The 118,040-nt window shown below is 39.9% G+C and overlaps 4 protein-coding genes and 10 non-coding genes across 31 annotated transcripts; 2 read left to right on the top strand and 12 right to left on the bottom strand.

The window, feature by feature from the left end:
• Positions 1-3,637: 3,637 nt before the first annotated feature.
• CENPL (centromere protein L) lies at positions 3,638-19,151 on the bottom strand. Of its 5 annotated transcripts, none has more exons than XM_070590906.1 (6): positions 18,665-18,723; positions 18,219-18,310; positions 14,036-14,212; positions 11,460-11,711; positions 6,426-6,968; positions 3,638-4,221 (listed from the first exon to the last, which is right to left on the bottom strand). In XM_070590906.1, exons 3-6 carry the CDS (start codon positions 14,207-14,209, stop codon positions 4,150-4,152), a joined length of 1,041 nt encoding a protein of 346 aa, XP_070447007.1. In that variant the 5' UTR covers positions 14,210-14,212; positions 18,219-18,310; positions 18,665-18,723; the 3' UTR covers positions 3,638-4,149. The 5 variants fall into 5 exon arrangements, with proteins under 5 accessions (XP_070447007.1, XP_070447006.1, XP_008509388.2 ...); XM_070590905.1 differs by having other exon boundaries at positions 18,602-18,701; XM_008511166.2 differs by having other exon boundaries at positions 18,127-19,151.
• Positions 18,932-48,680, top strand: DARS2 (aspartyl-tRNA synthetase 2, mitochondrial). 2 transcript variants are annotated; one of them, XM_008511179.2, is made up of 17 exons: positions 18,932-19,645; positions 20,322-20,421; positions 22,112-22,178; positions 23,995-24,096; positions 24,477-24,572; positions 26,046-26,169; positions 26,869-26,915; positions 27,560-27,666; positions 28,473-28,542; positions 29,533-29,712; positions 30,788-30,895; positions 32,241-32,303; positions 42,504-42,656; positions 44,732-44,950; positions 45,170-45,280; positions 46,379-46,454; positions 47,235-48,680. In XM_008511179.2, exons 1-17 carry the CDS (start codon positions 19,525-19,527, stop codon positions 47,447-47,449), a joined length of 1,959 nt encoding a protein of 652 aa, XP_008509401.2. In that variant the 5' UTR covers positions 18,932-19,524; the 3' UTR covers positions 47,450-48,680. The 2 variants fall into 2 exon arrangements, with proteins under 2 accessions (XP_008509401.2, XP_008509407.2); XM_008511185.2 differs by lacking the exon at positions 23,995-24,096 and having other exon boundaries at positions 19,129-19,645.
• An 11,330-nt stretch (positions 48,681-60,010) lies between these two features.
• On the bottom strand, positions 60,011-60,087 carry LOC139079020 (small nucleolar RNA SNORD81). Its single transcript, XR_011532282.1, has one exon. It is a non-coding gene; the product is annotated as a small nucleolar RNA SNORD81 (small nucleolar RNA).
• Positions 60,088-60,237: 150 nt separating this feature from the next.
• On the bottom strand, positions 60,238-60,315 carry LOC139079022 (small nucleolar RNA SNORD47). The gene has a single exon (XR_011532284.1). It is a non-coding gene; the product is annotated as a small nucleolar RNA SNORD47 (small nucleolar RNA).
• A 584-nt stretch (positions 60,316-60,899) lies between these two features.
• Positions 60,900-60,981, bottom strand: LOC139079025 (small nucleolar RNA snR60/Z15/Z230/Z193/J17). Its single transcript, XR_011532287.1, has one exon. It is a non-coding gene; the product is annotated as a small nucleolar RNA snR60/Z15/Z230/Z193/J17 (small nucleolar RNA).
• A 158-nt stretch (positions 60,982-61,139) lies between these two features.
• On the bottom strand, positions 61,140-61,224 carry LOC139079021 (small nucleolar RNA SNORD79). Its single transcript, XR_011532283.1, has one exon. It is a non-coding gene; the product is annotated as a small nucleolar RNA SNORD79 (small nucleolar RNA).
• A 376-nt stretch (positions 61,225-61,600) lies between these two features.
• LOC139079029 (small nucleolar RNA SNORD78) lies at positions 61,601-61,665 on the bottom strand. The gene has a single exon (XR_011532291.1). It is a non-coding gene; the product is annotated as a small nucleolar RNA SNORD78 (small nucleolar RNA).
• Positions 61,666-61,927: 262 nt separating this feature from the next.
• LOC139079024 (small nucleolar RNA SNORD44) lies at positions 61,928-61,988 on the bottom strand. Its single transcript, XR_011532286.1, has one exon. It is a non-coding gene; the product is annotated as a small nucleolar RNA SNORD44 (small nucleolar RNA).
• A 305-nt stretch (positions 61,989-62,293) lies between these two features.
• LOC139079028 (small nucleolar RNA SNORD77) lies at positions 62,294-62,361 on the bottom strand. Its single transcript, XR_011532290.1, has one exon. It is a non-coding gene; the product is annotated as a small nucleolar RNA SNORD77 (small nucleolar RNA).
• Positions 62,362-62,642: 281 nt separating this feature from the next.
• LOC139079019 (small nucleolar RNA SNORD24) lies at positions 62,643-62,724 on the bottom strand. Its single transcript, XR_011532281.1, has one exon. It is a non-coding gene; the product is annotated as a small nucleolar RNA SNORD24 (small nucleolar RNA).
• Positions 62,725-62,883: 159 nt separating this feature from the next.
• On the bottom strand, positions 62,884-62,945 carry LOC139079030 (small nucleolar RNA SNORD75). The gene has a single exon (XR_011532292.1). It is a non-coding gene; the product is annotated as a small nucleolar RNA SNORD75 (small nucleolar RNA).
• Positions 62,946-63,358: 413 nt separating this feature from the next.
• On the bottom strand, positions 63,359-63,438 carry LOC139079023 (small nucleolar RNA SNORD74). Its single transcript, XR_011532285.1, has one exon. It is a non-coding gene; the product is annotated as a small nucleolar RNA SNORD74 (small nucleolar RNA).
• Positions 63,439-63,948: 510 nt separating this feature from the next.
• ZBTB37 (zinc finger and BTB domain containing 37) lies at positions 63,949-94,621 on the top strand. 12 transcript variants are annotated; one of them, XR_011531959.1, is made up of 7 exons: positions 63,949-64,115; positions 64,623-64,817; positions 65,923-66,882; positions 68,582-68,681; positions 74,960-75,988; positions 84,841-85,083; positions 94,214-94,621. XR_011531959.1 is itself a non-coding variant. In XM_070590907.1 (5 exons), exons 3-5 carry the CDS (start codon positions 65,960-65,962, stop codon positions 75,446-75,448), a joined length of 1,512 nt encoding a protein of 503 aa, XP_070447008.1. In that variant the 5' UTR covers positions 63,989-64,115; positions 64,623-64,817; positions 65,923-65,959; the 3' UTR covers positions 75,449-77,006. The 12 variants fall into 12 exon arrangements, 5 of the variants coding, with proteins under 5 accessions (XP_070447010.1, XP_070447008.1, XP_070447009.1 ...); XR_011531956.1 differs by having other exon boundaries at positions 63,989-64,115; positions 74,960-76,136; XR_011531960.1 differs by having other exon boundaries at positions 63,989-64,115; positions 65,926-66,882.
• On the bottom strand, positions 91,575-101,985 carry SERPINC1 (serpin family C member 1). 2 transcript variants are annotated; one of them, XM_008511222.2, is made up of 7 exons: positions 101,713-101,985; positions 99,302-99,671; positions 98,770-98,985; positions 97,758-97,895; positions 95,650-96,040; positions 94,376-94,440; positions 91,575-91,830 (listed from the first exon to the last, which is right to left on the bottom strand). In XM_008511222.2, the coding sequence occupies exons 1-7, from the start codon at positions 101,751-101,753 to the stop codon at positions 91,660-91,662; spliced, it is 1,392 nt and encodes a 463-aa protein (XP_008509444.2). In that variant the 5' UTR covers positions 101,754-101,985; the 3' UTR covers positions 91,575-91,659. The 2 variants fall into 2 exon arrangements, with proteins under 2 accessions (XP_008509444.2, XP_070447013.1); XM_070590912.1 differs by having other exon boundaries at positions 95,499-96,040; positions 101,713-101,963.
• Positions 101,986-118,040: the final 16,055 nt, after the last annotated feature.

A 118,040-nucleotide genomic window follows, 5' to 3' on the forward strand; every position in this document is an offset into this window, starting at 1 on the left:
ATAAAACATTATTGAAGGAAATTTTGAAAGATGTAAGTAAATGGAAAGATATCCCATGTTCATAGATTGAAAGACAATATTATGACGGCAAAACTCCCCCAAACTGATATACAGATTCAACTATCAAAATTACAGAAATTGACCAGATGATCCTAAAATTTTTATGGAAATGCAAAAACCCAGAACAGCTAAAAGAACCTTAAAAAAAAAAAACAAAGTTGGAAGACTCACACTTGCTGATTTCAAAATGCACTAACAAAGCTACAGTAATCAAGATGCTGTGGTACTGGCATAAGGACTGAAATACAGATCAATGAAACAGAATCAAAAGTCCAGAAGCAGGGGGCCAGCCCAGCAGCATATTGGTTAAGTTCGTACACTCCACTTCAGCAGCCCAGGATTCGCCAGTTCAGATCCTGGGTGCAGACCTACAGATCGCTCATCAAGCCATGGTGTGGCAGCATCTCACATACAAAATAGAGGAAGATTGCCACAGAAGTTAGCTCACTGACAATCTTCCTCAAGCAAAAAGAGGAAGATTGGCAACAGATGTTCGCTCATGGCAAATCTTCCTCACTGCCCCCCCAAAAAAGTCCAGAAGTAAACTCAAATATTTATGGCCAATTGATTTTTAAGAAAGGGACAGACAATTCAAGGGGGAAATAAAAGTCTTTTCAATAAATGGTGCTGGAACAAATGAATATTCATAGGCAAAATGATGAATTTGGATGCTTACCTCACACTATACATAAAAATTAACTCAAAATGGATTACAGACCTAAATTTAAGGGCTAAAATTATAAAATTCTTAGAAGAAAACATTGAAGTAAATCTTTGGCCCCTCAGGTTAAGCAATGATTTCTTAGATACAACACCAAAAGCACAAGAAACAAAAGAAAAGAAGTGATAAATTGGACTTCATCAAAATCAAAACCTTTTACATTTTAAAAATAAATGAGTTCATTCTGATATTTCCAATTCAAATTTAATATTACAGATTTTCTACTTAGCTAACTAGATTTTATAATCCTATATCTTTTCTCTTACAGTGAAAATCTTGGTTCCTAACATTGTTATAATTACGTATGTTTTATCTTAACTATAAATAGTGGTAAAATAACAATACCAATATTACTAATAACAAGATAACTGAATGCAATTTAAGATTCCTTTCCTGCTAGGATATAGCCCATTGACAATGTACAGTCAAAATACTAAAATTTAAAGATACTAAAAATAATTCTTTGTGTGATTATGGCATGTACTTAATATAGTTATGTTGATTTGTTTTCAATTTTTAAGGATTGCTTTGTTTTTTTCTTTTTGATCTAGTTTTGTTTCGTAATTATATAAAACACTTACATGGTTCCAAACTATAAACAAGAAACATTCAAATAAGTCTTAACTTTCATTGCTGTCCCCTCTACCCAGTTCCTTCCCTTCCCCTATCAGTAACCACTTTTATTCATTTTCAGTTTATCCTTCCACTATTTTTTGAAAATGTAGAAAATACACACACACCCATATTTCCCCCATTCCTTCCATAAAAGATAGCAAACTATATACTCTGTCCAAATCATGCTCTTTTACTTAAAAATATATCCTACAGATCACTCCATGGCAGTATCAGAGATCTTCCTCAAACCTTTTCATAGTTGCATGGTTCTAATCCATTGTGCAGCAATACCATAATTTATTCAACCAGTCCCCCTCTGATGGGCATTTGGATTGTTTTTAGTCTTGCTATTACAAATAATTTTGTAATAAATAGCCTTGTACATGCTTCATTTTGGATTTTTGCCAGTGGATACTAAGGACAGAATCCTGTAAGTGGGATTGCTTATCAAAAAGTAAATCACACATACTTTTGCTAGATATTGCTAACTTCTCCATAGAGATTATGCCACTTCTGACAACCTTTTTAACTGTTTTCCTTCTTCCACTCTTGTCTACCTACAAATCATTTTCTCTCATATCTTATAAAATCTTATAAAATATAAATTGGGTCATATTACTCTCCTGAAAACTTCAGTGGCTTCCCATTGCATTTAAAATAAAATCCAGTTTATTCACAGTACCTATAAAAACTTAGATGATATGGATCCTACCTCTCTGTATCAGTTAGGATTAGGTTTGGCTACGAGTAAAAGATTCAAAATAACAACACCTTAAATAAGATAGACGTTTACTTCTCTGACATAAGTCTGGAGGAAGACCGCCCGAAGCTGGCACTGGAGTTCAGCTTCAAGAAGTCCACAGGGCACAAACTCCTTCCATGCCATGATCCATCATCCCTAGGACCCGACCCTCATCCCTGTGACCTCAAACAGAAGCTAAAGTACCAGTCATTATATTTGTTCCAAGCAGCAAAGTTGGAAGAAGAATAAGAAAAGGGCAAGGGGTACATGCCTGCTATCTTATAAGGAAGATTCCTGGAGACTCTACATAACACTTGCATTTTACATGCCATAGGTCAGAACTTACCATATGACTATACCTACCTATCAGGAAGGCTGGAAAATGCCTTGATTCTGGACAGCTACATGCCCAGTCAAAAACTGGGAGACCTAACACCATGGAAGAAGTCTCTGCTGCACAATTTCTTCGTTTCATCTCATATTACTCCACCCTTACTCACTATGCTCCAGCCACACAGACTTCCTTTGTTCCTCAAATAAGCCAAGCTCTTATCTATCTCCAGGCCTTTGCTCTTGCAGTTTCACCCACCTAGCACAGCCTTCCTCAGATCTTCACATGGCCAGTTCTCTCTCATCATTCAGGACTCAGCTCAAACGTCACTTCCTCAGAGAGACCTTCTTTGCCAACTGGGTGTAAAGCAGGCCCCATCCTAGTCACCCTTTTTCATATTGCACTGCCTTATTTTCTTTATAGCATTTATCTCCATCTGAAATTATCTGTTGCCTTCCTCCACTAGAACACAACTTCCACAGGACAGAGATCTTTTTTGTCTTCACTCTGTATGCCTATTACAATACAATTCTAAGTGCACAGTAGGAGCTTAATATTACTTGAATGAATGAATGTCTGACTCCCAACACCCTGCTTTTTCTACTACCTCTTCTGTTCCTAGTATATGTGAAATAATACCTCATTTCAAAAGTTAATCTTTGTTTTTAGAATGACAGCCTATTAAAGTTACTTTCTTTCAAACAAGATTTTAAAAGAACATTATTTCCAAAGTAAAACAAAATCTTCCTACGCTCAGTAAGTAAAAAGAGATTTAGATACAACATCTTGGGCAAGTCTCTTAAATTACTCGATCTCATAGTTTTCATCTGTAAAATGGAAGAGTTGGTTAAAATTCATTCACTTAACCTACAGATACTTACCAATCATTGTACTAAAGCAAAATTAGGGACTTGAAAGTTAAACAAGATAATTTCTGCCCTCAAAAGAGGCTCACAGGTGCCTTTCAACTCTACAATTTGTATGATTCTATATAATTGTTGGTTTGTAACTTCTGTGCTAGGGAAAAAGCATAGGACTTCCCATTCCTGAGACATTAACTAAAGATCTACCACCAAGACACTGATAAACACACTGCTTCACTTTAAAAGCAAATATTTAATTCAACATTGCAATAAGAATTGAACAGTAATAAAAACAGAAGCATATTAGTGGCTTAAAAACGTATATTAGTCTTTAGTTTCCTTCAGAGAGGACTCTGCCAGTTTTACACAGCAAAATGATGCTAGGAATACATCTTTAGAAGAGAGAAATTCTCTCTGAATGCAAGTCTAAAATGCTTCAAAGGGATTAAAAGTTTTAAAGACCCAAATCAGAACTACTCAATATTAATCTCATTTGAACCCTAAAAGTTTGACATAATAAACATTATATATTTTATAGAAAGATGGCTCAAAAATTAACAAGTTGGCCTTTTCTAGAGACTGGCATCCCAGATCATGACTATTACATGACCACCTGGCTGTGGGTCCTCCACTACCACCTTCTTTGTTCTTCGAGATCCTCCGTGGCTTCCATCTGGGCAACTCTAAAGGCACTGTGAGGAAAACAGATGTAGAGATAGATGCTCATTTCTCCTGCAGTCCCTCTCAGTACAGGAATCAGGCAAATAATCAGTGAGAAAAAGGTATATAATCCATAACTTATCGTCCCCACAAGGTCTCACTCAATTTGAAAAATTGCCAGTTCTGTCAAATATGCCAACACTCCAATAAGATATTTATGACACAGAATCTGAAAAAAAAAAAAGACATTTAAAATTAAAATAGAATTAATAATGATAACAAAGCAGTTTGATATTTGATAAATATTCCAGGCTTATTTTAAATTCCATATCTGCAAGCTAAGATACAAATATGAACCCAAACCATTGCTGCTCTAAGTCAAATAGATTTCACTTAATGAAGACTACTAACTTTAATTAAATTTACAACTATTAGTCAATGGTGCTTAGAGGTAATTAGACAAGAGTTCTTATTTATCCTGGCTTCCATGGCGGGACTGACCATCTGCCTAAGGAGTGAGGGGGAGGAAGGGCTATCTATGAACCCCTTGGACTTGTATGCAAATTAAGTATCTACATTTTCTTGGGGCTGGCCCTGTGGCCGAGTGGTTAAGTTAGCACGCTCCGCTTTGGTGGCCCAGGGTTCCACCAGTTCAGATCCTGGGGGCGGACATGGCACTGCTCATCAGGCCGTGCTGAGGCAGCGTCCCACGTACCACAACTAAAATATACAACTATGTACTTGGGGGCTTTGGGGAGAAAAAGGAAAAATAAAATCTTTTAAAAAAAAAGTATCTACATTTTCTACAAAGAGGTTCCATAGCTTCCTTTTTCTTAAAGGGATGTACAATTCCAAAGGTATCTTTTAGAAACTAAGCAGATGGCAGAAACCTGGTTAACACATTAATTTCAAACTTTTGAGAGGCACTATGGTATTGCAGTTTAAAGCATATGCTTTTGAGTCAGGTGACTAGGTGCAAATTCCGATTCCACTGGTTAGCTGTGTGATCTTAGGGAATCGACTTATCCCCTGTGCTACAGTTTCCTCTTTACAACCTATATAAATAAGTTGTTATGAAAACTAAATGAAACAACATGCATAAAATGCTTAATATTGCCTGGTACAAGTTAGTGCCTAATAAATGTTAGCAACATCATGGCATCATTTGAACCTAGGACGCACAGTTACTATCTTACCTCATTAAGAGAGGCTCTTAGATTTAGAATAGACCAGATAAAATAAATGTGTTTAAGGAACATCCTTATATTCATAGATGGATAAGAACATGTTATATAAAATAGTTTTTAAATGCGGTTTATTAATAGAGTGTGGGCATATGGAAACCAAATTTTAAAATATATAAGGACTTCATGAACATTGAATTCTGAGGTACTAAAATGTAAATTTTTTTCTTTATAATGTCAAAGTAATACGGCATAGTATAATCTTTCAAATTTTTTACTGCAAACCATAGTAAGAAATAAATTTAACATCATGACCCAGTACAAGCAAATGTATATCCTTACCATATGCAATACACTCTCATTTTTATATTTTCTATTTCTTTCTTTTGTTTTTTAAAACTGGTAACTTCCCATCAAAATTATTTCCCAACCTAGTGCTGTACTGTGACCTCCAGTTTGAAAAGCACTAATACAGTGCTTATGAACAGAGTATGAACTTCTTGCAACCTAAGAGATAAGCATTCAAATCTTAGCTCCTCCTCTTACTGAGCTATCTTGCATGTGTCACTTAAACCAATCTTGGCCTAAGTTTCCTTGTTTTAAAAATAAAATGTGGATAAAACACCTAACTACAGGGATGCTCTACTGATTAGAGTTAAGATATGTTTAACTTCTGGAATAGCAACAAGACCAATATTCACTGAGTGTTTACTTTAGCTGTATTTTAGTATATTTTAAATATATTAATTTTTTAATATATTTAAGTACCTACTCTCAGTTTATTTCTGATATTTCCTCTGATAAGGACTTCATAGAGACTAAAACAATATCTGTATTATTTCTTTCCCAGTAGGGATAGAAAAGCCTGAAATATAAAGATGATATCTTAGTTCTGTGTTTCTGGCTGTAATTTTCTCATCTAACACACAAAATCCACTGTTACTCTGATAATTATTTCCAAGTTTGACAAGAAACAATTTTGAAAGTTTCAAAGTTACTAGAGATAATTCATATTATTGCCAAAACTGTAGCACACAGCATATAGTATCCTCCCATTATAAAAATGCATCTAGAAGGTTGAAGAGTTTTTAGTAAATCATTTATAAAGCATAAAATAAAATTTCTCTACTGTCTTGAATTGGCAGACATTCAAATGTGTTTCTTCAATGTGGAAAATACAATCACCATACATTTTGGAATCTATGCAACAATAAGGAAAAATTACTTAACTAGATTTGTTCAAACTAACCTTTATTTTTCCATCAGTATGTGCTGAAGCTACAGATGTTGAAACACGAACCAATCTTGTGGCTGATAAATGAATTTTGAAATGCCTATGGAAATGTGAATAAAGGCAGTCCATGAACAAGTCAACTTCCTCCTGGGTAACTTCCCCAGGTGTTTTGTGGACACTGTCCCACAAAGCTTTTGCATCCTCTGGATGTATGGCATAAGAAATGTCCAGACGTTGAGGGCTACAGGGTACAGACCAAAGAAATTCAGTAGTAGCCATATAATGGTCCATTTTGCATGCAGTCCACATAGCAGCCATCCAGGAAAGATTATATGCATTGATTGCTAAGGGACTGAAATAACAGTCAAAAGTTTTCTGAAACCAGGTTCCAATCATGGCTGTATTAGTCTCTGCTCCATTTGCAAGAAATAAGGGTAGACAGGTGAAATCTTCTGAAACAGTCTCCAGAAGACTGTCTCCAAATATACAGCAGAACCAACCAGTCCACAACACTTTACCTTCTCTATTCTCAGACGGCAATTGAGATTTTGACAGAATCTACCAAGAAAGAAAAGAAAACAGGTTCATTAAGTTCAAAAGTACATTTCCCCCTAAATTACACAATCTCAAAACTAATTTGCACATTAAAAAATAAGATACGTTGTATTACTTGCCAAAAAACACAGAGAAAATAGCCTCCCTAATCATTATTAGGGCTTATCAAGTTAATTGACCTTTCTTCTAATATTCTTATATACTAGAGACATGGTATATGCTAAGATCTTGGTGCAACCAAAATGCAAAATAAGAAAGGCCAATATGGCATAACGAGGTACAGTATGTTGAAAAGAACCTCAAAATCTCAACTTTAGAAGGGACTGTAAAAGGTCACCAAATCCAAAGTGCTTGAATTCTTTCATCGAGGAAAACTTCAAGATTTCCTAAAGCAGCTCTTTCTATCAACTTAAAATGTTCTTTCAATGTGTTAGTCCCTACAGTTTCCACTCCTGCTTTCTTCCTTACATGCATATAGAACAAATCAAATGTAACCTGTCTTCTACAGGAAAAGCCCTTCAAATGTCTGATGATCCCTATCATATGTACTGCCAAGTTCAACATCTCCAGTTTCTTCAACCATTCCTCCTAGGACATACACTCAAGTTCTCAAACTATCCTGGTCACTCTTCTCTGAAATTCTTCTGCATGGGAGTCACTCATAACTGAACCTAATTACTTCAAAGAGGTCTGATTAATTACAGGACTGTCACTATCTTTAACCTAGATTATACTCCTATTAACATAATCTTAGATTAGAGTAGTTCTCTGGTTTTTAGTTGACAACTTTACATAAATTAGCCCAACATATTCATTTTTGCTGGTAACAGGTAAATCCTCCCCAACCTGTACTGAGGCTTAAAATTTTAATCTCTTTCAATTTGGCCCATTGTGCCAACACATTCAGATCTTTTAGAATCTTGATTATATTTTCCAGCAGATTAACTAATGCTTCAAAATCTAAATGTGTAAATTACATGACAAACATACCTTCCAGATATTCATAGAAGTTTTAATTAAAGCTTGACCAGGGCAAGGTGAAGATCACAGCCCAGTATTATATCCCTTTAGAGATGATCATTTAAGTAGTTATTTTACCATATTTCTCCTTCTTGTTCAAGGGATTATAAGAGACTCTCAAATACCTTAAAGCCCGGATATATTATGCCTATCACACTTTCATGATCTAAGAGTCCTGTAACCCTGTCAAGAAATGAGATTTAATTTGAAAACTATTAGGACACTATACTAGGAATTCAAGAGGTCATTTCTATTCCTCACAAGAACATCTGCTTGCCTGATGACATGCAAACCACATAACTTCTCTGGGCATCAACTACCTCTAATTGTCTACCCAGTGTCTATTTTTCCTTCCACAATAAAACTGTGCTTTTACTCAAGGTGGCAAAGTACCCACTAAAAAAGAAAATTTTTCTAGTCTCCCTTCCAACTGGGATGTCAAGAGAAGTTGTTGGGTCTCAGCAAGTCTCATAAAAGATTTACTCAGCAGCAGGCATCCTGATTGTCCTTCCTATCTTCCTCCTACTGCCTGCCTGGAACTTGAATATAATATTTAGAGCTCCAGAAGCCATCTTAGACTAAAAGGTGACCTCATGGATGGGACCCATGCACCAAGGATCACAGAGAAGACAGAAGGAACCTAGATTACTAATAATTTCATGAAGCATATACCTGCCTTAGACAGCTTATCTCCAGACAGCTTTTTATAAGACAAATAAACCTCTATCTTGTTTACTCCACCATTATTTAGGCTTTCTGTTATATGCACCTGAACCTACTCCTAGGAATCTTGAGATTCTTGTCAATACTATGATCTATACCAGGGGTCAGCAAACTTCTTCTGTAAAGGGCCAGGTAGTAAATATTTTAGGCTTAGCAAGATACATGGTCTCTGCAGCAACTACTCAACTCTGCTCTTGTAACACAAAAGTAGCTATAGACAATATGAAAGAAAGCTAAAGGGGTTCTGTTCCAACAAAAAAAACCAAACCTTATTTACAAAACAAGCAATGGGTCAGATCTGGCCATAGTTTGCTGACCCCTGATCTATACAAATAAACAAACAAGGAGAGTGATGTCAGCATCATGGCGGAGTGGGAGGTTCCCTTTGTCTCCTGCCTCTGAAGTACAACCAGACATCCATTGACCAACAGAGGGTTCCCTACAGAGCACAACAGGACACCTAAGAGACCAGGCGGCTATACATCTGAAGGTGGGGGGATGCGACTCCCCTGAAGAGTGGAACTAGGGGAACAACCCCCTTCCTCACCCCCCATGGCAGCAATCCAGGATGTGGATCCTCACACAGTGGCCCACACAACTGAGCGGAGGTGAGAGCGGCCCAGCCCCATGCACCCAAACATTGGTGGAGTGGCAGCAGCCCCACATACGTGAAGACCTGGGAGGCTGCGGCAGCAGCCAGTGGCCTCACACGTGTAGGAATGCCCAAGGAGCAGCGGCAGAGGCAGCAGCAGCCAGTGGCAACCCTGAATGTGGGAACGCCCCAAGGGCAATGGTGATGACCAGTGGCGGCTCCATGCCTGAAAATGTCCAAGGCAGGAGGTAGCAGCATGGCAGTGGCCCCACCCCACAACAGTGTATGGTCGGTGGAGCCACAGCAGAAGCAATGACCCAAACTGCACAACTACAAGCAGACAAGGTGGGAGCACCCAGCCCCCAGTGGCAACACCCCCAACACCAACTCACCAGCAGCAGGGACTGCATACAAGAACCCAGGTCCCCAAGACCCCACCAGTGACACCCATGAACCCAGCACCCCTGGCAGTGGTACAACAAGCACCCCCAGACAACTGGGAAACAGCAACACAGACGGTGCAAAGGACAATAGCATCCAAGCCTGCAGAGAGCCAGCGGAGGAACAGGAGACTGAGGTGACCAGAACCAAAGTAATCAAGGCCATACCCAAATGACAGAAGGTGATTACTCCCACAACTGCGACAGCAGAGGACCAATTCATCAAATACCATAAAGAACTAAAGTAACACTGCAGAACAGAAGGAAAATGACAACTCTCCAGAAACCAAATCTGCAGTCACAGAAGTTTACAATCTACCTGACAAAGAATTCAAAATAACAGGAACAAAGAAATTTGAAGAGTTACAAGAAAACTCAGAAACACAGTTCAATGAGCTCAGGAACAAAATTAATGAACAGAAGGAATACTTCACCAAAGAGACCTAAATTCTAAAAAGAACCAAACAGAAATTCTGGAGATGAAGAACACAATTAATGAGATTAAAAAATAATGCAAAAAGCATAAAACACAGAGCAGACCTAAGGCAAAGGAAATTTTGAACAAAACGAAAAGACAACCCACCAAGTGGGAGATAATATTTGCAAACCAAATGCCCAAGAAGGGGTTAATTTCCAAAATATATAAAGAACTCATACAATTCAACAACAAAATAACCAACCTGATCAAAAAACAGGCAGAACGAACATGATGTAATCTACACAGAATTCAAAATATATTATGATATACATCCAAAAATAAACAAATAAATGAAAAAAAAAACAGGCAGAAGATATGAACGGACATTTTTCCAAAGAAGATATACAGATGGCCAACAGGCACATGAAAAGATGTTCAACATCACTAATTCTTAGGGAAACGCAAATCAAAACTACACTAAGACATCACCTCACACCTATCAGAATGGCTAGAATTAACAAGACAAGAAATAACAAGTGTTGGAGAGGATGTGGAGAAGAGGGAACCCTCATACACTGCTGGTGGGAATGCAAACTGGTGCAACCACTATGGAAAACAGTATGGAGAGTTCTCAAAAAATTAAAAATAGAAACACCATATGATCCAGCTATCCTACCACTGGGTATCCATCCAAAGAACAAGAAATCAACAATACAAACAGATTTATGCACCCGTATGTTCATGGCAGCATTATTCACAGTAGCCAAGGGGAAGCAACCTCAGTGCCCATCAATGGATGAATGGATAAAAAAGATGTGGTGTGTGTATACACACACACACACACACACACACACACACACAATGGAATACTACTCAGCCATAAAAAAAGGGACAAAATCATCCCACTTGCAAGACCATGGATGGACCTTGAGGGTGCTATGCTAAGAGAAATAAGCCAGAGAAAGACAAACACTGTATGATTTCACTCATATGTGGAAGATAAACACATGGATATGGAGAACAAATCCGTGGTTACCAGAGGGGAAGGGGGCGAGAGAAAGGGGCACATATGTATGGTGATGGATAAAAACTAGACTATCAGTGGTGAACATGATGCAGTCTACACAGAAACTGATATATAATAATGTACACCTGAAATTTACACAATGTTGTAAGCCAATATGACCTCAACAAAATAACTTAAACAATAGGTTATAAATCACAAGCCTAAGAATTTTAAAAACAGTAAGACAATGCAGATTCTTTTCCCCTAGGAAGCAAGTATTGCTTATATATGATACCTGGACAAGAAATGCTTCAGGGTCTCTTTGTGTTCCTTTCATTCCTAGGAGAGCAGAGAAAATCACTTTGATGTTGAAGTCTTCTCCCACTTCTACAGCAAGTCCTTTCTGCTTTTCAGCAGCAATAAATGCACCCAGAAGTTTAGAATACTCTTTGAGATTAGTATAGGAGAATTTATATAGGGGAGTTAAACTATATAAAGTCCACTGTTTATGCAGAAGGAATGCAACCTTTTGAGGATCAACATCTTCCTAAAAGAAAATCAAAACAAAAGAAGTTTAAGAATTAGGAAACATGAGTAAAGAATTTAATCATAAGATTTCACATACTTAATACAAATCTATTAGTGGATACTTGATCTTTGTACTCTAGCCAAACTGGAGTTTGCAGGACTCTTTGAAGATCGTTGAATGGGCCTCTGCATTTGTTGCACCTCCCCCTTTGGAAAGCTCTTCCCACAGGGGTTCACTGGTATGTTCCTTTCCTTCATTCAGGTCTCTGCCCAAATGTCACTCAAGAGGCCACTCTATCTAAAGTAGCACCTGCACCCACTCCAACTTTTGTCACTCTACATCTCCTTAACATGTTTTATTTTTTTCACAGCATCTACTACTGACATTATATATTTATCTGATTTTTATTGTCTATTACACCTCTAGCACCTAGAACAACGCCAACAGGTGTTCAGTAAATATTTATTGGATGAACATCTATGTTTCAGATTTAGAAACTTCAAATTACAGATTTTGAAAATAGTAACTATTCCTGGAGCATCTAATTAGGTTGACTTTAATTAAGTGATTTTTAAAATTGTTTCTAGTAAATCTACTCTGACACAATGCCTAATTCAATAGATTAAATTAAAAGATAACATGGAAATTTTTTGGCCGTGCTCTATTAGAACCAACGTACCATCAATTGCATTGGCTCTAAGGCCTTATTGAGGGTCATCCCATATAGGCTCCTGGTTCTATCCTGAACTGAATTTTTCTATAGAATTCATACTTCCTGGCATAGTCTCACAGTTCCAACTATCTGTTGGAACTTTCACCACAGTTGTCTACTTGACAAAAATATTTGTTCTGATTAGAGTATTCATGGAAACAGTTATATACTTTTATTAAAAAGTGATAAACCTTTTTCTTATTACTATCAAAAGGTACAACAAAATTATTTATATCATAGACAGAAGGAAGCACTGAATTGGACACTCCAACCTTTAATTTATATACACTTTCTGTTTTCTGGTTAAGAACCATCACTTTCATTACCAGCACTAGTAATTTTTCTTTAAGAAAGTTTTCACAAAGAAACAAAAGTTTTCTCATATCGCAGAAGATACTATGTACTCAACACTGACAAGAAAACAAAGTTATAAGAGCATGTGGGTGATGGATCAGCAGGCTCCTTGCTAGGTGACTCAAAACCACACACAAAACTTGTATTGATCAGGGTTTTATTTCATGTTTCAGTAAAATTACAAATCAATAATGTTATATATCTTCAGGGTTGTTTATGAATGATCAAGAGCCTGTTGTCACCAGACAAATCTGGAACAATTTAAACATCAAAATAATTTAGTGAGGAACTAGAAAAATTTGAAAAACGGGAATTCATGAGTCCATACCAATAAAGAGATAAATAAATAAATGTAGAAGTGAGAAGGGCTTACAACAGAATGCCAAAGCCTGGTTAGTAAATATGGAGCAAATGGAGTTGGAAAATCATTATTTTGCAACCATCACGATAAAGATGGGATGAGGCAAAAATTATTAATGGACGTTACGTGTTAGGAGAAATTTTGACAGGGAATAGGATATTTGCATTATCTTAAAATGTCTTCCCCAACAGACTGCTTATTAGCTGCAGAGGGGAACAAAAAGGTAATTATTGGGCAACATCTTGACAGGATGATCAAAATTAACATCACCAAGTGCTACCAGATGTTTTTCCCCAAGAAGGACACAACACCACCTATGCAGTATCCTAGCTGAGAAAACATAACTTCGATCTAATCGTGAGGAAATATCAGACAAATACAAAATGAGGAATATTCTATTTAAAGAGGAGAGAGGAGGGGGGCCGGCCCCAAGGCCGAGGGGTTAAGTTCGAGCGCTGCGCTTTGGCGGCCCAGGGTTTTGCCAGTGCAGACACGGCACCACTCATCAAGCCATGCTGAGGAGGCATCCCACATGCCACAACTAGAAGGACTCACAACTAAAATAAACAACTATGTACCAGGGGGCTTTGGGGAGAAAAAGGAAAAATAAAATCTTTAAAAAATAATAATAATAAATAAATAAATAAATAAATAAAAAGGAGAGAGGAGGAAACTATATTCTGCAAAAATGTCAGTGTCAATAAAAGACAAATATTGTGGATGTTCCAGATTAAAGGAGGTTAAAAGATATAACAGAGGAGGTACTGATAGTGTGAATAATTGTTTTAGCTGTTTCTCATTTATTTTATTACCTGAGGCATTAAGAAGATACTATAAATACTATCAAAAGTTGAAATTCTTTGTTCAGAGATATTCTCAATTACTGAGTAACACGAAAGAACACAAAAAGCATACCTGCAATTGTGAACACTGGGGAATTTTCCTTCGAGATGGAGTTGGGACAAAAGAGGTTTGCCTCCTGACCGATTCTAATCGTTTCTGCAGAGGGGTGGCACCTATAAAGTAATCTTTAAGCCTTGAGGATGCACGTTGTCTAGGAGTCGATTCTGGTGTATCACAAGAATCCATGGTCTACGTAAACGATAATAAAACCAAAGTTTTGAACACCAAAGAGTTAATTCACGCTCAGTTTCACTGAGTCTTCTCCTCTCTATAAAGGAATTATTTCTCTCTCCCTCCCCCTCCCTGTCCCCAGTTTTGACTTTTCAACCAAGTCCTGTATTTCTCATTGGCTACAGGCTATTTTTTATGACTATCTTACAGATACCTCAAACACAGTAAGCTCAAAACTAAATTCACCTGCTTCCTAGCCACCTCCTTCCAAAAGCTAGCTGGTCCATTTTCAAATTCCTGTCAATTTTCTAAGTTAATTTAAATTCATTTAAGTAGTCTCCCACTTTCATTCTTTAACATGTAGTCATTAAGCACATTCTTTAGAGTCTTTCCTTCAATAGTCTCTCTGTCATCCATTCCCAAAGCTACTTCCTTAGCCAGGTTCTTGCTAGGATAACCAAGTGCTTTCTATATCTAAGGGTAACTCATTCTTCAGAAACGGAACTTTATTATTAGTCACCTGTGCAAAAAACTTTACAACGACAAGATAAATTCTACTCTTCTGCTGGATATTTAAGATCTTTCATAATTCAGCTTGTCCTTACCCTCCTACTTCTCCTACACACAAACATATTCTTGTCTTCATGTTTTCACCTATCAACTATATTCCCTATCTGAAGCATCCTTTTTCCATTCCACCTCCTTTAAGACCAGGCTTGAATTTGATCCCCTTTCAAGTAGTAGAGTTCTGTTAACCTTCTTCCCTAGAATGCCTGTTATAGACTTCTGTCTGCATCAGTGTCTCATTCCTAGAAGCAGTGTGTGTGTGTGTGGGGGGGGGGGGGGGGTGCACGTGTGTGTGTAGAATGAGATCTGAGGGGTAAATATTTTGAAAAAGCCCCCAAACCCTCTAGATGAGTCAATAAAATCTCTCAAAAACATTCTATAAAATCTTTGGAGATTAATAATATACCAGCCTATGCAGCTCTCCTCTATCACCCAGTCTGTGCCACTCACTTTGGCCAGTATTCTTAGACGTCCTTGCACTATTTTTATGGTGTGCATTTCTTCTCTTCCCAGCAAGACTAAACTACTCTGACTGAAACCATGCTTTATATTTCTCTTGTATAATTACCTTAATATAATGCTGAGTGCTCCTTAATTGTTAAATAGTATTGGTTTCATTGAACAGAAGTATTTCACAGAACTCCAAAATTATGATATAACTTCCACTGAATAGAATTATGATTTAAAAGTTATAATAATTACTCCCAAGTACTGGCATAGTTACCCTTTTTAAAAAGTTTTTCACAAATGGAAAGTTATATTTGTTACTATATTTAAATTTCAATATGTCAAAGTAGGATACCCTCTATATCTTGCACAAAACTCCATAAATTAAACATACAGTTCTCAAAGCTCCAGTAACGCCCAAAGCAAGATCATATATCATACAATTTAAACAGCAGCTACTCTAAAGTATTCTATCTTCAAATGCACACTAAATTATCTATTTTAAAGGGAGTTTTAAATTCTTGTCTACACCGAATGTTTCTTTCAAATTTTTTATTTGGAATGACTGGTAACATTTATTAACTATTCATCATGTGCCAGGTACTCTTCTAAGCCCCTAACAAATATTTTCTCATTTAATCCTCAACCCCATGAGATGGATTATTATATTCCCAGTTGAGAGATGGGAAGACAGAGAAGTTAAGTAACTTGCCAAAGTCATACAGTTAAAGAGCAAAAGAGCCAGGATTTGAACCCAGACAGTCTAACTCGAGAGCAGGGGCTCTTACCTACTTCTTCCACATTGCTTTTCAACAGGGACCAACTTCAAGGCAAAATAAGCCCTACCGGATTTGACTCCTTAAAAGAGAAATGCTATGAATTCCAAAAAGATTTTAAAGTCTATCTAGGTGAGAAAAAGACTATTAGCACTGAGAGGGTTGGTTTTGAGAAGACATTTCGCTTGAGTATTTAATGTTAACAGTAATGTGAAATAGCACAATCCATGCACTGAAGATTAGAAAACTACATATCTATTTTACCTTCTCACTCCACAGTCAATGTGTAATTTTGCCCTGCTCAATAATTAAGAGGTTGAAAATATATCCTGACTCAATATTTTACTGTCCCAATATTCTTCCTTCCAATTGTAAGGAAACAGATCCTCTTACTTGCTTTCTAAAGCTAATCCCTCAACCAATATTCTGGGTCCCCATATCCCTTTACATCGCCCTTGGACACCACCTCCCATGTTTATTTCAAACCTCTATTATCTCTAATCTCTTACACAGGATATTTTTCTTCCACTGCCACGCATATTCTAGTATTCCTAACGCTAAAAATTTTTTGTTTAAATCCAATTCATTTCATTTCTCTTGAGACCAATCTCCTGGAAATGTGGTATACAACCACTGCCTCCAATTACTAATGAATATCTTATTGGAAATCTTCAGCAATCTCTTTTCTGTATCCATCACTATAAAGAAACTCCATTTTTGAAGGTTACCAACAATGTTTTTGCTAAAACCATGGCCAAATACTTGGTTCATCAAATTTGTCCATCCTTACTCCTCTAAACTTTCTGTTACCTTTTTTTTCAGACACTCAATTTTTAGGGTTTTTTTCTCCTTATTTCTTATAGTTCCTTCCGATTTATCTGCTGATTTCTGTTCTTCCTCTTGTCCCAACAGTGGGTGTCCCTCTGAAATCACTCATTCTGCATATGAAAACATTCGTCCTACATATGACTCCTAAATCTCTATCTTCAGACCTCTGCACCAGCATTTCCAATTTCCTGTAGGACATTAAACCTTTCGTGTCCTCAAACTCATTAAGTTCAAAGCTAAACATTATTTCACAACCAGTCTTTCCTTTCCAACTACCCTGTTTCTCTCAGTAATAATTCCATTCTTCCTTCTCATTTTCTTCCCTGCCCCTTAAAGTACATCGTGGTCATCTTTCACTCTTCCCTCAACTTCACCTTTACATCCAGTTTATTATCAAATTCTCACATACTTCTTAAAAGGATATACACTAGCCCTCTCAGACTTGGCCTTCACTTCCACTCTTGATTACAGCCACCTACCTCGTTCCAAATCTTAACCCCCTTCCCCAATCCATGACTAGTCTTTCCATAGACACCACTTTTGCCTTGTCATTACCTTGCCTGAGATTCCATAACAATTCCCACACATCTTTGAAATGAAGTCAGAACTGCTCTGTCTGGGTTTCAGGGCACCGCATTATCTGATCTTATTGTCTGATCCTATCAAGGTTCATTTTCTACTACTTCAGGAGTTCCTACCCCAAGACCCACAAACAAACGGCCTCCAAAATCCAACAACGCTCTAAGGTTGTAAGCAAAACGCTGTATGCACGTGTACTTGGTGGCAGAGGCAGGTGAGGAAAAGTCCAGTATACATGGACAACTTTTTTAAAGGTTAAGAACCACTGCCCTACATCCAAACAGGCACCCCCTACCCTAGACTGATGATCACCCCATTGCTCCTCACGCCTGTCATGTTTGTCTCTGCTCCCCGACATTTTTATTCAACCTATCGCCAACTAAGAATACTTCTCTCCTGCCACTTGTCTGACCAAATCCAATCCGACCTGCACGTTTCACTTCCTCAGGAGAAGCTCTGCCATATCCATAGAGCTAGATATGATAGTATTCCTAACACTAAACGTTTTTTGTTTAAATCCAAGTCATCTCATTCCTTTTGAAACCAATCCGCCAACTCCTCTTGCATCTGTAGTTCATAACACACAATTACAACTGAGTTATTTTTTCTTGTGGCCTGTCCATGAAGGAAGGGACCCTGACTTACATCACTTTTCTACATTGCCACCAACACCTAAATCCAACCGCCCCAACACTAACGCTTAGCAGAGTGCTAAGCACGTAGTGTGAAACTCACCTCAAGACACAAGTATTGTAAAGAGAACGACCGTACAACAGGACAAAATATAAAGTCTGCTGCCAGTCCTGGCCCAACACGAAGCATCTTACCACTAAAATGCCGTGATGACGCTGTCACCCATTCCAGCCTCACGAATCATGCTTCAAGTCCGGGTCCAAAACTACGTCGAGACTGAAGTCCCCTGAAGCAAGAAAGCCGCCAAAGTGACAGCTACGAGAGCGTCCGGAGGAAGCCTTGGCCCTCCCAAAATCCCTCTCGATCCCCAACAAATGGGTTCACGATGGACACAAACGCGCCCAGTAAGGAGACCTCCGCGCCCTCCGTCGCCAGGTAAGCCCTGCGCCTTCACCCCGGGAGGGATATTTCCGCTGACAGAGCCACCCAATTCTGCGACCCTCGTTCCTGCGGAGTTGGCTTCTGCCCGCGGAGGGGAAGGGCAAGGGACAATTTGTCCCAACTCGCCCCTCTCCACCTGAGCCCTTCAGGGACTAAAGCCAGCTCGGAAATCCCGCCGTTGAGAAGCGGCAACTCAAACCTCGGCGCCTCCTCAGTTTAAAATCGTTTCCCGACTCGCTCTGCGGCCCGACGCAGGAAGACTCCCTGGCGCCGATTCCAAGTCGGTGAAGCAACTAGGTCGCCATGTTAACTGAGGGCAAGGTAGAGCCGTCTAACCATTATTGTCAACTGGCATAATTACGCGCTATTGCCCCCCCCCCGCAGCTCTCTTCTTCCGGTGCGCATTCCTTCACATTTCCGCCCGTAGTAAGCATGGCGGGGGCACCTCTGCTGTGATTGGTCGAACGCCTTCGCCGTATCTTGGGCGCTCTGTGGGGCGGGCTGGGCAGCGCTTGGCTCCCAGCGGCTGGGCGTTTATCGGTTCGGGTGCTGAGAACCTTTTCGATTTGCTCGCCTTCCTCCTGCTGAAGACTCGAGTTCGGCCGCCAAATTTGGGAGATTTGAAACTCGAGGCCGGGTTCTTCCCTGTTTTTCGGTTCTGCCTTCGGGGAAGCGTGGAAGGGCGTAGCCAGGTGACCGGCCCCTTCCGCCTCTGCACGGTCACGGGCTCCCGCCTTGCGCTGCTGTGTGGAATCGTTCTCCCGAAACATCTGGCCGCAGCTTTGTTAATAGAAGTGGAAAACGGGGCACTGAGAGGGGCTGGAAGGACTTTCCCCAACCCGCTCCCCCAAGGGCCCCAAAGACCTTTAAGATTTTTCTAGTTTCCAGACACGTGTACTTGAATGTTCAGCAGAGAAGGGCTTAAATATTGGAAAAGAGAGTGAGAACTCCTAGCATTTTTAAAGGATTTGTGTGTTTTTCCAAAACTGACTTTTGACCACCATCCAAAACCGGCAGAGTGGGATTCGTGAGCGCCTCTCGCCACCCTGCGGCTCTAACATGTTCTGTTGGCTAAATCGGCTCTACCGGGGTTTATCCAGCCCCACCGGAAGGACCACCCAGCTGATCTGGGGTTCTCTCTCCAGAAGTCTGGTGCTGAGTTCACGGAGGAGAATTCCAGGTGAAAGCAATGAAGAGCGCTGTCCCCAGCACAGACTTCCTCCTGTTTTCTGCACCTAGAGGCCCTTTATTCCATTTTCCCCTAGTCTTAACTGGATAGCCTTATGTGTAGAAGCAGATCATTCACTTTCTTCATTCCATATAATGTAGGTTTTTCCTTGGTGTTTAGAACGACCAGAAAAGTAGCCACATGGATAGGCTATTCTACTTTTAGTTGATGCTACTAATAGGCAGCCTAAAAAATTCTTTCACACTTGAGAATACTTTGAATTGTATTTTTTAGTATACAAGTGACTATTTCACTCTAGATTTGTACTAAAGCTAGTTACTACACCATCAAACTTCTGTAATTCCTAACATCCTGTTTCATTTTGGTAAGCAATGTGCACTATTAAGAATAGGGTAATTTTAGGTCAAGGCAAATACAAGGTGATCAAAAAAATTTAGATTTCCTAACACAAGGCAAAAATTTACATTAAGACAGTTACACACATGGCTTTGACACATTTGCAGGTAAATTTAATAGTGATTGAATCAAATTACTTACTTCGGCTTGCTTTATAAATTTCATCCATTGACATGAAAGACCTAAAATGATGTAATTGAGTCTGTATTTTTAAAGCAGTTTGCAAATGATATATTTTTAATCTTACCTTTTTCTCCTTTCTTTTTTAAAGAATTCAGTAGCTTTGTTGCCCGGACCAACACGTGTGGAGAGTTGCGTTCTTCTCACTTAGGCCAAGAAGTCACCTTGTTTGGATGGATTCAATACCGAAGGTGAATTGAGGCAGGTGGTTTAAGAATGCATGGTGGTGGTTTTCCTAAGGCAATTCCAAACCTTTATTAATTTTCAACCAGTCAGAAGAATAAAAGCTTTGCAACGTTTTAATTTTAGGTTAGTTTTTGTTTTGAAAGACCCAAATAGTGTTACTCTCAGTAAGTACCAGTAACATCTGTTGAATACAATGAAGTGCGATCCACCAATGGACTGAAATGTCCCTTGGGTTACTAAGGTTGAAGACTTCCTAGGACCAGTAATTGGGAATGGGCCAGCTTTTAAGCTTCAATAGCATGAAAAAGCTTATTTTATTCTATGTTTAGATAGAGATCAAGCCTAAAAACATGAATAATGATTCCTTAAGATTATCTGAGTCCATTTCTTTGTTCTTGTTCATCTCTGTATTCCAGAACATATCTGAATGGTACATTAATTCACAATGAAGAGATCCAAAAAACATAGATTGTGTAGCCTTCCTAAAGAATATAAAGACCTTCATAAAGAACGTGCCCCAAATGGGTGGATATTTGACCCGTAAATGTGGTGACTTTAGCCCCTGAACTCAAAATCTGAGGAGGCTTTCTGTACCTCTTCCTGGTACTAAGGACAGTATGAGAAATGTAGATTGAATGCTAAAATGTTGAGATTTGGGGGAACTTTTGATGGCTTATAGAGGTATTAAATTAGTAGTTGGACCTCTTCTAGAAAATTTTAGATTGTATCTTTTTTTTTAAGGAAAAGATCTTATATTGTTTAGAACATTTATTTTTTTTAAAGATTGGCACCTGAGCTAACAACTGTTGCCAATCTTCTTCTTTTTTTTTCCTTCTGCTTTTTCTCCCCAAATCCCCCCCATACATAGTTGTATATTTTAGCTGTGGGTCCTTCTAGTTGTGGCATGTGGGATGCTGCCTCAGCATGGCCGAATGAGTGGTGCCATGTCTGCACCCAGGATCCAAACCAGTAAAACCCTGGGCCGCCGAAGCGGAAGACGCGAGCTTAACCACTTGGCCACAGGGCCAGCCCGAAGACCTTATATTGTTATGTTTCAAAAATGATCAATCAGATATTTCTAATGCCTTAAACATTATCTCCAGGTTTTAATATGTGGAAAGTTTGCAAATTTAATAAAATTTTCTTATAAAGATTTAAGCCAATGAAAATTAAAAATTAAGAAAAAATCTGCCTTTTCATTAATAAGCCATCAGGGTAACATTAGTGAGCTATATATATAGCCAATAAAAATTGAAATTGAGGGGCTGGCCCGTGGCCGAGTGGTTAAGTTCATGCGCTCCGCTGCAGGCGGCCCAGTGTTTCGTTGGTTCGAATCCTGGGCGCGGACATGGCACTGCTCATCAAACCATGCTGAGGCAGCGTCCCACATGCCACAACTAGAAGGACCCACAACGAAGAATATACAACTGTGTACTGGGGGGCTTTGGGGAGAAAAAGGAAAAAATAAAATCTTAAAAAAAAAATTGAAATTGAAAATGAAAAAAGTCTGCTTTTTCATTAATAAGCTACACAGATAGCAATTGCATGAATGTAGCCAATGAAAGCACATAATTATTTATTATAAAAAGGAACATGAGAGATTGCACGGGTTTTTGTTTGTTTAATTTGTTTTGCCTGCTTACATTTTGGGCTCAGAGATTTTATCCTAACATGTTCATTTTCTTCATTAATCAGGCAAAACACCTTCCTGGTCCTCAGAGATTTCCACGGGCTTATTCAACTTGTCATTCCCCAGGATGAGGTAATAGAAGGGCTCCTAGTGTTATCTGAAGCCTCTTTGATGGCTGTGGTTAGAATAAACTCAGTATGTTGGCTACGTATGTTTGAAGTTTTAAATTCAGAAGTTTGTTAGTGAAAACTAAAAACTACCATAACCAACACTAAGGCAGATGACAAACTGAGGAAAAGGATGTGTAGCTCGTATCACAGACAAAGGGCTAATTTCTCTAATATCTAAAAGGCTACTACAAATAAAAAAAAAAGACCAATGACCACATAGAAATATGAACCGAGGATATGAACATAAAATTTATGGAAAAGAAAATATAAATGGCTTATAGACATTTGAAAATATGCCCAACCTCACTCATAGATAGAGAAATGTGAATTAAAACTACCCAGAATTGTTATTTTTAATACACTGGATTGACAGCATGCTGTGTTTGGGAAAACAAGTACTCATAGAGTCTTGGAGGGAATACAGATTGGCACTAACTCTGTGCAGGACAGTTTGGCAATTTCAAAATTATAAATGCATATGTCCTTTGAACCATTCATTCCCCGTCTAGTCAATCACACCTGAACTTACACAGATGCAAAATGACGTAAAGGTTATTCATTGCAGAATTTTTTTTTTTTTGGAGGAAGATTAGCCCTGAGCTAACATCTGCCACCAATCCTCTTCTTTTTGCTGAGGAAGATTGGCCCTGAGCTAACATCTGTGCCCATCCTCCTGCACTTTTTATGTGGGACACTTGCCACAGCATGGCTTGCTAAGTGGTGGGTAGGTCTGCACCCGGGATCCAAACTGGCACACCTCAGGCTGCCAAAGCAGAACATGTGAACTTAACTATTGCGCCACTGGGCCAGCCCCGAAGATTATTTTTAATAGAAAAAAACTGGGAACAACCTAGATGTTCCCCAATAAAAGACTGGTATAAAAAGTAGTGTACATCCTTACAGCCATAGAAAAAAGATTGAAGAAGCTCTGTATGTCCTAATATGGAAAAAAATCCAAGGTATATTGTTAGAAGAAAAGACAGATACAGCAGAGCATGTAGAGTGCTATTATCTGTAAGAACAAGGGCATGCATATGCGTATGTATGTTATGAAATGGCCCTGGAAGGATACATAAGTATCTGGTCACACTGGGTACCTCTGGTGAGGGAAACTAAGGAGCTGGAGGACACGGATAGGAGGGAGACTTTTTACCATATATCTATTTGTACCCTTTGAATTTTGAGCCATGTGAAGGTACTACCTGCTCAAAAAATAATTACCATTAAAATTAGATAAAATAAAGAACTCTTGTCATGCTTGTTGGACAGCATTGGTTTCTATTGTGGTAATGTTTACAAATGCTTGTATGCTGAAGAAAAATATTATTTGCTCAGCTCTTACCGTTTGAAATAAGTAAAGAGCAATGAATTATCTTTCAGGGACAGGATCCAGAGATGAGCATAGCTAATCCAGGAGCACTCCTTTCACTTTGGACTCCGTTATAGCTATTGGATTTAACTGTCCCTAAGACTAACCCTGGAGAAGATGCCTTTAAAGTATGTGGGGCTTGTTTGCATTAAGCCGTTCTTCTCCTTATTTTCCTTTAAAAAAAAAATGTTAAAACTCTTAGCTAATAGTTTTGCTTTCTGTGTTATATGGAGTCAAAACGGGGATGCAGTTTACCAAATTCTTTAATAAAGTCATTAAGGGCAGCCCCAGTGTTTATGGCAATTAAGCTATGGATATTAACATTTTTCTAAACCACAGACTACACTTACTACAGATTCCTTTAAGTTCATTTGGTTTTTGGAACTGTTTTCCCATCTTATTTTTGTAGTCGGCTGCTTCTGTGAAGAAGATTTTATGTGAAGCCCCTGTGGAATCTGTGGTGCGGGTGTCTGGGACAGTCATTTCCCGACCTCCAGGACAAGAGAATCCAGTTAGTAGTTTAGAAACTGTCTGTGTAAATTTTACCTGTGTACATTTGCATTGTCTATCTACACATTCAGGCATCAGAGACTGAGCACCTATTAGACATCTGGCATTCTATGAATGAACCTACAGATTTCAAAATCTTCACTACAAACATATATACTTATATAAATATGCACATTAAGACATTTGTTTAAAAGCACCTCAGCCACAGATTGCAAAAGAATGTCAAAATCATGCAGACATTTATGCTTTAGACTACACACTATAAGCACCCATACATTTTACATATGTAAATAAATGCATGTGTTTTACAAGTGTTCATCGTGTTCGTGTCCTGATGAGTGATTTTTAAAATAAGTGTCTCTCTCTCTCTCTCTCTTTAAGAAAATGCCAACAGGTGAGATTGAAATCAAAGTTAAAACAGCCGAACTTCTGAATTCCTGCAAGAAGCTGCCTTTTGAAATTAAGGACTTTGTGAAGGTGCCATCCTCTGTTATTAATAAAATAGAATATCTAGAAAATGTTGATGACCATGAAAGTGTTTTCAGAGTCTTTTAAACAAGAAATTTAACTTCTACAAAATTCAGCACTTTATTGTACAGTCATGCACCATGTAACGATGTTTCAGTCGACAGCGGACCCCATATATGATGGTGGGCCCATAAGATTAGTACCAGATAGTCTAGGTGTATAATGGCTATACCATCTAGGTTTGTGTAAATACACTTTATACTATTTGCACAACAACAAAATCGCCTACTGATGCATTTCTCAGAACATATCCTTGTTGTTAAGCAAGGTGTGACTGTAGATGTGTCCTGAATGGTTCTGTTAGTTCTACAATGTCTTTGTGATCTATTCTTAAATAGCAACAGTTCATTAGCTGCTGCAGTTCCTAAACACCTAGACTGCTTTTTCAGACAGCGTGAAACATGGTTCTATCTTTAAGACTTGTGTTGTTTTGTTCAAGTTTTTTTGTTGCTATTGTTTGACATTTTGAAAGGAAGTTATGTCTAGCTTGGAAATGACCAAATGGCAAAGGAGATCCTGCATCTATTGAGTTTAAGCCTCTAACAGTGATAAAATGTTTGCTAGACTTCCTAAGCATATAAATATGATTACTGTAATTTTTCTTTGCCTAAGTTTGAGGGACTGATGAGCTAGACAGCACTGGGTAAGTACACCCACATAATTTTTAGCTTTGTTACAAGTATCTACAGTTGTAGACCTGCATATAAAGGGACTTTTAAATTAATTGCATAGCCACTTAGTCTTACCTTTAAGTTCCCAATACTTAATCTTTTCATTCAAAAAAGAAGTATAATTACAGACCTGACCTTGTTATAAAAAAAAAATAAAATATACAGTTTTTCCCCCAGATAAGCTTTCAGAAAGAGAAGTGACAGATAGTTCTTTTATTTCTATTTCTAGTCTCAAAGAAATAAGTTATTCCGGGGAAAGGACTTTTTTAAAAGGCTCTCAGCACAAAGAAGGATGCAGAGATTTACAGCCTTGACAATAAGCAAACCTCACCATGTTCCTGCCAGTGCAGCCTGGCGATTCTCTCTCCTGTTCCCTTGCATTTCTTACACTTGTCGTCCCTTTCAGGTGACAAAGTCGTAGCTGTTTTTACTCTGGTGTGTATTTTTAAAAGATGTTTGAAATGTTTAATTTTTTTTTGAGACAACTATAGGTTTAAAGGAATGGATAAATGTTTAGTAAGGTAGAGAAATTTCAATAATGAAGGGTGATATTAATAATGAGTAATAAAAAATGTAAAATCTGTACTAGTAACAAACTTAGAAGTTGTATGAATTAAGGATGGTGTTGTATACACAAATGGTGGAAGCTAAAGATAGAAAGTGTTTGAAAATTCAACTTCTGTATCTAAAGTTAATATCTTTTCAATATTTTAAAAATATTTAAACATAAAAAATCTTTACATTTGTTTAGAAAACAGAGGCTCTTCGTTTGCAGTATCGCTACTTAGACTTGCGTAGCTTCCAAATGCAGTATAACCTGCGGCTGAGGTCTCAGATGGTCATGAAAATGCGGGAATATCTCTGTAATCTACATGGTAAGGGAAATACCTCACTGTTCTTTGGAGCTTTTTAGCATCTCTTCTGTTTTATTCAGCAGTTTTTTTGTATCCTCTCCTTAGCATCAGTGGATCAGATGTTGCCAGAGGTCTGGAATTCACTCAGTGTGTAAAGCAGTTTTTGAAGAAAGCTTAATTTCCAGATATTTTGTCCTAGAGCATAATTTAATTCCCTACTGGATCACAAATATAGCCTTTTAAAGGTGATAGTGCCTGTTTCATTGTTTAAATATATTTTCTATCACTGCTGAAGGTAGGACAGCTCTTTGGCTGTTATGTGTAGGTTTTCTTAATTTATCATATTTGTGCATCATTTGTTGGCACCTCAGAAATGTCATGTGAGTTAAATTAGACTCTTCAACCAGTCCTGGGTTTTTCCTATCAGAGTATTTGTGTTATTTTTGCTACCCTAGCAGAACATTTAGCAAACCAGAACAGGTCAGTAGACAAGAATCTGTCAAATACAATTATTTCATGACAAAAGTATCAACTTTCAGAACAGAATAGGATTTTATGAAAATCCTAAGCTTCCTTCTTGGATTTGTAGAAACTAGTACCAATAGGTGTGGTAACTTATTTCAGTCAAAATTCCTAGTTAAAGGATAGCCTCAGATTTGTTGGACTGTCCATAGACATCATATTTGACAAATTCCTATCCTGATGTTTCTCTCTTTTTAGGGTTTGTGGATATAGAAACACCAACATTATTTAAGAAGACTCCAGGGGTATGTATAGTCCTTAAATTAGCCTGTTAATAATGTCCTATTAGCTATGAAACTGAACCACTTTGCTTTTATATTCACTTGGTTGTATTTCTTTTATTTATTTTACTGCCTTAGGATGATCACAGTAACAAGGTTTTCTTAAGAGTTGAGAAAATTATATGGGTTAGTATTTTGAGTCAGAATCCTTTTATTCTACATGAGTTTTCTTTCCCTTGAGGTTTATAGATACAAATCAATAATGAATTGGTTCCTTAAAAACATATCCCTTGTTCATTAAGAACTGACATTTCTAAACATTGATGTTTAATCTATTTATGCCGTCTATGGCTTATCAAACTAGTTTGATTTAGGAAAGCAGTTAGGAATTACTTGAATAGGAGTTGACGCACTAAATTCTGTTAGCTAATAACAGAATTGGGAATTCATTTCAACAAGTGTACATTTAATACCTGCTGTGTGCAAACATTATTTAAAGCCTACTATGTGCGTGCCTTTTGAGGAACTAAATGATGAGCAAGAGATGATCTCTGTCATCATGGGAACTCTGCTCTTTAGTTATTTTCATTGATAGAAGTATCAACTTCTATCAGTCCTTGGGTTTGTTTTTTTAAATAATATCTGCTCTCCCTCTTTCTCACTAAAAGGGTGCAAAAGAGTTTGTAGTACCATCCAGGGAACCTGGGAAGTTTTATTCTCTCCCTCAGAGTCCTCAACAGTTTAAGCAGCTTCTGATGGTTGGTGGTTTAGACAGGTGAGTTCTCTTTCTGCTAGTAGTTGTCAGTAAAGGAAAAGAGAAAAAAAGGAAACACAAAGTTGTCTGATCTCTTAAAAGAAGGCTAGAAAAGGTAAGACAGTTTAGAAAGTACTTGTAAAATACTCTAAAAATGTGTAGTCATCATTTAGTAAATATTTATTGGGTAGCCACTGTGTGCAAAGCTCTATGCTAGTAGATGCAGCAGGAGATTAAAAACAAAAAAGAACAGGTTTTGCTCTCAAGGAGTTAATGAATCTGGTAAGGCAGAATAGGGAAATAAATAAGACCAGTTGTGACATAAACCAAAATATAAGTGCATTGAGAGTTGTAATCTAGGTCTTAAGAGGTTTGAAATTATATTGTTTGGGAAAATATTGAAAACTTTGTGAGCTAGGCCTTCTAGGACAGAGCTGCATTTCAGCAGATCAAGATGAGAGTTGGAATGGCATAGCACAGGAAAGCTCAGGTGGATTCATGGGGCAATAAGTATTTCAATTTGGCTGATGCAAAGAGTATGTATAAAGAAGCATGGACTGCCTTGCATGCCAGTGTAGTATATGAATATCCAAAGGTGCCATTGTATATTTTTAAAACCAATATATAGAATAGTTAACTTCTTATGGGTCAGCTGTGTATCTGATGAGATTAGAGCATCATAAACAAGTTTAAAATTTCTTATGTCCTTTAAATATCATTATTAATTTATTTCATAAGCCATGAACTTATGTTAATTGAACTCTTGGGGAAAAGTATGTGCGTCTTCCTAGAATCATGACTGAATTAAAGCTATTTTTCAATTGTAGATATTTTCAGGTTGCCCGATGTTATCGAGATGAAGGGTCAAGACCAGACAGACAGCCTGAGTTTACTCAGGTACTAAGTCATATTTATTGTCTCTTACTTGGCAGTAGCAAGCCTGAAACTGTATTTTAAGACCTGCATGGTAATTATACATACTCTACTTCTCATTACATTTTATCCATCAGATATGTATTTATTTTTTATTTATTTTTATTTATTTATTTATTTTGAGGAAGATTCGCCCTGAACTAACTGCTGCCAATCCTCCTCGTTTTGCTGGGGAAGACTGGCCCTGAGCTAACATCCATGCCCATCTTCCTCCACTTTATATGTGGGACGCCTACCACAGCATGGCTTGCCAGGCAGTGCCATGTCCACAACCGGGATCCTAACCGGCGAACCCTGGGCCACCAAAGGGGAGCGTGCAAACTTAACCACTGCACCACCGGGACAGCCCCTATCCATCAGATATTTAATTAAACTAGCCTGCAGCCGAGGTGCTAATTATTTAATTTTTTATCCATTTCATGTGTCCTTTTTATAAGGAGTATGGTCATCAGCAAAGGAATGCCAGAGATTCCTACAGTGTTTTAATGGTCATGATTAAAGTTCTTAAATCTATTGTACATTAAAAACAACCATTCTGTATGTTGATATTTAACCTATTTATCTAATCAGTGGACTCGTCAAAGCGATTTATTTTCTGTATGCTAGCATATTCATCAGTGTGGTAAAGTGCAGAAATCATCACCTTTGGAGCTAGACACACCTGGGATCAAATGTAGCTTCACTGCTTCCTAACTGCACGTAGACAGCCAGGTTACTTAGCCTCTCTGAGCCGTGAGCCGTGAGACAGTTGTTGGAACTAAACAAGTTGATGTGTGTAAAGCATTAGCACAGTGCCTGACATAAAACAGATATACAATAATATTTATCCCCCCTCATGTATTAAGTATTTATGTGCGGAATCCTATGGTAACTTGAAACCAGAGAAATATATAAATATGTACATATTAATACTGCAGCTGTTCAAGTTAGTTCTGTATATTATTTTGGTTTCAGATTGACATAGAGATGTCTTTTGTAGACCAGACTGGGATCCAGAGTCTGATTGAGGGTTTGCTCCAGTATTCCTGGCCCAGGGACAAAGATCCTGTGGTGGTTCCTTTTCCTTCTATGACTTTTGCTGAGGCGTTGGCCACCTATGGAACTGATAAACCCGACACTCGCTTTGGGATGAAGGTACTTCTCTTGACTTTTTCAGGACTCTGCCCTCAAATAGTCTTGCAGTCTTTCGAACCGCTTTGAAATTTACAACCAGTTACACACTGTATTTTTTGTTGTTACTTCAGCTTTTTGCCACTGTTGTTACCAAGCTACAGCAGGAGAGAACAACAGCTTGTTAGCATTACAATACTTTCTATCTACTGTGTTCCAAGACCAGTTTCCAAGGGCAAGGTTCTTGTTATAAAGTTTTTATTACTGACAAGTTATTAATTGTATGGACATGAATGGTAACTGAAGGAAAAAGAAAAAAACCCTATTTTTTTCCTCTTCAATTTTTCTTAAGCTAAAATGACACCTGAAAGGTAAACAGTTAAGAGGTTTTGGTTCTTTTTCCCTGGTCTGTAAAGAGCTCAAACATTTGGAAACATTTGTTCACATTATGAAGATCTTCACAGTTTAACTAAGGATAAGGGTAGAATTTATGAAGAGCAGTTTCCATCAGCAAGCCTCGCATTCTTTGCTCTTAAGAGCAGTAGCCCTTTGTGTCTGTAATGCTTGTGACATTTCTATATCTCAGTCACCAGTGCAAATCTCTTAGAAGTTGAATTCTGCCAGGGCTGTGAAGAGCCAGTGCCCAGTTCTTAGAATGGAAAAAAATACAATACACAAAAAGTCATAACTGCCTACTTGCAGCTGCCAACTTGAGTACTCCTTGTTTCCCCTTTTGTAATGTGGAATAGTGTGTCTTAAGTCAGACTACTTAGGTTAAATTCTGGCTCTGCCGCTTATTGGCTCTGTCATCTGGGCGAGTTACTTCCTTCTCTGTGCCTTGGTTTCCTCAACTATTAACTGAGGATAATAAGAGGACCTGCCTTATACTCTTGTACGAATGGAATGAATTAATACAAATGAAGTATACATTAGACATTAACACTTGTCATAGTGCCTAACCCATGGTAAACTCTCTATGAATACACTCGATAAATGTTAACTTAACATCTACTTTCTTCTTTAAAATTTTGTTTATAAAATGTTTTGAGATAAAAATTACTTTACATTTAGTTACCCTTTTTTTTAACTCATTTTCCAGATTGTAGATATCAGTGATGTGTTCAGAAACACAGAGGTTAGATTTCTTCAGGATGTGCTCAGTAAACCCAAAGGAACCGTTAAAGCCATACGTATCCCTGAAGGAGCAGTAAGTGGAATACAATTCTGGGTTTTCTCTAGAATGTATATTACACTTCAGAAAGAATAATTCTCTTTAATTAAGAGTACTTATTTTTTATATAAAGTCTAATGGTGTCCCTAAAACTATAACATAGAGTACAATAAAACCTTATGAATATGAGTTTACACTCGAGATCTAGAGGTTTTTTTCCTTTTAAACAATGCTATACGGTACTTCTCTACTTCACTTGGGATGATTTCCACCAGTGAGGAGCATACAGTAATATTCAGTATTCTGTCTCCAGCCTTACTTTGTCCAAAGGCTCTCCGCCCATATCAGCTCCAGCATAGCCCTTGCATATTGTTTCTTGGTCTTCTAAGGGCTCTCGTCTAGGTTGCATTAACAACAGGGGAAGAGAAAGGAGGTGGAGCTGTGAAAGGGAAATGCGGGTAGGAGAGAGAGAGAATGCTTGGGCTGGGCAAGCGTTGACGCTAAAGTAACAAGACACATCTGTTTTCTGTAGTTAGTACACTTACTTTGAAGGTAATTTAATAAGAGGAGTTCCAAAAGTGTTTTGAATAAGATTACTATTTTGAAAGACTGTATTCATTTGGATACATAACCATATTAGTATATTAATGGGGCTAAGAATTCAGTCTCATTGCTTTTTATTCACTTCATATGTTCAGTGGAAAGTAATCTGGTATCCATATTCCAGTCCAGACATAGTGAAGGTGTTAAGGTAAGCTTAGTATAACATATATTGACTATAATTATTATTTCCCCCAATTTGAGTATATCCGTTCTTCCCAAGTAGATTATAAGAACTGCAGGACTGTGAAGCATGTTTTTACCATTTATATTTCTCATACCTAGTTAAGTGCCCCATGAATATTAGTTAATGGTAATAACCATAGTGTCTCACTTAGAAAGATGTGGAGATAATAGTAATAACCGTAGTCTCTCACTTAGACATAGAGATAACTTAGAAAAAGTAAGATATAAAGAATTTTAAGAAACCTGAAATATCAAATTCTGAATGCTCTTATTGATCTCAAAGTTATTTTTTCTTTCACAATTCAGTTGTAAAGATTTATTTTGAACACTTATCTTTCATATTACATGTGCAGGATCCTCTGTGGAATACATTCACAGCTATTTCCAATGAGAGCTGCATTTTTTCCAATGGAAAAAAATAAGCCCAGTAACAAGCTTTAAAGTCTTTTCATTTCACAACAGAAATTAAATTTTTATTGAATCCTACTATGATGATGGAAAGATGCAAAATAGATTTGTACCCATTTGATATCTTAAACATGTTTATGAAGCTTAGCATCATATTAATGAGTTTACTTTGATTTTTTTTCATCAGAAATACTTGAAAAGGAAAGACATTGAGTCCATTAGAAAAGTTGCAGCTGACCATTTTAATCAGGTAAGAAGTTAATTAGAGCAGTTTTTTTTTCTTTCTTTTAGGGATTCAATATTTTTGACTAATTGCTTGATCTCCTACCGTATCATTAGTTTTGAGAGTCTTCTTATTTCAGATCGCTTTCTTTTTGTTTTTCTTTTTTATTATTATTTTTAAAATTTTTATTGAGGTTATATTGGTGTATAACATTGTATAATTTCAGGTGTACATTATTGTATATCAGTTTCTGTATAGATTGCCTCTTGCTCACCACCAATAGTCTAGTTTTTATCCGTCACCATACATATGTGCCCCTTTACCCCTTTCACTCACCCCCCCTACCCTCTTACCCTCTGATAACCACTAATCTGTTCTCTTTATCCATGTGTTTGTTTATTATCCACATATGAGTGAAATCATATGGTGTTTGTCTTTGTCTGGTTTATTTGACTTAACGTAATACCCTCAAGATCCATCCATGTTGTCACAAATGGCATGATTTTGTCCTTTTTTATGGCTGAGTAGTATTCCATCATATATATATGTACCATATCTTCTTTATCCATTCATCAGTCGATGGACACTTGCATTTCTTCCACATCTTGGCTATTGTGAATAATGCTGCAATAAACATAGGGATGCATAAATCTCTTTATATTGTTAATTTCATGTTCTTTGGATAAATACCCAGTAGTAGGATAGCTGGATCATATGGTGTTTCTATTTTTAATTTTTTGAGAAATCTCCGTATGTTTTCCATAGTGGCTACACCAGTTTACGTTCCCACCAGCGGTGTATGAGGGTTCCCTTTTCTCCACATCCTCTCCAACACTTGTTATTTTTGTCTTGTTAATTACAGCCATTCTGATAGGTTTAAGGTGATATCTGTTGTAGTTCTGATTTGTATTTTCCTAAAAATTAGTGATGTTCAACATCTTTTCATGTGCTTCTTTGGAAAAATGTATGTTCGTATCCTCTGCCCTTTTCTTTTTTTTTTTTTGAGGAAGATTAGCCCTGAGCTCACATCTGCCGCCAATCCCCCTCTTTTTGATGAGAAAGACTGGTCCTGAGCTAACATCCATGCTTATCTTCTGCTACTTTATATGTGGGATGCCTGCCACAGCACAGCTTGACAAGCGGTGCATAGGTCCATACCCAGGATCCAAACCGGCGAACCCCAGGCTGCCCAAGCGGAACATGCGAACTTAACCAGTGCACCACTGGGCCAGTTCCCTCTGCCCGTCTTTTCATCGAGTTGTTTGTTTGTTGTTGAGTTGTTGAGTTCTTTATATATTTTGGAGATTAACCCCTTCTCGGATATATGATTTGCAAATAGTTTCTCCTAATTGATGGGTTGTCTTGTTTTGTTCCTGGTTTCCTTTGCCTTGCTGAAGCTCTTTAGTCTGATGTAGTCCCATTAGTTTATTTTTTCTTTTGTTTCCCTTGCCTGAGTAGACATCGTATTTGAAAAGATGCTGTGAAGACCAATGTCAAAGAGTGTACTGCCTATTTTTTCTTCTAAGAGTTTTATGGTTTCAGGTCTTATATTCAAGTCTTTAATGCATTTTGAGTTAATTTTTGTGTATGGTGTAAGGTAATGGTCTACTTTCATTCTTTTGCATGTGGCTGTGTGGCTGTCCAGTTTTCCCACCAACATTTATTGAAGAGATTTTCCTTTCTCTATTGTATGTTCTTGGCTCCTTTGTCAAAGATTAGCTGTGCATAGATGTACAGTTTTCTTTCTGGGCTTTCCGTTTTTTTTTTTTTTCTTTTTTTACAGTTTGGCACCTGAGCTAACAACTGTTGCCAATCTTCTTTTTTTTTTTCTGCTTTTGCTCCCCAAATCCCCCCAATATGTAGTTGTATATTTTAGTTGTGGGTCCTTCTAGTTGTAGCATATGGGACACTTCCTCAAAGTGGCCTGACAAGTGGTGCCATGCCCTCACCCGGGATCTGAACTGGCAAAACCCTGGGCTGCCAACGCAGGTCGCACAAATTTAACCACTCAGTCACAGGGCCAGCCCAAGGGCTTTCAGTTCTGTTCCATTGAATCTACGTGTCTGTTTTTGTGCCAGTACCATGATGTTTTGATTATTATAGCTTTGTAGTATGTTTTAAAGTCAGAGATTGTGATGCCTGCATCTTTGTTCTTTTTTCTCAGGATTGCTTTAGCTATTCGGAGTCTTTTGTTGTTCCCTATGAATTTGCGATTGTAAATGGGATTATATTTTTGAATTCTCTTTCTGCTAGTTTGTTAATAGTGTATAGAAATACAACTGATTTTTGTAAGCTGATTTTGTACCCTGCAACTTTGCTGTAGTTGTTGATTATTTCTAATAGTTTTCTGGTGGATTCCTTAGGGTTTTCTATGTATAGGATCCTGTCATCCACAAACAGCAAGAGTTTCAATTTTTCCTTTCCAATGTGGCTACCCTTTATTTCTTTCTCTTGCCTAATTGCTCTGGCCAAAACCTCCAGTACTGTGTTGAAAAGGAGTGATGAGTGTGGGCACCCGTGTCTTGTTCCTGTTCTCAGAGGGATGGCTTTCAGTTTTTCAATGCTGAGTATGATGTTAGCTGTGGGTTTGTCATATTTGGCCTTTATTATGTTGAGGTGCTTTCCTTCTATACCCATTTTATTGAGATTTTTTATCCTAAGTGGATGTTGGATTTTGTCAAATGCTTTCTCTGCATCTATTTAATTGATCATTTGAATTTTATTCCTCGTTTTGTTAATATAGCATATCACATTGATTGATTTGTGGATGCTGAACCATCTCTGCGTCCTTGGAATAAATCCCACTTGATCATGGTGTATGATCCTTTTAATGTCTTGCTGTATATGGTTTGCTAATATTTTGTTGAGGATTTTTGCATGCGTGTTCATCAGTGATATTAACCTGAACTTTTCCTTCTTTGTGTACTCTTGTCTGGTTTCCATATCAGGGTAATGCTGGCCTCATAGAATGAGTTAGGAAGTGTTCTGTCTTCTTCCATTTTTTGGAATAGTTTGGGAAGTATAGATATTAGATCTTCTTGGATGTTTGGTAGAATTCTCCAGAGAAGCCACTGGGGCCTGGATTTTTGTTTTTTTGGAGGTATTTGATTACTGTTTCAATATCTTTACTTGTGATTTGTCTATTTAAATTCTCTATTTCTTCTTGATTCAGTTTTGGGAAGTTGTATGAGTCAAAGAATTTATCCATTTCTTCTAGGTCATCCAATTTGTTGGCATACAGTTTTTCAAAGTATTCTCTTGTAATCCTTTGTATTTCTGTAATATCCATTGTAATTTCTCCTCTTTCATTTTTAATTTAATTTATTTGAGCCTTCTCTCTTTTTTTCTTAGTAAGTCTGGCTAAAGGTTTGTCAGTTTTGTTTATCTTCTCAAAGAACCAGCTCTTAGTTTCACTGATCCTTTCTATTGGTTTTTTTAGTCTCTATTTCATTTATTTCTGCTCTAATTTTTATTATTTCTCTCCTCCTGCTGACTTTGGGCTTTGTTTGTTCTTTTTCTAGTTCTGTTAGGTGTAGTTTAAGATTACTTATTTGTAATTTTTCTTGTTTGTTGAGGTATTGCTATAAATTTCCCTCTTACTACCGCTTTTGCTGCATTGCATAAGAGCTGGTATGTTGTGTTTTCATTTTCATTTGTCTCTAGGTATTTTTTTGTTTTCTCCTTTGATTTCTTCATTGATCCAATGGTTGTTAAGTAGCATGTTGTTTAGTCTCCACATATTTGTGACTTTCACAGTTGAATTCTAGTTTCATAGCATTATGGTCAGAAAAGATGCTTGATATGATTTCAATCTTCTTAAATTTACTGAGGCTTGCTTTGTTTCCCAACATATAGTCTTTCTTTGAGAATGTGTATTCTGCTGTTTTCGGATGGAATGTTCTCTCTATATTAAATCCATCTGGTCTAGTATTTCATTTAAGGCCACTGTTTCCTTGTTGACTTTCTGTCTGGATGATCTATCCATTGATGTAGGTAGGGTGTTGAGGTCCCCTACTATTATTGTATTGCTGTCAGTTTCTCCCTTTAGGTATTAATAGTTGCTTTATATACTTTGGGGCCTCTTTGGTGCTCCTGTGTTAGGTGCATATATATTCATAAGTCTTATGTTCTTTTGGTGGAATGTCCCTTTTATCATTATATACTTCCCTTCTTTGTCTCTCATTGTCTTTTTTTTATCTTGAAGTCTGCTTTGTCTCCTGTAAGTATGGCAACACCTGCTTTCTTTTGCTTGCCATTTGCTTGGAGTATTGTCTTATCTGCCTTGCTGTCCTCAATATTTTTTCTGTGTCATTGACTTGCCAGTTTTAATATATGCCTTGGAGAAGATCATTTTGTATTGATGTAATTAGGAGTTCTATTGGCTTCATGTACTTGTAAGTCCACTCCTTTCCCCAGGTTTAAGAAGTTCTCAGCTACTATTTCTTTGAACAAGCTCTCTGCTCCTTTCTCCCTCTTTTATCCCTCTAGAATACCTATAATCTTTAAATTGCTTTTCCTAATTGAGTCAGATATTTCTCAAAGAATTTCATCACTTTTTAAAATTCTCAGTTCTCTCTCCTCCTCCACCTGAGGCATATCTATATTTCTATCCTCTAAATCACTAATTCTATCCTCCATAATGTTAACTCTGTCTTTTATGGTTTCTAGATTTTTTTTTAATCTCATTAATTGTGTTCTTCATCTCCAGGATTTCTGTTTGGGGCTTTTTTAGAGCTTAAGTCTATTTGGTGAAGTATTCCTTCTACTCATTAATTTTATTCTTGAGCTCATTGAACTGTCTTTCTGAGTTTTCTTGTAACTTGTTGAGTTTCTGTATGACTATGTTAAATTCTCTGTCATTTAGATTGTAAATTTCTGTGATTTCAGGATTGGTTTCTGGAGACTTGTCATTTTCCTTCTGGTCTGAAGTGTTCCTGTAGTGCTTCATGGTATTTGATGAATTGATCCTTTGCTGGCTTATTTGTGGTACTATCAGGTCACAGATTCCTCCTTCCACCACTGGGGGCCAGTAGGGGCTTTGTTTTCTGACCCCACCCCATCTTTTGGAAGTTGTGTGGGTAGGGCTGCTCTGCGTTTTCCCCAACTGGCTGCAGCTGCTCTGCAGATTGCAGTCATGTGGACAGGGCCTCTGTACTGGACAGTCAGGTCACGCACTGTAGGGAGGCCTCTTTTGCTCAGTGGGTAGGTCACCCTCACACAGGAGGAACCTGCTGTGCTCAGCAAGGGACTGGCTGAGCTGCTGCGCTGGGCGGGAGGGGCACCTACGCGGGGACTGAGCCACCACTTGGTGGGTCCCACGAGCTGCTGTGCTCCACAGGAGGGGTGACCTCTTAGCAGGTGGGCTGCCTTCTCACCTGTGCCATGCTTGGCAGGCAGTCACCTTCGTGAAGTCTAAGCCACTACTCGGTGGAGAGCATTCCCATGGGCGTGGCCACCGCACCTCAGTGGGCACTTCCGTGGACCAGGCTACCACACTGAAAGCATTTGTGTGGGCCAGGCTGCCCACACCTCCACTTACAGTCTCCCCAGGCTGGCTACTGTGTGAGGATCTGCACCCTGGCTCACTGCCGCCGGGGATGGAGAGGGGTGCACTCACCTAGTTCCACTGCCTTCCAGTGATCCAGTCCACCTCTTCTAGATGCACAGCTGCATGGATCTCTCAGATGTCCTGTAGTGTTGTGCAGGGAATCCTCTGCTGGTTAATGAATGTCCATTTAGTTGTAACTTAGGAGAGACAAAAGGAACAACTCACTATGCCATGATGCTGATGTCACTCTCTTCTTTTTATTTTTAAAGTTAGCTTTCCCCTGGGTATAACTCTAAGACTTCAACTTAGATGGTTGAATTCACCATTAATCAGAATGTGAAAGTATGGGGCTGGCCCCATGGCCAAGTGGTTAAGTTCGCGCGCTCTGCTTCGGCAGCCCAGGGTTTTGCTGGTTCGGATCCTGGGTGCAGGCATGGCACCGCTCATGAGGCCATGCTGAGGTGGCATCCCACATGCCACAACTAGAAGGACCCACAACTAAAAGTATATAACTATGTATTGGGCTTTGGGGAGAAAAAGGAAAAATAAAATGTTTAAAAAAAAAAAGAATGTGAAAGTGCAATTATAGTGTCATTAAATAAACAAAGATACTTTAATTTAGTTAGGAAAATAAATACAGCCCCATGTGCTCAAGGTTTAAATGAAGGCAAGACAAGTATGAAAGAGATCCTGTATTCTTTGTTCTTCCCATACCCTTTTTTAAATTCTGAGTACACCTTTGACAGACACATTTTGTGTTCTTGGCTTGGTGACTGGTGGAACTAAAACAAGGAGGAACAGGAGTAGGGAATTCTTACATTGTCACTGGAAGTGTCAATTGCCTTGGCCATTTTGGAATGACTAACTTTAAAAATGGTCCTGCTCTTTGAGTCAGTAATTTTCTGTGATATACTTTAAAGAAAGGATCTTAAATATGAGGAGACTTTGTGCTCATCACATTATCATTTATAACAGGAAAAAAATGAAACCATATGGGAATGATTTAATAAACTGAGGTAGAATAAAAAAATTAATATTAAAGTTTCTTCTTAAAACTTTGTCTACTAGGAGTTTGTAATATGGGAAAAATGTTCATGTTGTAATGATCTGTAAGAAAAGGAGAATACAGAATTATATATAGACACTGATCATAACCGTGTAAAAACACTGTATTTGTGTATTGAAAATGAACTCCCCACCTCTACCACCACCACATCCCAAACCTCATACCTCAGGTTCAAAGGGATTTTTCCCTTTGAGAAAGAAAGACAGGGGAGGGAAGAGGAGGGGAGAGGAGGGGATTAGGATAGTGATTTCCAAAATTGGTCAAGGCGAAATGAGAAAAATCAGGGCAATGTAAAAAGCTTTTCATAAAGTTAAATGAATTTAAAGGACTATCTTTACTTCTTGGTTTTTGCTGTAGAAATGTTCTTTCCTTTATGAAATGATGGTAATAGTAGATGATATTTTGAGTTTGTTTTATGCCCTTGATAAAATTCAAAATTGGCAACCTATATCTCCCAATTTTGTTTCTTTATTTTAATTTTACTAGTGTTTGAAATCTGCTTCTAGGAATCACAGGACCAAGAAATAAGCCTGAAGGTTAACTTTTCAGCTTTTAGTTGATGGGACTATTACGTTTTCTTCTTTTCTTCTTCTCTTTTCTTTTTTACTTCCCTAATTTCCTGAATTTTTGTGTAACAAATAGGTACTACTTCTTTTTTAATTTAATAATAAGGTGGGGTTTTTTTCCTGCTTTATCTCCCCAAACCTCCCCTGTACATAGTTGTATATCTTAGTTACAGGTCCTTCTAGTTGTGGGATGTGGGACGCCACCTCAGTGTGGCCTGACGAGCGGTGCCATGTCCATGCCCAGGATCCGAACCCTGGGGCACTGCAGCAGAGCACGCGAACTTAACCACTCAGCCACAGAGCCGGCCCCTAATAATAAGGTTTTTTTTTTTAAAGAGTGGCACCTGAGCTAACAACTGTTGCCAATCCTCTTTTTTTTTCCCTACTTTTTCTCCCCAAGTCCCCCCAGTACATAGTTGTATATCTTAGTTGTAGGTCCTTCTAGTTGTGGCATGTGGGATGCCGCTTTAGCGTGGCCTGATAGGTGGTGTCATGTCCACGCCCAGGATCCGAACCAGCGAAACCCTGGGTCGCTGAAGTGGAGCACACAAGCTTAACCACTCGGCCATGGGGCCGGCCTCTAAAAATAAATTTTCACTTAATTTGGTTTAAATTGTTTTTAATATGTTTATTAATTTTTAGCAATATGCTGAATACACATGGTTAAAATAACAAATACTAAAGAAGTGTCAATAAGTCAATGCAGTAAGTGTTTGCTGTAACTCACTCCACTCCAATCCCACACCAGGGTGTCTCTGTTTTAGAAATATGTCTACATGCTCCTTTTTTTTTTTTTTTTTTTACGTTCCATTTTAAACTTTATCTGTTAACTTCCTGCAGTGAGAGAAGAGGTGCACATACACAAGCCTTTAACTAGTTATTACTCTACCTTCTGCACAGCTGTCTTTCTGGACCTTTTCTACATTTCTCTTCTGAGTTAAACCCACTCTTTTTCTGGACCCCAGATCCTCCTCTTTCTTGTCTGTGCTGGAGTATATCCTCAAGTCACTGCCTAAGAAAGCATGTGAGAGAGAAACTTTCTGAGTTCTTATATGTCTAGAAATGTCTTTATGTCCAAAACGTCATGCTTGGCGCCAGCCCCATCACTGAGTGTTTAAGTTCACATGCTCTTCTCTGGCAGCCGAGGGTTTTGCCAGTGTGGATCCTGGGCGCGGCCATGGCACTGCTCATCAGGCCATGCTGAGGCGGCATCCCACGTGCCACAACTAGAAGGACTCACAACTAAAATACACAACCGTGTACCGGGGGGCTTTGGGGAGAAAAAGGAAAAATAAAATCTTTTTTGTTTCTTTTCTAAAGATTGGCACCTGAGCTAACAACTGTTGCCCATCTCTTTTTTTCTTTTTGCCCTTGCTTTTTTCTCCCCAAATCCCCCCAGTGCATAGTTGTACATTTTAGTTGTGGGTCCTTCTAGTTGTGGCATGTGGGACACCACCTCAACATGGCCTAATGAGCAGTGCCATGGCCACGCCCAGGATCTGAACCCTGGGCCACCAAATCGGAGTGCGCAAACCCAACCACTCGGCCACGGGGCTGGCCCCTAAAATCTTTATAAAAAAAAAAAAACAACTTCATGCTTGATTAATAATTTGGCTTAGTATAAATTCTGAATTGGCAGTCATATCCCTTTAGAACAGTGCTGTCCAACAGAACTTTCTGTAATGATGGAAATGTCTTATATCTGCATCATCCAATATGTTAGCCACTAGCCAGCATAGCTATTGAATGCTTGAAATGTGGCTAGTATAACTAAGGAACTGAATTTTTAATTTTATTTCACTTTAATTAATTTAAATTTAAATAGCTACATGTGGCTGGTGGCTACAGTATCAGCACAGCCATAGCTCATCAAAGGCATTGCTTTATTTTCTTCTCACATCTGGTGGTACTATTGAGAAGTCTGATGTTTGTGTGTATTTATTCATTATAGTAGACTTGATTTTTTTCACTTTACAATCTTTCAGCCTCCTGATTCTTAATGTTCTTAAATTTCACATTTTGTGTAGTTTTGGGTCTTTTCTCATTCATTGTGTTGCACACTTGAAGGGCCCTTTCAATATGAAAGCTCATATCATTCATCTGTGGAAAATTCTTTTATTATCTAATTATTTTGACCTCATCATTTCTCTCATCTCTCTTTTTTCAATTTCTACTAGTTTTATGTTGGACTCCTTTATCTAACTTGCATGTCTCTTTTTTTCCCATGTCATTTCCCATCACTTTCTTTGTATTTTTTATTCTTTCTAGGAGATTTCTTCGCCTTCTCTGTTGATTTTTTTTCCTTTAGAAATCATGTTTTTATTCCTCAGTAGCTCTGTCTTGCTTTTTTTCATTAGGTTTTATTTTGCTTTTATTGATAGAATATCTTTTTGAGTGCCTTTCAGGATTCAGGTCTTCTTTTGGTCCGTAACCTATCTCTTTTTCTCTAGGGTCATTCTTTTCTGTTTATTTCCATTTCCTTTTTCTCTTTTTCTTTTTTTAATGCTACAAGGTTTCTTCAGTGTGTGGTGATTGTTAATTGTACATATTTAAGAATGAAGTATTTAAAAAGCTGTTTAAAGGGGCTTTTGTAAATGGTTAGTTAGTTTAGGGTGAGCATCAGGACCATTGGCCATGACCCTGGGGGCCCATGGCTCTGTAAGAACCCTGAGCCTCTCTAGGATTCCGCAGGGTAAAGTCAGTTCCATGTGGTGCTGGGGCTGTTCCATGTCCTCTAGGCCAGAGCTTCCTGTGTCTTGCTTCTTTAATCATTCCTGTTCCATTCACTTGCAATCTGCCAGAAATTTATAGAAATCTCTTATCTGCTGATATCATTCCCCACCCTTCATTCCTTTTTTTTTTTTTCCCATTATGGTGAGATTACTTTTTTAAATTCCTTTTGTATCATTTTGAATGGGCTCAGGGAGGAAATAGAGGTAATCTTACATAGATTCTCTTCTCTTGGGAACAAGGAGTCTTTGTACTATGAGAAAAAGAAATCAACCCCACTTTTTAAAAAATGTGAATGAGTCTTTTTTGTATTGCAGGAGGTCTTACCTGTATTCCTGAAAGCCAGTAGACACTGGAATTCTCCAGTTGCTGAGTTCATATTGGAAAAGCAAAGCTTGGAACTAATCAGACTAATGGAGCTCCAAGAGGAAGATGTCATCCTGCTGACTGCCGGAGAACACAGGAAAGCAGTAAGAAAAATTACCTCCACACGTTTGTGCTGTTGATGCCAAATGATGCCTCTTTTCTCCTGTGTGCACAGTACATTTTGAAATTGACTGTTAATTTCATAAAATGGAGCAGCTCTGCGTGAGTTTTTATGTTAATGAATATCTTCTGGCAACCTATAATGCATTGTAGAAAAACTAGAATTTTTTTCATCAACCACCAGCCTCCGTTGGCCTTGCTCACACAGGTTAGATCTGGCTGATTAGGAAAGCCACTTAGGTAGAGAGCTACTGGTATTCGTTGTACAGCCTTGGCAAAATAGTTTTATTTTCAAGGTTTTGCAGATGAAGAAAATTTAATAGTCCCAAACTTTTGTATATAATGCATTCCTGAAAATGCAGAGGGACAGATGAGACTGCTGGGGGCTGCTGGGCTGGCAGACACCCCTGGGCCTCCTTGGTCGAGGCAGGACCATTTTTCCTCAGGAGCGGCAGCTGGGAGGTGGTGAGTGCTGCGTGCACTTCAGGGGATATATGAAGACTGGATTTAGCTCTAGAGATCATTATAAAATATAAAAAAGTGTGGCATAAAAGGCAAACATGAATATTGAAAATATACTGTAAAGGTTAAGTCCAGTTAACATGTCACCCACCATACGTGGGTACAGGATTTTTTTTCTTGTGATGAGAACTTTTAAGATATAGTCTCTTAACAACTTTCAGATATGCAATACGGTCTATTAACTATAGTTGCCATGCTGTACATTACATCCCCAGGGCTTAACTATTTTATACATTCATTCTTGCACTATAGTAAAATATGGTTTCTTTATAGTAATACTGTCTAGTTAGTACTTTGTTACGTTCATTCTTCTAATTTGTATTTACACTGTACTTATTTATCATTACTTTTTTCAAAGGAAAAGTCTCAGAGTTCAGCTTCAAAGCTAAATGTAATCCACTGTCTTTCCCTTCCCCTGCAATAGTAGAATGAAGAAAGCTATTTAATTACAAATTTGATCCTCAATGCATTTCTTAAAACAACTTGAGACTTTGTATTATATAAAAATGCTGCTGCAAACTCAGTAGACTATTAAACTTTCCCCTGGTATGAACCAAAACTGCTGGTGTTCTTTTCTCAGGAAGGTATCATTCTAATTCCTACTGGGTCTTTCTTGAAAGAATGCTGGAAACCAGACTTACGAGGAATAACATTAACATTCTGAAAATATCACAGTGCTCTGTGTGCATATTTAAATGTAAGACGGAATAGGCCACAAAGCAACACTATCCATGTCTCCAGGTGTGTTTCACTGTTGTGACTGCCCTTTCTCAGGGAAGCCCTGAGCATCACAGTTGGTAGTTATCAAGTACTTCCTATTTGCCCAGCACTGTCCTAAGTACTTTGTATGTAGTAACTCATTTAATCCTCATTCCAACCCTATGAGAGAAGTACTCATACTGTTACCATTTTGAAGATAAGAAAACTGAGGCACAGAGGTTAAAAACTTGCTCACACTCACACAGCTAGGAAGTGGAGGAGCCAGATTTCTAACCCACAAAGTCTAGTTTTAGAAGAAGAGGTTATTTCAGAAGACGAGGTTAATTCAGAAGAAGAGGTTAATCCTAAATTAACCTCTCCTCTATACTTCTTCTCTAATAATAGCCAACATTTATTGAACATTAACTCTGTGCTAGGCACTCCTCAAATCCTCACCAACCCTTTAGAAGCAGTAAGGAAATAATTATCGTAATAGCTGCCATTCATATTGCACCTCACATATCTTTTCTCACTTGATCTTCACAACAGTCTTTTGGAGTAGATAGTTTTATCCCCATTTGACTATGGGAAAAGGTTCAGAGAAGTTGGTCAGTAGCCAAACTGAGATACAGACCCAGGTCTCTCAAGCTCTGACACCTGTGTTCTCAATCACTGTGTTATCAGATACTGGCCCAGTCAACTGAATCTGACAGTCATTCTCAACTATTAATTGGTTATTCCCTCCTCAGAGAATGGCCTGGCTTCAGAATCCAGGTTGTGTCATTTGCTGCCCACTCTGTCACAGCAGTTAACTCAATGTTGTATCTTCTGTTTTTAGTGCTCTTTGTTGGGAAAATTACGATTGGAATGTGCTGACCTTCTAGAAGCAAGAGGAGTGGTGCTCCGTGACCCAGCTCTGTTCTCTTTCCTTTGGGTGGTGGATTTCCCACTCTTCCTTCCCAAGGAGGAAAATCCTGGAGAGCTGGAGTCAGCCCACCATCCATTTACTGCTCCCCACCCGAGTGACATCCAGCTTCTATACACTGAGCCCGAAAAGGTACCATATGAATACTTCCAAATAAAAAGGAGATGTGGAAATAAAGGCAAAGAACTTCAGATTTCACGGTCTGACCCAGTTCTGGAAGCCCCAGAAGAAATTGTTGGGTTTGAGCCAGTAGTTAAAAAAACCTTGTCTCTAAGTAGCCACGGTGTCTTCAGTCTATAGAACAGAAAACCAGAAATTTTCTCTAACATAAAAGCTCTGTGCATCTTCCAGGTCCGTAGTCAACACTATGACTTGGTTTTAAACGGCAGTGAGATAGGAGGTGGTTCTATCCGAATTCACGATGCAGAGCTACAGCGTTACATCCTGGCAACGTTACTAAAGGTAACATCATCTGCTGACTGGGCCTTTTTTTTTTTTACCTATTTGTCAATTATGTTAAATGTTTGTTATGAATGTCGGATTCACTAGATGTAGAATAGTGTCAGCTTATCTCTCTCTCTTTAGTGTAAGACTTTGATAAAGGAAATGACAATAATAGCTATTTATTAGTGCTTACTATGTGCCGGGCCCTGTTTAAGTACTTTAGATGCATTGACACATCTAATCCTCACAATGACTTTACAAGATACCCTCATTCTGCCCATCTTAAAGATGAGAAGCTGAGGCAGGTTAAGTAATTTGCCCAAAGTCACACAGCACAGAAGTAAGCAGAGCCAGGATTCTAACCCAGGCAGGGTGGCTCTTGAGCCCAAACTCCTAACCTCCTAATCACTACACTGCTCAAAACATGATGCAGTCTAGAACGGCTGAAAATGGTGATAATGCTGGAGAAAGAGAGGTTTGAAAGGAGTTCGTGTCACTTAATAGATACTACTTTCGTTGTATTGGGAGGGTAGACTTTAGTGATAGAGAGTGACCCCACTGTCTATCAGCATTTATCAGGATTTTAAAAGTCCATACAGATGCAGGCCTGAGAATTTGCAGTTTGTTGTGATTCTGTAGAAGGCTAGGGTAGGTTTCAGGAAAGAAAAGATCCAAGAGAGTCTGATCCTAAAGATCATTTTGTGGGGTTAACTAACAGGTGTGAGGTAGGATGGAAGAACAGTTTCTGAGAGCAGGATTGGAGAACTCAAAACAGCGGCATTTGGCGCCGCTGCCTTCTAATAGCGTTCTCTCCCCTTGGCCCCTGTGACAGGGCAGTTTCCTGCTTCTCCTCCTGCTTTTCTGAGCCCACACCTCGGTGCCCTTGGTTGGTCTTACTCCGTTTGCATTATCAGTATAATAACAGCTGCACTTACTGAGCACCAGGCATCTCTCAGCATGTTTTAATATCCGTGACTTGTCATATTCTCTTACTAAACTGTAAACCTCCTAAGGTATTTTTTTTATTTCTATTTTCCCTTTAGCACCCAAGCATACTGTGTGGCACTTAGTGGACATTCAGTGTGTATTTAAATTGAATTATCTTTTGAATTTCAGGAAGATGTGAAATTGCTCTCCCATCTGCTCCAGGCTTTAGATTATGGGGCTCCCCCTCACGGAGGAATTGCCTTAGGTAAACCATCTGTCTTTTTACAAGCTGATTTCATTCCATAGCCCCATGTCTTGAATTTGGGCTCTCAGCTTACAGGGCGTGGGTGGAGGAGTAAAGAAAGTAGGGGGCAAGCCCAAGAGTTCCATAAGAATTTGTGTTTTCATTTCAATGATATATTTTTAAAATATATTCTACCAGTTATAAAGATAAAACTTGGCTCATAATTTGCATTTGAAATATTTTGTAATAAAATAAAACTGCAGCATCTTAAGTCAATGTTGCTCAAATCCCTGGGGGCTCACAGACACTTTCATAGGAGTCTGGAAAGCACTGCTCCATAGTACTCGGCTTGTGTGAAAGTAGGAATGTTCACTGCCCTTCTGGTGGCCATGATTGCTCACCTTGCTTGTTTTATCAAGCAAGGAAGAGTGTGTGAAATTCTAGGAAACTCACTTAGATTATAGGCCCTCAAAAACAGGGGCCTCCTTCTGTGTTCTTGGAGTGCCCTGCACAGCACCTAATTGTGTTCAACCTTTAGTAAGCCCTTGCTAAGGACTTATTAATTGCTGTGACTGTTAATCCCAGGAGCATGTGAATATTAGTTCTGAGCCTTTTTCTAGAAGGAGATAGAAAAGAACCTCTCAAACAAACAAAAGTTCCCTAAAAAGGCAAGGAACTATGCTTAGCCGCAACTTGTTAAAGATTCTTATTTAAAAATTCTCTACAACCTTTATAGAAAAACTAAGTCACTCCCAACCTTAGATTACATTCTTTTCTTTTAACTTTGTATTTTACTCACAGGGTTAGACAGACTGATATGTCTTGTCACCGGAGCACCAAGCATCAGAGATGTCATAGCCTTCCCGAAATCCTTCCGGGGGTACGACCTCATGAGCAATGCCCCAGATTCTATCCCTCCTGAGGAACTGAAGCCCTATCATATCCGGGTCTCCTGGCCAGCGGACTCAGAAGCAGAAAAGAGCTCATTGGATCATCCACACCATCCAGAAAGTTGAGCTTTAGAGTTTTGTTCTCTTTGTTTCCCCAAGGCTAAAATCTGATCCTGAGATCTGCCACAGATCTGACAATCAGGCCTTTAGGAGGAAGGAATCCAGGCAACATTCTTCACCACAATGAAGAAACAGATAGAAGGTATCCAATTTTGAGTTGATAACATGCATTATTAGGATTTTTTTGTTTGGGACTCTTTTGAAGTTTCTTTTTACTTGGAGAGGTGTGAAAGATGGCTCTTTGTTGGAGTAATATAATGGCTTAGTGTTTTCTAATCATGTTTTTCATACCCAGACAGTAGATTATTCGCCTCGGACAGAGGTAATCAAATCATGTGTGAAATATGGAAAAATGCTTGCCTCATTAGGTTGGTCAGTTGGTGGAGGGGTCAGTTCAACCAGCCTCATCAAGAGAATCCTACAAATTAAGCTACATAGTGACATTTCAATTATCAACATGATACAGTGAGAAGAAACATGATATAATGCAAAAAAATCACTGAAGTGAAAGTCACATAATCTTAGTCAGAGTTTCACCTTGAGCAAGTTACACAGACCTCTCCTAGCCTCCCTTCCCGCCAACGTGAAATCGAACAGTGCTTGCCCTGCCTGCCCCACAGAGCTCTTGTTGCCAGAATCAGAGGAGATGATGTATGTGGAAGATAGTGTGAGTGAAAATGCTTTGAAAACCTATAAAGCATTCCACAAATGTAAGATAATGATATTGTCCATCTGTAAACAGATACAGATGTAAGTATTTTATAGTTTAACATGAAGCAAAACTGTATCTATTGGGGAAAAAACAGTAATTTTATGAATCAGTATTGTTTATATTTCTACTCTTAAAAGTAATCGTTAATCCCTGAACACTTTCCCTCATCGTAAGTAATTCAAAATATTAATTGACCGTAGACCAACCTCAATGTATAAAAAAGTGAACACTGAAGCTCTGGTATCTAAAAAGAGTGAACTCTAGCTCACTATAATTTTCTTGCACATTCTGTTGACACAAAAGCTTATAATTAATTAATAATTATAAAATGGGAACAAGGCCTCGATCAATGAAATTGTTCTTTTCTACTTTATCTTCACTTTTGCCTTGACATTCTTTAGATTTATAATTTATAAGCACCAAGTATCAGTCTTATGCCCCTGCCTGTTTTTCTAGTGCTGTAAGCAATGTGATGCTGTAATCTTTCTCTGTTTGAAAATAAAATCCATCTCACTTCAGGTTCAATTTGTGATGCTTGTGAGTGTGAATGTCCTTCACTTCTGCAGTAAGCTGATTCGCCTTTAGGTGGAGCTTTTCCCTAAAGTTTATCCTTTAACACAATCTCTCCCCATTTGTGGGTGTATCCTGGAGCCAGAAAATCCTTGCTGGCAGGGTTCTCATGGTGAGAAATGGTGTCCAACTCCCTACCATTTCTCAGTGGAGAGAATGTCTAGAAATGCTCTTTATTGGGTAGGGAAATGCAGTTTTACATCTATTTATCCCACATGGACATTACCTAATTTCTAAGTACAATAAATTCACTCTTCACTGTGTAGAGCCTAATTCTAACCAGAATATTATCTTTCTATACTGGGAATGAGAGTTATAGAAGACCACAAAATCTGGAGAATATTTTCTAGGTTATAAATACTAAAGGTCCCATGTCCCCAGAAATCAGACAATCCTGTGTTGGCATCTCAGAGACCTAATCACTTTGGATATCACTCAGCTTTTCTTTAGTCCTGTCAGAAAAAAAAAAAAAAAAAATGCTTATTCTGAAATCCAAGGAGTTATCACTATTTTAGACCTTCATCCTTGAGGTGGGGTGAAATTTTAAATTAAATATTTTCTTAAAAATTACTTATTGATAAACTACTTATTGATAAAGTTGAAAACAATACAGCCAGGATTTTGGAATGCATGAACTAATTGTAAACTGGAAGCCAAATTTATTTTGAATCCCATCTCCCCAGCCTCAGAGGGAATTTAGATTTATCCTATGTTGCAAGTTTTAAGAACAAGGTAAGCCATTGCCAGCTACAGCACTGATAGTTGCTATTAGCTTCAAGAGAGCTTTGTCTTCCAAACAGTTTCTCCTTGTTGGGAAGAGATATGTCAGATGATGAGTCTGACAGGATTGTTTTATGCTCTTGGGCTCTTGGGTTGAATAAAACAATGCATCTATACAGCCGCTCTTTTTCCAGAATCCCCCTCTGAAGAACCAGAACTGTCGGTGACGCTGACCACATTCCTTGCTGCTGATTTTTTGTTAAGCATAACTCATCCTAAACATGCTGCCTTAAGGGTACTTTTTTCTTATTTCAAGGAAATTGAGTTACTTTGTAACACAAGAAATAACCAGGTACATCATAAAAATATTAGATGGGATATCTATCTAACAATTGCATATGTAAGTCATGCAATAAGTGCACATCTGAGTCAGTCTTCTGTATGTAAGACAATGGACTTAGGAGAAAGAACCTATATGAGTAGGACATATCTCAGTTTAATTCCTGGCTTTACCACTCTCTAATTATGCAACCTTTCCCCTGTCATTTAACCTCTCTAGGCTCCCATTTCTTCACCTAAGAATAGCAGTTCTCAAACTTTTTGATCTCAGGACCACTAACACTCTTTAAAAATTATTGAGGACCCCAAAGGGCTCTCTTAGGAATTAAAATTTCTTAAATATTTATTAATTCACTTTAAGATAATAATCTGTTACATGTTAACACAAGTAACATTTTTATTTTAAAAATAATTATTTTCCAAAACAAAAAGTAGTAAGAAGAATGACATTGTTTTACATTTCTGCAAATCTTTTTGATGTCTGGCTTAATAGAAGACACTGGATTCTCTTATCTGCTTCTGCATTCCATCTGTTGTGATATGTTGTTTTGGTTGAAATATATGAAGAAAATCGGGCCTCACACAAATTTGAAGTTAGAAAAGCGAGGATTATTTTAATAGCCTACTCTGATAATTATGGATATTCTTCTCCAATACTACACTGAAACTTGACAAGTTCCTCAAAGGTTAGTTGCAATGTGGACTCTGAAATCATGTTGATAAACTTTTCTAAAGTCCATTGGTCTATCTTGTATGTTGAATACAGCTTTTATGCATGATCTTGTAATACCACCCATTGATCATTTGGAAAATACTGGTTCACTGCAAATCTTTCAAATGTTGATGCATTTCATTATACAGTATCTAAAAAATCACATTCATTATCACCACTGGTCTTATCACAAGTCTTTAAGTAATGGGGCAAAAAGTCTTCTCTGAGTAGTAACAGCCACAAGCTGGCACTTAACAAGTTTGAACACTTTCCAAGCTGAGATTCAAAGTGTTCCTAGGTATATAAAAGCAAATGTAAAATTGTCTCTAGATGAAAACACCTTAAACCAAATCCTCAAAGAATTTCTAAGGATAAAGTTCCAAGGAACATAATCTCACAATAAAAAAAAAAAATCACAAAACACACAAGGAAACAAGCTACATTGTCAGACATTATCAGCAGACACAACAGACAGAATCAGATTTACTAATATTTCATGTATTGGAGTAGAGTCTGACAATAAGCAAAGTATATATGATATTTATAGAAATAAAAGAGAGGGCCAGCCCCATAGCCTAGCGGTTAAGTTCAGCACGCTCCGCTTCGGCGGCCCAGGTTCAGTCCCCAGGCATAGACCTATACCACTCATTGGCGGCCAGCACGTACAAAATAGAGGAAGATTGGCACAGATGTTAGCTCAGGGCAAATCTTCCTCAGAAAAATAAAATAAAAGAATCCAACCTGTAAGGAATAAAACCTAATAAAAATGATGAAGCAAATTTGGCAAAAAATAAAGAGCAAAATAAAACTTATAGAAATAATATAATCATTGAAATTAAAATTCAATGCATGATTTAAAAAGACATCACGGATAAAAGAATTAATGAACTGAAAGATGAACCTGAAGAAATTACTCAGAAGGCAGCACAGAGACAGAGATGGAAAATACAAAAGAGCTTGAAAAATTTGAGGGATAGAGTAAGAAGGACTAACTATGTCTAATTAGAATGCCAAAATGAAACAATAGAAGAAAAAGGGGACAGGAATTGTTCAAAATAATAATGATTGAGAATTTAATAATTGATGAAAGAAACTGAGGAAAGCAAACAAATTGCAAGCACTATAAATTATTTTTAAATTCACTCCTTGATTACAGAACTCCAACACCAAAGAGACAACCTTGAAGGCAGCCAGAGAGAAAAGACAGGAAATGTACAAGTATTCCAAGAGCTGACTTCTCAATAGTAACAATGGGAGGAAGAACACAGTGGAATACTGTCTTCAAAGTGCTCAGAGAAAATAGCTCTCAGCCTGGAGTTATATGCCCTTGTATAATCTTCAGTAATTTCAGACATTTTGGATAAACAAAAACTGATAAAGTTTACAACTAATAGATCTTCTATAAGGAGATTTCTAAAGGTTGTGCTTTAGAAAGAAGGAAAACTAATCCACAAATAGGGTGGCCAGATTTAGCAAATAAAAACAGAGGAAGCCCAGGGGCCAGCCCGGTGGTGCAGCGGTTAAGTTCACATGTTCCACTTCGATGGCTCGGCGTTCGCCAGTTCAGATCCCAGGTGGGGACCTACGGACTGCTTGTCAAGCCATGCTGTGGCAGGTGTTGCACATATAAAGTAGAGGAAGATGGGCATAGATGTTAGCTCAGAGCCAGTCTTCCTCAGCAAAAAGAGGAAGATTGGCAGGAGATGTTAGCTCAGGGCTAATCTTCCTAAAAAAAAAAAAAATTCAATAAAATAGAGGAAGTCCAGTTAAAATGGAATTTCAGCTAAGCAACAAATAATTTAGCATAAGTATGTCCCAAATATTGCAAATGTTGCATGGGATGTACTTACACTAAAAAAATGTATTTGTTGTTTATCTGAAATTCAATTTTAACCGGGTGTCTTATATTTTATCCAGCAGCCCTATCCATATGGGAGAGTTAAAGATGGGAGAAGGAATGATTAGGAAAGAAAATAGTAAATTTATGACTGAATGTAAACAAACATTGGCAGTATTAATTATATCTAAGTTGTGGGATAAAAAATAAACAAGATAGAACTAAAATACTGAACACAATGGTAAATGAATCCAGGGAAGGTGTCAAAGTTAAAGCTTTCTAAGGTTCTTGTACTTTTAAGGAGGAAAGTAAAGATGTTCATTATTTTAGACTTTAAATATTCATATTAAAATGGCTGAGGTAGGGGGCTGGCCCCATGGCCAAGTGGCTAAGTCCGCGCGCTCCGCTGCAGGCGGCCCAGTGTTTCGTTGGTTCAAATCCTGGGCGCGGACATGGCACTGCTCATCAAACCACACTGAGGCAGTGTCCCACATGCCACAACTAGGAGGACCCACAACAAAGAATATATATATCACATCAAACCACACTGAGGCAGTGTCCCACGTGGCACAACCAGAAGGACCCACAACAAAGAATATACGACTATGTACCAGGGGGCTTTGGGGAGAAAAAGGAAAAATTTAAAATCTTTGAAAAAACAAAAACAAAAACAAACAAACAAAAATGGCTGAGGTGACTACTAAAAGCATAAAATTAAAGTGCATAACTTACAAAGAAAAGAATTAAAAAAAACAATAAGAAACAATTCAAAACAGAATGAAAAACAATTCAAAAGAAGGCAAGAATATAACAAAAGAAACAATGAAAGAAAGAAAAGGAAGGGAGAGAGAAAGAGAAGAAAAGACAGGAAAAAAGGAACAGAAAAAGTGAGATACCATATTTATGGATTGGAAGATGCAATGTAGATGTCAGTTCTTCCCAAATTGTTATATAGATTAAATTCAATTCCAATCTCCAGAGAAAAAAATACATCTTGTATTGTTTACTTTATACTATGTTGTTAGTGCCATCGAGTAGATTCCGACTCCTAGTGACCCTGTGTACAGCAGAACGGAACCCTGCCCGGTCTTTTTGCACCATCCTCTCACCTTCCAGCACTATATCAGACAACGCTCTGATGCTAGTCATAGGGTCCTATTCATAGTGGCCACGTCCTTCTTCCTAGTCTGACTTAGTCTGGAAGCTCTGCTGAAACCTATCCACCATGGGTGACCCTGCTAGTATTTGAAATACCAGTGCCATAGCTTTCAGCAACACGCAGCCACCACAGTATGACAAATGACAGATATATAAAATTCTAGAAACGAGCTAATTTATAGTAACAAAGTGTTGATGAGGGGCCGGCCCCGTGGCCAAGTGGTTAAGTTCGCATGCTCTCGTTCGGCGGCCCAGGGTTTTGCCAGTTCGAATCCTAGGCGCGGACATGGCACCACTCTTCAAGCCATGCTGAGGCGGCATCCCACATGCCACACCTAAAGGACCCACAACTAAAAGTACACAACTATGTACCAGGAGACTTTGGGGAGAAAAAGGAAAAATAAAATCTTAAAAAAAAAAAAGTTGATGAGTAGTTGCCTGGAGACAGGGGAGTTGGGAAAGAGTAATGGATTACAAAAGTTCAGAAGGAAACATTCTTTTATTTTTGCTCAGGAAGATTGGCCCTGAGCTAACATTTGTTGGCAATCATCCTCTTTTTACTTGAGGAAGATTGTGGCTGAGATAACATCTGCACCAATCTTCCTCTATTTTATGTGGGATGCTGCCACAGCATGGCTTGATGAGTGGTGCTAGGTCTGCACCCAGGATCCAAACCCACAAACCTTGGGCCACTGAAGCAGAGCACACAACTTAACACCTACACCACCCAGCCAGCCCCAGAAGGAAACTTTTGGATGTATTCATTATCATGATTGTGGTGATGGTATCACAGATGTATATATGTATGTTAGAACTTGGCAAATTATACACTTCAAATATGTTCAGTTTCTTGCATGTCAGTCATATTATAACGTTGTAAAGAATAATTTTTAAAACTATACAAAATATTAACTTCAATTTAGATCCCAACAGGGCTTCTTTCTTTTTTTAGGGGGTAGAGGGGACTTGACAAGTTGATTGTAAAATTTCTGTGGAAAAGCAAAGATCCAAAATTAGCCAGACACTGCTGTCTGTACCTGGGGAAGAACAAGGTGAAGAAATATTTTCACTTGATGCCAAGAAGTACAATAAAGTTATATTGATTAACAGGTATTGGTGCAGGGACAGACCTGTCAGTCAATGGAGCAAATTAGAGAGCCCAGAAACAGGCCTTTGTATACATGGAAACTCCATTACTGAGATGGTGAATACTTGGGACACATTATACAAATTTAAGTCTCTTGCCTAGTCAAATAGTGGTTTAAAGGTTGAGTCTAGAATCCATGGCTTATAATTCCATTGTGCCTGAGACTATACAGAAAGTCAAGGGCAGAAGCCTCATTGCTAGACCTGGCCTTAATTGTTCCATATCTAAGGGGGCTGACTTTGACCACTTATCAGTCTTGAATTCAATGTCTATAAGAAAGATAAGACCAAAGTAAAGCAAGATATGAAAAACTTCAAATTACCTTCACAGAACAATACATTTCTTTAGGGGCCTTTTTCTCACTGTTAGCAGAAACATTCATCTTTTGCCATCTGTGTCTAAGAGGTGTCTGTCTTTTCCACCATGCTACCCAATACCTACACCGTAAACGTGAATAAGGCCATAGTGCATTAGCATCGAAATCACACGTGAGCTTGGAAATAGTAAAAAGAAAAATCTTTTGTTCTGCCTTACGCAGTGTCTCAGGTCTTTTCCTCAGGGCTGTGAGGACCAAATAAGATGTCATATATGGAAGTAGCTAGTACAGTCCCTGACATATGTCCCTGACATAAAGGAAGCGCCATATAAAGGTAGCTATTATTAGGGTGTAACATTCCTTTGTCCAGACATCATTCTGAAGTCGTCTTGTAAACACCTAATTGTCCTGCTTTATGATGAGAGCAAGAAAGTGAGTCTGGAGAGACTTATTTGTCTCAACTATCTGTCAGCTCTACCTTCAAAATCAATCCTGCATCTGACACTTTCCACCCCTCCAGGCTCCCACCCTGTTTCACGTGACCATCTTCTGATGCCTACATTACACCAAAAGCTTCCTAACAATCTTGCTGACATTCCAGATCACATCACTTCTCTGCTCAAAACCCTGCAGTGGTTTCCCATCTCAGAGAACAGTCCTCACAGTGGCCTCCCAAGCTCTCCGTAACCTGCCGCTTGCTACTTCCTGACCACCTCCTCCCGCGCTCCTCCTCACTCCCTCCGCTCCCTCTACAGTGGCGTCCTTGCTTTTCCTGGTGTTGACCAGTGTGACCACATGTCCAGGCCTTTGCCCTAGCTTTCCCCTAGCAATTTTTCTCTAGATAATTGCATTGTTCACTCCCTAATATCCTCAAGTCTTTGCTCAAATGCTTCCTTTTTAGTGAAGATTTCCCTGACAACCACATTTGAAAGAGCCCTGCCCCCCACCAGCACCCTCTGCCTGCCTTTCTCAGCTTTATTTTTCCTCTCTGGCACTTACCACGTTATCTGATACTCTATGTTTTACTTACTTATTTTGTCTGCCCCACTAGAATGTCAGCTCCAGGAGGGCAGGGCTTTTGTCTGTATTCTCTGTAGTATCTATTCCCAGCATCTGAGAGACTACTTGGTACATAATAGGTGCTCCATAAACACGTTTTGGGTGAATTATTAAATGGATAGTTGACCCATACATGCCAAGCTCTGGGTTAGGAGCTGGGGGCGAGGGGTGGGTCTGGCATGGAGATGAATAAATTGTGGTCCCCGTCCTGGAGAGGCTTTTAGCATCACAGGGGAGACTGACACATAAACAGATCATATTTGAGATGATGCAGTAAATTGTTAGGTGAAGCCAGGCAGAGAAGCCCTGAGACCAGCCTAACCAATAGGGAAGACCTCCTAAAGCAGATACTCCCTCAAATGTCGGCAGCTTGTTGCTGATGGTAGCTTAATTCTTAGCAAGCATTGACCTTTCTTTCAGTTTTTAACTAAAATGGCTTGGGACGAATAGATCACTTAAAAGTTAAACAGGAGTCCAATCTCAGCTTTATCGTCTATATGGCACAGAACACCAACACTTTCCCTAGTTTTACATCTGGAAGAAGAGGGAGGAAGGAAGCATGCAATATATCATTTCTAAGCCCAGGGATTTTCAAGAGCATGAGGATACCTTTAAAATACCTAAATGTACAGCTTTATAAAAGTTGAAAAAGTCAATTTATGTATTTTAAGAGCTGTGACATTTGAAGGATAAACAAGCACTGATTTTGAATCATGGAACCCAACTTTCCAGCTTGAGAACATAATTACATGGAAATCCTTTATTTTTTTTTTAAAGATTGGCACCTAAGCTAACAACTGTTGCCCCCTTTTTTTTTTCTCCCCAACCCCCCCCATACATAGTTGTATATATTTTTAGTTGTGGATCCTTCTAATTGTGGCATATGGGATGCCACCTCAACATGGCCTGATGAGTGGTGCCATGTCTGCACCCAGGATCCGAACTGGCGAAACCCCAGGCCGCCAAAGTGTAGCACACGAACTCAATCACTCGGCCACAGGGCCGGACCCTGGAAATCCTTCCTTAATGTGTTTGGCAGGACATACTGTAAATGAAACAGATCATGACTAAACTAGAATTGCCATTTGTTGACTTTCTGGTGGGGTTGGGGTCAACTAATGGGTTATTTCCATTTTCTTCAATGAAAATAATTTACCTGGGATCTCACTTAGTAAATGGGTATAATTTTTCATGAATATATATAGTTTTCAAATAAATGAGGAGGATATTGGAATTATAAACCTGGGAATCAGTGATTCACACTAAAGATAGCAGGGTATAACAGCAACCTACACATTCCATTCTCCCACGCCACCCCCAGTGCTCGAGCAGTGTGTGAGATTATATATAGAATTACAGGTTCCTAGGATTGGAAGGCATCCCCGAGATTGAGTAGTCCAACTTCCCACTCAGTGCCAGAGTCTTAAGGTCACAACGGGTTTTTGTTTTTTTTTTTTAAACCCGCTCAGTTCCACCATTGGATAACACTGAGTTTGTACTCCATAAAGCCTCCAAGTTTTTCCAAAACAATCCTCGGTCAAGCCAGCTTTCCCCCCATCCTGATGACACCGTTGGGGCTTTTCAGACAGAAAGAGAAGACTTCAATATTCCTGCCTGTAGTGTTTCATTTAGTGCTTTTGGTCCTTTCTTCCAGTCCCTAAAGATAATTATTCTTCAATGTTCTAATTCTGTCAATTAGGAATGAGATAGGCTCTTGTATATTTGGTCTCTGCCACTTACCACCTGTGTGGGCTCGGGTAACTTTCTTATCCTCTGAGCCTATTTACCCATAAAATGGAGGCTAATTCCTAACCTGCTATCATTAAAAGGATGAACTAAAACACACACTCAGCATGTAGTAAGCATTCAAAAAGGAGCTATTATTTTTCTTTTTCATTCGTTTATGGCCCTTCAGATTTGTTTCATTAGCCATGACTGTGGACAGTTTTCAACCAGGCAGTCACCCAAGCCATAGACCTTCATGATAGGAGGTACTTCGCTGCCTATTTCGTTGAAATAGAATTTTCCCCGTTTCACATTCAGGATATCTTATCCTCAGTCTTTCGGTACCTGGTCAATCTCCACAACTTCTCAAAGACTATCTTATCACATCTACAGTTATTTCAGTAAATACAGAGTATAACAGGCTTGTTAATACTGCAACAAACAGAACAGACCAAATCCCTTCCATGGCGTTTTACCTCTTAGAAAGGGGAAAATGAGTCAACATGTAACACCAAGTAGTGGGGGTAGGATGAAGAATAAAAGGTTAAGAGACCTCGAGTCGGGTGCAGGTGGTTCCGTCTCACATAGGGCCTCAGAGCCCGGGGGAGACATTTGAGTAAGCACCAGGCACTGAAAGGTATTTTACCTTTCCTGCAGAGAAAGAGCAAGCATGAAAAGCCTGAAGAAACCTCAAAAAAGCATGGCATGTCCATGTGGCTAGAGCTAACAGAGCTTGAAACATACTATTCCCTCATACCCTGAACACATTAGAACTCACTTCTACCAACAGAGGGTTTATTTTGGAGAAAAGGAGTGACCGTTTTTATCCATTCAGATTTGCAATGTTCACAATTCTTAAGCTATCAAAAGTATTAAAGTCTTAAGAAAAACAGTAACTCAAAAGCTCCTACCCACTTTCAAGGGCTAATTAGTGAGCTTAAATTTGATTAGGAAGTATTTAATATTTAGGCTTTGGGATGTTGCCAGAAGCCAGAGCTATTTCCTTCAGGAATTTTGGGAGTAATTAACTGGCAACCCACTGGTTTACTAATCTTACTATCCTCATTAACTTGACCTAAGTACATGCCCCAGAATTTTATTTGCATAACTAGTACTCCTAAACACCGATTTCCTAACACAAGGATACTTCTATAACAGTAGTATTTACACTTCATTTAAAATCTAGTTTGTCCCACTGTTTTTTCTAGGCCTTTTTAAAATATCCATCTTTGGGGAGGTCTCTGAGACTAGTTACTTCCCTTGCACCCACCAACTTTGGCATCTATCAACAACTTGCCAGACCCATCACCATGCTACTTATTGCAAATGTAGATTTTCAAATTCCAGCATTCCTACTGCCACTCTAAGAGCTCATTTTTCTTTGCAATTTCGTCTGTATAAAGGCATGTATTTTGATGGTTCAATTGCCCATTTGGGTCAGTAAGAGCACCGGTGAGGTTCCTGTGTTAACATTCTCATTCTTTGGGCACTTTCTTCCATAGCAAAAATTGCTTAAGCTCAAATTTTGCTTTTCCAGCCTCAAGCTAGTACTCTGGCTTTTAAGGGTGATTTTCAGATAAAGAATTTCTGGTGGGGGCAGCTCCGTGGCCAAGTGGTTAAGTTCGTGCACTCCGCTGCAGCAGCCCAGGGTTCAGATCCTGGGCGTGGACATGGCACCGCTCCTCAGGCCACACTGAGGCAGCATCCCACATCCCACAACTAGAAGGAGCCACAACTAAGGTATACAACTATGTATGGGGGGGGGGGGGGTTGGGGAGATAAAGCTGGGGAAAAAAATGGGCAACAGTTGTTAGCCCAGGTGCCAATCTTCACCAAAAAAAAAAAAATTCGGGCAAAAATTGACCAAGTGATTTCACATTCAAGCCCTAGACAATTTCTGCAAAATATAGCTCATCCTTCAGATCATGTCACTGTTTCCAACAGAAGCACAGCATTTTAAATATAAATGCTATAGTTTATTTCTCAGCACAAATTGCACTTTCAATCCTAAGACATCCTGTAAAATACATATGAAAATGTGTTGTTAAATGAACGCCAGAGGGCCTTAATCACCAAGGTGTCCTATTTCCCTTCCTTTATCCTACTGAAGTGAAATAAGCACACTTGATCAGATATTTTGTATAAAAATTTATTAAAACTGAAAGTTGCTTTTAATCTTCTATCACACAAGCATCCATCCAGCTGTCTGCAAAAACAAAGAAGCCATTTTACTCATATTTCCATATTTCAATTCTAATGGTATTTGGAGTATATGAATATCAGATCTTATCTCATCATCAAGTAATCAGTGAGAGAGTTCAAGTTGGGGTGAGATCATCATGTATTCTGGAATAAGACAACAGCACTATATTTTTAAGTCTCACCTTTCAACTGGTAAGCTGCATAACTGCTGTCATAAATGCCCTAAAATTAGTAAAGATGACATGTTAATCATGGTAAAAAAGAAACAAACAAAAAACTTCAGTGATGCTTGTTAGTAACCTCAGAATCAAAATGGAACGGTTTTATAAGTGATATCATTCTATTTCATTTGGCAGAATCATCACATCACTGGTTACATTCTAACATATCATATGCAACACCAAAGACTGATTTACCTTGAAATCTTCAGAGTAACAGAAGGTCTGCCTATTAGAAGACAAAAAAAGCCATTCATTTAAAAACTGCCTACTTAACTCCCCCCATTAAGTTTTTGAAACTAACATTCAGGGCCCTGAATCTATTCTGTACAGTACTACAACAGTGCATGTATGTCATTATACATTTGCCCAAACCCAGAGAATGCACAACCCAGGAGTGAACCCTAACAAAAACTATAGACTTTGGGTGATAATGACATGTCAATGCAGGTTCATCGTATTGGAACACAAGTCCCACTCTGGTGGTGGATGTTGACAGAGGGGTATATGGGACTCTACTTTCTGGCTCAGTTTTGCTGAGCATCTACACTTCTCTAAATGTTTGTTAATTAAAATATATTAAAACCTGTACTTCTCCAAATCTTGAATTCTTAACCCTGAAATTAAGAGAGTACAGAACGTTTGTATATGAGCCATTAGTTATCCAAACTCCTGACCATTTTCCATGGGACAATAAATAGCTAACTTCCTTTTTCAAGGGTATTATAAGATTGTTGCAGCCAGATACATCAGATAGGAGCGAAAGACTTAATATTGCTCATCACCGTGAGTCTGCTGAACTATGTTATCATCATTGTATCGGCTTTAAACCACTCCACGTAAAACCCAAACTTGACTAACAGTACCTGTGCTTAAAACTCCTGTTCCAGGCCTTGCAGACGACCCAACTCTTCACACCTACAGAAATTTAGTCAAATTTAGTCATAGGTAGTCATAGGTGCAGTTATATAATTTTCCAGGTACTGTTTCAGTTTTTAAAAATTAATCTTCATTGTTTTTCAGAGAGATTCCCATCTGTTATTTTCAAAAATCATCACTAACAGCACCTTACTTAGTAACTATGTAAGATTAATAAAATACATACCTTTACATAAAAGGTGACCAACATCTGCACCTAAAAAAAGAGAGTAACGCTTTAGATGTACGTCATCATAGCTGACTACTAAAGCCTTTTACTTGTCAAAACTGTCCACTGGCTTTGCAACACAGAAACACTAAGATAGCCAACAATTACTAAGACCAGCACATTTCAGAAACAATGAACCTGAGTACCAGGAGACAAAGAAGTGTTTTGATGTCTTACCCTAAGCAAGCCATCCGCGAATAAAAACTTGTGTAGTACCCAGTAGCTAGAAGGGAAACGAGATCTTTCATTAAAATGCTAAATATCATTAAATTTCCCTCAATTATTTCTCACAGGGTTCTTCAGTGTTAAATTTGTCTACATGCTCATTTCAGGTCAGACATTTGATCAACATCATTACAAAAACCCCGTTCAGAGCATGCTCAACATGCATTCACCAACATAGGAGATAAGTCATAATTAGTAGCTTGGTAGCTAAGCATTCTACCATATCAGCATTCTCAGTAACACTTAAGCCTACTGAAATGTTTTTACCATTAACACTTACCAAAAAAACCAAACTCTCAATCCAGACATGTCAAAGCTCAAGTCCACCTAAGAAATAAGAGTGGTTTTATAATAGCCAAAGATAAATTTTCTCCCCACAAATCTGAAAAGTGCCTGAAATCAGGTAGAGCTAATTAAGACCTTCATGTTCAGTCAGTATTCGCTTATCATCATACAGGCTGCTTTTACAAACTATGATAGCACGTTAATACCAATAACAGGACAAGGACCTGGCATTTATTTAATGCATTTAAGCACACTGTTCAAGCACTTCCTAGTATGAGTGCTTCCTGTGCATTAGAAGGCATCCCTAAAAAGCCATTTCTGTCACTTTGCCCAGTTACCGATGTTTAGTTTGATTATAGTTTTACTTACCACTTCAACTTCCAGCTAATTCTGTTTAATGTCTAGAAAGAAGAGCAGCTCGATTAGTAGTACTTCTTTGTGGTTATATTAACAGCAAACCAGTTTTACTAAAGATCCCAGATACATCAGACAAATGGTTTCTCTCTTCATGATTCAATCTGCTGAACTATGCAACCATCATAGTATCTGTTTCTCCAGGTTTCCCTCAGCATTAAATATAAAATGTGGAGTGCAGAAGTTCACATTTGAAAAGGGGAGGAAAACCCTAATGCAATCAACACTTATTTGGCCATTTGTAACCTCTGAAAAAATTAACTGAAAAGTACTGGGTAAATGTGGGCTATAAAAAGGCTTCTCACCTGTTTGCCCACAGCTAGTGTGTGAAGCTTGCCCTTTAGGACCTGCGAAGAAATAGCTTCATGTAAACTCACGTGCAATCTCGATGTTCTCCAAATCACCATTCTGTGTGCCTCAGTTAGGATAACGGTGGTAATAATTCTCGTCATTCTTACAGTCAAGAGTAGCAAATAAAATGTCATCATTGTGGCACATTCAGCGCATTTTCGACCTACTTCCCTTTGTGAGGAATTCCAGTAACTTACCCCAGCAGCTGTTCTCAGCCCTCTGGCAAAGACCTACAAAACAGGCAAAGCATATCCAATCAAACATGCTGTTAGCCAAGTTAAACATTAATGTCTTAAGTATTTAAGCCTCAGAATACAGCTTTTCAGAAATCCTTTCTGTCCACTACTCTTAAACCATCACAGGCTTAACATAAAGACCACCTCTAAGCAGATTTCATTCTTCCCACTGTATTTATCAATTTCTTACCTGTCCATCTGGTGCCATCAAAAGCCACATTGTATTCGTGCCTCGCACCATTCCTAGATTAAAAATTAGAGATTTTTTTAATTCATTTTGTTCTAAATTAAGCTTAACCATTGTCTTTTTTGTATCATGTCTGCAGAGCGTTTATACCACCCATGATTTCATGACTGTAAAGGGTGCACTTATATTACAAAAGAGCAATGCAAAAAGATAAGTTTAAGAACCGTGGACGGCAATCATGGTGCACTGCGGAATTCAGCCATTTAGAGAACCACGTGGTCTACTCCAACCACCCGCCTTCCTGAGAGCAAGCGGCCGAAATTATTAACAAAGGCCCGCTCGGGTTTCTCAGCATGCACCGCCATCAGAACCGTTGGCATTCATCAACAGTCTCAGATGTCCCTACCAACACAGGCTTCATCAGAGGCAGGACACGCGAGCCGAGATATTCCCGCAGTTCAGCCCTAACCACCACTGCAGTAGTTTAGGTCGCGCCACCACCCAACGCGCAATCTTCCACCATCGTCGTCTGTGAGTCCTGCAAAGGCTTGCAACTGGACTAGAAATGCCAGCCACTTGAAGGTGCCTTTGACAGCCAAGGCCTGGAGGCCTAGAACCAAGAACCCATTCAGCAACTGCAAAAAGACAAACATACCAGCCACTCACTCCCAGCCTCGAAAGACCGAGATGGCGTCCAGGCACCTGTATATAAAGACTCTTTTCCATGACGTCATGACGCACTCTCCCCGCTAGCGTCTGCTTCAGCTCCTCCCCGCTCCTCCCTCTGTCTCCGCCCCCTCCCCCAGCCACACCCCTTCCCGTCTTCTAAGCCCGCCCCCCTGGGCCCCGCCCCACCTCGCCATTGTGGGCGGGGACACGGCGCCAGCGTGACGCAGGGCTCCCGCCCTCCTACCAAGAAGGAAGAGAGGAGAGGGGAGGGGGCGCGAGAGACGGAAAGCGCTGGGGGAGGGGGGAGGGGGGAAGAGGGAGGGGGAGCGGTGTAAGGGTGAGTGATTTCCTTCCGGCACGTCGCCCGCTCCGGGGGAGGGAGTGGGGGGTTTCACTTCCGGGACGGTGTTCCGGCCCATTCCGGCCCATTTCCACCCCCGGAGGTAGGTGCTGCTCCTTGACTGGGCTCGGGCCCCGCACGCTGGTCCCGCTGCCCTGCACCGGGGCCGCCTTGCCGGGTCTCCGCCGCAGCCTGCTCCTGGGGCGCCCAGCCACTTCCCTTCAGCCCCCCTCAAGGCACCCGGAGACCTTCCACCCCCTTGGCCCCGGGCCGGGCTCAGCTGCCGGACCCGCCCCCTCGCCGGGCCCCTCCCTCAGGACCCCGGGATGGGCGGCCCCCTCCCCCACGGCAGCCCGGACACACCCAGACACACACACCCACCTCTGGGCAGCTCCCCGCCCGCCTACGCCTCCCGCCTGGACCCGGTCCCGGGGCGCCGCCCCCTTCCCGGTCCTTTACCCTCACCTGACTGCTCGCTCCCCGGCCCCGCGCCTCGCTGACGTTTCCCCCCTCAGGCAGCCCGCGCTCCCCACGCTTCCTAACGCGGGCGAAAGCCGCTCAAGTACCGGAGTGGCCAACCCCATGCCGTTCCCGATTCTCCCTCTTACAGCTCTCACCCCTCCAGTGCCGACGGTAAAGACCTTACTCCAGGGGCTTCCTCCTCACTGGGGAATTGCCGGAAAGAGCAAACCAAAAAGGCGCTGGTGTAGGCTCCAAAATAAGCACATCTGAATTCAGGATGGCATCGACAGAGGCTCTTATTGGATTAAAAGTTTCAAAACAAACAAAAACGCTTTGGAAAAAGGTCAGATTGGCTAAAGTTGATTCTTAAAAGCAGTATATATACACTTCCCTATTTACTGATAAGTGTGTTGTAAATGCATGGCCATACTGCGAGCTTGTCAGGTTAAGTTCTGAAGTTGCAGGTCCTACGCAACTGTGATGTCTTACAAATTTACAGATAAATGGAAACACCTTGGACTCGAGTCAGTGTCTTCCTGTTGGGATTTGTACAAACTGTGCTCTAAACCGTCGAAGACTGTTGGATCCAGTTATAGGCTTAGTGATTTAGCAAGTTTTTAAAAATCTTTTAATGTTAAAATATTGGCCATATTTGGTAGATGTCAGTTTTTTACCAGCTTTGGGGAACTAAATTTCAGAATCAAAACATCACCACCACTCTGAGATTCCCGACTTCGAATTTAGATGAAGGCCGGTTTGCCTACCCTTTCCTACTTCTGAGAGTGAACTTCTCCCAGTCCTCGTCTTGACAGAGTCCTGACACAGCTGTGGCATTTTTCCTAACCTTGGGTTTGCCTCAGACTCCTGAACCCAAAGCCTTTTGGGGTGCTCTGACTCTTAAGCTTAGAAATAATGTCTTAGATTCGTGTGGGATATTAGTCACTTTATGAAATAATAAACATAACTCATGCAGCACGTAGTAAAATATTAAGAAGAGAGACATCTAATCAACCCGTCTGTGTATAACTACTGTTATTCAAAAAGCTGCTTCCTTTCCTCCAAAGGGAAGTTGTCACAGGATGTTATATTCAGTGTACAAATACCTTATGATTAACACTTTAAAAAAACCTGACAATAGCTGTTTCCTCGTCTGTTCTGTTGAACTTCTGTTTTGATGTTGCATATCTCATTAGTAAGGAAAGTATGGGCATAGCTTGAATTTTTAGGAGTCTAATAATCGCTTTTCAGTTTTAACGGTGTCTTGCCATGAAACCTAGACTGAAAAACCTGTTGGTATTTCTTTTCCACGTCTAAACATAAGGATGGTATCTCTTTTTGCTTGGAGATTTTGAAATTCTACCAAATAATATTTTTAAATATGTTTGAATTGGAAAGCACGAGGGGAGTGAAGTTACAACTTTTAATGGGCATGTGGTTTCCTCTTTCAGCAGGGTTGAATGCCTGCCTACGCCCTCAGGCACGACCATGGAGAAAGGAGGGAACATACAACTGGAGATCCCTGACTTCAGCAACTCCGTCCTGAGCCATCTAAACCAGCTGCGCATGCAGGGCCGTCTCTGTGATATCGTGGTCAATGTGCAAGGACAAGCTTTTCGGGCTCACAAAGTGGTACTAGCTGCCAGCTCCCCCTATTTCCGAGATCACATGTCCTTGAATGAGATGAGTACTGTCTCCATTTCAGTCATCAAAAACCCTACTGTTTTTGAACAGCTCCTTTCTTTCTGTTATACAGGGCGGATATGCCTACAACTGGCAGATATTATCAGCTACTTGACAGCTGCCAGTTTTCTGCAGATGCAGCATATTATAGACAAATGTACACAGATCCTGGAGGGCATTCATTTCAAAATTAACGTGGGTGAGGTTGAAGCAGAATTAAGTCAAACGAGGACAAAGCATCCAGAGAGACCTCCAGAGTCTCACAGGGTCACCCCAAATCTAAACCGCTCCCTCAGCCCACGACATAATGCCCCAAAGGGAAACTGGCGAGGTCAGGTTAGTGCTGTGCTGGATATCAGGGAGCTCAGTCCTCCTGAGGAGTCCACCAGCCCACAGGTAATTGAACAGAGTTCTGATGTAGAGAGCCGGGAGCCCATTCTTCGGATCAACAGAGCAGGACAGTGGTACGTGGAGACAGGAGTAGCAGACCGAGGGGCCCGGAGTGATGATGAAGTGAGGGTTCTTGGAGCAGTACACATCAAAACTGAAAGTTTCGAGGAGTGGCTTGGGCCTGAGAATCAGCCTTCTGGAGAAGATGGGAGTAGTGCAGAGGAAGTCACAGCCATGGTGATTGACACCACCGGCCATGGTTCTGTAGGACAGGAAAATTACACTTTAGGATCTTCGGGAGCCAAAGTGGCTCGGCCAACGAGCAGTGAAATTGACAGGTAAGTTTTGTTTTGTTTGCCCGTCTAATGGCAGACATCACTAAAGCGGGCCCTCTGTGTGGTACAGAGAGCATCTTCCTTACTTGATGTTCTTAGCCAAAATAAATTAATGTTGGGGAAACTGGAGGTGTGCCAAAAAGACTTGCATTCTTATTTTTTTAAAGCAGGAAGCTCCTAGTCCTGAAGTATTCACAGTGTTGTGAGAACTATGGTAAATTTAGACACTTCCATGAATCAGAATAGGATCTGCAGCCACACTAGGATCAGTAATTGCCAGGGCTTCCTCGGAATTCCAGGCAGGGAGCTGATCATCAGCTGGGAACCTGGCAGCATTGCCCTTCCTTGGTATGTTATCAAACAGGTAGGTGGCCTCGGGGAGTCTCACTTTCCTTTGTAGCACTGTTTACTTTTCTTTGCCCCCACCTACCAAATTAGAGGAAGTATGGTACCAGCAGTGATTGTTCTTTCTATTTATTTATTTATTTATTTTTAAATTTTTGAGGAAGATTAGCCCTGCGGTAACATCTGCCGCCAGTCCTCCTCTTTTTGCTGAGGAAGGCTGGCCCTGAGCTAACATCCGTGCCCATCTTCCTCTACTTTCTATGTGGGACGCCTACCACAGCATGGCGTGCCAAGTGGTGCCATGTCCACACCCGGGATCCGAACTGGGCAACCCTGGGCCATCGGAGCGGAACGTGTGAACTTATTCGCTGCGCCCCCCCAGGCCAGCCCCTATTGTTCTTTTCAAATTAGTATAATCACCGTAATTCCAAGGAAAAGCTTTTTGGATGTTTTTCATTCCTTTTTTCAGTTATCATTTGATGATAGCTCCCCCGTTTTCTTTCATTGATGACTGCTGCTACCACAAGCCTGAGAGTTGGTTTTCCACCAGTGCTACTGTGCCCTTTGCCTCACTTTCTCTTTCTAATACATTGCAGTTGTTAGAACATTTCTTTTTGGTGGAAATAACAATAATTTTAATGTAAGAAAACTGAAAGAAATATTGCCAACTTAGATTGGTAATATTCTTTTCCTCTCTTGAAAATATATTGACCGCATGAGCAGCAAAAACTAAAGAAGCTGTTACTCTGGTTCACACCTGGTCTTGAGAGACATATGTGTCACAGAAATTCAGAGAGTATATACGGTATCTACTTCAGGCAGTCTTGTTTTTTTTTCCTTCTTGTGTCCTTGATAGTTGAAATATTCTTGAACATAATACTTATTTCCCCATTAGCACTGTTGTCCCCTATGTTGAAACTGTATCAGAAGTAATAGCTTAAATGCAGAGACTTTTCATTTCCATGATCTATAGCAATAGTCTGAAATATGTAACAAGTTATCATGGGGCTAGGAACAACGAAAACCCTTATAGTTACATGGAAGAAACAAAGTTATAAATCCAGTTTTAATTTATCCTTTTATGGTCTCCCAGTACTTAGGTGAGGATAGGTTTTATTTAGTCTTAGCTTCACCAGGTCATATAGTCTATCTGCAATGTCATTTTGTATTTCTTAAATTTACTAGGGCAAACCTTTCTTATTTAAACCAGATCCTATATTGATGCCGTGAAAGTATTTCTTAAGTAATGTGTTGTTCAGTTTGTTCCCCCTTCCTCAGCCATGGGATAAAGAGGGTAGACATCACCATTTTTTAAGTTTCTTTTCTATTAGTCCCCTTCTTGTTCCTCTTCCGACAGATTTAGCCCCTCCGGCAGTGTTGTTCCCTTGACTGAGAGACACAGAGCCAGAAGTGAGTCTCCTGGGAGAATGGATGAGCCTAAGCTGCCCAGCTCCCAGGTATGTAGTTGTGGATTTAGGATTGCTGCGGTGGTTGGAGAAATTGCCAGTGTGTGTGAACAGAGCACAGTAAGGAGGGAAAGATGAAGATGTAGGAGAGGCAACAGTGGCCCCGTTAAATAAATACTGTATTTGATTACTTTTTACTTTATTCTTGCTTGTGAGAATGCAGGAAATACACTTTTGGTGTCAACAGAGTTTAGGAAGTAGAAAAAGATAAGATTCTGGAACTCTTTCCTCATGATTGAAACCAGTTTGTAGTCCTGAGAGTAATAGAAATAACCCCTGAAAACTACATGCAGGTAATTTAGGACCTGGGATCGAGAGAGTCTGATTTTATACACGTGTGGGTATACTACTACATAATTACTAATTTTTATAGTATTATGTATTTGTAAACAAATTGCGTATGCATTTTTGTGTGTTTGTTTTTTTGTATTCTTGTGTCTTTTCATTTATTTTCTTCCTGAATCTTTTGTTAGACTAAAATGTCCTAGAAAGGATAGGAATGTCTTCTATTTTCTTTGCAACTCTCCTTAGCAAGTAGTATAAGTAGTTGGTTGATATTTTTGTTTGTTTTTTCTCACAGGTCTCTATCATTGAAGATTGATTTTTAAAAAGATGGTGAACTCACCAAGTAGAACACAATAAATTGTAAACACTTTTGCACTGTAAAAGGAAACACTGGTGGATTAAGATTACATAGCTAATTATTTTTAGCTTCTGCATTATACTGATAGTATTTTGTTTAATTTTTATCTAAACCATTGGATCTTTATTGTGTACATAGTGTAGTAACAGCAGCAAGGCATTGTTATAAACTGTGTTTATTTGCATATTATCATGCTGGTTTTTCAGTACCAGAAAATGAATTGTAACTGTTACAAGAGAATTTTTTATTTTTAATAAGGTGTTAGAGAAAATGTTAGGAGCTTAGAGGAAAAGTGAGTTTACTCAATATAATTAGGAGCCTTTTTCTCCTCATCTGTCAAATAGGATGTGGTGACTGTGTGAAGGTGACTATTATGCAAGTAAATACAGCAGTGAGACAGACCTTACGACATAAGGGAAAGATAAGACAGGCTAATAAATGCACAATACACATACAGATTTCAGTAAGAGTGTTGTGGGAGTAGGAGTGCCTAAAAGGCAATTACTGTAGGGGCTGGCCCTGTGGCTGAGTGGTTAAAGTTTGGTATGCTCTGCTTCAGCTGCCCAGGTTCACGGGTTCAGATCCCAGGTGTGGACCTATTCCACTCAGTCATGCTGTGAAGGCATCCCACGTACAAAGTGGAGGAAGATTGGCACAGATGTAAACTCGGGGTTAATCTTCCTCAAGCAAAAAAAAAAAAAAAAAAGGAAGATTGGCAACAGATGTTAGCTCAGGGCAAATCTTCCTCACCAAAAAAAACCAAACAAACAAACAAAAGTAATTACTGTAATCAATATCTACTTAAAGGAAGTGTTTTCAGGAAAGTTTAAATGCAGTTTTTAAAGAAGTAGGTAGAAAGAAATAACTTATATGTAGTGGGATAGGGATAAAAATTGGAATTCTACAAGGTGTTTACCTGACTGAAGCAGAAGGTGCAGGCTGGAAAGAAATAGAAGATAACTAATATTGTCTGGAGGTGATATTGAGATAAGTTAATGTATGCCTTAATGTGCATGAAGGTTTATTATGGTGAGTCTTCTCACCAGTTAGTTTTTCCCTGCCACAGAGTCGCAAAACAGGACGTTGACTTACATTACAGGAAGAACAAGTTTTGATAAACTTGCAGAGCTTCCTGATTATAACGGTGATTAAACTGGAACAGACTACTAAGGTCACTTCTTTACCCAAAAACATTCTGTGGCTTTTTCCTTTTTCACTGTATGAAGGTTAAAGTACTTGGCCTGATTTTCCAAGTAATTTGTAATCTTTCTAACCCAGCTTTTCCCACCATTCATCAGCATTCACTGTCTGTTCCACACAGGCAGACTTTCTCTGTGTCCCAATACTGCATCAAACATTCCTGTCTCTGCATCTTGAATTCTGGATGCCGTGTTCTTCCCAGGTGTCTGGGTCCACCCAAGGCCAACTCCTACTTCCATCTGCCCTAACTAGCCCAGTCCTCTCTCATCTCTCCTTCTTAAACCACTGTAGCATTTACAGATAGTGATATAATTTCTCCTAATTCTCTGCTGATGCATATAAATTATTCTTTTTTCATTTGCATCAATTTTGTGTTTCCGTCTAGATTGAAATCTCCTTGAGAGCAGAGTGCACATTTTCTAATCTTTATGTATGACATGTCTTATCAGGTATGCAATAAATAGGAGTTGTTTACCCCTCAATAATTCTGAGTAACTAAAGTTACTTAGTAGGTGCCCGGTAGAGAGGCACCTACTAAATAGGGGATTGTTTAGTTGTCCATGAAATCCCCAGTTTGGGAGATTTTTAAATAAAATTAACCAAATCAGATGATTTTTGAAGTCCCTTCAATTCTTTGACTCTCTGATTAGTCATTGAGATTAAGATGGTAGATGGCTTTGAAGGCCATGTCAAGAATTTAGACTGGTATTTGTTTTAGAAAATATGGAAATCATTCATTTATATGGAATTTATTTATGTGGAATAATTCATTAAAAAAATAGTTATTCAACACCTACTGCATACCAGGCACCGATCAAGTTCTGGCATATTCTGCAATGTAGAATGTCCCTGTGCTTAGAGTTTATAATCTAGTAGGGAATTGCCAAGTGTGGGGAGTGAAATGATCTGCCTCTTAGTGACAGAACCAGAGGCAGCCATTTTCCTTCCTGCCTCTTTTTAAGGTTCAGTGGAATAAAACTAGCAAAGATAGATTGTTGCCTTTGACAGGAACCTAATCTACATTTTATGCTCAGTTATTTTGCTCTTGTATTACAACTTTACTGCAGTAATTTTTTAGGTGAGATTGATCATAATGTGTGAGTTTTGTGATTATAATTCATCACGTATAACTAAAATACAATTCCTTGCTGCTTGTGGACAATGCTGGCATGACATTACTCTCCTTAAGGGTAGGCAGATTTTTTTTAGGGAATTGGTACCCTCAAGATTATGAATAATATTGTTAGTTTGTAATGTTTAATAATAGCTAACATTTATTGAGCTACAGTAAGCACTTTAGTATATTAACTCATTCAATGCTCATAGCAACCTATGGGTTAGATGCTGTTATATTCATTTTACAGATGAAGAAACTGACACATAGAGTAGTTAAATAACTTGCTTAAGGTCATACAATAAGTAGGACACAGATTTGAACCCAAGTTCCAGCACTCTTAATTGCTATACAGTATAACAACATGCACTGAAAATATTTCAAGGTACTCTTACCATGTTTTATTCTCCAACAGAGCTGGCAAAGTATATGCTAACCTTTTCTTTTTATGGATGGGAAAACTAAACCTCAGAGAAGCTTTTCTGTGCTTTGTCTGTGGTCACCCAGGACCTTTTAGTGCGATAATCCCTCATTCTTTATGTGAGTTCAGTTTTGGTTATCCAGGGATATGGAGGAGAAAGAAATGTTATATAAAACAATTCTGTATTCGTCTAAAACCTCAGTCTTCCTATTCAACACTTGACTTCACATACTGTTTCCCAAACCTGCTGAGAACTGCCTCGCTTCTGTTGGAAGAGCTGAGGAGCATTGTCAGCTAACATATGTGAAAGGAGACAAAACACATTTTTAGAAATTCAAGAAGAGGACACAAGATAAATTGCTAATTAGATGAATCTCCAGTTAATCCAGAGTCAACTTATCTGTTTTCTCCTCTTTGCCTTGGTACTTTAGCCTCGGCTAGACATATATAATTCCCTCCTACATATTTAAAATGCTGGTATACATACATAAGTTTTTTGCTCACAGCATTATATATATAATATATATGTTTTATACTACATATATACATATATTGGCTTCAGAAGTCAGCAAGCTAAAAACATCAGTCATTTCTGAATAGTGATATTATACGACAGAATTTTGAATGAAAAGCATTTATAAATCCAAGATTTTAAAATTATTCATTCAAAGGAATATATTGTTCCTACTCCCTCCCAGCTTTCAGATAGGAGGAACCCATGTTTATTTCATATATTAAATACTTTAACTATCTAGATGGTTAATGTTGAGGTTAGGTAAAACAAAATTAAGGTCTTATTTAATTGATATTAAGGAATTACTGTTTTTTTTTATGTGTAATAGTGGTATTTTGATTATAATAAGAAAAAAGAATCCTCATGTTTTAGAGACAGATACTAGAATGTTTATGGGTGAAATTATGTCTGGAAGTTTCTTTGAAAGTAATATGAGAAAGGAGAGAAATAGTTGAGGGTAAAAACCAAAATTGTCCTTAGTTTGATGATTGTTGGGTGATGGGGATTCAATATTCTATTCTGTCTAAAAGTTTTCATAAAAAGTTAAAAAGTATGTATCATTTGACCTTCATAAAGAAAGAAAGTAAATCAGAGGGGAAAAAAACGTTTATTTTTCAGTAATTTAAAGAGTTATCTAGTTAACAACAGCATAGTTCTAATGCTGCTTTTATAATAATTGCTTTTTTTTAATTGTCCTAAGTAAATTTATTATTACAATGTAAGAAATTTACCTTGAGGGGAGATACTTTATAGACTAAGAGAGATTGGAGAAATAATATATAAATCACAGATTATTCTATTTTCTTTTAATAATCTGTTTAAATCAATTCACAACCACTACAAATAATAGGTGTATAAAATTAGATGGTAATGTGTCTGTGCACTGTATGTCAAGGACACTTACCTTTAGTATAAGCAGTTTGAAAAGTGAATTAACAAAGTTACTAGGAATATGTATTTCCCCTGTTTCTGTGTTTGCTGTTTTTTTGTGCAGAAGTTTTTGTTCAGAGGGCAAAATCAGAAACCAAGTCTTTTTTTTTTTTAAGATTTTATTTTTCCTTTTTCTCCCCAAAGCCCCCTGATACATAGTTGTGTATTTTTAGTTGTGGGTCCTTCTAGTTGTGGCATGTGGGACGCTGCCTCAGCATGGCTTGATGAGTGGTGCCATGTCCATGCCCAGGATTTGAACCAGCGAAACCCTGGGCCACTGAAGCAGAGCGCAGGAACTTAACCACTCGGCCACAGGGCTAGCCCCTAAAACTAAGTCTTGTACTTCTTTTGCTGTGGTATCTGTCATTGTATTTGGTGGATGGTAATCAGCTAGTAAATACTTACTGAATATCAATTTGTGAAAAGGTTGTAGGAAGGAATAACTAAGTTAGTAAATTCATATCTAGGTCTAATTTCCTTTCTCCGTTTTTCTGCCAGATTGTTCTGAGGTCAGTTAAACTTTGGGTAGTCTTTAGAATGAAGATGTTGGTGTGGTACTAAAATATTTTGGGGTAAAAAGGAATACTGTGTCCTACAAATTGTATACATTTTTATAAACCTAATTACTGCTGGGTTAAATTTTGGTATTAATAATGCCATAAATATAATTTATAATGTGCTTGCCATAATGTATTCTGTACTGTAAGATAGAAGCCATTAGCCATATCACATAGCTAATGTGGCTATTTAAATTTAAATTAATTGAAAGCAATTAAAGTTAAAAATTCATTTCCTGAGTTGCACTAGCCATATTATAAATGCCTAATAGCCACATGTGGCTAGTGGCTACTGTATTAGATGGTGCAGCTTATCGAACATTTCCATCATCATAGACAGTTCTGTTGGACTAGCACTGCCTAAGTACCTACCTGATTGTCTGGAATATAATTGAAAATTCCAAGAGGATTGTATGAACGAGCTCAGGTTCTCCTATCACTGTAAAATGGAACGTTCATCAGGGGGTTAATAAGCATGCAGTTTGTCTTGCTCTTTTAGGCTAATGGAAGAGTGTCCTTGGATTTTTGTTTTTTAATTATTATGTTAACATCTTTACTTTTTGGTCATAACTAATTTCCTGTTTGGATCTCTACTAAAAATAAGCATATAACTTAGTAACAAACCTAAAAATAGATTTGATTTTTTTTCTTTTTTGAGCTAATATCTGCTGCCACTCTCCCTCTTTTTTTTTCTGTATGTGAGCCACCGCCACAGCTTGGCCACTGACAGACAGCTGATGTAGGTCCACACTTGGGAACCAAACCCAGGCCGCCAAAGCGGAGCACACCAAACATGACCACTAGGCCACCAGGGCTGGCCCTTGATTTCTTTTAACATGTGTACTTAATAGTATATGTTCTTTCTTGCTTATTTTCCTCACCTTGCACAGGTAGAAGAGTCAGCAATGATGGGAGTAAGTGGCTATGTGGAGTATCTCCGAGAGCAGGAAGTATCTGAGCGGTGGTTCCGGTACAACCCCCGTCTCACCTGCATCTACTGCGCCAAATCTTTCAACCAGAAGGGGAGCCTGGACCGCCACATGCGCCTACACATGGGGATCACACCATTCGTCTGCCGCATGTGTGGCAAGAAATATACCCGGAAAGACCAGCTGGAGTATCATATCCGCAAGCACACAGGCAACAAGCCCTTTCACTGTCATGTTTGTGGCAAAAGTTTCCCCTTCCAGGCCATCTTGAATCAGCACTTTCGCAAAAATCACCCTGGCTGTATACCCCTGGAGGGGCCTCATAGCATCTCTCCTGAAACAACTGTCACATCTCGAGGACAGGCTGAGGAAGAGTCACCTTCACAAGAAGAGACAGTTGCTCCTGGGGAAACAGCCCAGGGCTCTGTGTCCACCACTGGGCCAGATTGAAACATTGAGGGGGAGGGGGCACACCCTCTTCCCCTTTGGGCCGTAAGCAGCCAGCATCAGGGCCGTGGGCTGGTACTTAGATTCACAAAATGCCACATCACTAGATCGGAAGATGCTCCCAAGATGTTGCCAAACTAGAGGATCAGCAACATACGCAAAAGCGCTCTTCCCCCGATCCTTCCCACCTCACACTTTCGAAAATAATCAAGCAAATCAACTTTCTAATTCAGGGATCAACAGCCTTGGTTTGTTAACTTTATAAGAAAAAAATTTTTTAACAAAACAGTGATAAATGGTCATTTATCTACCAGTCATGTTTGAACACTGTACTTTGGTCCATACATCCTGGTGGCTGTAATTGCCCAGATCTAAAACCGCAGCAGGAGCCTTGGTCATCTGAACCAGCCAGACACAAGAGAGAAGGAAGTAATCATGATGGTGATGAAGAGGAGGAATTTCTTCTCTTCCTTCCCTGCCAGAACATGAAGTTTCACATTTCAAGAAAACAAAAGATCCTGGTAGCTCTTACTGTTTTGGAAGGTTAGACCTTATCTTGGTCTTGACTCGGCATCTGATACTTGCCTGATTGTTTCGTGTAAGCAGCGACCTTGGAGCAGTATTCTAGTGGGCAGCATCACCTGAAGCACTTTAGGCAACTGGAAGGGAAGTGAGCAGCAAAGTGTTTGCAGTAGGTACTGCTACATTTAGGGGCTTGAGTGTTGTGTTGAGCAAGAGGGGAGCAGGGAAGGAAGTGTTTTTGTTTTGCAAATGTCCAAAAGCACAGAGCAGTACTGCAACTTCCTGATTGGTGTTTGTAAACCATAGTACTCCTCTGTCTTTGGGTGTTAGGAAATGGCTCTAGTCCAGAAGAATTCATGTGTTAGGCTGACTACCAAAGTTTCATCCAGTCTCTTCGGCTCCTAGCTTCACATAACAGCAATATTATACATCCAAAACGTCACTTTCCAGCGAAATGAGCCTGGATTGTATTTTTAAATCCACAGTTCTCCATATCTGATAGCTTTTATATGAAGTTTTAAACACGTTTTTTTCTGCAATATTGTGGTTGAAGAAATTCAACACTATGGTTCTTATTGCAACTGAAATTCCATTTACTTCTACACATGTAATAGTTTATATTTTCAGTCCAATAGAAGAACCTCACTAAATCCATGTCTCACGTCTGCAAACCTAGTAATTCATAAACCAACTATCAGCAAATTGCTGATGACTCCAAGAGCTTTGCTTTTTAATACACTACAGGGCATTTATCAGAAAACATCATGCACAATCGTGTTGCAATAAATTGATCAAGGCATCAATTTTGATCAGGTTTGGTTACTTAATCATTCCTAAGATTTTTAAAACTTCAAGGGACCTTTTTGGTAATTCTGGGTATTTCTGAGATTCTTAATCCAGCACTGAGAGTCAGAGAGAACTTACCAAACTTGTAGAGCCTTAGATGCCCTGTTTTGCATGCAGAGAATGAAGGAGGATTATTAAAGGATGCAGGCAAGTAGATGCTTACAAGTTACAGTGCAAATAGAAAAGAGAAAAATCTCTATCTTCTCTTAATTGATCTCTAATTTTTTTAAAGAGTATTTAAATATGTAGTGGTTTAGGAAACTCTTTTGGTGCAGAGGCATAGATGATTGTAAAAGAGATTTGGGAGAGGGGCTGGTCACGCCAGCACTGGTGAGCCATTTGTGAGAATGTTAGCAGTGTGCTCCCTTCCTGATAGTAGTTTCTGGTATGTGGAAAGGGTGGGTAGAAAAGAATGGCATTTCTTTGATGATAGGAATTTCGAATGCAAAGGGTCACTCTTAAGCAATCTGAGAATTGTACATATACATACAGCTGCACCATATCACTGGAGAATGGTTATTTTCTCTCCTGGAAAAACATTAAAATGCATATTTTAATAGGAATGTAATGATGCTACATTTGATAAGAACCTACCCTTAAATGTAGTGTTGAAGCTGTATTTTGTCTTTACAAAACAGACTGGGACATTCTCCTCTTTAGTTGGGCAAGGACAAAACAGGATAAAAACTGTCGCCTAGGCCATGTTGGGACCAGCTGTGTTCTGTGGCATAGAAAAAGTGGAGTTGAAATTAGACTAAAATCTTTAGGGAAACATTTGGTAATCAAGGCTTTCAGTGGACAGATTTTGCCATTAGTAAATAGGCAGGGAGGTGAGAAGTACAGAATATGCTGCTTTAGATGGAGCTTTTAAGCCTACCAAAAAATTTTAAGTCCATCCTACTTTTGGGAAGTAGTATACTGGAAAGTTCTTTATTGCTGTGTTAGTTTCTTAGATTTTTATGTGAGAAAATAGAGCTTTTTAAAACTATTACCAAATTGTGAAGGTGAAGTGCAGTAATTTCTGTAAAGAGAAACTTTGCAGCATTTGTCAGTACTCCATCCACGGTTAGCAACAAACATTTTAAATGACGTAGGGACTGTCTCATAGATGTGGAAATGCCGTGAGTGTTTGTTGGGTTCCCCCTCCGTTTTCATTCACTTCTAATAGGTTTTTGCTGCATTGATACTGTGAATAGAGTGCTCCCCGGTCGTCTAGGACCACATCAGCACAATCCTCTTTGCTGGTTTTTTCCTATTAATTGGTCTGCCTAGAGCCATGAAATTCATGAAGATTCAAGCCAGGCTAGCTCTTCAACAAATTAAAGTTTCTGAAAGCAATTTCCCCATTTTAGTTATATGAGGTGTTATTATTCTAAGTAACTATCCAAGTTTCTTATCCAGGTTCACTGTGACATTGTCCTAGTTCTTAGCTGACGTCACTGTAGGTCATAGGAGTTAGTAGTGTTCTATCTACACTAATGAATAGATATGTTGGTGTGTGCACAGAGGATACCTCTCTTAAGGATATACTAAATGGACTTTAGCTAATGCTGAAAAGTCATTACCAAATCTTAACTTGCACATGTCACCTTGTGAAGGGAACTGCGTTAGCAATGAGAGCTAAATCATCATTAAGTACTTTAATGCCATAAAATAGCAAACACTGGGACTGTTTTCATGCATTGAGTGGCACTTAATAGCAAAGGAGCTACCTAATATTCTCAGCAAAAGAAGAGAGATGGCAATATATAATCTACTTTCATTCTAAGAGGTACCTTTTATTCTCTCTGAACTCTGATACCAGTATAAAATATAGCATTGGCATGAACAGAAACACTGTACTTAGGCAGAAAGGCTCTTTCTAATGACTTGTTCTCTCTTTACTCAGAACCATATTTACCTCTGAACTGAGTTGTTTTATTTTATGTAAGTTGCAAAATACCCCCACCCCATTTCATTATACCAGAAGGTTGAATCTAACTTTGAATACATAAAAATAAATTAGTTCCTAAAGGATAAAGAGTGGAAAAGAAGGGAGATAGCAATTAAGGAAAATTTTTTTATTTTGTTTTTTAGTATTTTTTAATGTTTCCAGATCCTTCTGCATCATTGAAACAGGGATTCCCAAAGATGGTATGACGATAGAAATAAACCACTTTCCTCCTAACTTCATCGCTGAAATCTGGCCTTGGTTGGACGTGGTCTGGTGGAAGACTGAAGCAGTCAACTTCGTCCTTAATAGCTGAATAGTCTTTAGGCAAGAAATAACTTTTAAGAAGTATTAGGTGTTACTTGACACCAACTTTGTTTCTTTTAACTGGTAAAAAAAACTACATTTTGTTTGACTAGAAGATTTAGTTTAAAGAAATGAAAGCAATGGGTAATGGAAAGGAAATTAAACAAAGACAAAACTCTTCTTAATCACAGTGGAAAGGCATTTAATTAGGAAGGAGTTGGAATCCTGGAAGTTTCTGTTTTCTCAGATACAACAGATGTGATTTTTTTCTCTTCCTCAAATGCCCTTCTCCTTATCTGTGTACTTATTAGTTCAAGGAATAACAGATAAGTCTCTCTTGAACTCAGTCTTTGAAATTGGGGCTCTTCACTTATACCATATGGGAAAGAGTGCAAAATATTGAACCATTTTGGTTGCTGAGATTTAGAAAAGGGACAAGTAATTAAGTCAGGTAAATCCCTAAGTTTGAGAGGATGCCCCTTAGCAAAATATATCCCTAAGACTTATGAATTAGATCAAGGTTCATCAGACTACAGCCCCCGGGCCAAATCCTGAGGCCACCTGTTTGTGTAAAGAAAGTGACAGTGGAATAGGGCCACACCTATTCATTTAGGTGTTGTTTATGGCTACCTTCTACTGTAATGGCAAAGTGAGTACTTGTGACAGATACCACATGGCCTACAAAGCCTGAAAATATTTATTATCTGGCACTTGACAGAAAAGTTTGCCAACTCCAGAATTAGATTGGAAAGAATTAGCCCCCAAATTTGTCACTACTGCCATTTTGCCTTTATAATAGTTGAGTTGAGGTTTTAAATTCCTACTCTCTATGCATCAGTTTCTTGAGTTTGCCATCTTTTTCTAGATCCTTTGCTCATAACCCTCTTTGTGCTCTTTCTTACTGATCCCTGTTGCTTTAAAAGCATTTAGAGTAGGCTTTATGATTTGTCCTTACCTTGAAGATGCAAGTAGATTAAAGTTTAGAACAGTAGTTACAGATATAACAGTAATTTTTAAAAATAATTCCCATGAATAATAATGTAGGCTTAAATGAGTACCATGTTTACATAAAACACTGTAAAAAAATGTTTTCATAACTAAGTTTTGCTGTTCTTCTCAGTTAACTTGAACTGGTCTGCATAATGATGGCAAGAAGGAATTTATTTCCACTAGTATTAAAAATTAATTTCTGTTATGAATAAGTGGTTCGATTCTTATCCAAAGTACTGTTTTTCTAGATTAGAAACCTCTACTCTTTCCCTGTACTATAAATTTTCATTTTAATTTCCTCAAGTAAACTCATTCTGTTCCATGTGGAGTAGTAAAAAGCCAAATCTTCCCTTTTTTTTAATGAATATTTTAAAACATTATGAAACATCTTAGGGTTTCAAATTCTTCTTAGACCTATCTTCCAATTTCTGTTACTATCTGTAATTCTCTAAATATATATTGGGCCATTATAAGTTTGCTGTGAAGGTTTATTCTTATCGGTCAAGTAGCTTATTTATGCCAAATGTGGAAAAAATGAAAAATATTAGGATGATAAACAGAATTCCTTGCAAGAAGAGAATTTAATTTCTCCCCATGGAAACAATACATGGACTTCTGAGTTAAATGTATTTATCTGGACAAGGGTTCTAGGCCATGCTGATGCAATACAGTGAGTTTGATTCGTTGTTGGGAGTCTACCAATACCTGCAGAGTTTGGATGAGTAACCTAGCCTCCTATAGGGCACCTCTTCACTAGGCATTTTATTCTTAAAGTTGTGTTTTTCCAAGTTGGATATTAGTAAGTTTTATATAATATACCCTCAGAGCATTAGATAATAATAAAATTCCAGAATATTCACCTGGGTTAAATCTGCCTTGTCTTAGACTTAGAGTAATAGTGGGCTCTTGAGATTGTGGAATGTTGCTTTTATGATAACTGGGGATTCTGATTAATCTGAGATATAGGACTTGTGAAAGAAATTGGATTTAGGTAGCCCAAAGAATCATCTGCATCCAATTCTATTTGAGGTCTTGGTAATAGATGTTATTTAAATATGAATTCCTTAAAAACAATGGAATTTGCCAAGCATTATGACTCCTTTGATAATTATCAGTCTTATATTTTGCCTTCTTTGATTTCTAGTCTTTTTCTCAGTTTTCAGTCGTTGTCTTCTTATGTGGTGCTTTTCCCAGGGCCAGGGTTTTTACCTTGCAATAAGTAGGTTTTCTTGTTCAGGACAAGCCAAAGTTGGATACGATGAGTACTTTGAACACCTTACTTAGTTACATTCCAAAGGATATAATTATTGATAGGAGCAGTGCTGTTAAAACCTGGAAGACTTCTGTACGGGCTGGCCAGTTTTGTTTCTGTTGTGTAGGCAGACGGTCTTTCCCTCAGCTGTGAGGAACAGCAGTGACTTAGAAAGCAAATGTTACTTGAAATATACATTATCTTCACAGAGGGTACATATACAATGAATTTATCTCACATCTTCCCCATTATCTGTATAACAGATACCTCCCATCTTAACACAGTTAAGAAAGGCCCACTAGTTCAAATAGTGGAAGCTTTAAACAACAAAGTTAAGTTATAAAGGCAAAGCAGTTAATGGAAAAAAAACCTTTTCTAATGCTTACTTCTTTCACATCTACTCCGTAAGTCCTGTTGAGGAGGGTAGAATTCACCAACCAGTTAAGAGAGATGTACGTGCAGTATTTCACATGGCCAACAGCACAGTTTAATATACTGTGAAACTTAGAATCTGAATTAATCCATAATGCCAAAAGTCAAAGTATCTCATGGGAAATGTTTCCTAGTCGATGAAATTACTTTTCTTAAGTGATAGGTAGTATACAGGAGAATCTGTTCCACTCAGTAAATATTGAGTACTTCTTGGTACTAGACAATGTGCTTGGAATTTCTATAATGAAATTGATTTTAAACCTAGTTTAGGTGTGGCTTCCTATACTTGAGAGTCCTAAATCCGCTTGATTGGAGTCTGGATGTATGCTTTTTAAAAGCCTGCGCTTTCTCTAAAGATAAAAGATCAAAAAGGGGGACAGCATTAAGTGCTTTAGTGACTCAATCAGTTAATCTTCACAATATCCTATGAGGTAGTAACAGAAGAATTAAAAATAGCCGACTTTTTTTGAATGCTTACTGTGTGCCAGGCCCAGTTCTATGTGCTTCACATTGATTAACTCATCTAATCCTTATGACAATCCCCTTACTCTATATCCTGTTATTACCTTCGCTTTAGAGAGGAAGCAATTGAGACACAGGCTGACCCAGGCAGGCTAACACTAGAGTTGACCCTCTTAATTGACTATGTTGCCTTTAGTAGGTGTAATTAGACACATTTTATAGGTGAGGAAACTGATGAGCCTAAGGTTACACAGTGGATAAATTGCAGAGCCAGTATTTACCAATCTGATTCCAAAGCCCGGACTGTCTCCACTGCATCATAGTGACTCTGTTTACTTACAAAGAGTTGGGGTGTACTGGAATATACAATAGCCAGTAACAAGACTGCTTTTAGTGAACTTTTAATTCAAGAATAAGAGATTGGAAGATTTCTTCCAAAGGTAATGCTGTTGTGCTCTGAGCAGATGTTGATTGGTAAATAATATTTTCTGGGGATATTGTCCAGTGATTCAGAGGAGTCACCCATTTGGTAGGGCTAATTGTGAGTGAGTGAATGAGTTACTACCAAGGCAAAAGTTGAAAGAGCATTCCAGTTATGTCTTGCTGTATAACAAACTACGCTAAACCTTAGTGACTTAAAAACTATTTTATATATCTCATGATGTGAATCAGAAATTCAGAAAGGGCTCTTCTAGGCAATTCTCTTGCTCCCTGTGGTGATGACTCAGGTCATCTGGTAGTATTCAGCAGATGGGTGGACTAGTCTGGAGTGCCCAAGACGACCTTACCCACATTCCTGACACCTTGGCAGGGAGGACTAGAAGACGGGGCTCAGCAGGCTTCTTCTCCCTCTCTGGAGTCTCAGGGACTCTTATGTGGTCTCTCCATCAGGGTAGTCAGGCATTAAATGGCAGCTCAGGCCTCCAAGAGACTAGGCAGAAGGTGCCAGTCCTATTAAAGGCCAGGCCCAGACCTATGATAGAGTCACTGCCATACACTATTGGTCAGAGAAATCACTGGTCAGCCCAGATGCAAGAGGAGAGGAAACACCGTATCACCTGATGGAAGGTGTGTCAAGGATTTGGGACCATCTTTAATCTGTTGTAGGTAGCATTAGGTTTTTTGATTTGTCTTGATTCTTATGTGTTCGTTCGTTTAGGTCAGTTGATTGTGCCATAGAAACCATTTGTTATATCTCCCATAGATGAGTAAAGGAACCAGCAGGAGAATGAGACCAATACCTGAAACAGATTTCATGAGCTACCCACCCTCCAAGTTTCATTTCTCTTATAGAAAAATTTTCATTTCTTCTTTTGTTCCAAGTTCCAAGTTGTGAGCATTTCCAAAAATGTGAGCATTTTGAGCCACGGTGACTGTACACGCTGAGCCAGAAATACTCCCGAGGGAGTAAAAAGCTTCCTGTTGCAGAACTTGATTAGAGATGTCAGCTGTATTTTAACTTTACAAATAGGTGAAAACTCCTGTGGTATGAAAAATTTGTATGGCTACTAAATCTCTTTCAACAGGGGTTTCTGTTGAGTGGCTAGATGGATCATATTTTTGAGATAATTGAAAGTTTTGCCTGCATATCCTAGTCCCATTTTTACTGCCACCACAATACCTCTGGCACAGTTTTGTGCTAGAAGACAAATAGGTTCATCCTATTTTTATTATCTTTCTCATGGGAAAAAGCATTGCCTACTTTTATATGTTGTTAATCCTTTAAAATTAGCAGTTGCTACCAGCCTCTGTTATTTAAGATAACAGATCATTGAAGTTGTAATGATTTTTAGTTAGATTTGTCAAATTTAGGATGCTTTAAACTCCTGCTGGCTTATAGTAATTAAACTATTACTGCCTTCAGAAGAAATATGGGCTTTAAGTAAAATTTTCTCTAAAACTAATCATCCCCAAATCAAAAATCTTTCTAAGAGAAGAAAAGTTTGGGATTATCTGTCTGTTCCATGTGCAGTGGATTCCTGGAGAATTAGCTATGAGGCCTTCTTGCTGGTCATCTCCAGTTATACTGTAAACAGATCTGTTCCTAGGTCAGGCCTCAAGACTTGACAAATATAGGAAATAAAAAGAGGTACTCAGGGCTGAAGACTTAATTTAGGGCTCTGCAAAATGCCAGGAAGGGGAAAAGCAGACTTTGACGTTGTAGTTGGATAACCAGAGATGGACTGTCCAAGGCATTGAGGCATCAAGATTAATTAGATTTTATCAAGTAAAGATTGGGGCAAATTTTAATGAATAAAAATAAATGAGCCTTAACATTTTCTTTTTGATCTACATTTCCATTCTGATGTAACTCAAAGTCTGCTCTTTGTGACAAAGCCTTTGAAAATGTATTCCGAGGGAATGAGAAATCTTATACTGATCTACAGAAATGTCACTTGTCATGTATTTTATAGCCCTTTGGGCCCTCCTCTAGATTCTGTGACTCTGAAATTTGAAATCATTTGGTGGTTGCATGAAAGTTAAGTACTGTGGTCCTTTGTGTGTGTGTGTGTGAGTGACAGAGAGAGAGAGAGAGAGAGAGAGAGGAAGATTCACCCTGAGCTAACATCCATTGCCGATCCTCCTCTTTTTTTTGCTTGAAGAAGATTAGCCCTGAGCTAATATCTGTGCACTCTTCCTCTACTTTGTATGTAGGATACCTCCACATCATGGCTGATGAATGGAGTAGGTCCACACCTGGGATCTGAGCCCGTGAACCCCGGGCTGCCGAAGTGGAGTGAGCAGAAATTTAACCACTCGGCCATGGGGCAGGCCGCAGTACTGTGGTCTTGAATTGGAAAAGAGAAGAAGTCAGGAGAAAGAGAACCTGTCGATTGACAAAATGTTCTTTTCAGCATCACAAGTCTAAACTATTTCAGGCCAATCACAACAACCTGAGTGAGTAGAAATTCCTTAAGGTTTAGGTTTCTGATTTAAGCCACATCTTAAAGCAGATGTTTATGACATATTTGAAGATGACCTACTGAGTTTCCTATAAAGTAATAGAATCCTAACTATAGTGGTTCTTTAAGAACCACTGCAAAAACAGAATTACCACACAGGGAACAAAGCTTAAAATGTGTTTCCTCTGGAAGCCAAGATGCTCAAACAGGGGTCACTAAAAATGTGACTGAAGTCCACCTCTAGAATGGCTGTCAGTCAGGTAGCAGAGATAGTGAGAATTTATATGGTATTTCTAATGTTTTTACCAAAAATATTTTAAATCATTTAACTTGAAGTTTTAAAAAGTGAGCCTGCTTTCTTTTTGGAAAACTGGCCCAATAAAAATAACACTAATATAATTTAATTGTATATGCATGTGCATTGAACACAGAGTGGTATACTAAAGATAGTTCATGCAAATAACTTTTGTGGGAAGTTTAGCTATTTTCTTAATATCTTTTTCATAAATGTATGTTTATAAATATATTTACTCATCCACTATGACGTTGGTAGCACTAGAAGCATTTTGTCAGCTATATCATTGATTCTAAAAATCAAATTCCTGGCATGGTAGGCTATGAGAGCTTTTTGTTGCTTTGTTTATATTTCAGCTAAGAAAATAATTTCTTGCACTTTCTATTTATAAAGATGTTATAATACATTGCACCCACTTAGTGCAGCTGTTCTTTAGAGACAAAGATGTAGGTATATATGTTTAAAAGCCTGGTGAAAGGAGGAACCTCAGAATAACAGATTTGGCTTGCATCTACCTGAGATGAGCTGGGGTATAGATAAAATTTAGATTGCAAGGAGCTGTTGGGATAGGCGTGCTCTTGCTGCAAGTTGCAATATGAGTTGCCAGCTCTGTGTATGTGGCTTTATGTGTGTATGTGAGAAAAAGGTGTCTGATGAAGGCAGATAAGTCAATATAGAATATTCTACCTCCCATTAAAGACTGAGCATATTCCAAGATTGCCCTGTAGCCTTTTGGGCAGGAGGCTGGATTCCCCAGCCACTGTCCACCCCATTCTTTTTTGTACTCGCTTCAGCTCCTCTACCTCTGAGCCCTTGGCTGAAGAAAGAGTGTAGCTTTCTGTAGCAAGCAAAGGAAAACCAGGCGCAAAATACAGAGGCTGCAGTATCTCAGTTCTCCTTGTCATGTTCAGATGTTAATGTTTGGTTTTGTTGCCCAAATCAAACAACATCTGAACACTTGGGTTTAGTGCTTTTATCCACTGGCTTCTGTTTGGCAAGAGTAGCCAGTGGAAATGGAGTCTTTCTGTTGTTTTTAAAGATGCACCCAATTCCTTTTAATGATGTGAAACATTTATTTGAATCCTGAGGTTTTTTTTTCAATTGCCATTTGCAGTCCACTTTTGGGGGACTGGAATATTAACCATATTTTCCTGATAATGAGCCTTCTGCCAATACCTTAACATGGAGGTATGCATGACATGGATTTTTGGATGACTTGTTTTGCTGGTAGTCACTCCAAAGAGAGAGATTCCTGTTTTTAATGCCGATACTGGTAAAATAGTCAAGATGGCCTTGCTTTAATGTAAGGGTCAGGAAATTCCATTCAGTAGTAAAATGCCAGCAAACAGACCACCTAATTTTTAAATCCAGTTGTAGCGCTCACCTAACTTGTTCTTTGGGACACTACTACACTGAGCCAATCAGGTTACCTACCTTTTGAACATTTGTTACAGCTGAAGAAGGACTAGTGGCCCTTTAATAAATAGCGCAGAATGCTTTGCACCTGTTTCTCCTAATGCACTGGCTGGTTGTAATGTCAACAGGGATTCTCTGGTTAGGAGTGAAAATAAGAGAGCCATCCATTTTCAGATTTTTAGAGGTTTGGCATCTGTGTTTTAGGTACTAGCTGATAAGTATTTACTTTTCTGGTGATTGGGTAGGGCATTTATCATACAGACAGTGTGAAATTCCAAATAATGAGACAAGCATTACTCGTAGGTGACAACTGATGGTGGTAACCTCTGCCCGAGTACAGTATGAACCCTGTAGGGAGATGAGGAAGTCAAGTCATGTGAATCTATTCACCACAGCTATTTTTTTCCTAACTGTAGAATAATTGTCAGCCTACAAGCCATGCTAGTATCCTAGACTCAGGAATTAACTCCTGCTTAGGAATATTCTTCCCTCTGGCTCATCTTTTGTTTGTGCCCAGAGTCTTGTTCTAGACCTGTCCCCAGCTGTTTTGCTGTAACACACACTTAAGGAGCAGTCTTACCTAAATCAGTAAGTTACTGTTGGCAGTGCAGCCTATTACTGCCAAAGTGATTTCTTTAAAAATAAGCAAAGAAAGTGAGGAATGCCTAGGTGATTTCTTTGAGGCATGTTAAATCTATGAATCTGGGAGCAAGCGTGGAGTCTTTCTTCCCTCTGCTTAGGTGAACATTGGCATTAATGCTTTCTCTTCAGAGCCCATTGACCTGGGCCTGTAGTTCTCCATTTTGGCTGCACATTAGAATCACCTGGGGCATTTCAAAAATTACTGATGCTTGGGGCCTCCTCCAGACGTTCACCTTTAATTGGTCTGCTGCGTCACCTGGGCTTTCAAAGCTCCCCAGATGATTCTAATGGACAGCCAAGGTTGAGAATCACTGTCTAGATAATCCTGAGTGGTCTTTGGCAGAATAACCTCAGTCTGGTTCTTCTTGTCATAAGATATAGTATGCCAGGCATGGCTCTGAGTTTAAAGCTTACAGCTGGCCAGGGCTCAGGTGGTAAAATGGATCATCCATTTGTCCTCAGAGTAATTCTGGAGAGAGATGTTGCCATCCATCCATTTTCTTCTCTATACCAAATAGAAAGTTTGCGTAAGTAAGCAAAACAGATTTTGAAAGTCTGGTCTCTAGAATCCTCTTTCCTTTGCATATGTGATTTGAGGAGATTTCTCAACTCTTCCAGCTACAATAGAGCATTTGAACTTATTAAAAGAGCCAAGCCCAAGCCGCCTATTCGTAAGATAAACAGGTAGCACTGTTAAAGGTAATGGAGAAAAAGACAGATCCTTCCTGGGGTGATGGTGACACATTGGGTTATTTGTCTATTAGCCTGTCTTCTAAGTGGGATTTCAGTGTAAAGTGACTTTCACTTTTCCTTGTTTCTTGTGAATGAAATGCACTAGCTAAGGCTTAAATAGTTCTGAATTTTATGTGAAATGTGAAATGCGTCATTTTAGCATCTTTGTTCCAGGATGTCAAAGACCTAACCCAATAATTCCCAAATGAGGTTCCATATCTTTCATGCTTCCCACCCGTGGAACCTCACACATGGTAGTAGGGAGGGGAAAACTAATTTGAGTACCCTCAAAGAGTGAGAGCCACTGTTCAAACTAACTAGCTACCAAGTGATTTTTAATTCATGAAAGAAATCGTGTTTAAGAGCAAGTTCAAATATAGTAATCTCTCTTCTGAGAGAATTCTGGGCACCGTAGAAATTTTCATTCATATATTGCCTACAAATAATGGGTAATTTAAATTTCAAATAGGTGGTGTGTTCAAGAAGAAAAAGTGGGTGGAAGGAAAGATTGGTTAGTGCAGAGGTCTAAATTAGCATCAGGCTATGAAATTTCATTAGAATAATATTAAGGCCTGGATGTTTGCTTAGCATGTAAATACAGCAATGCCAGTTAGAAAAAATGTCTCCTATGCCTTAGAAAATTTGCAAAGGCTTCCTGATATGGAGTGAAATAGAAAAGCAGTAGCCTGTGGGACTTGTATGCATCCAGAGAGTAGCCCTAGACTTTTCATACTGAAGAACATTGTAGAGTACTGTGAACTTTGTTGAACTTTATGCAAATTGTACCGCACTGGATTTTAAGATTTTAGGGGGGAGAGTAGAAGAGGAGGATGGGAAAGTAATGGTAAAAAATAAGCATGTAAACTCGTGCTTTAAGCAAGGAATGAAACAAATTCCCTTTCAGGATTTCTCCATCAGGACTGTGACTTTCTGTCAAGTTCTTCTGCCCTACTAGATTGGCTGGTGATTCCTCCTAAATCTCTAAGAAATCCTTTCTGAAAGCGCTAAACAAATGCTTGTCTGACTAGCGTTTCACCACCCTGCCCCATCCCCGTACTCTTAACAAAAGAAAATCATTCCCAGACTATCGGCAGAAGACATGTGTTTTGTCTTGATCTATTAACTTTTCATCTGCTATGGTCTGTGTTCACAGTCTTAGCCCATGGCATTATTTTGTGATCTAAGGGCAGAACTTAAATAGATCTGCCAGTTCAGTCAGGAACCAATGGCTTCTCCATTAAGAAATCTTAAAATCAGAACTTTCCATTTTTGGCATGTCAGTGTAAGTGAGTAAAGGGAGAAGTACATTGGAAGAGCACTTAGATTTCCTAGCTCCTCAGAATTTCCAGGTGGGCCCCACTCATGCTCTGCCTCTGAGAGAAGAGAAGACTGAGGGTTCAAAGATGGAAAAGTCAATGTAGCCGAAATTCGGTTTCCTTCAGATGGACACAATCTGAAGGAAATCTGTCCACCTGTTCTCTATGGTGCTTATAAGGTGGGTGACAGCTGTCTCCCATCCACTTGTCCCTGGCACTGTGCCTTCCCACTGGTCACTGTGAAAAGTAGATCACACTGGACTCAGAGGCCAGAATCCAGGACAATTCCCCCCTTTTCATCTTGAGCCCATCACTTCTCTGTACAGCTAATAATGTAGCATTTACTTCTCTTTGGAAAACTCTTGGGTTTGTCCCCCAAGAAATAGTAAAGCATTTAAAGGAAAACAGTCAGAAAATAAGATTCTGGTGGTAGCTATCGAATAAAGAGATTATAGGAAAATTTCACTTCCCCTCAGCTGATACTGATCGAGAGCAGCGATCAACTATGCCCCCTCTTCCTGAGTTTTTAAAAGCTACCATAATATTTGTAAGCAACAAACTTAGCTAACATTTTTTCACAACTTGTTAATCAAGGATTCATGTTAAAACAGACAATCAATTTCTAAAATGTTGTTATCCCTGAAAGGGAATGAGATAGAGTTTTTAACTGTAACTACCGGTCTGTTTTTTCCCTTTGAAAAAACTAACATTTGAGGTTTGTGTCTTTCGTCTGAAGCAATTGCTCCATTAGTAAAGATGCCTCAGAAGTCAGTGAACCAGGCTAGCGCCCTGGCACCTCTGAGGATGCTGGACTGGGTTTGTGCATCTTATTTCCTTAGAGAATATCTGTTTTTATTATGACCTTAATTATAAATACCTATATATAGGAATAGCATTTTCTCTCACCCCACCCTCTTTTAATCATTATCATGTAAGTGTAAACCACACTTCCCCCCACCCCCTTATCCTGAAAAAATGCACTTTAATTCCTAAGGAGAGTGGCTGTTCCTGGCCCTGAAGCCAGATTGCTTCAGGAGGAGAGTTGAGGAGGGAGAACTCTTGCCAGGCCCTATGAAATTAACCAAATTCCTTAAAGTAAACACACAAATAATAACATCCGCTTTTAAGCTGCCCCACCCCCTGCCAAAGGGAAAAAGAAACAACCAAAATGAAAAAGTTAAAAATGCCTACCCTAATTTTAGAAGTTTCACTGGAGAAAATACCCAACATTTAGTTATTTTCTCAGCTACCAAATTGTCAGAAACTTCTGGGTGGTTTTGTGGCAGGCAGAGATTTTTTTTTTATTAAGAAGTCAAGTGAAAACACAAAGGCTATAAGGTATCCTGATTTGTGTCATTTCTAAGTATCAGATTTGTTCTCTCCCTCCGTTTGACAGGTGTCCTCAGTCTCTCCTCCTGTAGGTTCTGTCCTTCCCTGATGACAAAGCCAATAGTCCTTGGTGGGGTTGCATGTCTCCTAGAGCCCCAGAGCCCTGTCGTGTCGCGGGAGGGGTAGGGCAGGAGGGTGGGCAGAGGCGGGCTGGGGGAGGGAGATACAGAGAAAGAGTGAAGATAGGGGTTTATATAAACATATTTAAAGCAGTTTAGCAAAAGCTTTCTCATTGAACAGCTTTAAGAACAATGTGAATGAAATCTTAGCAACTTGGTTGGTAATCTGAAAAGTCTATTAATGTATACTTGAAATTCTGTTTGTATAAAAAAACATTTTCCTCTTTATTTTAACACTGTGTAAAAGAACATTATGCATGTGAGTGGTTTGAGAATTAAATGGTTTAATACTCAGATTTGAATCTCTGTCTTTTCTCTATAGAGGTTACTTTGTTTTAAATTTTTGGATTGTTTTGCTATGATGAGAATACCAAGATTTCAAGCTCCCTTTGCCCTTTCAGGATGCCTACCATCTTTCAAGATGGAGCAGTGACCTAGCTCCTTCTTCACTTTCTTGACCCAGATATGTTCACTGGTAGAGAACAATTGAAAGCATCATTTTACCAAATGCCCAATAGCGTCTCTATCTGTTTCTCCTTTCCTTGTCTTCATTTCAGATGGCAAAGTCCATTCATAATTGTGAGATGGGCGTAGTATTTATTTTTGCTTCTGTTCACAAACCAAAATAGGAAGAGGTGCAAAGAATAGGAACACTTTAGTGTTTAGCAGGGGTTGGCTACTCTGCCCATGAAGATAATAGTGTTCAGAGCAACTTCCCTTATAAGAACCAGGAAGGGCCTGTTGGCCTTGAAGGTCACTCTGTTGGGGTTCAGCGAACGGCCAGCGATCACAACGGCGGTACTTGCTGCAGCTTCACTGCCTTCCTCATTTACCTGTGGGTCAAATAGGAAAGAAACTGCTACATTAACTACTCTGCAGTTCATTATAGGCAGGTAAATCATCCATGGACACAGCAATTCCTCAAAATGCTATTTGTTATCCAATAGAAAGGACATTGGGTCAGGTCGGGTTCTGTCCATAACCTTACTTTTACTCATTCTTTGAATATCGATGTAAGCACTTGTGTTCTTCCAAGCCTTGTGCTGGATAATAAGTGCTAGGGTTCCATTCAGATAACCCCTGAACTCAGAAATCTGGATGTACACAAGGTTGTCGCATTTCTGGCTGGCATTATTGTACGTGGTATTACAAGAGGATTATTTTGTACGAGATGCTAAAAGAGATTTTTGACTCAAGATCAGAGCTCTATAGTTAAGAGAGTTTCACTCTTGGAGCATCAAGATCCCATATGTAACTATGTCAAGCAGCCACTGAGGACATAGGCCTATGAAAACAGGAGGGTACTCTGGCTGGATGAGATGAGTATTTCTTGGAGTAATAGACTGAAATAATGGTATTCGAACTTGCTGATAAGCAGAACTGCCATAGGTCTAGAGGGAAAAACCTTCAGAAAGTCTTCCTTGGAGCCCCAGAATATCACTAAGACTCTGTGCCTGCCTGTTACTGAAAGCACTTCAGATCCCTGAGCTTTGTGGAGCTGGTTGGTGATGTTCTCTCCCTCCCTTCTTCCTTACCTCCACCACCCAAGCCCCATCTCCTCATACTATTTCATGATCATTCTAGAAGTAAATTTAGGAGCAGACTGGAGTTTTTGTAAGACCAAGATCCTTTTATTCAAATCAGATTTCTGGTTTTTAGTGACCTCCCATGAGATCTACAGTTAGTTGGGGTCCTGTATATTGAGAAGGTGTCAGTTGTGTTGTTTTTACTTCCAAAATCATTCATTCAGTCCTCATGTAAAATGCCTTGTTCTGACCTCAATATCTGTAAGATACATCCCTCTACTCTTGCTGTTGTCTTACAGGTCACTGACATCTATTGTCCTAAGGATTATATCCCCTCATCAAGGATTTGGGCGCCTAGCTCGTAGGTTTTCTGTCCACCCTAACTCCTGCTATCATTTGACCTAGACAATTAAAATTCCTTGGTAGGAGACTCATGCAATACTCTAACCTCCCATTTCTTTCATCTCATCAAACCCAGTGAGCATTACTTTCGCTCTGCTTAAGCAAACCAGTCCCATGGCTACACTTTGAACTTGCCATCTCTCAGAACTAATCTACCATTTAAAATATGATTACATTATCCTCTCTCAGACTATAACCTTCTGTTTTTCAAGCTGTCGCATTTTTTCACTCCCATTACTATTAGTCAGACTTCCTCCTGTCCCTTGATCCCTCCACTTGCCGCAGAACTACATATTTCCACTGAGCTTGGACTCTGCAGCTATATTTACTGGCACCATGCTCTGAAACCTTCCTCTTCAACCACAACCTACTTTCTTTGCAATTTCCTCAATCCTGTGACCTTCTCTGACTTTGGCCCATCTCATTTCCCTCACAGCCTGGTTCCTCCAAAGAGTAGTCTACACAAGTGGTTCCCAAGCCTGATTGTGCATGAAAGTACCTTGAGGAGCTTCATAAATACACAGATTCTTAGGCCCCATCCTGGACTCTCCAAAAGTCAAGCTCCCCAGATAACTAATGCTATTGGTCCCTATTCAGTATTTGTTTGAGAACCAGAAGTTCTCCAGGCTTTACACAGCTATTACACTAGGAAAGCGTTCCCTGGGCACCTTAGTTGGAGCAACGCCAGGGTAAGCAATATTGAACTGTTTTCTTCACTGTGGAACTTCTCAGACTTCAACAAGCCAGTGTGTATTAATTCTTGTTAATTTCCCAAGAAAAGGATATACATTTATTTAACCGCCCACCGTTTTGTAATCTGCAGTGTAGTCTAGAGACCTAGTTCTCTGGAACACACTTTAGGACATGATCCACACTCACCAGCTGCCCCTCCTTACCTTCCCTTTGCTCTTCAACCACTACAGTTAGGCATATGACTCCACTATTCTGTCCAGATTCCTCAGGGAAAGGTAACCTATGATCACTTGTCAATCTTGTTACTAGATGCTTTCCATTTTCTTAAAGCTCCTCCCTGGTTTCCAGGAGCTCATACTCTCCTGGTTCTCCTCCTCTGAATTCCTTCTCAGTGGCCTTTGCTGGCTCATTTTCCTGTGTCACTCTCTCCTTAACGTTGTTCCTGCTTGACCTGCTTCAGGAGAGGTGGCGGGGGGGAGGGTGGGACAATTAGACCATGAGCCCTTCAGAGCAGGGCTGTATTGCAGCAATCCTCATGGAGGAGGGGCTACAGATTTGGGGTTTGACAGATGCTGAAATATGTCTTTTTCCACAGTTGTCTTCTGCTGTTCATGCATTGGTTATCTATACCATAAGAGCCAGTGGAGCAAGAACTCCAAAGTTACAGATCACATGAGATATGGATGTACTAAATAATAAAGCAGCATGGGAATAAAAAAGCAGCATAAGAAGAGAGAGCCAAGGGAGGTGTACTCACCTCGAGAAATGCCTTATGGAATGCATCTGAGACGTACAGGTCGCTCCGGCCTTCTGCAACAATACCTAGAAGGAAGACCCAAGAAGGCTCTGTGAAATAGGAGAAAATTGGCTCTAACCCACAGAAAGGAATTCACTTTGAATTAAGGAGCTTTTTTAAAAGATAAGAAGAAATCCTCAACCCTCACCTAATAATACTCCCAAAATAAATACATGTTAAAAATAATAAAGTACTTTGGGCTTATTCCGCCTGGCTCATGTGACTTTAATATCATGCTTCAGCTCTTGGTTGGGAGTAGAGGGGCAGTCTTCTTAAAGAAAAACTCACTCTATTTAGCAGGAATGTCTTTCTTTCCAGTTTGGCAACATTTTTAAGAGAGGGATTGGTTTTCAGACCTAATTTAAAGATAGCCCATTTAAAGATAATTCAAATTACCTAACATTATAAATGTCTTTTTAAAAACAGAGATACTTTAATTAAGATTTTTAAAAGGTGGAGGCTTGGAGGAACCACACCAAGTGAACACCATTGCTGGAGTACCGTGACTGGGAAAAATTGGCTGTGTCTGTGCTAGTGACTTTAAGGAAAACACACAAGCCATTTGGAATATCAGGTGAAAGCCTATTAAATGTCAGCTATGCCTAGTTTGTGGGTCCTAGATGTCCCAGTTCTTAATCATATCTGTCTCTTTGCTCTGAATTTTGATGTCTTTTCAAGTTCTTCTCTATGTGGTCCCATCTCCTCTGTCAGTTACAGACTTAAAGGGTTCCAGTGCCAACTGGACCCATGGAGATCCAAAAGCAAACTCCCCCTTTTACAGAAGAGAAAACTAAGACGTTGAGAGGGAAAGGGATTTCCCTGAGTTAGCAGTAGAACTGGGATTAGAATCTAGATGTCCTGACTCGTTGCTCTTTTCTTTTTTTTAACGTTTCATTTTATTTTACGTTATTTTATTTATTTATTTTTTTGAGGAAGATTAGCCCTGAGCTAACATACACCACCAATCCTCCTCTTTTTGTTGAGGAAGACTGGCCCTGAGCTAACATCTGTGCCCATCTTTCTCTATTTCATATGTGGGACGCCTGCCACAGCATGGCTTGATAAGTGGTGCGTAGGTCCATACCTGAGATTTGAACCAGTGAACCCGGGGCCACAGAAGCAGAGAACACAGGGCCACCGGGTCAGCCCCTCATTGCTCTTTTTTACTCTTTCTCCAACTCTTCCACCTTTGGTCAGACCAGCAGAGAGAGGAGGAAAGCCTTTCCAACACGAACCTGGAAGCTTGGACTTTTCAGGGTTGAATAGGTCCACAAGGCCCATGTCTTGCAGATGCTCCTTCACACTGAAGCTGTCCTCAATGCGGAAGCGGGGCATGTGGACCACCAGCAGCGTCTCTGTCAGCTCATCCAGCCACTCCTGAAGCACTTCTGGGGTGAGTTGCTGCTCCACCTTGGCCAAGCTCTTCTCAGGCTTGGGCAGGATGAGTACCATGGTGATGTCATCACCCTTGAAGGGCAACTCAATCACCTGGGTGCCTTCTGCCACACGCCGATAGTGGAACTTGCCTTCCTGGTACATCATGGATGCTAGACATGACTGTCCATCAGCCTTGTAGAAAGGTTCCTTCCTTGTGTTCTCAGGGCTGAACTTTGACTTCCACAGGCCCTGGAAGAAGATGCCAGGTGGGAGAATCATAAAGCAAGAGGACCAAAAACATCGTAGGAGAATTTTGACATGGGAAATACTCACATTATTTTATTACATTAATATGTAAGTATAATTATTAGGAAAAAAGAATAGAGAGATATGCATGAAAAGGTTAACAATGTGTCAGATGATGGAATTATGAATGATTTTTTTTCTGTGAACTTTTCTGTATTTCCCAGATTTTCAGCATTTGCTGAAAATTTACTTGCTTTTATAATGAGAAAAATAAGAACTATAACCAAGAACAACCCACTGGCTTCTTCACAAGACTCTTCTTCAGTTTAGGCTTTCTGCCTCCCACCAGCCTCTTTCTCAAAGGGCATCCTCCAAAATGCTGTGCTTTGCCCCTGATGAATAAAGGCTAGACACAGGCAATAACCCAGGGGGTCATCTGGGAGTACCACCAGGCAGAGGGGGAGTCCTGGCCAACTTCCTGTTCAAAGAGGGAGGGGATAAAAGACACTCCTTTGACATTTCTGAGTTGTAATAACCATTCCTTGTCATCTTCTGGCTCTTTGATTTTGAGACAAGTCATTTAACTCTTTGAGTGGTGGTTCTTCATCTATACAATTAGGAGCTGGTGATCACTAATATTTGTAGGATGCTGACTGTGTGCCAGAAACCACTCTAAGCATTTGACATGCATTATCTTATTCAGTCCCCTCCATAACCCTGAAAGGGAGGTGTATCATTATTACCATTTTACAGATACAGAAATCGGGGCAGAGAAAGGTCTTAGGTAACTAGCCTGAGTTCACACAGTCAGAAACGGAAGAGTCAAGACTTAAACTAAATAATCTGTCTGAGCGGCCCAAGGTCTCACTTGTGATGTTATGAGGATCAAGACGGCTAGTGAATTGGAAAATTTTTCCATGAACCATAAAGGGCAATACACACTATGGAAACGCAACCTACTCCAGTCTTGGGAGAGAGAACCCCCGAGTGACAGAGTGGTTGGCAATAGCAGTGACTGGCTAAACCTCTGGGCCCTGTGGCGGGGAAGGATGCATATGGAGCGTGACCCAGGATGGGCAAATCTGCCACAATTCTACCTGCCTTAAATTGGTGGCCCTCCTGAGTATCAGTGATATGTTTATTCCCAGTACCCTCTCCTTCATCCTCCTTCCTGAATGTAATCGAGTTGGAACGGTCTTTAGAACTCTTGACTCTCTGAGAAAGATAAGGCCATCTGCATGATCAAATCACAGGCCTCCACAAAGTTTGCGGTTAGTCTGGCACCTGGAGGTTCAGAAGCTTCAGGCAAGGGGAAATTTGAGTCACTGTAGGAGCTAGATGATGGCGAAAATCTCATCATTTAAGATTATCGATAGACTCTGTCACTTTGTCCCAGATTTCAAAATGGAGTTAAGTGGGCAGCAGAAATTATCACATATATATGAGAATTTGTCACCATGCATGCCTTTCTGCTTGGCATGCTGGATTTGTGAGTGTGGGCATTGGGCCCAGAGATACTACCAGGCCCCCCTGGAGCTCAGCCCGGCAGCCATAGCCCTAGACATGGTTCTAGAGTCTCAGCAAATTTGTATTTCTGCCCAGACCATTCATGTACCACTTCTCAGAAAGGATCTACCTACACATGCCCACTGGTGTGCAAGAGGGTGAGCTAGAGGGCAAGAGGTCATCCCTGGGGTCTCTCCAGGGCCATTTTGAGTACCTTGAAGTAAATGGTGTTGACCAGCACCAGAACAGTGAGCTCATTGATGGCTCCATGGGGAATGACGTCAGTGATACGTCCTTCAGTCTTATTGGATATCCACTGGTTGATGGTCGCTCTGGACTGCTCCGCATTTTCCTGAGGGAGACAGGAAACAAGCCTACCCACCTGTGCTGTTCAATCAGTTTCTCCATGTCCCCGTGTAGCATTTTATTTTGTTCATCATCCCTCTGTCCTTTTCTACCATCTAGTTAAGCCCTCTCTCTAACCCAGATTGGGGAAACCTCACATATATAGTATAGCACCACGAATCTTCCATACAGTTAATAAATATTAACAGAAAAAAAGAGAAATAGGAAGAAATAAAGGAACAGTAAAGGAGAAAACAGTCATGGAAAAAGAAAACAAAATATTATCTTCTCTGACTTTGGAAACCTGAACTCACAAGACTTCAGGTTTCCAAAACATGTTCTATGGGAAGCTAATGAGTGATTGGGGGGCAAGGGAGTGTGGCATGGCAGGAGGGATACCCATGTGATCAAAAAAATGTGAGAAATGATGACAATACAAAGGCAATAATAGACTTCTTTGTTGCAGGACTTCTCTTAACACTTAATAGGCTCATCTGCTTCACGGTTCTCCAAGAGGAGACTATAACATGCACCATACACCAATTTTATTTGACCATGGTAATTTTTAAAAATTAAATTAATAGGAAATCTTGTAGGATTGGAATCTCCAGAATATGTTTTGGTATATATTTTAACTTGATGGATGAAATGAAGAATTTATTATTTATACAGCTTTTTCAGAGCAACCACTACAAGCCGTAGATACCATTGATTTCTCAGTTTCAAGCAAGAATAAGTATTCCAGGGGTTCTGACTCATAGTCACTCCCTCCGCCTGCCTTCAACTAGCAGAGGAGTGTTAATTTGGATCCCGCTTCTCCATCTCCTCAGTCTCAGTAGAGAGGAAGAACTCTGAGGTCAGGGGTGACATCTGCAACTCACCTTGAAGTCCAGGGGCTTGAGCTTGGCTCCATAGACCACCTCACTGATGTCTTGGTAGGTCTCATTGAAGGTAAGGGATTTCTCTCCAAAAAGGCGATTGGCGGATACCAACTCGGAGGATTTATTGGCTTTTCGATAGAGTCGGCAGTTCAATTTGGCAAAGAAAAAGTGGATCTGATCAGATGTTTTCTCGGAGATAGTATCAAACTTAAAAACCTGTGGAGAACAAAAGAAAATGGTAGTGGGTCCGGTGAGGCCACCTAGCTAACATGGGTGGTGAGCACAATGCCGGTCAACCCCTGACTAACAGCCACCTCAGTTGTGAGCTCCTTCAAGCCCTATGCCTGGCACAGCATAAATTCTCAGCTCATGTTTTCTAAATGAAAAAAGAAGAGTAGGAAGGAGAAAGGGAAAAAGAAACACAAAGAGACTGGGATACCACCAAAAGTCTCTGAAGGGCTCTTCACCCATACACAGATATTTTCTTGGGGATCCCAGCAACAAGCCTGGGCAGAAGGGCTTTAGGCTGTACCTCCATCAGCTCCTTGAGGGTGTTGTCACAGGCACCCAGCTTGGTCATAGCAAAAGCTGTGGAGATACTCAGGGGTGACAGGAAAATGTTGTCGCTGTCATTCTTGAAGTCTGCCAGGTGCTGATAGAAGGCAGTGGCAAAGCGGGAATTGGCCTTGGACAGTTCCCAGACCCGCCGGTTGGTGGCCTCAGGGATCTTCTGCTCAGAGCCCTCATCCTCAGTTGCCTTCTTCTCTGGGGACCGGTATATGCACATAGGATTCACAGGAATGTCCCGAGGCTTGGCTGTGCAGATGTCCTCCACAGGGCTCCAGTGACAGGTCACACAGCCCCAGAGGCCGAAGAGCAGCAAGGAGAGAAGACATACCCTCCTATGGGGGACAGAAAGCTGAGTTTAGCTAGACTAGGAGACTTCCTATCCCCACTGCCCACCACAGACTTGTCCCAGTAAGCATAGGATTCCAGCCCACCTGGGGTAACCAGCAGGAGGGCCAAAACCTTTGAAAAGTACAAGCGCCCAGGACAAGTCCAGTCCTAGACTCCTTGCAAGTGGAAGTTTCCATTTGCCTGGACCTAGTCATGTTGAAATGAGAGTCACCTATTGAAGCAACTGATGCTTATTAGAAGTATCGTGTGCCCAAGGCTCCATACTGGGAGAAAGAATGCAGAGCTTCCACTTGGTGAGATGGGACTCGCAGGGGAGAAAAATAGGCCAGGAACCTTAGTGCCCAGTGAAGAGTTAGGGCAGTAGGAGGAGCCATCTACAGAAGCTGTGTGGGGGAGACCTCAAAGACGGATGGAATTTAACCTGGACTTTAATCCAAACTTACCAGGAATTTAATCCTGGTAAAGGATTAGAGATTTTGATTGATGCGGCAGAGAGATTACAGTAATACAAGTGGGGTAAGAAGGAGTGAGTGGGGCAAAGGCATTACCATGTGCTGGAAACCCAAATCTCTAGCTCCAGCCCTAACCCTTCCACTGAGCTCCAGACCAGTTGTTTGCTGGACAATTCCACCTGGATGTCCTGCAGATTCCGTAGTGAAATACCACAAGACTGAACTCGTAACTCTCACCCACATGCTCACTTCTCCTTCTGTGTCCTCCAACTCAGCAAACAGGCCCTTCATGAGCCCTGTCAGCCAGTCCAGAAATCTGGGGGCCACTCTGGCTTCTTGCCTTTCACCCTCCACATTTAGTCAGACCCTAGATTCAATCAATTCTGTTCCCCTGCTCGCACTGCCTTAGTTCAGGCACTCATCATTGTCTGTTGCCTGGAAATTTTAATACATTCCCACATGGGTTCACTAAAGTTAAATGAAACTAATCTCACTTTCAAAAAAAAGAGATTAGCATATTATGAGAATTGAGACCCAATTAAGCAAACCAAGAGATAAACTCTCTTGTAATATTTTTGTAGACAAGACAAGGTGGGCCAGGGGCTCCTTCTGGCTGACTTGGGGTCCGTGGGTCTAGAGAAGGGAGTCTGGATGTGGGTACTGAGTCTTCTCAATCTTCCCCTGGCAGAAAAAGACAGGCATGCAGTGCAGAAAGGATTTGCTGAGGCGGTCTGCTGAGCACGTGCGGGGCTGGCTGGAAGCTGGGGACAGCTGAGGGTGCTTGACTTCATGCGTGATCTGAGCCCCTTAAAGAGCAGAGGCACCGAGTGGAGGCACTGAGGGAGGCACTGAGGGAGGTATGGAAGGCAGGGTGAAGACGCAGACAGACAGTACCTTGATGTTCATCTCCCCATCTTGCTGGCCTTCTGATACCCATTTTGTCCCTGAGCTACCTTAAGAAAAACAAGTGGAGGCTGAGAGGGCCCTGGGAGCTCTGTTAAGCACAAAAAACCCCAAGATGATTGAGCCATAGCCTCACTTCTAGCTTCCTGTAATAGCCCAGATCAAGAAGGGGAAGCGTGTGGTGTCGCAGGAGGAGGGAATCTCACTGTGAGGAAAGGAAATAGGGCTGCAATCCTTTAGTCAAATGTCACCGAGATCTTGGGCGGGATGGGGGAAGGCAACCAAGCGGAAGGAGAAGGAAAAAGGGAGTTAGGAGGTCCTCACAGATTAAATTTGCCCTCATTTCAGATGTATGGCAGGCCCAGGGATTCCCCTTAGAGTGTCTCCTGGCTGCTGTGAGGGCTGGCACTGGCACAGCGTCTTCACACAAGGGAAGACATCCCCTTTGTTTCTTGAGCTAAGAACCCAAGGTGTGGCTTAGGGAAGGCCTTAGCCCAAGAGGAGGGTGGGAGGGAGGGCCCCTGGAATGACGTCTTCCAAAGAAGTCTTTGATTGTAACTACCAGAGAGAGGGGCTGGTCTTCTCGAAGGTGTCAAGGTCATCCTCAAGTGTCATTCAGAGGTCAGAAAACCCGGTGAGGGCATGCAAAGGGAAATCTCACCCCTCTTACCTTTTTGCAGCAGCTACAGTTTCTATCCCACTGGAAAACATGGTGGCTAATCTTCCACAGGGCTGGGTGAGTGGAGATGGTGTGGTGTGAGGCAATCTCTCTGAAAACTGGTTCTTTCCTCTAAATCTGACTGAGGTTCCAGAGGCTGGGGTTGGGGAGGGAGCTGGTGAGGAGGGAAGGACTGAGGTCAAAGGCTGATGACCAGCTCCCAGGGTTAAGCAAAGTGTAGAGCCCAGTGTTGTTTAATTAGTAGAGAAGTTTTAAAGTTCAGTCAGGTCCAGGGAACGCAAGGCCCACCTTTCTTACCCATACTGCCCTGCTCTCTTCTTCATCTTTACAGAAAAGGAAAACGAGAACATGTTCACAGATTCAAACTTGGTCAGAAAATGCCTGACTAAGACTTTGTCTGCAGGAGTTTTTTCCTGTTGAACCAAACCAAGAGATAGAAAATAGATGACTATAACTAGCCACGTTGAATGTCCAGAAACTTCTAGCCTTCTACCTGCTCAGTGAAATACCCTCTCTTTCACAGCTTTCTTTAGGGAAAGAGAGAGGAAGAGAGTCCAGAATATCTAATCAGAGAGGGGAGAAGAGGAATATTCTGAAACAAGTTGCTGCCTTCAGACTTCTAAGAGCCAACGTGTCCGTGACCCAGACCAGGACACACAGTGGTCCTCCTGTGGTCCAAGAATGGAAACTTTCTCCACTCAACCCTGAAGTGATGGGACGGGGCGACAAGCGCAGGGGCGTCAGGGTGCATGCCAAGGCTGATTCTAAGGTGGATGAGCTGGTTGGGGAGACATGTAGGAAAATCCTGCTAGGGGATCGGGAGACAGAGTGAGGGGCAGGTGAAAAATGTACAAGCAACCGCTGAAATACTTCTTTAAAAGCAAACAAACCAATTTCTTTGTGTGTATTATTTTTACTTATTTTAGTTATTGGAAAATTACATGGGTTCAAACTAATGGAGATAAAGCGCAGGTTTATTTATATAACCCTCTCCCTAAAGAGCCAAAAACAGTATCACAAGGATTGCTGCAACAGTTTTCAGAAGATAAGTATGCCGACTTCTGTGTGATTGAAGACTCCTTGAAGTTGATACAGTCATAGGAATTCTAGAAAGTTCTTTATTCATTAGACAGGAAATCTCTGTCCAGACTGAAGCTGTGTCCAAGTTCTTGGATGATTTAGACCCTGAACACCTCAAGGACCCCTGTGTGCAGTGTCAACAGTTACAAGGAATTGTCCTAAAAGGCCCCAGAACTCTCAGAGGCTCCTTGTCACTCTAGATTAAAGACAATTGAAAAGTCTCCTGTTCAACCACTTGTGTCCAATAAACACAAGAGCGCTACCTGTACCAGCAGGCGCTGTTCTAGGGGCTGGGGACTCCAGTCAGGGGAGACAGGCAGCAATCAAATAAAGAATCAGTTTATAAAAAATAAATATATATGGGGCCGGCCCCGTGGCACAGTGGTTAAGTTTGCACATTCCACTAGGGTGGCCCAGGGTTTGCTGGTTTGGATCCCGGGTGTGGGCGTGGCACCACTTGGCAAAAGCCATGCTGTGGTAGGCGTCCCACATATAAAGTAGAGGAAGATGGGCGCAGATGTTAGCTCAGGGCCAGTCTTCCTCAGCAAAAAGAGGACGATTGGCAGGAGATGTTAGCTCAGGGCTAACCTTCCTCAAAAAAATTAAAAATAAATAAATAAATAAATAAATGTATGGGCTGTTGGTCAAGTGTTAGTAAGGGCCATGGAGAACAATACAGGGCAATACAGGGCAAGGGAATAGGAAGTGATGGGGGAGGTAGGGAGGTTGCCATTTTCAAAAGGGTGGTACGAAAGGCCTCCCTTATGAACTGACATTAAGAGACAAGAACAAAATGAGAGAGGGAGCCACGTAAATACCTTTGGGAAAAGCTGTCCACATAGATGAACAGGAAATACAAAGATCTTGAGGTGGGAACATGCTGATCAGACCTGTCGTTCCAGCTTGCAGGAGTCGTGAGATTTGTGCCTTGAAAACAAGGTCCTCAGAAGAGAGCAGATGAGTGGGCCCAGCACAGGGGTGGAGGAGGTTTGGTGAGCATCTGCAGGAAAAAAGATAAGGGTGCAGATACCCCCGGCCAGGTCATTGGGAACTATACATCACAGGTTGAGTTTAATTTTTTCATTCACTCATCAAGCCATATGATCATTTAATTAACAAATATTTAATAAATGCCTGTATGTACCAGGCATGGCGCTGGCCTGGGCATGTAAAGATGACTGTGCCCTTAAGGAGCTCTGTGCCTCATAGCAGAACCGAGACGTGAGGATAAACGTGCCAATCAATGCTACTGGTCACATGACTGAAGTGTGTGCAGGGGAAGGGCATACAGGAGGGTCTGGTCAATGGAGCGGGGGTGGGAGGAGGACGATCTGGAGGTGAGACTGTTGTAAGGATTTTGCTAGACTAAGGCTTAAAAATCTTTTTCTATTTTGAAATAATTTCAGACTAATAGAAAAGTTGCAGAAATAGTACAAAATATTCTTGTACACCCTTTACCCAGATTCTCCGGGTGTTAACACTGTTAACATTTTACCACATTTGCTTTCCATTCTCTCTCTCTATACGTATATTTATACACGCACATATAATACATATATAATAATAATATAAATTATTTTTCTGTACTGTTGATAGTAGTTTGAAGATATAATGCCCTTTTACCTCTAAATAGTATGAAGTTCCTAAAGACAAGGACTTTATATAGCACGGTGCAGTGATCAACGTCAGGAGATTGACGTTGATACCGTACTATTTTCAAACCTATAAACTTAGTCTAGGTTTGTCAGGCATCCTGCTCGTCTTCTTCACAGCAGTGCTTCTCAAACCTTTTGGTCTCAGGATCCTTGTATAGTCTTGCTGAATAACCTCTAAATGTCATTATTTAAATAGTTATATATTAAAATTGTTTGACTTCATGCATACACTGAAAGGTCTTGGGACCATCCTAGGGTGCATGGACCACACTTTGGGAAATGTCAATTTATACCCCCCCAAAAATTTTTTTTTCCTTTTCCTAGTCCAGGACCATACATTGCATTTAATTGTTATGTCTCTTTAGTCTGGTCTAGTTTGGAATAGTTGCTCTCTTTTCTTTGTCTTTCATGACTTTGGCGTTTTTTGAGAGTACAGGCCAGTTGTTTTGTGAAGAACGTCTCTCAATTTGTGTATATCTGAGGTTTCTTCAGGATTAGATTCAAGTTATACTTTTCTTGGGAAGGAAACTACAGAAGTACTAGTGTGTTCTTCTCGGTGCGTAGCATTAGGAGGCACATGATGTCGATTTGTCCCATTACCAGTGGTGTTAACTTTGATCGTTTGGTTAAGATAGTGTCTGCCAGATTTCTTTCTCTGCTGTAAAATTACATTTCCTCTTTTTTTTTTAAATAAGTATCTTGTGGTAAGATACTTTGAGAATATGTAAATATACTATTTTTTACCCAACTTTCACCTGCTAATTTTAGCATCCCTCAATGGTTCTTTCGCAAGACTTTTTTTTTTTTTTTTGAGGAAAATTAGCTCTGAGCTAACATCTGCCGCCAATCCTCCTCTTTTTGCTGAGGAAGACTGGCCCTGAGCTAACATTCGTGCCCATCTTCCTCTATGTTATATGTGGGACGCCCACCACAGCATGGCTTGCCAAGCTGTGCCATGTCTGCACCTGGGATCAGAACTGGCAAACCCCAGGCTGTCGAAGTAGAACATGCGCACTTAACTCCTGCGCCACCGGGCCGGCCCCCTGCAAGACTTTTTAAGCACTGTACTTTCCTTATTTCCCATCCGATTCCATTAAAGTGATTATTGTTAAAATCATTAGAATTAAAAGAGATTGACTAAATTAGACAACACACTCTCTTGGTAGAGTGTGAGGAAATGGGCTCTTTCACTCATTGCTGGTGGGAGTGCAGAGTGCTATAACCCTTTGAAGGGACATTTGGCAATACCAAAATTATAAATGAATTTACCCTTTGAGCTGGAAATCCCACTTCACGAAATGTCTCCTACAGATGCATCTGCATAGGTATAAATGAAGTCACCAACGGTACCTGATTTGTAACAGCACAAGATTAAAGACAACTCCCGTCTACAAAGGACTCGTTAAATAAACCAAAGTACATCCGCACTCTGGAAAACTGTGCCCTGTCAAAAAGAAGGAGGGTGCTTGCTTTGTACTGATATGGAAGGATCTCCAGGATAATTAACTGCAAAAAAATCAAGCTCAGAGCAGTGTTTATATTGTGCTACCCTGCGTGTCACAAAGCAAGATTTTAGGGGTGAGGGCTGGACAGACGGGGTGGGAGTAAGACTTATCAATATGCACCTTCCTATTTAGTTTTCTATTTGGAACATGTCAGTATATCACCTCTTCAAAGAGGTCTCGACTTTGTGAGCAACAAGGGTGTTGGTGTGGCATTCCACAGAGCTTGGAGAGAGGGCGTGACAGGCAGCTGAACCCCTGACTGGTGATGAGGGAGAAAGGGAGAGTGAGAGAAGCCCAGGTGGGAGTGTCTGCAGAGGGACAGAGGTGTTTGGATGTGCCTGCCCAGCAAAATAATTGGGTTTTTTGTTCCTTCTTCGTCTCCCCAAAGCCCCTAGTACATAGTTGCATATTCTAGTTGTGAGTGCCTCTGGTTGTGCTTTGTGGAACGCCACCTCAACATGGCCTGATGAGCAGTGCCATGTCCGCGCCCAGGATCCGAACCGGCAAAACCCTGGGCCGCTGCAGTGAACTTAACCACTAAGCCCCGGATTTCTAAAGGCTGTATAATCCATTGTCTCTAATTTAACCATTACTTTACAGCTAGATGTTAGTTCAGGTCAAGTTCTTTACATATTTGAACATGATAATAATAGGTGCCATTTAAAAACACTCAGTACATACCAGGATCTGTGCTCAGTGCTTTATAAGCACGAGCTTATATAATTCTCTCGCCAGCTCTACCAGGAAGATATGAGGCCCAGTGTACAGATGACAAAACTGCTATTCGCAAGGGCTAAGAACTTGCCCCAAATCACAAAGCTAGCAAAGCTGAGATTCAAACCCTTGTGTGCTCCCACATGTCTGTGCTCCTACGTGATAGCTCTGAAGAAAACGTCCATGATTTCCAAGGTTAAAACTCACAGCATCCAATTGTTTTCCTTGGGACAAGATATGTCACCATCTGATTCTTCTCCTCTTCATTTTTCTCTGTCAAGTTTGTCCATGATTCCCTCAAAATCCAAGGCCCAGAAAGGAACCCAGGGGCTGCCATCTTTTTCTTTGATCGCCCATATTTTATTAGGAAGCGTTTGTCTCTGTTGCACATTCCACATGAGATTTTCGGTTCGTCTTTGGCAGTCTTTAACCTAGTCTCTGGCTCTCATTGCACATGGCTGCCCTTGGCCTTCACTGCACAGATTTTGATGACCTCTGAATCCCTTTTCTCTTGGTTCATCTTAGACTGGCTTGAAGAGTAAAGGAAAAAAGAGCTTGTATGCTGGCAAACTAATTTGTGACTCTCTCCGTATGTAAATAAATTCACACACACACATTGTTATCAGTATTCTGTAAAGTGTTTTAACAATTGTGCATATTTAAATATATAAAGATTTTTTAAATCCTTCATGGAAACTTCTAACCATTTCTGGAATTGGCAGCAGACTTCTTAAGAACTTTTATCAGGTAAAAATTCATTTCTGAAAAGGATTCCCTACTTTAGTGTGGCACTATTTTTCTCTACTCTGAGTGGAAACAAGTTCAGAAGGAGCCCAAAGGACCTCTCTGTGCTTGGCTGCGTTAGGGGTACATTTGAGGAGCTGTGGAGAGGAAGGAATGTCGCGTTCAAACCCCCTCCCTTTTTTAATACTTCCTTTAAGGTCTGTAATATAATAAAAAAATTCCTCTTTCCCCAGCCCTGCCTCTAGTCTCAGTAACTCCGATGAGCAGGTAATTCAGCCGGACCTTGCCATTGCCTCATATCCTGGGCTGTTCTATTTGTTTCTTTGGATCCAAGAGTAAGACCTTGGCAGGGGACAAACAGTAGAGCCGAGCTCCTGCTGTGGTTACTGAGTAACTCAAAGCTTAACTCCTCCATAGAAATTTGGCCAAACATCTAGCACGAAAAACAGTCATCTCCAACTCCCTTGGGTTTCCATTTCACTAGGTGGTTATGACATTTTAATAAAGGCGAAGTAAAGTTTATCAAAATAAATCCTGCATTATCACCTGGCAGCTTTCAGGTGAGACACTCAAAGCATCTCATTGGAAATTGTCCAAATTCTCATAACTGTTGGAAAGGTCAGTTTTAGTTCCAGAGAAACCAAACCAAAACAACAAATATTTATTGAACATGTCCAGTGCACATGCCACTGGGTCTTGAAAGTACCAGGTACTGAATAAATATTTGTGTTTGAAGAAACCAAGGTTCAGAGTAGCTTTGCTGACTTAACAGGAAAATACTTTAAATTCGTCCCAAATGGAAAGTTAAGATTATCAAGGAAAGTCAAAATGCTTCCTTATGCCAGGGAATTGACACCTTGATGAACAGAAACACTGGGCAAGGGTATTCTTGGGATGTTGAGCAAGAGAGAGCTGCATGCAGTCAAAGCTCATTGCTTCCACATTAGCCCAGGAAGTTGTAGGTGGTAAAAGAGACAGAGAGAGAGAAGACAGACAGCAGAGACAGAGGGAGTGGGAGAAAGTTCCCTGGAGAGATAGGGGACAGGTTGGATAGACCCAGAAACATGAGAAAGAAACTCATAGTAAAGCTAAGGCCATGGGTCTGTGTTTTGGTAAGTAGAGGTCAATCACCTGAGGGTGCCTCTTACGCACCTCTGCCAAGGGCTGCTCCAGCAAACTTGACCAAGTCCATTTCAGGAGTGAGGCAGAAACGAGGGTCTAGGAATCAATGCGGCTTGGCACGTTTTATCCCATCAGGACACATGGTTGGTTTCAGGCCCCTCCTAACAGCCAGTGCTGAAAACCAACAGGTGCTCCTTGGGTACAGGTTGTTCTAACTCCGAAAGAAACAAGGTTCAGGGATGTCATCTTGGGCGACTATGCAAGCTCAGCTCACCAGGGAATGGTGCTGGAGGCAAATCCCTCGAGCTGCTCACTGTTAGAGAAATGGGCCAGCCCGCTCTGGAGAGGAAACCGAGCCAGGCCCTAGGTCCAGGACTTCATCGGTTTCCCTAGCTTGTCAGGATAACCGAAGGCCTAGTCAGTTACATGAAGACAAGGGCAAGGGTAGGGACTGAGGAAACTTAGAGGACACCTTTTAGACCATAATAACCTGAACATTTTTGGACTTGGGAGGATAAGAAGGCAGTGATAAACTGAGATGACTGTAGGTTTTCCTTGAAACTGATTATTTTCAAGGGCTTTGATACTGCAAAGGTAATTTTTTCCCTTTAACTTAGTGATACAGGAGCATACAGAGAGCTTAGTCAAGGCAACTGTGGGAAGCAGCTGACTTTGGTGGTACCCGTGTGGCTGTTTAGTAATGCCAATCGTGCCATTTGTTCTCAAGTTAAACACTCAAACACGGTTTCAAAATTCCTCCCCTCCTCTTCACTTCCAAAGTCCTGGTGCAGGTCCTTTTTATTTCTTGTAAGTCTACTGCAACAGATTCATAACTGGGCCCTCTGCCTCATGTCCTATTCCGCTTCAAATCACAATACAGGCATACTTCTTTTATTGCACTTCAGATACTGTGTTTTTTTACAAATTGAAGGTTTGTGGCAACCCTGCATCAAGCAAGTCTATCAGCGCCATTTTTCCAACAGCATTTGCTCACTTTGTATCTCAGGGTCACATTTTGGTAATTCTTGCAATATTTCAAACATTTTAGTTATTATATTTGTTATGGTGATCTGTGATCAGTGATCTCTGATGTTCCTATTTAATTGTTTTGGGGGGCACAAACTGTGCCCATATAAGACGATAAATTAATCAATAAATGTGTGTTCTGAGTGCTCCACTGATCAACCGTTCCCCCGTCTCTCTCCCTCTCTTTGCACTATTCCCTGAGACGCAACAATATTGAAATTAGGCCAATTAATAATCCTACAATGCTCCGGAGTGTTCAAGTGAAAGGAAGAGTCACACGTCTCTCACTTTAAACCAAAACCTAGAAATGATGAGGCTTAGTGAGGAAGGCATGTCAAAAGCCAAGATAGGCCAAAAGCTAGGCCACTTGTGCTAAATAGCCAAGTTGTGAATGCAAAGGAGTTCTTGAAGGAAACTAAAAGCGCTACTCCCGTGAACACATGAATGATAAGAAAGTGAAACAGTCTTATTGCTGATAAGGAGAAAGTTGTAGTGGTCTGGATAGAAGATGAAACCAGCCAAAACATTCCCTTAAACCAAAGCCTAATCCAGAGAAGGCCCCAACTCTCTTCAATTCTGTGAAGGCTGAGAGAGGGGAGGAAGCTGCAGAAGAAAAGTTTGAAGAAGCAGAGGTTGGTTCAGGAGGTTTAAGGAAAGAAGCCGTCTCCATAACACAAAAGTGCCAGGGGAAGCAGCAAGTGCTCATGTAGAAGCTGCAGCAAGTTCTCCAGAAGATCCAGCGAAGCTAATTCATGAAGGGGCTACACTAAACTACAGATTTTCAATGTAGATGAAACAGCCTTGTACTGGAAGAAGATGCCATCTAGGACTTTTGGAGCTAGAGAGGAGAAGTCAATGCCTGGCTTCAAAGCTTCAAAGGACAGGCTGACTCTCTTGTTAGGGGCTAACGTAGCTGGTGAAGTTGCATTGCCTTTAAGTTGAAGCCAGTGCTCATTTATCATTCTGAAAATCCTAGGGCCCTTAAGAACTACGCTAAATCAACTCTGTGTTCTATAAATGGAACAACAAAGCCTGGATGAAAGTACACCTGTTTACAACACGGTTTACTGAATATTTTAAGCCCACTGTTGAGAACTACTGCTCAGAAAGAAAGATTCCTTTCCAAATATTACTGCTCATAACAGTGCACCTGGACACCCAAGAGCTCTGACGGAGATGTGCGACATCAATGCTGTTTTCGTGCCTGCTAACACAACATCAATTCTGCAGCCCATGGATCAAGGAGTAGTTTTGACTTTCAAGTCTTATGGTTTAAGAAATTCATTTTGTAAGGCTGTATAGCTGCCATAGATAAGGATTCCTCTAATAGATCTGGGCAAAGTAAATCAAAAACCTTCTGGAAAGGATTCACCATTCTAGATGCCACTAAGAACATTTGTGATTGGTTCATGGGAAGAGGTCAAAATATCAACATTAACAGGAGTTTGAAAGAAGTTGATTTCAACCCTCATGGATGACTTTGAGGGGTTCAAGACTTCAGTGGAGGAAGTAACTGCAGCTGTGGTGGAAATAGCAAGAGAACTAGACTTAGACGTGGGGCCTGAAGATGTGGCTGTGTTGCTGCAATCTCATGACAAACTTTAACAGAGAGGAGTTGCTTCTTATAGATGAGCAAAGAAAATGGTTTCCTTTTTTTTCTAAAGACTTTTTATTCTTTCCTTTTTCTCCCCAAAGCCCCCCAGTACATAGTTGTATATTCTTCATGTGGGTCCTTCCAGTTATGGCATGTGGGACGCTGCCTCAGTGTGGTTTGATGAGCAGTGCCATGTCCGCGCCCAGGATTTGAACCAACGAAACACTGGGCCGCCTGCAGCAGAGCGTGCGACCTTAACCACTCGGCCACGGGGCCAGCCCCAAAAGTGATTTCTTGAGACAGAATCTACCCCTGGTGAAGATGCTGTGAAGCTTGTTGAAATGACAACAAAGGCTTTAGAACGTAGTTGGTAAAGCAGTAGTAAGGTTAGAGAGGATTGACTCCAATTTTGAAAGAAGTTTATGTTATCAAACAGTATCTCGTACTACAGAGAAATCCTTCATGAAAGGAAGTCAATCAATGTAGCAAACTTCATTGTTGTCTTTAGAAAATTTCCACAAGCACCCCAACTGTCAGCAACCACCACCCTGATCAGTCAGCAGACATCAATATTGAGGCAAGACCCTCCACTGGCAAAAAGATGATGACTCTCTGAAGGCTCAGATGACGGTCAGTATTTTTAAGCAATAAAGCTTTGTGTGTGTGTGTGTGTGTTTGTGTGTGTGTGTGAAGAACATTGGCCCTGAGCTAACATCTTTGCCAATCTTCCTCTATTTTGTATGTGGGATGCCACCACAGCATGGCTTAATGAGCAGTGTATAGGTCTGTGCCCAGGATCCAAACCCATGAACCCTGGGCTGCTGAAGTGGAGCACATGAACTTAAGCACTACGCCACTGGGCTGGCTCTAATATAAAGTATTTTTTTATTAAGGTATGTACATTGTTTTTTCAGATTTAATGCTATTGCACACTTAATAGACCACAGTATAGTGTAAATATAACTTTTATATGCACTGGGAAGCCATAAACTTTGTATGGCTCACTTTATTGCGACATTCACTTTATTGTGGTGGTCTGGATACGAACCCTCAGTATCTCCAAGTTATGCTTGTAATCACGTCACTCTCTGGCTTAAAATTTTTGCTGGTTTTTAATTGCTAAAGGATGAAATCCAAACTCAGAATAGTACACAAAGCTTTTCAAGACCCGGCCTCAACATATCTTTTCTACCTATCTCAGCTCCTTGAAGTTCTGTTATGAGGCCACACTCTTTCACAATTGTGTAGGTGCTCCCAGGGCAGGAGTCTCCACTCCCCACCTTGTCCATCCTATAAACCTTTCACACCTTTCAGGATCAACTCTTCAGATGTAAAGACTTTCCTGAATCACCATGCTGCTCCAGCCTTACACATTTTCCTTTAAGCAGTCCCCGGGTGGTGCTAATTATGTCTTACATCTCATTCATTTCACTAAAATTTATTTATTTATTTTTTAAGATTTTTTTTTTTTCCTTTTTCTCCCCAAAGCCCCCCAGTACATAGTTGTATATTCTTCATTGTGGGTCCTTCTAGTTGTGGTATGTGGGATGCTGCCTCAGCATGGTTTGATGAGCAGTGCCATGTCTGCGCCTAGGATTCAAACCAACGAAACCCTGGGCCACCTGCAGCGGAGCGCGCGAACTTAACCACTCGGCCACAGGGCCAGCCCCTCATTTCACTAAAATTTAAATGATAGGCAGAAACTGGATCTTTCTGCTTCTAAAATTGCCTATCACACAGAACCTTACTCAAAAGTGTGGTCTTTGGACAAAGAGCACCGGCATCACCTAAGAGCAGGTTAGATAACGTTAGGCCCCACTGCAGGCCTGCTAGAACAGTGACAGCAGTGAACTCTACGTACAGCCCAGGGGAACTCTATGGACATTGAGTTTGAGAAGCACTGACAAAGAAGCCATCCAGTAAACGTGAAGACAAAGGCACAAATCTGATTCCTTCATTCCCCTGCTCACCACCCTTTTGTGGATTCCCTTTACTTTTGGGATAAAATCCGAACACCTAAGCATGGTCTGCAGGCCTCTTGGATCTGGCTCGACCTCCTCCCAGGCCACTCCCTTCTCCCTCTACTTCAGCCTCAATGACCTTCTTCCAGTTTCCACAGCACAGGTTTTCCCCTTGTTTCTGAGTTCACACATCCTATTTTCTCTGACTAGGAGTCTCTTGCCTCCAACAGCCTACTCCTATTCTCTCCATTCTTCAAGTCTTACCTTCAGTGAAACTTCCTCAGCCAGGCAAGTGAAGTCTTCTCTGTGTAGTCTGAGCTCCTTGCTCTTCTGAGGACAATTGTGGATGAGTAATTCTTTGGTAATTCTGTCTAGTGTTTTGTAGATGATTGTTACCTATTTTTTCTTTAAAGATTTTATTTTTCCTTTTTCTCCCCAAGCCCCTCGGTACATAGTTGTATATTTTTAGTTGTGGGTCCTCCTAGTTGTGGCATGTGGGACGCCACCTCAGCGTGGCCTGATGAGTGGTGCCATGTCCGCGTCCAGGATCCGAACTGGCAAAACCCTGGGCCGCCAAAGCTGGAGCACGTGAACTTAACCACTGGGCCACGGGGCTGGCCCTGATTGTTACCTATTTTTAAACTGCATATATGTCAAGTTCCACTCTTGGAGTCTAAGCTCCTCGAGGGTAGAGACAGTATTTTCTCTTTGTCCTAAACAGTGCTGCACAGTACTCAATAAAGTACGTTAGTAAACACTGTAGCGGGCGTCAAGTGAGTAGTTGAAAGTTCACTTTTGGTGCGCTAGGTGTTCCAAACAAGGGTGGCAGCCGTTAACTGAATGAGCTACCAAATTGGAAAGCAGAGGGATTTACTAATCATTGCAGTTTAGCTGGTCACTGAAATTGAGTGCTAATGCACACAAAAACCAAAGTTGTATCAATCTAAGTGCATCTCAGTCTAAGGGGTCAGAAAGTACCCTACTGCACGTGAGCAGGGTAGGCCTAGCTAAGTGGTAAAGACAGCAGGGCTGGTTTTGGAAGTCCTACTCTAGATTTTATAACACTCAAGGATGGTTGCAGTAGTTACCGTCCTTCATATCCTCTTTTTTACCATGGCCCCTTTTGTTGAGGTCAGATTTGCTACCATTGGATATTTCATTGCTAATTGTCAGTAGGAGTAGTAAATAACCTTCACTACAATGTGTATTATTTTTCTTTTTAGTTATTTTAAAGGAAATCCCAGCCATCGTCAGTTATGCATCTTTTAAAAACGTAGACATTTTCTTACACGGCCATGTCGCTATTATCACGCTAAACAAAAATGCCATTCCTTGGTATTATCTAATACTCAATACTTAAATTCCCTAATTATTTCAAAAATGTCTTTATGCATTTGGCTAATTGGAATCAGGATCCAAACAAAGTCCATATGTTGCATTCGATTTTTGTATCTCTTAAATTTCTTTAATCTAGAGTAGTTCCCTCCCCTCCTGTTTTTTCTTCTTCATGCATTTGAGTGGGTGACTAAGGTCTATTTTCCAGTGGTCTCTAAGAGAAAATAAACCTACATTTATCCCCTACCTGCAAGGAATGACTAATGGGTGGGGATTTCAGAACAATTAGGAAAAGTCAGTAAGAATGGAAAGGCAAAATATTTCTATCAGGAAGGTACCGAGAGTAAGTCCATATTGCTCCAGTATAAAGGAGGTCCTTATTTTAAGAGCCAAATAACCCAGGACTTTGGACACTCGCCAGGGAGTCTTACTGACCCTCGGGTCTGAGCACCACCGCCTGTGCTCCTCATGTGCAACCAGTGGATCACAAACGGAGGAATTGGACTGTACAGTATTTAATGTTGGACTAATTCCTGTGAGATTTCTACTAAATTGGCTACTACAAATATGTGTTTGCTTGTGCACATTATCCACTCCTCTTTCACCTAAAAAAACAAAGAACTCCACAAAAAAGGTGCAAGAAAATAACCTCAAGGTTAGAGTAAGATGGCACAGACTCATTTACAAAAAAGACTACACGTTTCTCCTCATTAATTTCTCATTTAATATAAATGCTGACAGAAAGCAGATAAAGACCTCGTAGACACTTTCATATATTTACAAACCAAAAGGTGAATCACCTCCTTCTACTTGTAAAAATAATCCTTTTATCTGCAACTCATGGGAGCCTTAAACACTAATTAGGAGCAACATGAGGCTGAGTCAGTTTCCAAGGCAATAAAGAAAGGAAATAGCATTTAACAAAATGTAGCATCTTCGATATAAACAACATGCACACAAATAATACAAAATTCAAAAAGATGGCCCTAATCCTCTCAAAAACCTGCAACAAATGGAATAGGTACTTACTCAGACCCAGCGTTCTGCTGCCCTAAACATTTTCCTATTTCTTTTTTTCCACCTCACTTACTGTGAAAACTGTTTAAAATTGGAAATATAAACAGATTTAAAAGAGAGGAAAATGGTCCATTTCAAACAAGGTTCTTTTTCCTATTCCAAAAGAACTTTCAGGAGATAAAGTCTTCAAATGAGATTTCACAGTTTGCCAGATGCTAAGGAATTTATCCACAGCTTGTGAAATTCCAACCCACTATCTGTCTTCACTTTTTAAAAAAAGTTGGAAACACTTGGAAAAAGTAAAATTTCACAAACTTTAGCAATTTAAAAATCAGCTGTCACTTTAAGGCTCAATATTTTTCTGAACAGGTGGACAGAGGCAGGCAAGATAGAACAGGGAGCTGAGGCAAGTAAAATAGGGTTGCAAGAAAACGTTTTAAAAATGGTATTTTTGTCTAGCACTGATTTATAAGAACAGGAGACAGAAATTCTCACTATCCAAAACTGTAAGTGATTTCATGAAGTCATTTATAACGTGACTCAAATCCCACGGGCTCCTTTATTAACCTACATTATTTTTGTCTGGTTAAATATACCTCTGCAGGGCACAATCACATACAATCAATACGATTGGTAAATTACACAAGCTCTATCCCAAGCAAATATGCATCAATGTTAAAAAGTTATTTTTTTTAAAAAAAACAAAATAAAACAAAATAAAATCCACCCAAAAAGGTGATAATGACTGCAGAATGTCTCGGGGAGACTGCTATGAGCCTAAAGACCAAATTGACCATAGTCAGGGAAAAAGGGCGGCAGGGCTAACAGGTGGAAGAGACCACACACACGAAGAGGAATCTCACAACTGGAAAATGTTTAAGTGAGTGAAAGGTTTTGTTCATTATCTTAATTCACTTTTTCTATTCCTTTTGTTCCAAAAAGTCATAGATTCATCATAAAGTAAAATAATGAAGCCTACAGATCACTGAATGAAAAAAACTCTTTTCCCCCAAGTTCCTTTCATTCCCAGAAAGTAGGAAGAGGAGAAAGGATGAAAGGGGTAATAATGAAAATTTAGGCAACAAACCTGGAAAAAGCAGCTCTCACGGCAGTGTCTTAGTTGAACGGAGGATGTGAAAATGATAAGCAAAAGCTTAAAATGCCTTTAAATCAGACGACTATTTTACAGGCTGGTTCAGATATTATTGGGAGAACGGCAGCCAATCAGCGGAGAGATTACACAAATAAATGGTGGTTTAAAAAAATCAGGCAAAAAAAAAAATAAACCCATAAAAAACCAACAACCAGGCAACCAGTTATCCACCCAACAGTTTGTTTCCATCCTTTTCTTGATCCTTTCGTACGTCAGCTGGGGAGGGGGCAGGGGCCACCTGACAGTTTCCAGTTATAAGATGACTCTGAGTGCGCAACCTAGAACGGATGCCAAAGACTTGTGAGCTCTGTCTAGTCTACTTAGAGTAAAAAACCCAAAAAACAAAGAACAAAACCCAGCCAGAAACAGTGACACCTCAATACAAGAAAATAAGTCACCTTAGCTAGTATATAATGTACATTAGGATAACAAACTCCACAGGATTTTATTTTTCTAAATACATATTTTTGGACACAATATTGTCTTGAGGTTTATTTTAAGTTCTCTTTCTTAGGTTATTATGCCTTATTTTCTTGGAAAATAAAGGTTATTACTCTAGGGATGTTTTGTTCAGGAATAAAGTTTAGGGGAAATTCAGTGTTTGGCTGAAGTTCAGAGGCTCTGAAACAAGGATTCCAGTGGTGAGGTAAGTCCCTTTATCACAACAGGATTTCAAAGGGCTCTTTACCCTCTTGGTTCAGTGCAGCGTTGAAAACCCACCTACTGGGAACACATTTACTATTAAAAGGTATTACTTCTTCTTGGTGGTGGCAGTTTCCTATTCTTTATTAACATTATTTCTAGTATTATGTGTCAACTAGAATCTATTATATGTGAAAACATCTTTAGCAGTCAAAAAAAAAAAAAATCTTACAAACCAAATCTTAAATTGGTATTTACTACAATTATGAGTACCTTTTGACAAAAACAGCTTTTTTTTCAAGTGGCTCAGAAAAGTTGAATAAAGAATTGTTATAAAATATTAACTGCAATCCACCTACAACTCCCAATAAGTCCTTTCAGCAGGAAAATTTAATAAAGCTGAGCTGAAGCAACAAATAAATATAAAAATCATAGCTGTCCAAGGTAGGAAGGTCTGAATGTGGACCAGCAAAACGGGCACTCAGGGAAAACGACGACGTCAAGTAGACTGCTTGCTTGTTCAATCCCTAATGTTGAGGTGAAATCTGCTTTAGTTCAGTAGCTCTGTCTAATTTTTATCTAAAAGCACAGGCCGATTTTTCAGGGAAGAGACCAGCTTGCAATACTATAACCACCTATCACCAAGTAAAAAATAAATACAACTACATTCTTTTAGAGTAAAAATCTAACTAAACAATGCAGTTAATTTCCAGGCAGGATATTAATTTCTCCTAAAAAGTAACTGGGCCTTTCTTGTTAAGGAAATATAAA

Source organism: Equus przewalskii, chromosome 23, assembly GCF_037783145.1.
Source record: "Equus przewalskii isolate Varuska chromosome 23, EquPr2, whole genome shotgun sequence".
Classification (NCBI taxonomy): domain Eukaryota; kingdom Metazoa; phylum Chordata; class Mammalia; order Perissodactyla; family Equidae; genus Equus; species Equus przewalskii.

Excerpts from the sequence above, each read along its gene's own strand:
- CENPL (XM_008511166.2), bottom strand. The coding sequence starts at position 18,213 with ATGCTTCGTGTTGGGCCAGGACTGGCAGCAGACTTTATATTTTGTCCT. Across the intron at positions 14,213-18,126 it reads TACAATACTTGTGTCTTGAG|ACCATGGATTCTTGTGATAC; the intron begins GTGAGTTTCACA and ends TCGTTTACGTAG. Across the intron at positions 6,969-11,459 it reads CTGAAGCATTTCTTGTCCAG|ATTCTGTCAAAATCTCAATT; the intron begins GTATCATATATA and ends CTTTCTTGGTAG.
- SERPINC1 (XM_008511222.2), bottom strand. The coding sequence starts at position 101,753 with ATGTTTTCCAGTGGGATAGAAACTGTAGCTGCTGCAAAAAG. Across the intron at positions 98,986-99,301 it reads CCCTCAAGGAGCTGATGGAG|GTTTTTAAGTTTGATACTAT; the intron begins GTACAGCCTAAA and ends TGTTCTCCACAG. Across the intron at positions 94,441-95,649 it reads TGAAAAGTCCAAGCTTCCAG|GTATTGTTGCAGAAGGCCGG; the intron begins GTTCGTGTTGGA and ends TCTTCCTTCTAG.
- ZBTB37 (XM_070590909.1), top strand. The coding sequence starts at position 65,960 with ATGGAGAAAGGAGGGAACATACAACTGGAGATCCCTGACTTCAGCAAC. Across the intron at positions 66,883-68,581 it reads ACGAGCAGTGAAATTGACAG|ATTTAGCCCCTCCGGCAGTG; the intron begins GTAAGTTTTGTT and ends CTCTTCCGACAG. Across the intron at positions 68,682-74,959 it reads CTAAGCTGCCCAGCTCCCAG|GTAGAAGAGTCAGCAATGAT; the intron begins GTATGTAGTTGT and ends CACCTTGCACAG.
- DARS2 (XM_008511179.2), top strand. The coding sequence starts at position 19,525 with ATGTTCTGTTGGCTAAATCGGCTCTACCGGGGTTTATCCAGCCCCACC. Across the intron at positions 26,916-27,559 it reads TATTTAAGAAGACTCCAGGG|GGTGCAAAAGAGTTTGTAGT; the intron begins GTATGTATAGTC and ends TCTCACTAAAAG. Across the intron at positions 42,657-44,731 it reads CCGGAGAACACAGGAAAGCA|TGCTCTTTGTTGGGAAAATT; the intron begins GTAAGAAAAATT and ends TTCTGTTTTTAG.